Here is a 144,179-nt window from a genome sequence, read left to right as displayed (position 1 = left end):
AATAGAGGTGGAGCATCTTTTCATATATTTTTGAGCCATTTGTATTTCCTCTTCTGAAAAATATCTGTCTGTGTCTTTTTCCATTTTTAAATTGTGTAGTTTGTCTTTTTGTTGTTGAATTGCAGAATCTCTCAATATGGTCCAGATATTAAACCCTTATCTGATATATAGTTTCCAAATGTTGTCTACCATTGCATAGGCTGCCTTTTATTTTCCTAACAAAGTACTTTAATATGCAGAAGTGTTTAATTTTGAGGAGATCCCATTTATCTATTTCTTTTTTAATTGCTCATGCTTTGGCTATAAGGTCTAGGAAACTACTTCCTGTTACAAGATCCATATTTTCCTACATTTTCTTCTCAGATTTCTATGATCTTAGCTCTAACATTTAGGTCTTTCATCCATTTTGGGTTAATTTTTTGAGGGTATGAGATATCTGTCCTCTTTCATTCTTTTGTATATGGATATCCAGTTCACCAAACACCATTTATTGAAGAGGCTACTCTGTCCCAGTTGAGTTGACTTGACTGCCTTATCAAAGATCAAGTGGTCATAGATGAGAAGGTCTATGTCTGAACACTCAATTTGATTCCAATGGTCAGTATATCTATTTTTATGCCCGTACCATGCTTTGCATCACTGTAACTTTGTACTTTAAAGACAAGAAGTGTGAGATTTCCCACTTAATTCCTCTTTCTTGAGATATTTTTTAGCCATTTGGGGCTGTAAGGATCTTGTACCCTGCTACTTTTCCCTTCCAAATAAGTTTGGTTATTGGTTTTTCTATTTCTGCAAAGTAAGTTGTTGGAATTATAATTGAATTTGCAATGAATCTAGAAATCAATTTGGGTAGAACTGATATCTTAACTATAGTCTTCTCATCCATGAACATGGTATGTCCTTCCATTTATTTGGATGTTCTTTGATTTCTTTTAGCAATTTTCTATATTTTTCTGTATATAGGTCTTTTGTGGTGTTGGTTAAATTTATTTTTAAATATTTGATTCTTTTTGTTGCTATTGTAAATGGATTTTTTTCTTGATTTCATCTCAGATTGATCGTTACTAGTTTATAGATACACTACTGATTTTTGCATGTTGATCTTGTACCCTGCTACTTTGCTAAATTAATTTATTAGTCCTAATAGCTTTACTGTAGATTTTTCAGGATTTTCTATATACAGTATCATGTTATCTGCAAACGGTGAGAGCTTTACCTCTTCCTTTCCAATCTGGATGCCTTTTCTTTTTTTTATTGTCTAATTGCTCTGGTTAGAACTTTCGGCACAATATTGACTAACAGTAGTGACAGTGGACATCCTTGTCTTGTTCCCAATCTCAGAGGGAAAGCTTTCAGTCTTTCCCCATTGAGTATGAAATTAGCTGTGTGTTTTTTTCATATATTCCCTTCATCATGTTGAGGAAGTTCCCTTCTATTCCTATCCTTTGAAGAATTTTCATCAAGAAATGATGCTGAATTTTATGAAATGCATTTTCTGCATCAATCAACATGATCACATGGTTTTTCTGCATTGATTTATTGATGTGGTGATTTACATTAATTCATTTTCCTGTGTTGAACCAGCGTTGACTACCTGGAATAAATCCCACTTGGTCATGCTGTATAATTCTTTTAATGTGCTGCTGAATTTGACTTGCAACTATTATGTTAAGAATTTTTGTATCAATATTCATTAAAGAGATTGGTCTGTAGTTTTTTCTCCTTGTAGTGTCTTTGTCTGGCTTTGGTATTAGGGCAGTGTTGGCTTAATAAGATAAGTTAGGTAGCTTTCCCTCCTCTTTAGTATTTTTAAGAGTTTGAGTAGGATTGATACTGATTCTTTCTTGAGTGCTTGGTTGAATATACATGTGAAGTCATCTGGTCCTCAACTTTTCTTTTTTGGGAGCTTCTTGATGACTAATTCAATCTCTTTATTTGTGATTGGTTTGCTGAAGTTGTCTATTTATTCTTAAATCAATGTTGGTTGTTCATACTTTTATAGGAAGTTGTGCATTTCACCTACATTGTCTAGTTTATTAGCATATAGTTGCTCATAGTATCTTCTCCTTATCTCCTTTATTTTTGTGGGGACAGTAGTTATGTCCCCTCTACCATTTCTGATTTTATTTATTTGCATCCTATCCCTCTTTTTTGTAAGCTTAGCTAAGTGTCCATCAATATTATTGATTTTCTCAAAGAACCAACTTAAAAAAATTCTTTATGGTTTTTTCCATTCTGAATTTCATTTATTTCTGCTCTAATATTAGTTATTTCTTTCCTTCTGTTTGCTTTAGGGTTTGTGGTTCTTTCTTTAGTTCTTGTTCTTCTAGGTGAACAGTTATTCCTTGATTTTTGCTCTTTCTTCTTTTTAAGTATAGACATTTAGGGCAATAAGTTTCCCTCTCAGCACCACCTTTGCTGCATCCCATAGGTTTTTTTTTAAATACTTTTATTGAGAAATCTTCCACACATGTATTCCATACATGATGTACAATCAATGCCTTGCAGTATCATCACATAGTTGTGTATTCATCACCATGATCATTTTTAGAACAGTTGCATCACTCCAAAAAAAGTAACATAATGAAAAATTCATATATAACATACACCTCACCCTTCAACGCATTAATTTTTTTATGTTAAATAATTGACAATTTTTATTGACCTAAACTTTCTTTTTTTTAAACTTTTTAAATTGTGTAGTATAACATACATACAAAGCAAAGAAATAAAAAAGTATTATTTTTAAAGCACTGTTCAAAAAGTGATTACAGGCTAGATCCCAGAGTTTGTCATGGACTATCATATGATCCTCTTATATTTTTCCTTCCAGCTGCTCCAGAATATAGGAGGCTAGAGGGCTGAAATACTTTTTTATCATCACAATTGACTTTTTTCTTCCTTTTTTTGTGAACAAAAACATGTATACAAAAAAGCTATAAATTTCAAAGCACAGCACCACAATTAGTTGTAGAACATATTCAGACTTTGACATGGGTTACAATTTCACAATTTTAGGTTTTTACTTCTAACTGCTCTAAAATACTGGAGACTAAAAGAGATATCAGTTTAATGATTCAGCATTCATATTCATTTATTAAGTCCTATCTTCTTTGCATAATTCCACCATCATTTTTGATCTTTCTATCCCTCTCTTTGGGGTTGTTTAGTCTATGGAAGTTCTAAATTTTGGATAATGGAAGGGTCTGTCATTACTGAGGGGTAGGGAGATGGATCTATCTGATGTTCTGGAGAAGCTAGACTAGGTTTCAGGATTTTTCTGGACCAGGGACCCATCTGGAGGGTGTAAGTTTCTGGAAAATTACTCTAGTACCTGGAACCCCTGTGGAATCTTATATATTGCCATAGGTGTTCTTAAGGATTAGCTGGAATGGTCCTGGTTGGAGGTTGGCAGATATAATAGGTAGCAAGGTCTACCTGAAGCTTGTGTATAAGCCACCTCCAGAGTAGCCTCTCGATTCTTATTTGAACCTCTCTGCTACTGATACTTTTTAATTACACTTCTCCCCCCACCCTTTGTCAGGATGTAATTGTTGATCCCATGGTGCCAGGTCTGGATTCATCCCTAGGAGTCCTCTCCCATGTCACCAGGGAGACTTTCACCCCTGGGCATCATGTCCCATGTAGGGGAGAGGGTAATGATTTCACTTGCAGAGGTGGGCTTAGATAGAGTGAGGCCACATCTGAGCAACAACAGAGGTTCTCCAGAAGTAACTATTAGACATGCCTATAGGTCGCCTAAGCTTCTATGTTACCTACATAAGCTTCACAAGAGTAAGCCTTATGATTGAAGGCATGGCCTATTGATTTGGGTATCCCTAAGGTTTGACACAGTATCAGGGGCTTCCCTGATGGTAAGGTTTAATAGTTCCATAGTTTTTCTCTCCTTCCTCAGGGGACTTTGCCAATACTTTTTGATTATCTGCTTAATATACTCTAAGATGTTTTCAGGCAACATAAGTTCTGATATGTTGTGTTTTCATTTTCCTTGAGATATTTGCTGATTTCTTCTTTTAGCTACTCATTGTTTAAGAGTGTACTATTTAGCCTCCATATATTTTTGAGTTTTCTGGCCTTCTGCTTGCTATTGCTATCCAACTTCATTCCATTGTGATGTGAGGAAGTGTTTTGTAAAATTTTAGTCTTTTAAAATGTATTGATATTTGCTCTGTGACCCAACATGTGTTCTGTCCTAGAGAATAATCCAAGATCATTTGAGAAAAATGTATCTCCTGCTATTGTGGGGGTATAATTTTCTGCAAATGTCTGCTATGTCTAGTTCATTTATTCTATTATTCAAAATCTCTATTTCATTATTGATCATCTGTATAGGTGTTCTACTGTTGATGAGAGCAGTGTATTTAAGTCTCCAAGTATTATTGTAGAGGTGTCTACTTCTCCAGTGTTGTCAGTGTGTACCTTATGCATTTTGGGGCAATTTTGCTCAGTGCATAAATATTTAAGACAGTCATGTCTACTTGATGAATTGTTTCTTTTCTTAATACATAATTAATATGTCTCTTTTTGTACTTGTTTCTTTTAATTGTTTTAATTTGTTGGACTACCCCTGCTCTTTTCTGTTTGTTGTTTGTGTGAAATATCTTTTACCAATCCTTCACTTTCAATTGTTTTGGTCCTTGAGTCTAAAGCGAGTCTTTTGTAGACAACATATAGATCAGAACTGGTTTTTAATCCATTCTGCTGGTGTATATCTTTTGACTACAGAGTCTAATCCATTAACATTTAATGTCATTGAAGTAAAGGCAATACTTTCTTCTACCATTTAGTTTCTTGATTTCTTGGATTTTATGTTATATTTTACTTTTTTCTCTCTTAACCCATAATGATAGTCTTCATTTCTATACTCTTCTCCAGACCTCTCTCTACCATCTTTTTCCAACTGCCAAGTAGTGCTCTCTTTAGTATTTCCTGTAGAACTATTCTCTTAGTCTCAAACTCAGTGTCTGTTTGAGAATATTTTAAACTCTTCCTCACCTTTGAAGGATAGTTTTCCCAGGTGTAGGATTCTTGGTTGGCAGTTTTTCTCTTTCAGAATCTCCAGCATAAGGTTCTAATACCTTCTTGCATCCATTTGGCCCATTTGGGGGCCAAATTGCCCCAAAATGCATAAGGTACACACTGACAACACTGGAGAAGTAGACACCTCTACAATAATACTTGGAGACTTAAATACACTGCTCTCATCAACAGTAGAACACCTATACAGATGATCAATAATGAAATAGAGATTTTGAATAATAGAATAAATGAACTAGACATAACAGACATTTGCAGAAAATTATACCCCCACAACAGCAGGAGATACATTTTTCTCAAATGATCTTGGATTATTCTCTAGGACAGAACACATGTTGGGTCACAGAGCAAATATCAATACATTTTAAAAGACTAAAATTTTACAAAACTCTTCCTCACATCACAATGGAATGAAGTTGGATAGCAATAACAATTTTCACATGCCTGAGGGTGTGAAAAAAATAAAATGTTTGATCCCAACTGCTTAAGTTTGTAATGGCATGGACTCTTTGTTTTCAGGTTAAGGGTTTTATTACAGAATTTAAACCATAGAAATGATAATGAATTTTCATAAGTAGATAAGAATACAAAGTACCCTTTTTCCTCATGCTCTCTGGGGACTCATTCCTTTATCTCAAGGATATCTCTTTCCAACTTCATTTAAATTATTTCCAGTCTTCTTAGATATTTGTTCAATAACTTAGTTTAAATTATGGCATCTATCACTGAGCATCTTTTTAGCTATTTTAATAACCAATTCAGATTTTTCAGTACTATAGATGGAAATTTATCAAATAGTATTGCCATTTTTTAAATTCATCCTTTGAGGGTTTTGGTCTTCTTTGAATCATTCATTAAAGGAACATCTCATTGGCTTGAAGACCACTGATATTATTTAGGAAATATGAGATATCATTAACAATTCTACATTTCTTTAAGGATTCTTCTATTTTCTATAATTGATATATTTTAATCAGGATTTACACATTTCCACATAACTCTTCAACCTAGATGCAATGTTTGCTAATTTGATAAAATATATTAGCCTCAAAATACTCCTGAAGAGGGTCTGACTGGTCACTCCTGTGCCACAGTAAAAACTCTGGGCCTGCTAACTAAATAATACTATATTGTTTTTACTATTGTAAGTAACAATTTTAATTGAGCACATTTTGTTAAGCTTATTTCAAAGCCAAATACATGCAACTATTTGTTTTATTATTCAGAATAAAAAGGTGGTTAAAGCATCATCCTTCTTTGGATTTAGCCTGAGGTTCTATGACATCTGGAGCATTTTGCAACATGGATCATTATCTTAAATCCTGGTCTCCAGGCACCCTCAACCTTAAAATTCCTCTGGCATCCAGAAACACTACTATTTCAGGTAAATCTAACAGTTAAGTTTTAGCTACTCCCTGCAGTAGCTACCTGTTTTGGAGGATTCCTAAATGGCATGTTTGAGGCTTCCAAATAGAAACAATGTCAACTGCAGACATACTTTCCTTTCAGCTAGAAGTTCCTGGTTTCAAGGAGAGACACTTTTATCAAGGTACATGGTAAGTACTCCCCAGGATTCTAGCCATCTAGCTACTATGGGTGTTTCTTGAAAATTCCAGGCAATCCTATTAGGTTTTTCAGGTCAATTCCATTTCCCATGCTTGATAAATACTATTTTAAGCCTTTGCCATAGCCTTTGCATCTCCACAGACTTTCCTTCCCATTCACTTTCTTTCAGCATCTCATTTCAAATTTCAGAACTAAAATACATAATTTGGAGTAAGTATTTTGGCCCATTAAATTTGAAATTATTGCTCTTCTGACATGTCTCTTATACCAGGTGAGGCATTGTCTTTTATCCTAGCAGACTTCCATACCTTTTAACTTTTGTGCTCCTACATATGATCTATCCTGGAGAATATTCTGCGAGCACTAGAGAAGAATGTATATCCTGTGGTTGTGGGTGTAATGAGGATATGCAGTCTAGTTGGGTCTGATTTGTTTATCAAATTATTTAAGTTTTCTATTTCCTTTTTGATCATCTGTCTGGTTGTTCTATGTATAGATGAGGGTGCTGTATTGAAGTCTTCTACTATTATTGTTGAAACATCTATTGCTTCCTTCTTGCCAATGTTTTATTCATATATTTTGGAGCTCCTTGATTGGGGACATAAATATTGAGGATTGTTATTTCTTCTTGGTGAATTATCCCTTTTATTAATATATATGATTGTCTTATGATCTCTTTATATTTAAAGTCCATTTTGGCTGATATTAGCATACCTGCTCTTACTTCCTTTGGTTGCAACTTGTGTGGAGCCTCATTTTCCATCCTTTCACTGTCAATCTCTTTGGATTCTTGTGTTTAAGATGAGTATTTTGTAAGCAGCATATAGCTGAATTATATTTCCTTTTTTATACATCTTTTATTGGTAAATATTACATATATACAAAGAAAAGTAAGAAAAAGCAATGATTTTCAAAGTATACTTTAAGAAGTGGATACAGAACAGATTTCAGAGTTATTATGGTCATCACTCCAGTCTTCTGGTTTTTCCTTCTAGCTGCTCCAAAACACGGAAGGCTAAATAAAATATATTTGTGTGTGTGAAAAATAACATATATACATTAAAGTAATGTATTTGAAATCACATCAAGATAATTAGTTATCAATCAAATTTCAGAGTTGGGAATGGTGAAAAATTGCATCATTTTTGTTCTTATTTCTAGCTGCTCTAAGGTACTGGAGACTAAAAATTATCAGTGTAATGATTCAGCAGTCATACTCATTTGTTAAACCCTACCATCTCTGTATAACTCCAACATCACCTTTGATCATTCTACCATCTTTAGGGGTATTTGGGGTATCCTTATTCTAACATTTTCATGTTGAAAGGGGTGGTCAGTAATATGGTTTAGGAGGATGGAACTAGATAACATTCTGGAGAGGCTGACCCCTTTGAATTTCAGGACTTATCTTGTCCAGGTTTTAGTTTTCTGAAGGTTTCAGTTTTCTGAAAAGTTACCCTAAGGAATGGAACATTTGTAGAATCTTATATAACACCCTAGGTTTTCTTTAGGTTTGGCAGGACTGGTTTTGGTTGGCATTTGGCAAGGTATGATATATAGCAGTATCTAATTGAAACTTTCATAAGAGTGACCTCTATAGTAGCCTCTTGGCTGCACTTGATCTCACTCAGCCACTGACACCTTGTTCATTGCGCTCCTTTTTACTCTTTTGGTCAGGTTGGCATTACTGATCCCATGGAGCCAGGGCCAGGCTCATCCCTGGGAGTCATCTCCCACACTTCCAGGGAAACTTTCACCCCTGGGTGTCAGGTCCCACATGGGTGCAGGGGAGTGGTTTCACTTCCAGGTTTGGGTTTTGAGAAAAAGAAGACACAAAATAGGTCTTTTGGAAATAATTCTTAGGGATAGTTATGGTAGGCTAAGCTTCTCCAGTATCTACATACACCTAAAAAGCAAGCTTCAAGATAAAGGGCTTGGCTTATTGATTTGGGGGTCCAAAGTATTTGTCACAGTAACAGGGTTTTCCCCAGTGAGAAAATTTAATAGTTCAATATTTTTTCTCCCATCCCTCAGGGGACTTTGCAAATTCTTTTTGATTATCTACTTAATATACTCTGGGATGTATCCAGGCATCACCTTATGCTATATAGGGTTGAAGGTCTTCATTCTTGTTTTGGGCTCTCTGTATTTCAATTTTTAAAATTACCTGTCTGGACAGAATGAGTTAGACTATGTGCAAAAGAAAATTTAGTCTCTGGGCAAAATAAGCATTCTTCTGTTGGTCTCAAAGCACAGATGAGGTTCTAAAATATAGACAATATTTTACTTATCCCTGTATTTTGAATTACCTCTATCCTGACCTAATAGGCTTCATTCTTAATTATATGTTGCATTTTATACATATGTAAAACACTCTCAAAATCCAGAAATAATAGTTACCACTCCAGGCTCAATGTGACTGCTATAAGAGCTTACAATCTAGGCCCCTTTTTTCTTTCTTCTAAGCATTTCTAAAGAAGACCATATAATAATCATTCTTTTGTTTCTGGCTTATTTGCCTCATCAAATGTCTCATAGGCTCACTCACAATGTTGCATGTCTCACAATTTCATTCCTTTTTGTAGCACCACAATATTCAATCATATGTATACAACATCATTCACCAACCTATGTCTTGGTCAATGTGTCCTTAAGCTACCTCTATTCAGTAGGCATCATATATACAATATTCATTGTCAACACTCACAATTTTTGATAATTTCATTGCTCCCAACAGAAAGATAAGGAATGAACTCACTCTCACCAAGTAGAAAATCTAAACCTCCCCTTAACTCTTTTCTCTCTCCCTCATTATTTACCTCTGGTGTTATTGTTAAAAATGTCCCATAGCGTGCAATAGCAGTTTCCCCCATTAAAATCAGAAATTATAGTCATTGCAGAGATTCATACCTTTGAAGTAGTTCATGCAAAAACTTATTTATATTTGTAGTGCTAAGCAGTGTGACACATGGCTCTGTACAAGCCATTTCAATCATGTTCACCTTAATTATGATATTATTACTTATAGATCCACTAGTGAATTGCCTTTACTTCTATCTATTCCCTTACATTTGCGTTCAACCTCATTAGCTAAACATTCAGCCATGTCTAATTTCTATGTATCTCTAAGCCCTTTGTATTCTATATTATAAGCCTCCAACTTTACCTCTACCATGTCCATAAAAGTGGAATCATACAGTGTCCCTTTATGTCTGACTTAATTTCACTCAGCATTATGTCTTCAAAGCTCATCCATCTTGTCAAGTGCTTCATACTTACTGCTGCATGATATTCCATTGTATGAATATACCATACTTTGTTAATCCACTCATCTGTTGATGGCCCCTGGGATTATTTCCATCTCTTTGCAATTTTTAGTTATACTGCTATGAACATTGGTGTGCAAGTTTCTGTTTGTTTCACTGCTTTCAGCAAGTGGATTATGTTTATTCATTCTGCCAATTGTATCTTTTAATTAGTAAGTTCAATCCATTAACATTCAAAATGTACTCTAAAGGCAATTCTTGAATCCACCATTCTGTAATTTGGATTTTATTTGTTAGAACTATATTCTTTTCCCACTTTTCTCATTTTATCACGTAAGTTACCCTTACTAGTATCCTTAAATTTTGTGCCCTCCTCCAAACCTCCCTCCTCTGTCTCTTTTTTCAGCCAGCCAAACTCCTTTTTGTATTTCTAGTAGAGCCAGTTTCTTGTTGACAAATTCTCTCTATGTTTGTTTATCTGTGAAAATGTTAATCTCTTCCTCAGTTCCGAAGGAGAATTTGACTAGGTACAGAATTGCTCACTGAAAGATTTCTTCTTTCAGATTCTTAAATATGGCTTCTCACCTACATTACATAGTGCCAGTTGAGTAGTCAAAATCAGGGTTTTGAGGTTTCCCTTATATGTAATAGATTGTTTTCTTCTTGCTGCTTTCAGGATTTTCTGTTTCTTTTCAACATTTGACAGTTTGATTAATGTGTCTTGGGGATGGTTTATTTGGATTCATTCTTTTTGGATTTTGTTAGGCTTCTTTGACTTGCATATTGATATCCTTTGTAGCGGTTGATAAAATTTTCCCAATTATGTCTTCAAGTAGTCTTTCTAGCCCCTTACTCTTTTATTCCTCTTCAGGGACAGTAATAATTATTGTATTTATGCACTTTTATTTTGTCCATCATTTCCCTGAGATCCAATTCAAATTTTTTGCAACATTTTTCCATTTACTCTTTTGTATTTTCAAAATCAGTTGCAAGTGGTTCAATTTAACAGGAAGATACTATGCTTATAAACAAAAATACAACTAATAGCAGAACCCCAAAATATATGAATCAAATATTGCCAAAACTGAAGGGGAAATTGGTGAGTCTACCTGAGGTAGGAGATTTTAACACATTACTTTCCATTAAGGATCAAACATCTAATCATGAAATCAATAAGGAAATATAGGACTTGAATTTTAACACTAAACCAACCAACAGACACATATAGAACTCTATCCTCCACCGAAGCATTTTTCTTGAATACACATGAACATTTTTCAGGATAGGTCAAATGTTCAGTCACCAAACAAGTTTCAATAAATTGAAAAAATATGGAATTCATATAATACACATCCTCTGACTACAAGCCAAGTAATGTATGTTTTCCAAATACAGTGGAATGAAGCTGGAAATCTATACTAGAGGAAAAATGAAAACTCACAAATATGTAGAAATTAAAAAGCATACTCCTTTACCTGTCATGCAGGAGATTCAGGTTCAATTCCCAGCCAATGCACTTCCAAAAAACAAACAGACAAGCAAAACAAACAGAAAAACAAAACAAAACTAATTCAACAAATGGTACTGCAATAATGGGATACTCACATGGAAAAATAATAATAAAATGTGGCACCATCAAACAGCATACAAAAAAATTAGCTACTCTTTACTAATTGGATGGTGGTAAAATCAGAAGCAAAATTAGGGAACTTCTTAAGGCAAATGAAAATGAAAATACATGTGCACCAAAACTTGTGGGATTCAGTGAAGGCAGTGCTAAGAGGGAACTTTATAGCTCAAATTTGTACAGGATAAAAGGACAAAGACTTCAAACCAGAGATCTAAGCACAAAATTTGAAGAAATATGAAAAGAAGAGCAAACTAAACCCATGCAAGCAGAAGGAAAAAAATAACAAAGATTAGAATAGAGATAAATGGAAAACATAACAAAACAATAGAATCAACAAAGCCAAAACTTGGCTCTTTGAAAGTGTCATGAAGTTGGCAAGCCTTTAGCCAAACTGACAAATGATGAAAAAAAGCAAAAATAACAAAAATCATAAATGAAAAGGGGGACATTATCCTGAGCCTGTATAAATTAGAAGAAATTTAAGGGGATGCTATGAAAAAAAATCAATAAATTAGATAACCTAGATGAAATGGACAAATATTTAGAAACATACAAGCTAGCTACTCTGACTTAGGAAGAAATAGAAGAAATAAATAAACATGTTATTATAAATGGATTGAATTAGTAATCTAAATCTTACTGAAAAAGAGAGACCCAGAACCATTTTCACATGGGAAAACTATTAAACATTCCAAGAGAACTTAACTCCAATTCTGCTCAATCTTCCAAAAAATGAAGAGGGAGAACATTCTCTCATTCATTAAACAATGGTAATTTCAATATCGCACCAAAGCTCAATAAAATTATCACAGAAATAAAAACTATAGACCAATATCTCTTATGAAAATAGCTTTAAAAATACTTAACAAAACATAAGCAAATGTCAACTTGATAAAAGGCATATGTAAGAATCCCTATTCAACATCTTAGTCAATGGTGAGATGCTGAAAGCTTTCCCTCTAAGATCAGGAATAAGGAAGGATTGTCATTGTCATCATTGTTACACAACACTGTGCAGCAAGTTCTTGCCAGGATACATAGGCAAGAAAAAATAGGACACTGAAGTTTGAAATTAAGTAAAATTTTCCCTATTCACAAAAGATATGATTCTACAGGTAGAAAATTCTGAAAAACCCACAGCAATTTTTTTAGAACTAAATAAATTTATTCAACAAAGTAGCAGGATACAAGATCCTTGTGCAAAACTCAGTACTGTTTTTATGCACAATCAATGATTGGAAGAAATATAAAAAAAGAGAATTCCACTCATATTAGGAACTATGAGTCAAGTTTTGAGGAATAAATTCTACCTTGGATGTAAAAGTCTTTTACATAGATAACTAGAGAACATTGCTAAGACAAATTAAATAAGACCTAAGCAAATGGAAGGAAATTCTGTGTTAATTGATTGGTAGACTAAATATTGTAAAGATGTCAGCATTACCAAAATCAGTTTATAGCATCAACAAACAAAATTTCCACAATTTTTTTGCACAAATGGAAAATCCAATCATTAAACTCTCTGTTGTGATGTGATTTTATTTAGAGTCACACAACAATCTGTTGTAAGTATGAAATAATGACTCAAAATATCATTGCATAATTCTACATTCATCATCACTAACACTTTTAAAACATTTTCATTATTCCAAAATAAAAAAAGACAGCTTCTCAAAAAATCTATATGCTTTCCATTATTGATCTCTAGGTATTGATGTATATTTGCTACTGATGATGAAAGAGTGTTAAGATATTTCTGGGAGTCATACTCCAGAGCTTGCAATAGGAAATTTTTTCCCTTATACCACTTTATTATTAACTCCCTGCAATAATGTCATGCCTTTTTTCTTGTATGAAAAAGTGTCTTTCCATTTTTTTCCTTTTCCTTTTCCAGAGGTCTCCTTTAGGTTTTTTTATACAGGCAGGCACCAGAAAGTGAACCTGTGTCTCTGGCATGGCTGGAAAGAACTCTACTACTGTGCCACCATTTTCCACCCTTCTTCATTTTTAAGCTTTTTAATGTTTAATATATTTTTTATTGTGAGAACTTTGTGCACTTACTGTCCATCTAAGTACACAACTAAAACCTCACTGTATCATAACATAATTGTGCATTCATCAGTGTGATCATTTTTAGAACACTTCTATTACACCAGAAAAAGAAAATAAAAGGAAAAAAGCCCCATACATCCCATATGCCTTACCCATCCCACTCATTGATCATTAGTATTTCAAGTTAACACTTTTCTTTACCCCATACCTTTATGTTTATTTATTCTTGTCCTTATTTGTTTCTCATCTGTCATTTCCCTGGATAGAGGGAGCATCAGCCACAAGGTTTCACAATTGTATGGTCACATTTTTAAAACATTTTCATTGACATTTTTATTGGCCTTGCACATTATAATGAATTTGACACTGGAGAGTAACCCTCTGAATGTCATATTTATGAAAGGTGTCAGTCACCATTTTGAACTTAGATGACATGGAATAATGTAAAATAAAATCATTTTGTATTTGGAAGAGATTTCAGCCCTTGAGTGAAACTTTAAAAATGCTAGGAAACTCACACACTGAAAAAATCACTATAATCAGTTTTGTAGAGCATTTAGTCATCCTGAATATTGTGTTAATCTAAGCCAAATTGTATCAGAACACATCAATGTAAATGTCACATTTGTATACAAGCCTTTAGTAGATGGTCATACAATATGAATGAAATCATAACATACATGTTATTGATGTGGAGCTGTTTACATTGATTGTCCCACTTGATATAGAGGAAAGTCTTTACCAGAAGGTGAAGCTCCTTGAAATAGTACCAGATAATATAAGCTGGAGATGTTACTTATAAAACATCACTCAAAATCATTCATTAAACAACACATTCCATAGGGCAAATATGGATTCACACTGTATAAAAATTATTAGTGTCATGAATGAAAGCATGTCCTCAGAGATCACTCATTCCTTAGTGTTAATATGTTTATGGAGAGGAAGCAACAATCCTAAAATTACTTTAGATAGATGTTCAGTTGGATTTTACCTCAGGACATTCATAGTACTAAATAAAATCTTTTATTTGTGCCCTTTCATTGTTAATTCAGTAAAGAGACAAGAATTGTGGACTAAACAAGTGTTAAAATTACGTGGGGGAAGGCCACTGTGGCTCAGCAGGCAAAGTTTTTGCCTGCCATGCTAGAGACCTGGGTTTGATTCCCAGTGCCTGCCCATGGAAAAAAAAAATATGTGGGATAACAGTGTAGAATTGTGAAGTGTCATTGGTACTAAATTGAACAATGAATTTTGGCAAAAGTAAAATGAAGTGAAATTAATTCCAGAGGTCAGCATTTTCATATTTGTAAGGAATAAATATTGTTGCTGAAAATCTGCTATGCTGGGCTAATTCTGGTTTTGGTTTCAAGCAGTTCTAAACAAAAATATTTGAATCAATCATAAACTACTTGGAATGTTAACTCAAAATTATTGTTTATATATTTTCATTCCCATGATGAAAAAAACTTTCATAAATAAAAACCATTTAAAAGTAGAATCTTATGGTACATAAATACTTCTCACTTAAAATAATATTTCAGGTAGCAGGACATGACAGTAGTTTTGGGATGACTGGAATTTAGTAGTCTTCTAGAGAAGCTGGTAAATCACCACAAACATCTGGAACAACTGTTTGCATGACATCCATGTGAAGACACATCACACACAAATCTGGAATGTGTGGAAGGAGTGAGAGCATGACATATAACTTTAAGAAAAGACCCAAGAACTTGAGGTTTGCACATTGTCCCTACTGGCAGAGCAGGTTGTAAGAGACACTTCCCTTGGGAAGAATACACCATTCCTGGGAAGAAGGGAAGACAGCTCTGTGAAATTCTAACTGCTGTTTTAATTAACAATTGGATGGCTGAATGAGCTCTCTCATGGCAGAGAAGTTTGGATGACAAAAAACAAATAAGACTTTTGAACAAAGTTAGTAATTAAATGTACAAGTATAAGACTGTTTCTGCATGAAGGAGCACAAATGAATGTTAACATTGCAAGGTGTTGAAAATGAGTTGGTATATGGGGAAAATGAAATCAATGCAAAGTGTTGTCTATAGTTAATAGCAACATTGGGGGGTCTCACGCTGTCTGACTTTAAAGCATATTATGAAGCCACAGTGGTCAAAACAGCATAGTACTGGCATAAAGATAGATATATTGACCAATGGAATCAAATAGAGTGCTCAGATATAGACCCTCTCATCTATGGGCATTTGATCTTTGATAAGGTAGTCAAGCCAACTCATTTGGGACAGAACAATCTGTTCAATAAATGGTGTCTAGAGAACTGGATATCTATATGCAAAAGAATGAAAGAGGACCCGTATCTCACACCCTATACAAAAGTTAACTCAAAATGGATCAAAGATCTAAACATTAGGTCTAAGACCATAAAACAGTTAGAGGAAAATATAGGGAGATAGCTTGTGAATCTTATAATTGGAGGTGGTTTTATGGACCTTACACCTAAAGCAAGAGCACTGAAGAAAGAAATAAATAAATGTGAGCTCCTCAAAATTAAACACTTTTGTGCATCAAAGAACTTCATCAAGAAAGTAAAAATACAGCCTACACAATGGGAGACAATATTTGGAAATGACATATCAGATAAAGGTCTAGTATCCAGAATTTATAAAGAGATTGTTCAACTCAACAACAAAAAGATAGCCAACCCAATTACAAAATGGGAAAAAGACTTGAACAGACACTTCTCAGAAGAGGACATACAAATGGCCAAAAGGCACATGAAGAGATGCTCAATGTCCCCGGCCATTAGAGAAATGCAAATCAAAACCACAATGAGATATCATCTCACACCCACAAGAATGGCCATTATCAACAAAATAGAAAATGACAAGTGCTGGAGACGATGTGGAGAAAGAGGCACACTTATTCACTGTTGGTGGGAATGTCAAATGTTGCAACCACTGTGGAAGGCAGTTTGGTGGTTCCTCAAAACGCTGAATACAGAATTGCCATATGACCCAGCAATACCATTGCTAGGTATCTACTGAGGACTTAAGGGCAAAGACACAAACAGACATTTGCACACCAATGTTTACAGCAGCATTATTTACAATTGCAAGGAGATGGAAACAGCCAAAATGTCCATCAACAGACGAGTGGCTAAACAAACTGTGGTATATACACACGGTGGAATATTATGCAGCTCTAAGACAGAATAAACTTATGAAGTATGTAACAACATGGATGGACCTAGAGAACATTATGCTGAGTGAGACTAGCCAAAAACTAAAGAACAAATACTGTATGGTCTCACTGATATGAACCAACATTAGTGAATAAACTTGGAATATGTCATTGATAACAGAGACCATCAGGAGATAGAAATAGGGTAAGATAGTGGGTAATTGGAGCTGAAGGGATACAGACTGTGCAACAGAACTGGATACAAAAACTGAGAAATGGACAGTACAATACTACCTAACTGTAATGTAATTATGTTAAAACACTGAATGAAGCTGCATGTGAGAATGATAGAGGGAGCACGGCTGGGGACATAAATGAAGTGAGAAAGAAAGATAGATGTTAACCATCGAGATGGTATAATCTAGGAATGCCTAGAGTGTATAATAATAGTGAAATGTACAATGTACAAATTTTAAAAATGTTTTGGCATGAGGAAGAACAAAGGAGTGTCATTATTGCAGGGTGCTGAAATTAGATGATAATTAATACTTTAAATTGTCACCTTATGTGTGAGACTAAAGCAAAAAATATTTATTCATTACAAAATTTATATTTTGACTAGACCATTTCCTAATATAACTCATGTAGATAGTTTGAGTGAATGTCATAAGTACTTGGAATCTCAGGTAGCACATGAGATTTTGTTGCTTTGTCCAGAGTGATGCCCCGATGAATTCCAGAATGATTTGATCAGTGACTGGAAAAGTATTTGCAGGCTCCCCTTGGGAAATGGTGAAAGTGGGGAGAAATTCAACTTCCCCAAGTTGAATTCTTGATATTCTCACAAGCAATGTGGACAACCAAAGCTATAGGCTGAGCCCCCAGTCTTGGGGTTTGTTCACATGAAACTTAACCCCACAAAGGATATGTCAAGTTTACTTAAAATTTAGGCCTAAGAGTCACCCCCAAGAGAGCCTCTTTTGTTGCTCATATGTGGGCCCTCTTTCCAGCCAACATGACGAGCAGTCTCTCCACCCTCACCTTCCCCATCTCTGTGTGGGACATGACTCCCAGAGTTGTGGGACCTTCCTGGCAACATAGGGCAGAGATTCTGGAATGAGCTGAGACTCAGCATCAAGGGACTGAGAAAAACCCTAGAATGAGCTGAGAATTAACATCAAGGGATTGAGAGAACCTTCTTGACCAAAAGGGGGAAGAGTAAAATGAGACAAAGTGTCAAAGGCTGAGAGATTCCAAACAGAGTCGAGAGGTTATCCTGGAGGTTATTCTTATGCATTAAGTAGATATCACCTTGTTGTTCAAGATGTAGTGGAGAGGCTGGAGGGAATTGCCTGAAAATGTAGAGCTGTGTTCCAGTAGCCATGTTTCTTGATGATGATTGAACAATGACATAGCTTTCACAATGAAACTCTGTGAATGTGAAAACCTTGTGTCTGATGCTCCTTTTAGCTACTATATCAACAGAAGAGTAGAACATATGGAATAAAAATAAATAGTAGGGGGAACAAATGTTAAAATATATTCAGTTTGAAATAGTGGTAAATGAAAGCAAGGGATAAGGGGTATGGTATGTATAGTTTTTTTTCTCTATTATCATTTTATTTATTTTTCTGTTGTCCTTTTATTTCTTTTTTCAAATCGATGCAAATATACTAAGAAATGATGAGTATGCAACTATGTGATGATATTAAGAATTACTGATTGTATCTGTAGAATGGAATGATATCTAAATGTTTTGTTTGTTAATTTTTTTAAATTAATAAATAAAGTTTAAAAAGTTAAAAAAGTAACATTGGGGTATGGTTTCATTGACTGTAACAAATATGCTAAAGCTAACTGTCAGTAAGTTGAGATATGGGGGAAGGATGTAGAATTAATTTATAAAAGAAATGGAAATGTCTTTAAAAATTGTGGTGCGAAGGAGATGGCTGTGTGATTATTCCTGGAACCATTGATTTTTAAAGTAAGTTGGGTTGCATGATGGGTGAATAAAACTGTTTAAAAATGAACAGAGATGTGGGTGCATGGTTAGTTCATTGGTCAAATTTTCACTGGCCATGCAGGAGACCTAGGTTCACTTCCTAGGCCATGCTCATCCCAAAATAAACAAGAAAATAAACATAAACAAAAGTATAACAAATACTGCTGCAATAACAGAATATTCACATGGAAAGAAAATGAAATATGACCCCCACCATACAGCAGATAAAAAAATGAACAGAGATCCCAGTGCCAAAAAAATGTGGACAGAGAAAGGTCTCTTCACTGTTGGTAGAGAAGTACAGTGGTGCATATCCTCGGTGGGCAATGTGATGGCTCCAAATGAAGTTAGTTAGAATCTTTTTCCCCATTCCCCAAAGGGGATTTTTCAAATACATTTTATTGTTGAAATCACTCTGGGATTTATTAGAGCATCACACTAATCTGGACAAACCAACAAAATCTCATGCCCTATTCAAGGTTCCATGTACTTATGGTGTTCAATTAAACTGATCATGCAAGTGAAATCAAGAAATGCACTAGTCAAAATTAAATGGCCTCTCTCTCCAGCCAACTCAACAAGTAAACTCACCACCCTTTCCCTGTCTATGTGGGACATGACTCTCAGGGGTGTGGACCTCCCTGGTAATGTGGGACCGAAATCCTAGAATGAGCTGAGACTCAGCATCAAGGGATTGAGAAAAACCCTAGAATGAGCTGAAACTCAGCATCAGGGAATTGAGAAAACCTCAATCAAAAGGGGGAAGAGTAAAATGAGACAAATTGCCAATGGCTGAGAGATTCCAAACAAAGTCGAGAGGTTATCCTGTAGGTTATTCTTATGCATTAAGTAGATATCACCTTGTCATTCAAGATGTAATGGAGAGTCTGGCGAGAACTGCCTGAAAATGTAGAGCTGTGCTCCAGTAGCCATGTTTCTTGTTGATGATCGTATAATGATTTAGCTTTCACAATGTGACTGTGTGATTGTGAAAACCTTGTGTCTGATGCTCCTTTTATCTACCTTGTCAACAGTCAGGTAGAACATATGGAATATAAATAAATAATGGGAGAAGCAAATGTTAAAATAAATTTAGTTTGAAATGCTACTGATCAATGAAAGGGAAGGGAAAGGGATATGGTATGTATAAACTCTTCTGTTTTGTTTTATTTCTTTTTCTGAATAGATTCAAATATTCCAAGAAATAATCTTGATGATGAATATGTAACTATATGATGATATTGTGAATTACTGATTATGTATGTAGAATGGAATGATCAGAATAGGAATGTTTGTATTTGTTTGGTGTCTTTTTTTGGTATTTAAAAGCATAAAATAAAAAAAATTTTTAAAAGGGTGGTTGCTAAACTGGATTAGGTGATGACATGTCTCCACCCATTTCAGTGGGTCTGGATAAGTTTCTGGAGTCCTGTAAAAGTGAAACATTTTGGAGAATAAAGCCAATTCAGTGAGAGTAGAGGATGCTGCAGCATCATGATGCAGAGACTACATCTGCCAGTGCTTTGGAGATGAAGAAAGGAAATACCTCCCAGGGAGTTCTTGAAACAGGAAGCCAGAGGAGAAAGCTAGCAGATGATGCTGTGCTCACCATATGCCCTCCTCACTTAGGGTAAAACCATGATGCTCTTTGCCATGTGCCTTCTTGAATGAGAGAGAAATCCTCAACTTCATCAGCCTTCTTGAGCGAAGGTATCTTTCCCTGGATGCCTTTGATTGGACATTTCTATAGACTTGTTTTAATTGGGACATTTTCTCAGCATTAGAAATGTAGACTAGCAACTCATTAAATTCCTCTTTCTAAAAGCCAAAAAAATAATTAAATGTTACCTAAGGACTTTCACCCTACCCTGAAGAGATGTAGTGCATTTCTGGTTGTGTGCAGGACATCTGAATATGTCCATTGAAACATACATCTGTTATTGGGTTCTATTTTGAAATCAGGAATGTTTAAAGGTGATGTGAATAGCTGCTAAGTTGAAAAGAGGTGGACTGAGATGGATGAGTTCTGCTCTCAAGTTAGCCAAGTTATTATGCTCTTCTATTTATCTTGTCAGGCAAGCACTGGCCTGGCTGCTGCTGCATGTGTATTTCATGGCTGGTTGATAAAACTGAAGGCTGGTGGATTAAATCATCAATCATTTGATTGAATCAACCTAGGAATGTTTCTCACAATGATATTATCCAATCAGTTGAAGGCTTTTAAAGAAGAAGAGAGACTCTTTCACTGCTTCTATAGCTAGTGTTTCTCTCTTGTGGATTTCATACAGGACCTTCACCAGAGCTTCCAGCTCCACAGACCGCCTCGAGATTTTGGACTCTTCCATTCCCACATTTGTATGTCACCTTTATAAATTTCATGTTTACATATATCTTCTGTTGATTCATGTCTTTAGTTAACTCTGACTAATACCCAGACAATTCACTATGCAGGCTGAAATGTTGCAAGATATACCACTTGAATAGGGATGTGCACAAATGGACACATGTCCACATGAATACAACTGAACACACGTGTGCTCACAAGCATCCTCACATTTGCACAAAGGTGTCCACACACATACACATGCACAGACACACATGCTTGTGAAAACCTTTATTCCCCTTTCTCTAATCCTTCTCTACACTAAGCCATGGGAAAAATTTCCTTCTGCTACTTACTGGTTGGTCAATTTCCTACTCACTACACTCATTAAGCTAGACATGAAATAGTCCTGGCTTGCATGATGTTGGCTGTCACTGATCTTCTCTTGGCCTCAATTTCTTAAGGGATATTTCTGTAGAATTTCATAAGTGTTCCCTTAGCTTCTCCTGTGCTAAGTGCACTCTGTGGATCCTAGATGAGTTATTCATAGATACAAAGTCAGAGAACTCTAAAGCATGAGCCACAACTGGGCAGGAGGGATGGTGATGTGCAGGGGATCCTGGATCCAAGATTCACCTCTGCCTTGGCAAGTTACCAAATTGTTCATGGTTTCAGTTTCCTCATGTTAGAAGGAGATGATGTGACCCACTTTGCAAGGTTCTTGAAAGGTTGGATTAGGATAATATAAAATAACAGAGAGTGCAGAACATAGTGACACATGTTAGAGTGACATCAGTCTATTAAAACTGTTCAGAGTAGTAATGTTAAGACTAAAGGAAGCAGAGGTCTGTGGGAACTCAGAGACATACAATTCCCCACAACATAGGGGTGTTGATAAAAGGAGCAAAGAATACAGATAACCTGCACTCTAGACTCATAGATCTGTGTCTTTGTCTCCTTAGATTGGCCCCCTTAACCGTTTTTTTCCTCACAACATTTTAACAATGACAATCTATATATTTACCTTTTCACAAACTGACCTTTCCTGTTTTGCTTTAGGCTGATTTTATGATGTGTTCCCATAGGAATGGTGTTTTATTGTTTTTGGACACATTCAGTCATCTCTTTGGTCAGAAAGTATCCCAGCCATCCATTTAACTAGAATGTCTGCCTTGTCAAACACAGTTCAAAGCACTGGGGGGAGATTCACAGCTGTCAAGCAATATAGCTCTCTGGCACTGATAAGAAAAAATTATTTTAAGTTGAATGACATCTAATCTCAGAGATAGCTATCACTAGTAACTGGGTGGTGTGGTGTTCTATAAACCTTTTTTTCTCTTAACTGTGTACTATAACCCAATTTCTGAGTTACCATCAGTTTTAGGTGGGTCTTCTAAAACTCAGGAGCACTGCTTTGCTGTTGTCATATAGATGCTGTTTATCCTTCAACAAATCTGCCTGACCAGCCCTGGGCTCAGTGAGATGTAGTATGAACCTCACAGTTCAAGAAATGTGTCTTGATGGTCATGTAATATGGGTTAACACCAGCATTTACTATGTGATCACCACATATAAGAAAAACCCATAGCCAGCCTTGCTCAATGATGAGAAACTGAAAACGCCTCCTTTAAAGATTGGGAATGAGATAAAGATTCCTTCTGTTACCCCTATTATTCAACTTTTCCCTACAAGTTCTGTCTAAAGCAATCAGCCAAGAAAATGAAATAAATGTATCAAAAGCAGAAAAGAAGAAGTAAAGCTTTCATTATTGCAGATGACATAAGAAAATTATGTTGGCTTAAAGATGTAATGTGTCTTGGTCAGGTTCATGTGTCAACTTGACCAAGTGATGGTACCTGTTTGTCAGTTGGGAAGTGCTGGCCTGTCTGTTGTGATGAGGACATGTCATAGAATTGAATAATGATCTCATCAGCTGCATCCACAGCTGATTCCCTTTGTAATCAGCCAAGGGGTATGCCTTCTGCAATGAATGATGCTTGATCTAATCACTGGAAGCCTTATAAAGAGGATTCAGAAGAGACAGGCTCTCTTCCTGCTTTGGCAGGTGAGCCTCTGGAGTGGGTTTCTCCAGACCCTCTATTGGAATCATCGGCTTCACAGCCTGCCCTGCAGATTTCAAACTCTGCATTCCCACGGTTATGTGAGACACTTTTATAAGTTTTATGTTTGCAAGTGTTTCCTGTTGATTCTGTTTCTCTGGAAAACCCTAACTAATACATCATGCATCCCAGAAAAGCCATGTCATTTAATCCTCAATCAATATTGCAAGGTCAGATCATTTTTATTGTTTCCATGGAGATGTAACCCACCTAATTGTGGGTGGATTCTTTGATTAGATGGTGTTCTAGTTTGCTAACTGCCACAATGTGATATACCAGAATTGGAATGGCTCTTAAAAGGGGGAATTTATTAAATTACAAGTTTGCAATTCTAAGGCCATGAAATTGTCCAAATTAAAGCAAATATCTCAAAATGTCCAAATTAAGACACCAAGAGCTTATCTTCACTCAAGAAAGGCTGATGAAGTTCAGGGTTTCTCTGTCAACTGGAAATATACATTGCAAACATGGTGACACCTGCTAGCTTTCTCTCCAGGTTTCTTGTTTCATGAAACTCTTCTAGGGAGTGTTTTCATTCTTGATCTCCAAATGTCTCTGGCTGGTGGGCTGTGTGGCTCTGGCTGTTGAGTGTTCTGCCATCATTCTTCATCTTTTTTTCAAAAATATATCCTCTTTTAAAGTGTTCCAGTAGGGTAATCAAAAGCCACCTGGGATGGATGGAGTCACAGCTCCATCTAATCAAAATTAATACCCACAAGTGAGTGAGTCACATCTCCATGTAGACAATCTAATCAAATTTCCAACCTATAGTGCTGAATAGGGATTAGAAGAAAGGGTTGCTCCCAAAAGATTGGATTAAGCCTTGGCTTTTCTGGGGTGCATAATCCTTTCAGACCAGAATAGATGGTTTCCATAGAGATGCATCTCTACCTATTCAAAAGGTCTGTTGCTTACTGGAGCCCTTTAAAAGGGAACAATTTAGGAAAAATCTTCATAGCCAAAAGATTCAAAACAGCTGGACAACTTTGGAGAAGCAGAAGGAAAACACCTCCAGGGAAGCTTCATGAAAGGAGGAGAGAAAACTCTCAGACATTGCAATGTGCCTTCCCAACTGAAAGAGAGACCCCAACATCATCAGCACTTTCTTAGAAGTTAAGGTATGTTTCTCTGGATGCCTTAGTTTGGACATTTCTGCAGCCTTAGAAATATAAATACACAACTTAATCAATTTCCATTTTAAAAGCTTTCAATTTCTGGTATATTGCGTTCCAGAATCTCTGAAAAACTAAACCACTATATTTCAAAATCCTGAGAAGTCTAAAGTAAAGCTTCTTGGACTAATTAACAAATTCAGCAAAGTGGTAGAGTACAAGGTTAATGTGAAAAATCAGTAATGTTTCTAGACACAAGTAATAACATAACTGAAGAAACAATTAGGGAAAAAATTCATTCAAAATAGCAGCTAAAAGAATCAAGTATCTAGGAATAAACTTTGTCAGGGATATAAAGAGCCTGCACACAGAAAACCACAAAACATTGCTGAAATAAATCAAAGAAGATCTAAATGAGTGGAAAACCATTCTGTGCTCATGGATGGGAAGGGTAAATGTGGTTAAGATGTCAATTCATCCCAAATTGATCTACAGATTAAAAATAATACCCATCAAATTTTCAACAACCTACTATGAAGACTTAGAAAATCTTAACTATCAACTTTATTTGGAAGAGAAAAAGACCTCAAATATCTAACAATATCCTACAAAAGAAGAATGAAGTGGGAGGCCTAATGCTTTCTTGATATTAGAACTAATTATAGAAGCCACAGTGATCAAACCAGTATGGTACAGGCACAAAGAAAGATGTATTGACCAATGGAACTGAATGAAGAGTTCAAAGATAGACCACCAAATCTATAGTAAAATTGATCTTCAACACATGGACCCCACATCCACTGAACAGGGACAGTATAGTCCTTTAAATAAATGAGGCTGGATATCAGTAGCACAAAGAATAAAAGAGAATCCTTACCTTGCACCCTATTCAAAAAATTAAATCAAAGAGGATCAAAGACCTAAATATAAAAGCAATTACCACAAAAATCCTAGAAAAAATATGGGAAAACATCTTCAAAAGCTAGTAATCGGAGGTAGCTTCTTAAGCTTTACAACCAAAGCACAAGCAATTAAATAGATTAATGAGAACGTCTCAAAATCAAAAGCTTCTCTGCTTCAAAGTACTTTGCAGTAAAGGTGAAGGAGCAGCCAAGTGAATGGGTGAAAATATTTGGATACCACATATTGGATAAATGTTTGATATCATGAATACACAAAGAAATCATGATTCAACAACAAAAGAACAACAAAATAATAAAATGGGTAAGATATGAATAGACATTTTTCTGAAAAGCTTATACAAATGACTAAAAAGCACATAATGAAAAAATGCTCGTCTTCATTAGCCCTATAAGAAAAATATAAATCAATGCTGCGATGAGGTATTGCCTCACATCTATAAGAATGACTGCTATTAAACAAAGAGGAAACTACAAATGTTAGAGAGGATGTGGAGAAATCAGAACAAGTTTACACTGCTGGTGGGAATTTATAATGGCACAGCCACTGTGGAGGACAGTTTTGTGGTTGCTTAGAAAAATAAATATTAAGTTGCCCTTTTACCCAACAATACCACTACTTGGTATATACCCAGAAGAGCTGAAAACAGTGACACATTTGTGCACTATTTTGGTTTGCTAAAGCTTTCAGAATTAAATATGCCAGAAATGAAATAGCTTTTAAAAGGAAATTTATTTAATTGTAAATTTACTGCTCTATGGCCTTAAAAAGTCCCAACCAAGACATTCAGAGTAAGATACCTTGACTCAATAAAAGCAGATGTATCTGGAATACCTCTGTAAACTCAGGTCTGCCATTCTTTGGGCTTCTGGTTTCAAACAGCTTATGTGGGAATATTTTCTTCTACATCTCCTAATGTCTGTGTCTCATGCTGGCTCTGGCTGCTCTGAAGATTTTTCAAAAATGGTTCCCTCTTAAAGGGCTCCAGTAAGTGAGCTCACCTTTAGTGGGTGAAGACAGATCTCCATGTAAACAATCTAACCAAAATGTGCTACCCACATTTGGATGGGTCACATTTCCAAGTAAAGAATAAAATGATCTCACTCACAATATTGCATCAGGATTAAAGAACAAGGCTTTTCTGTGGTACACCACAGATTCAAACTATAGCATACACCAATGTGCGTAGTAGCATTATTAATAGTTGTCAAGAGATAGAAACAATCCAAATGCTCACCATCAGAAAAGTGGATAAACAAAGTGTTCCAAACCAAAAGGGGGAAAAGAAATATAACAAAATAAAGTATCAGTGGCTAAGAGGTTTCAAATGGAGTTGCCAGGCTATTCATGAGGCAACTCTTATATAAGCTTCAGATAAACATTATTAATTATTATGGTTTGCCAACCCCCAACAGTGCTGGTTTGAAAGGATTATGTGCCCTACAAAGGACAAGTTTTAATCCTGATCCATCTTGTAGAAGCAGACATTTCTTTTAATCCCTATTCAGTACTGTAGATTGGAAACTTGATTAGATTCTCTCTATGGAGATGTGATTCACCCAATTGTGGGTATTAAGCTTTGAATAGAGGGAGATGTGACTCCACCCATTCCAGATGGATCTTGGTTAGTTTACTGGAATCCTTTAAAAGAGGAAACATCTTTTGGAAAGAGCAGCATAGCCATGAGAACCACAAGAGTGCATGGAGCCAGAGACCTTTCGAGATGAAGAGGGAAAATTCCCCTGAGGGAGCTTCATGAAACAGGAAGTCGGGAGAGAAATCTAGCAGATTTTGTCATATTCACCATTTGCCTTTCCAGTTGAGAGAAACCATGAACTTCATCAGCCTTTCTTGAGTGAAGGTAGCCTCTTACTGGTGCCTTAACTTGGGAATTTTTATAGAATTGCTTTATTCAGGACAATTTCCTGGCATTAGAACTGTACACTTAGAACTTAATGAATTTCCCCTTTTAAAATCTGTTCTGTTTTTTGTAAATTGCATTCTGACAGATAGCAAACCAGAACACCAGCTGACACCATTCCTATTAACCCTGAAGAACACGTAGGGTTCAATCTGAGATCCTGTAAAAGTTTCACATGCCAAAATTATTTTCCAGAAACCTCAAACCTGGATGTTTGCTAGGCCAGATAGTTCTTGAAACCCAGAGGGGCCAACCTCTCCAAGAACATCAATAAATTCCACCCCCTGATTTTTGAAATCTATTTCTGACATGAAAAAGTTAGAAATAGCAGAGGCCAAATACCCCTAAAAATTGAGAGAAGGATCACAGGAGAAGGAGGAGGTATAACAGAGAATACAGGATTTAGCAAATGAATATGAATGCCAAATCATTGTATTGATATTTATTTATTCTCCATTGTCTTGGGGCAGCTAGGACAAATCTGAAACCATGGAACTGTAACCCACACCAAACTTTGAAATTTGTCACTGCTTGTTACAATATACAAAGAAATGTATTGCTTTTTAATATATATTATATTTCAGAAAAAAACTTAAGCATTTCCCCAGATTGAAAGGACCCAGTAAATGTCCAGACTATCAAATGAAGAATAAGAAAAAAACCCATTTATGCTAAGATGTAAGATTGTGAAATTTCAGATGATGAATTTCAGCAAGATCTAGCACATGATCCAGGAACACTTCTTACTCAGAAAGTGGATGAGAAATAAAACAAAATAAAGTTTCAGTCACTGAGAACTTTCAAATAAAATAGCATCAATATCATTCTTTACCACTTAGTCTGATTTACCCTAGTCCTCACAGATCTCCTTCATTGATATCTATAATTGATATCTGATTTGTTTTTCAGCAATGCAAACAGTTGCTGGATAGAGTAATACTGACTTTCAGAGTTGCAGAATTTAGCTTTAAATCTCAAGTGTCACACAGATGCCCAAAGTTCCAGGTAACAAACAGGTTATACAAAAAAAGTTCAGCATCTCAGAATTTTAAAACAATAGTAACAGCTACGGAATAGATGTAACTGCTGTAAGAGGTTATAAACTGGGAATCTTTACAATAAGCTTTCTAGTGATAACCCATGCTATCAAATTAACTTCTCAGTGTTCACACATAATTGGTAGTCCATATTAGAAAGGCATTGTAATATCTGTATTTTAATTTCTGGTTATTTCACTCAACATTCTATCCTCAAGTTTCATACACTTAATTATATGCCTCACAACTTCATTCATTCTTGCAGTCCATAATTATTCCATTGTCTGTATATACAACAGTTTGTCCTTCTAGTCATCAGTTGATGTAATCCTAGGCAAAGTTCATCAATTGAAAATCGTGAATACTGCCACCATGAACACCAGTGTGCAAATTTCCGCTCATATCACTGCTTTCAGTTCTTACAAGTACATATCCAATACTGGGGTTGCAGGATCATATGGCAATCCTATATTTAGCCTTCAGTAGAACCAACAAACTGTCCTCCAGAGGGGCTGCACCATTCTATTTCCCTACCAATAGTGATTTGGTACATCTTTCTACATTTTTTTCACACTTTTTTTGTTTTCCTTTAAACAAAACAGTTTTAATTGACACAATAGTAACTATCCTAAGTGAACAATCAATGGCTGTTAGCATAATCATAGTTTTGCAGTCGTCCCTGAAATCTACATAAGGACATTTCCATTTCTTCCTCAAAGAAATAATATGAGGAAATAAGTGAAGAAAAACAAACAAATAAATAAAAAAACAAATAAAGTGAAATAGAGAAGAAACAGCAATGTTTATAATTTCATACCCTTCCTTATGTCCCCCCTCTTATTGACATTTAACTTGGTTTATTGCCTTTGTTACATTTAATGGAAGCATATTGCAATGTTACCATTAGCTATAAGCTGTAGTTTGATTTAATTGTATTTTTCCATATGCCATTTCATTTGCAACTCCTTGTACTGTTGACATTTGTTCTCCCTCATGTAAAGACATTCTTTTATTAGTACATTTAAACACCATTTGTGCTAACTTATGTAACCCCTAAAGCCATGTTCTTTCCATAATCCAATTTTATGAGGGCAGTTATGGATGTGACCTTTTGATTAAATTATTTCCACGGAGATGTGACACATGCACTTGTAGGTGTGACATTTTGATTAGATGGAGATGTGACTCTACCTGTTTAAGGTGAGTCTTAATTATTTTACTGGAGTGCTTTAGGAGAAACACTTTGGAGTTGATTCAGAAGCAACATAGATGTAGTTTTTTGGAGATTGAGGTAGAAATAGATTAAATGCTAAGGAAGAACTCACAGAGATAACCATAACCTGAAGAGAAGAAGTCTCTGGCTCCAGAAGATACTAAGAGATGAAACTCAGAATTTTGCCCAAGAATAGCCAAATGTGGAAGCTCAGAGACTTAGAGAGGAAGACACTGTAACCAGAAGCTGGAAGCAAAGGAACCAGGAACAAGAACCATTAGACACCAGCAATGTTACTTCAAAGCTGACAGGGTTGCTCTGGATACCATCAGCCTTCATTTAATCAAGGTCTCTTTCTCTGGATGCCTTGTTCCAGACATTTTTATTGCTTTAGAACTGTAAACTTATAACTTAATAAATTCCGTTTATAAAAGATAATCCATTTCTGGCTTATGGCATTCCAGCAGCATCAGTAAACCAAAACACCATCATTGTCCATGCTAGGTTTCCCTGCTGTATGCAATTGCCAGGATTTATTTTCTATCTTTCCTACTGGTGCTATACACAATATTAGCTTCCTCTTTCAACCATACTCACACTCAGCTTAGTTCAGTGTACTTATACTATAGTGCTACCATAGGATAAAATTGTGCTATCCATTCCTGAATCTTTACAATCAATCCTGTTGAATATTCTGTACTCCTTCAGCATCAGATGCCCAATATCTATCCTCTGCATCTCTTTTGATAATCTATTAGATCAACTTTAACTCTCTTTACTCAATAATCTTAGTTCAAATTAGTGAGACCATATAGCATTTGTCCTTTTGCTTCTGGTTAATTTCAAGCAGCAAAATGTTCTCAAAGCTCATCCACACTATTGCATGTATCATGGCTTTATTCCGATATATCATATCTCATTTTTTCTCTGCTTTTATGATTACTAATAGTCTTCATTTATACACTTTTCTCCAGACCTCTCTCTCATATATTTCCTGTCTGTCTGTACTGCTCTTTTTGGTATTTCTTATAGAGCATATCTCTTGATTGCTAACTCTCTCAGTTCCATTTGTCTGAAAATATTTTAAAATATCCCTTGTTTTTGAAGGATACTTTTGCCTCACATAGAATTCTTGGTTGGCAGGTTTTTTTCTTTCCCTATTTAAATATATCATACCACTGCCTTCTTAAATACATGGCTTCTGGTGAGAAATTCACATATAGTTTTCTCAGACTTCCATTGTTTTTAATTCACTTTGTCTTTGATATTTTACAATCAGAGTAGAGGAGTCTTTGAATAGATCTATTTGGATCTGTTTGGGGTACACTGTTTTCTTGGATCTTTAATTTTATATCTTTCATAAGAGATGGGCAATTTTCAGTGATTGTTTCCTTGATTATTCTCACTGAAACATTTCCCTCCTCTTCTCCTTCTGGGATACCCATAAAATGCACATTCGTGTGCTTCATGTGTTTCATGTTGCCATTCAATTCCCGAAGGCCCTGCTCATATTTTCCATTCTTTTCCCTATTTGTTCTTTTCTGTGTAGGATTTCAGATGTCCTGTCCTCTAGTTCACTAATCCTTTCTTCCTTCTCATCAAATTTGCTCTTGTAAGTCATCATTGTGTTTTTCCTCTCTTCTATTGTGCCTTTCATTCCCATAAATTTCCTTCTTTGGCATTCAGTTCAGTTTTTCTAGACCTGTGCTTAACTGCTTAGAATTTTTCAGCTCTTGTTTTCTGGTTCTTTTCCTGCCTATGTGGAAACTTTTTGAGGAGGGTCTCCAAAGATATGATTGATCCCAATTAGATTTTCCCAAACAAGGTAGTCCAAGGTCCCAAGTGGTGAAAGTAATCAATATCAAGTTCCCCTTAGAATGAGACCAGGTGTGTTCTGTGACTTTTATTTTGAACCTGTAGACCTTGTGCTTTTTCTATTCTGATCAGTAAGTGACATGTAATCTATGTGTCTCCACCCACATAAAGTAATCTGGAGTGTTTTATTTTCAGCCTTCCAGGGGCATGGTTGAGTTAGAGCCTGAGGTGGGAGCAAGCTTAAGCCATTTCTGATTTTCAGTCCCTGGGGTCTGAATTCTCTGAAAGCAGGTAGCCACTTGAGCTAGGCCCCACCCCTCTTGGGGAAGATATATCCTTTAAGGAATTATCTACTTCACTTGCGTTGTAATTTATTTTCTCAGTATATAAACTCTGCCCTTGCCTGGGTGAGAGTTGGCAATTGAAAACACCTGAAGCTTTCTTCAATGGGATACTTAGAATACTTTTTAAAAAGAAAAAAAAATGGAGAAGAAAGAAAAAATATAGAGATAGAGAAAAAATAAAATAATTCTCAAAGCCAATCCCCAGTCCCCAGTGTTCACCAGTCAAGAACTGGATTTGGTACCTGGCTTGGGACACAGCCCTTTTTCAGTGTTCTGAGTTTGGGCAACAACAAAAGCCTACCTTTTCCCCTCTTCATCAGCTCTTTCTCCTCAGTTTTTCTCTCCAGCTTTTTCTGGGTTTATCTGTGCTTGGAACTTGTATACAGCAGTCCAAATTTTTTAATTGAAACCAGAATTAGAGCTCATTCAAACTACAGGCTCTTGCTCCTAATAGGAAATTGCTTCTTTTCCCTTGGTAGAGTGTCTGCAGCTGCCTACAGTGCCAGTGGGGGGCACCAGCCATTGTACTTTGAGAGCTTTACTTGCAGTTCCTTGCTGTGATATGGGCACTTCCATTCATTCCATTCTATTATATAATATGTGTCTGGTTGTGGATGACCCCCAAACAGTTGCTCCAGACAGTTACTTAATATTTATTAGCTGATGTAGAGAACAAGTTAAATTACACACCTTCCTATACTGCCATCTTGCTCCACTTCCCTCTTGCAATCTTCCATATAGTAGCTTTTATTTCTATAGTGTCTGATGTTTTCTTTGTTCTCGTCTAGTGTCTTCTTAATATTCTTTACTTCTTTGCTCACATTTTCCTTCATTTCTTGGAATTCATCCAAGAGATTTGTTTGATTATCTTTGAATAATTATCTCCTCAGATTTTTTGCCTGTTCCTTTGACTCAGCTATTTCTTCATGACTTCAAACATGCCATGTGATTTTTTGCTGATATCTGGTCATTTGATTTTCTTGATGGGTCTACTCTGAAGGTCTCTTTCTCTCCCTTGTCTAGGACTGATTTTTACCTTAGTTCATATTAGGGCATTGCTTTGAAAATTGGGTTGCCAATATTTCTCAGCCCAAACAGAGCTGGGTACCTGTGTAGGAGGTATAGACCAACTTCCAGGGCTAGGGTTAGGATATGGAAGACTCTGAAAAGCCCTGCTATTTCTGGCCTGAACCACAGATGGCACTCTTATTCATCCTCAGATGCTGCTTGCATCCTAGGGTGGGATGAAAACTGCAAGGTTCCTGTGCAGTTACTTCATTGTCCAATGACTGACTCTGTGTGGGGTGCTACTTCCCATTATACTTGGAGCAGAAGATTCCCATAGCCACCCCAACTTGCAGCCATCTTTCATATAAGGATGAGGATGCCTGCTGCTATTTTACACACAGGTTGGGGGTGGGTACCAGGATCCACAGCTGGAATTACAGTTTCTGTTCAAATTTTTGTTGACTCTTCATCCCTTGCTGACCTTGGCCTTAAGATGTTCTACCCTGTATCAGGAGCCCCCAAAAGGTTGATTTAGGCAGTTTCTGTCCAACTCCTTGCTGCTTTTAGGAATGACTGACATTATCTCCTTAATCATTTAATATAGAAACTCCTCCTTGATGCCTTTTGTAAATGCTGTCTCCAATGACCTAAGTCCTGCTGTGGGTCCCTATGGGCTTGGGTCTCTGATCTGGATATAGGCTGGGATGTGTCCCATTGCTGTAATAGATTTTATTGTCTGTGACCCCAGGGGGAGGGAGAAGAGATCCCAGCTATTATCTCTGTGCTCTGCTGGAGGTGTGTGAAGCAGAGTGAGGGGATGGGAAAGGACAAGTTGGCCCATGATGGAAGTTTCCTACCTGACATTTCTCTTTCTTTGATTCAGCATTTGTGAGATTCTTCACCAGTCTTCACCTTCCTCCAGAGTTTTGAACAAGTGAGAAGTGTCTTTTTATCACTAAATCTCTGGGAGTTCATTTTTGTAAGTGTCTTTCTTAAATTGTCTTACTGATTATGATAGATTTTGAACTCAGTTTTGCATATAATGTGAGGTTTGGATTGAGGTTCAATTTTTTACACTTGGAAATCCAAGTGGATATTCTATCACCATTTTTTACAATACAGTATCATATATCCATTTTGCACCCTTGCCAAAATTAATTGGCAAGACATGTATGACTATAGTTCAGGACTCTCTATTGTATTGATATATTTGTTTATCTGTGCACTAATACAATACTTTGTAATAAGTCTTGAAATCAAGCAGTGTTAATCCTCCAATTCTGATATTCTCCTGCAAAGAGGTTTTGGCTATTCTCGTTTTTCTGCATGCCAGTATGACTTTTAGAATAAGCCTGTCATTTTATAAAAAAATGCAGGGATTTTATTTAAAACTGCATGGCTTTTGTAGATTAATTTGGGTGTCATTGCCATCTTAACAATAGTGAGCATTCTCACTCATAAACATTGCATATCTCTCCATTTATTTTGAATTCCTTTAATTTTTCCCAGCAATATTTGTCACATTTTTCTGTCACATTTTTTCAGATTTATAACTATTTCATGTTTTTAATTTTAGTACTTTATTTTTCATTACTAGTAGATCAAACTTACTAAATTCAATTATGAGCCCTAGAATCTTTTTGCAGATTCCATAGAATATTCTACTTAGATAAACATATTACCTTTGAAAAGTATAGTTTTACATCTTCCTTTCTAATCTGTAGACCGTTTATTTCCTTTTCTTTCCTAATTACATAGGCTAGAACCTCCAACACAGTAATGAATGGAAATTGTAAGACCAAAAGTAATTGCCTTGTTCCTGATATTAAAAGGAAAACTTGATTTTTAAAAACATTTACATAAGCAATTCGATTAACTTGTGTCGATAAAATTTTCTTCTTATTTCTTGTCCTTGGGGTTTGCTGCTTTTCTTTAAACTTTGCCTTTATACATTTTATTCAGTTTGGAAAAAATTTAGCCATAATTTTGTTAAGTATTTCTTCCTCCAATCCTCAGTTACATATATCATAGGCCCCTTAAGTGTTGTTTTCCATCTTACTGATGATATGTTCATTTTTAAGAATTCATTTTTCTCTGTGTGCTTCAGTTTGGGTAGTTTCTATCCCTATATCTTCGAGCTCACTAATCTTTTCTTCTCAATGTCCAATTTGCCATAAATTTTATGCAGTGCATTTTCCTGTCACACATTGTAGTTTTCATCTCTAGAAGTTTGATTAGACTCTTTTTATGAACCCCATAACTGTACTTAACTTCTTAAACATATGGATTACGGTTATAAGAGAGGTTTTAATGCTCTTGCCTGCTAATTCTAACATGTGAGACAGTTCTACTTGATTGGGTGATTATTCTCCTCATTAATGGTCATATTTTCCTGCTTCATTGTGTTCCTGAAGTAAATATTCCCTTGTTAGGTGCTTTATCTTTTCTCATTCCTAAAAATATTGTTGAGCTTTCAGGACTTACTAAGATCTCTTTACCCTCATATATGAATTGATGCACTCAGCACCTCTTTTAGTTTCACCTTAAAGTTCCAGTGAATACCTGTTGACAATGGGGTGTTCTCCTGATCTCAGGTCTTCAGATACTCTATTGCCTTCCCTCTACTTCCTATTAATAACATGCTGATATCAAATGGATCTTGTCACTTAGGTAAATTTGAGGAAGTTTTCTGTATATACTTGGTATTGTCATTCTACTTGTTCTGCCTGCTTCTTTGGGGGAATTCAGGGAAGTTCACACAATTTCTGACCAACCACAACTGCCCTCTCCCTTACATTACTTGGGTGAGGAATGTCCTTCCTCTCTGTTCTCTCCACCTTCAAATACCTGTTTATATTTCATGTCTTTGTTCAGGATGATTTCTGTGATACCTACCCACAGGAAAGGATAGTGCCTCCCATTTCTGTGCTCTCACAGCAGGAAGAATACATCTCTGTTATGGCACATATTGCACCACTTAGGGTCCTCTTTCTCTTCTGGACTGTAAGCCTCTCACAGTGAGAACTGTGCTTATCCTTGTGTGTCTTTGAATGATGAGCTTTTATTAGATCCTAATCAACTATCTCACAGCTAGTTAATGGAATAATTAGCAGTGTTATTACCTTTAATTTTTTGAAGTACTTTATAGTTTATAATAAGCTTTTGTAAATATCACATTCACCCCTCCTTAATGGTGTTGTAGTCCATTTGCTTAGTTAAAAACTTTTCCCTTTGCAGTTTTTATTTGTTAGTTTATGTGGTTTGTGTCCATCCATTAAATTGGGAGCTAATCAAAGGTAGAAACAAAACCTCATTCATCTTCATATTCCCAATAGTAAGCGCAGTTCCTGGCACAGGAGGGATACTCAGGCAAAATCTGATGCATGCACAAGTTAGAAGAAGAAATCTTCTGCTATCCCAACTTACACAAACTGGCAATCTTCCACTCAAACCATTGGGAACTGAGGTCCCTTAATGGAAGTTAGCTTGAAGTCCACATCTTGTCTGGGACTCCACAGGATTCAGGTGAGAAGAGACTCAGAATATCTGTTGCTCTGTTTCAGTTAGCCTTTGAGTTTATGATCAGAGGCTTCAAAGTCAGCCTGTCCCTCTTCCCTTTCTTTGCCTCCTCTCTCTGGAGTTCTGGCTTGTTTGTGCTAACCTTGTTTCAGCTACTTTCTGACTTGGTAAGATAGACCTTGCCTTGAACTGAGAGATCCTCTAAGAGGACACTGTATTGCTCTGGGCTCTCCAGGAAACAGAAGAAACATGAGATATATTTGTGTGTGTGTGTGCAAGTGTGTTTGTATATATATATATATGTATATATTTATATCTGTGTGTATATATATATATACATAATTAGATTTATTATAAGAATTGGCTCACACATTTGTGGGGATTGACAAGTCCAAATTGTGTAGGGCAGGGCACAATCTGTGAACTATGATGAAGGTTTTGAAGAATTCCCAAGGATAAATTGGCTAAAATGGAGACAGGAATTTTTCTTTCTGACTGCTGAAATCATCAGTGTTCTCTTTAAGGCCTTCAAATGAATGAATGAGTCTCCTCTCATTGCTGAAGGCAATCTCCTTGGTTGATTAAAAATGTCATCAGCTATAGATGAAATATACTGACTGATGATTTAATTGCACAAAATATCTTCCTTTTAACAGTCAGGCTCATGCTTCCTAGACAAAATAAATGGATCAGGACAAGTTGATCCCTGAACTTCACCGTCATAGACACCAATCCCCAGAATGGGAAACAGATTCAGTGTGGGAAGGGGGACATTTCCAAAGTCATATGGTGGGTCTTTTCTTGCAAATGCAATTGATGCTTCTGGAGGCCTGGCCTATATTCTATCCACTTCATAGGAATCCTCTCATGGTTTGAATCTACCTTGAAACTAGAGAATTAGGAAAATTCAATTCTGTAAACAGTTTAAAGTCCCACTGGCGGTAGCAGGAGTCCCATCAGGATGCTGTCATGCAACACTGTTCAGGTTTATCTCCAAGTGCCCAGGAGAACATCTAATAACATTAGGGTAGCATTCAGAATCCTCACAGTCTGTTCCTGCCCAGACACATACTGCATCCTCCAGTTGTACAAGATTCACCCTTTCAATCTTCCTTCTGCTTACTCAGGAAACATTCTGTCATGACCCAGGGAATAGTGGAAACAAGACTGAGATGTATGAATCATGTGTCCTTCCTCTGTATCTATATTAAGATTCTCTGGGTGTATCCCCTACCTCCCTTAGTCTAGTGATAAATATATGTCCACCTGTACTGGATCAACACTCCCACAGGCTGAGACCTTCTATATCTTTCATTTTCAGCTCTTTACCTTCAACACTAGTAAACATTCTGGCACAGAGCTGGTCTAGGTAGTGTTTGTTGAATGAACCATGATATTAACATTCCACTCTCTAGCCCCCAAGGCTCATTTGCTTGCCCCCAATGTCCTTGCTGTGACTGCCTAACTCATCCAGCATTTTATGCAGGGTGGGAAATCACAGACCCAAGTGACAAGTTCCTACAGCTCATCAGGAATGATAAACATTGGTTCACAACCATCTGACCTACTAATGGTTACAATTCCATAGCTCCTAAATGATGCACATTCAAAGATAGGAAAGAGGGTATCTATGGTTAAGTGTGGAGTAAATTCATCTCCTTAGCTTCTGAAAAGATTTGTGAGTTAGAGGAGATGGTGGGGGAATAGTGCACAGTATGGATGCCCTGAGAGCAAAACCCACATGTGAACATCATTAGGAATGTGTGTGGAGAGAAGGGAGATGCATTGAAGCTCATTATTCAGAGAAGGGTTAAGAAAGATGGTGCCGTGGTGGAAAGTGGCTATTATGGATATTCAGGAGACCTGGGTCCCAGTTTTGTCTTTGCCAGTGTCTTACTGCATGAGTCTGGATACTTCTCTTTTCCCATCTTTGCACCTGAACTATTAAAGTGAAGGAGGATGAACTCTCTTAGGGCTCTGCTTCCTCTGCCCTCAGCATACTCTGAGATTGGGTCCTGAATGTGGGCTTCTGAATTAAGCATGTGTAAACAAGCTTTAGTACAAGCAGAGGGTCAGATCTGGGTGGGACATACACTGAATCCTGGGAAGTAAACTTAACTGGAGGGCCAGAAGCAGGGAGGGGAGATAACTCAACTGATGGGTACTGTGTTATTGTCATAGGTCTGCTCTGGAAATGCATATTATTTTTTTGCAGGCTACTGTAAGCATCCCTTGTATTGCAGAGTGTCCCTACATGCAGATCAGTTCAGGCACAGTCATAGTGTGTTCAGTTACTATGATCATGGCTTACTAGTTGTGTGACCTAGGAAAAGCCTCTGCCACCCTCTTGGCCTCAGATTCCTCATCAGATAAAAGTGAAGTTGAAACAATTCATGATAGTTTAGCCTTGTTTAGTCCCCCAAGGTGCTAATCCCCAGAGTTCACACTTATTTGATATTGTCACCTTCTCTGCATGGTGGGGAAACCATCACAGAACCTATTTCACAGAAAGGAAACTGAGGCCCAATTATAGTAAAGAACTTTAGAAAGCCCAGAGTTGGGACTTGAGGCCAGGTCTGTGTTTCTTCAAACATTTGCATTCTTTCCTGTGGCTTGTGTCTATAAATGGGAGATACTGACCTGATGAATCCCAAGTAGATTTTCTGTACAGTGTCCTTCTCAGAGTTGGTGGAAACATGAATCACATCTTTACCTCTTTATCCCAGGGAGATTCATAAGGCACTTCACACTGCACCTGAATAGTTACCAGATGGTTTGTGGGGGACACAGAGAGGTACCCTGGGCTGAGCATCACCAGCAACTTTTCAGAGGCTTTTCCAGGCTTCAATGACAGTTGTAAATATAAGTGATGTGATGACAGCAGTCTATTTGACAGTGAAAAATTAGCTTAGAAGCCAGACCTTCTCTTTATATATCTGTACTGGGCTCTGAGGCATCCTGCAAAGTGTGCCTCTGATGCAATCTCTCCAACTTGTGTCAAAGACCTGAGACCCCAGCAGTGTCCACTCATTCTTTGGACCCCTGGAGATCTTCCCATATCCCATGGGTTATTCTAAAATGAAAAATATTCATGTTTAATTGAGTGACAGAGTAAGACCTGACTTCCACATTCAAAGTCTCCAGCATTTTCTAAGACCTGCTATATGTCACGCATTGTATTGGGCACAGCCCCAGTGATCAAACATTAAATTCTTATGATGACTTTTGAAAATGGTGTGTTAGTAGAATCACCACATCACTGAAGAGAACTGAGATCCTTGGGGTAAAATGGCATCACATTTAAAAATCATGGGGGTAGAATCCAGCCTATGGAAAAAATTAGATTTGTTCTCATGTATTCAGAAATATTTATTGCAATTACTATAAAAATGAGGCATTGGGGAGAGCTTAAGAGGTCAACAGTGAGTGGAAATATGTTGTGGTTCATCCAAATGATGTATCCTTTTACAGTATGAAATCTTATGTTTGCAAATTTGTATACATGTGGGGAAATGTTTACAATGTAATGTTGAAAGACACAGAGATGCATATTTGGTACAATGTCACTTGGTAATAATAGATATAAATATAGATTAAATGCATTGACATATCAAGAAGGGTTTATCAAAGCCATATGTATTGCCCAGGAGGAAGATGGCAGGAAGACATAAACCCCCACATTTCAGTAAGCCTCTATCTTTCTGTGGATCATATGGTTTTGCTATCCACCAGACCTGAAAGAAGCCTTTGTCATAATATCAGATGGATACAAAATCAAGAAACAGACAGCTCAAGGATTAAAACCAAGAGTAAAGACCTTTAAAAAGTAAATGTAACTTGTGCAAAAATCATCACAAGAAAAAAAACCTGGGAAATAATGACCTATCCTAAGAAAGAGGATAAAATCCATGAAATATCAATGGAAATGACCAAACTATGGTCATACCATATGAAGAATTTTAAATAATAATCCTGAAAATATTAAAGAAAGTTAAAGAAAATACAAAGAAAGAACAAAACGATATCAGAAAAACAATGAATGAATAATATGAGATTCTAAATAAAGATGTAGAAATTTTAAGAAGGAACAAAACAGAGCTACTGGAGTTAGAAAAAAGATAACTAAACTAAAAAGATTCCCTAGAAGATAACAACAGCAGTTGGAGCTGTCAGAAAATAGAATTAGTGAATTCAAACACAAAAGAATTGAAATGAGTCAGGCTGAAAGCTGAAATACAAAAATATAACTAAGAAAAACAAAAATAACCCAAGAGGAGGATCCAAAGTAGCCAATTAAGAGAAACTGGACTCATTTCCCTCCCAGCATAAAACACTTGGAGACAGAAAAAGTCTTTCTGGAAAGAGCTCTGGGGCTCTGGAGATTTGGAGAAGGGCTGTACAACACCTAGAAAAGTACAGAGTAAGTAGACAGAGAAGTTGCATTGAGGATTATCAAAGCTTCAATAACCCTCTGTTCTAATTTGCTAGCTGCCAGAATGAAATCTATTAGGAACAGAATGACTTTTAAACAGGGAAACTTAATAAGTTGCTAGTTTAAAGTTCTAAGGCCAAGAAAATGTCCCAATTAAAACAAGAATATAGAAATGTCCAGTGTAAGCCATCTAGGGAAAGATACCTTGGTGCAAGAAGGCTGATAATCGTTCAGCATTTCCCTCTCAGTTGGAGGACCACATGATGAACATGGAGACATCTCCAGACCACTTGCATTATGATGCTCCCCAGGAGGCATTTTCCTTCTTCGTCTTCAAAGATCATTGGGTGGTAAACTCTCTGTTTTGTGGTTCTGTAATGTTCTGCTATGGCATTCATGTGGCTCTAAAAAGGGACTCTTTCCAAAGTGTTTCCTCTTTTAAACGATTAACAGGGGAGTCATAACTCCTTGGAATATATCTTTTCAAAAGTTACCATCCACAGCTGGGTGGGTCACATCTTCAAGGGAACAATAAAGATGCCCCCGTCCACCAATATTGAATGAAGATTAAAGGACATGGATGTTCTGGGGTCCACCACAGATTCCAATGGGCACAATCTCCTCATCCCTGACCTCTGTAGCAAAACCTTACCATTGGGGCAGAGAGCTTCAGAATGTCCAGTCCCTGGTGGTAGGCAGTTGCAGAATGAGAAGGCTATAAAGACAGGAAAAGACACAGTGTAGCACTTTTCCAGGTTTATGCTGGAAAATTTGGAATTTGGGATATGCAGATTCAACACACTCTGCCTGGCACTGCAATGTGATTTTCTGGAATCAGCAGGGGGCTAAGAACAAACCCTACCTTAAGGAGGGGCTGAGAGAAAGGGAATGCCAGCATTGTCATCTGATGGTAGGCAAAGAAAGTGCACCTTTGGCAAGAATTCAAAGGATTTTTACCTGACCTTCTCTCCCCAGGGTGCTGTGGAACTAGTGTGCACCCTCTTCATGGGTCACATGCCTATTTGGGTAATACTGACAAAATAAGTAGCAAAGAATAAAATTAACATGAGGTCAACCAATAACAAAATCTTAGAAAAGAGAATCTGAGCATAGAAAACTCACTTTGATAACTCGATGTCCAGACATCAAAAAATTACAAGCCACATTAAGAAAGAGGAAAATATGGCCCAGTCAAAACAGTAAATTAAAAAGTAAGAGAAAATACACAACTTGGAATAACCAATCAAAGACGTACAAACAAATCTCCTAAATCAATTCAAGAGGCTGGCTGAAGAGATAAAGAATATTAGGAGGATGTTGGGTGAACATAAACAGAATTTTGTAGCATGTAAAGAAAACAATGGCTTTTGTAGCATTAAAGTAACAATAGATGAATATAAAAATATACTAGAGGCACACAACAGCAGATTTGAAAAAGCAGAAGAAAAGATAAGCAAAGTAGAAGACGAGCATATAAATTAGAACAGATGAAAGAACAGATAAAAGAAAGAATGGGACAAATAAAGCAAAATCTCAGGGAACTGATTGATAATGCAAAGTACACTAACATTCAGATCATAGCAGTCCCAGAAGAAGAGAAGGAGAAAAGGGCAGAAGAAATACTTAAAGGAAATAATAGTCACAAATCTGTCAACAGTTATGAAAGATGTAGAGATAGAATTCCAAAAATCCCAATACGTATTTGTCATGATTAGGGACATGTGTCAACTTGGCCAAGTTGTGGTATCTGTTTTCTGATTGGGCAAATGCTGGCCTGTCTATTGCAATGAGGACATTTCATAAGATTAGGTTGTGATCATGTCAGCTGCATCCACAGCTGATTCCATTTGTAATCAGCCAAAGGGGAGTGTCTTCTACAATTAGTGATGCTAAATTTAATCACGGGAAACCTTTTAAGGAGGATTCAGAGGAGACAGGCCCCATTCCTACTTCGGCTTGTGAGCCTCTCCTGTGGAGTCCATCCAGGCCCTCCATCAGAGTCATCGGCTTCACACCCTACCCTGTGGACTTTGGACTCTGTGTTCCTGTGGTCACATGAGACACTTTTATAAATTTTATATTTGCAAGTGTTCCCTGTTGATTCTGTTTCCCTAGAGAACCCTAACTAATACATCTTGGTACCAGGAGTGGTTCTTAGGAAACAGAATCTTAAAAATGGGTTTTTATGAATGGTTTTCTACTCTGACTGGACTCAGAGATACTAAGGACTCTGATTCCCATAATCAGAATGACACTCCCAATTCATGGAGTGAGTTGGCAAAGGAGATAGTCAAAATATCATCACTCAATTCTCCTAATGCTTCACTTGTAAGAAACCAGACTCTGGGGGATAATGTTTTTGACACCTTTACAGAGTTTTGTAAAAATAAGACTTATAGAGATGTTGGTTGGTTGTTGTTAGATACACTGGTTACATTAAGAGGTGAAAGGGATGGGCTTAAGGCTTCAAATGAGAAGTTTAAGCGCCGTCTGAAAGATGTAGGCGTTTCTGTGAGTATCTTGAAGGAAAATCTTATTTCCTGTAGCCGTAGACTTGAGATCTCTGAAAATCAGACTCAGAATCTTATTGTTAGAGTAGCAACTTTACAATGTAAACTGAAATCCATGTTTTGCATGGTGTCTGCTGTTTAAACTGAGGGCATTGATTGGAAAGGAGTGGGACCCTGAAAACTGAGATGGTGACATATGGATTGATAATGATATTGGGGGCGAGGTTGAAACCCTAGGCCATGCTGAGTCTTCTATAGATAACCCTGTAATAGTCTGCCCTGAGGACATAGCCACCCCACCTCCAGCCTGCCTTGGGGAATTGGCCACCCAACCTCCTGAAGGGATTAGCCCTAGAGTGATTAATCCTGTTTCACCAGATGAAACTGCAAATGAAGACCCTGAAGCAAACGGCTTGGAAGATATTTCTAACTCCTTTCATGACCCACCCCCACAACCCCTCATTTCTTCTAGACCTATAACTAGACTAAAGTCCCAACATGCCCCAAAAGGTGAGGTATGAAGTATCACACATGAGGAGGTGCATTATACTCCAAAAGAACTGTGTGAGTTTTCCAATTTATATGAACAGAAATCAGGGGAATATGTGTGGCAATGGATTTTAAGAGTGTGGGATAATGGTGGGAGGAATATAAGGCTGGATCAGACTGAATTTATTAATATGGGCCCACTAAGCAGAGATTTTGTATTCAATGTTATAGCTCGAGCAGTTAGAAAAGGTGTTAACAGTTAATTTGGATGGTTGGTTGAAACATGGATCAAAAGGTGGTCAACATTACCTGAGGTTGAAACGCCAGAACTGCCCTGGTATAATGTAGATGAGGGGATCCAGAGGCTTAGAGAGATTGGAATGTTAGAGTGGATTTATCATGCAAAGCCTGCTCTTATACCCCTGGAATGTCTGGAGGATGCCCCTTTTACCAGAACAGTGAGAAATAAATTTGTGGGACTAGCGCCATCATCCCTAAAGAGCTCTGTGGTTGCACTTCTCTGTAGGTCAGATATTACTATAGGAACTGCTGTCACTGAGCTGTAATCTTTAAACACAATGGGGATGACAGGATCCTGAGTTGGTAGAAGCCAGGTGGCAGCACTTAATTGCCAAAGACAGGGTAGAGTTGGCTATTACAATAGACAGCAAACTCAAAGCAGGCATTAAAATTATATGGCATGCAGAGATTTGTGGCATTGGCTAGTAAATCATAGGGTACCTAGAAATACAATAGAAGGGCATTCTACTAAATTCTTGTTGGAGCTGTATAAACAAAAGAGTTTTAGGTCAAGTGAACAGAAGCCTAACTTGAATTACAAAAATGCAGACTCACGGCCCCTCAATCCATTTCCAGACCTGAAGCAGTTTACAGACCCAGAGCCCCTGGAATGAAGGGGAGGCCAGGTCCCTTTGGGGGAGAAACCTGTTACACTGCCACAAATTTATACTGTTAATCTTCCTCCAAACCTTCCCCAATGAGACCGACAGCCTTTTACCAGGGTAACTGTGCATTGGGGAAAAGGAAATGATCAGATATTTTGGGGATTATTAGACACTGGTTCAGAAGTGACATTAATTCCTGGGGACACAACACATCACTCTGGACCACCAGTCAGAGTGGGGGTTTATGGAGGCCAGGTGATCAATCGAGTTTTAGCTCAGGTCCTTCTCACAGTGGGTCCAGTGAACCCCTGGACCCATCCTGTAGTTATTTCCCAAGTTCTGGAATGTATAATTGGCATAGACATACTAAGCAACTGGCAGAATCCCCACATTGGCTCTCTAACTCAGGCAGTGAGGGCTATTATGGTGGGAAAGGCCAAGTGGAAGCCACTAGAACTGCCCCTACCAAACAATATAGTAAATCAGAAGCAATACCATATTCCTGGAGGGATTGCAGAGATTACTGCAACTCTTAAGGACTTGAAAGATGCAGGGGTGATGATTCCCACCACATCCCCATTCAACTCTCCTATTTGGCCTGTGCAGAAAACAGATGGGTCTTGGAGAATGACAGTGGATTATCATAAGCTCAACCAGGTGGTAACTTCAATTGCAGCTGCTGTTCCATACGTGGTATCATTGCTTGAGCAAATCAATACATCCCCTGGTACCTGGTATGCAGCTATTGATCTGGCAAATGCTTTTTTCTTAATAGCTATTAGTAAGGACCACAAGAAACAGTTTGCTTTCAGCTGGCAAGGTCAGCATTATACTTTCACTGTCCTACCTCAGGGGTATATCAACTCTCCGGCCCTATGTCATAATCTTGTTCACAGAGACCTTGAGCATTTCTGCCTCCCACAAGACATCACACTGGTCCATTATATTGATGATATCATGTTGATTGGACCTAGTGTGCAAGAAGTAGCAACTACTCTAGATTTATTGGTAAGGCATCTGTGTGTCAGAGGATAGGAGACAAATCCAACAAAAATACAGGGGCCTTCCACCTCAGTGAAATTTCTAGGTGTCCAATGGTGTGGGGCATGTTGAGATATCCCTTCTAAGGTGAAGGATAAGTTGCTGCATCTGGCCCCTCCTACAACCAAAAAAGAGGCACAATGCCTAGTTGGTCTTTTTGGATTTTGCTGAAAACATATTCCTCATTTGGGTGTGCTACTCTGGCCCATTTATTGAGTGACCGGAAAAACTGCTAATTTTGAGTGGGGACCTGAACAAAAGGAGGCTCTGTGACAAGTCCAGGCTGCTGTACAAGCTGCTCTGCAACTTGGGCCATAACGATCCAGCAGATCCAATGGTGTTGGAAGTGTCAGTGGCAAATAGAGATGCTGATTGGAGCCTTTGGCAGACCCCTATAGGAGAATCCCAACACAGACCCTTAGGATTCTGAGCAAAACCTTACCATCTGCTGCAGATAACTACTCTCCTTTTGAGAAACAGCTTTTGGCCTGCTACTGGGCCTTAGTAGAGACTGAACGCTTAACCATGGGCCACCAAGTTACCATGAGACCTGAGTTGCCTATCATGAGCTGGGTGTTGTCTGACCCACCAAGCCATAAAGTTGAGCATGCACAGCAGCACTGTATTGTAAAATGGAAATGGTTTATACGAGATAGAGCCAGAGCAGGTCCTAAAGGCACAAGTAAGTTAAATGAAGATGTGGTGCAAATGTCCATGGTTTCCACTCCTGCCACATTACCTTCTATTTCCCAGACCAGAGCTATTGCCTCTTGGGGAGTTCCTTACAGTGAATTGAGTGAGGAAGAGAAAACTTGGGCCTAGTTTACAGATGGTTCAGCATGATATTCATGTACCACCTGAAAGTGGACAGCTGCAACATTGCAACCCCTTTCTAGGGTGTCCTTGAAGGGCAGTAGTGAGGGGAAATCCTCCCAGTGGACAGAATTTCGAGCAGTGCACCTGGTTGTTCATTTTGCTTGAAAGGAAAACTGGCCAGAGGTGCGTTTGTATACTGACTCAAGGGCTGTTGCTAATGGTTTGGCTGGATGGTCAGGGACTTGGAAAGACCATAATTGGAAAATTGGTGACAAAGAGGGCTGGGGAAGAAGTATGTGGATAGACCTTTCTGCGTGGACTAAAAACATGAAGATATTTGTGTTCCATGTATGCACACCAGAGGGTGACTTCAGCAGAGGAAGATTTTAATAATCAAGTGGATAAGATGACCGTTCTGTGGATACAAGTCAGCTTCTTTCCCCAACAACTACTGTCATTGCCCAATAGGCTCATGAGCAAAGTGGTCATGGTGGTATGGATGGAGGTTACGCATGGGCTCAGCAACACGGACTTCTACTCACCAAAGCTGACATGGCTACAACCACTGCTGAGTGCCCAATCTGCCAGCAGCAGAGACCCAGGCTCAGCCCCTGATATGGCACCATTCCCCGACATGACCAGCCAGCTACATGTGGCAGGTTGATTACATTGGACCACTCCCTTCCTGGAAAGGGCAGTGATTTGTTCTAACTGGAATAGACACATACTCTGGATATGGGTTTGCTTTCCCTGCATGAAATGCTTCTGCCAAAACTACCATCAGTGAGCTTACATAATGACTTATTCATCATCATGCCATTCCACTTAGAATTGCTTCAGATCAAGGAACACACTTTACAGCAAATTAAGTGTGGGAATGGCCACATGCTCATGGAATTCTCTGGTCTTACCATGTTCCCCATCATCCAGAAGCAGCTGGATTGATAGAACAATGGAATGGCTTTTTGAAAACTCAATTACGGTGCCAACTAGGTAGAAATACCTTGAAAGGCTGGGGAAGTGTTCTCCAGGAAGCTGTATATGCTCTGAATCAGCGTCCACTGTATGGTGCTGTTTCGCCCATAGCCAAGATCCATGGGTCCAGGAACCAAGGAGTGGAAGTAGGTGTGGTACCACTCACTATAACCACTAGTGATCTAGTAGGAAAATTTTTGCTCCCTGTCCCTGCTACCCTGAGTTCTGCTGCTCTACAAGTTTTAGTTCCAAAATGGGGTGTGCTTCCTCCAGGAGAAGCAACTGTGATTCCACTGAACTGGAAGTTAATACTGCCACCTGGTCACTTTGGGCTACTTATGCCCCTGGATCAACAATCCAAGAAGGGGATTACATTATTGTCTGGGGTAATTGACCCTGACTATCATAAGGAAGTAGGACTGCAACTTCATACTGGAGGTAAAGAAGAGTTTTCTTGGAATATAGGAGATCCCCTAAGACGTCTTTTTGTACTACCATGCCCTGTGATTAACATCAATCAAAAACTGCAACAGTGCAATCCAAGCAGAACTACTAATGGCTTTGAAACTTCAGGAATGAAGGTTTGGGTCACCCCACCAGGCAAAGAACCATGGCAAGCTGTAGTGCTTGCTGATGGTAAAAGGAACATGGAATGGGTAGTGGAAAAAGGTAGTGATAAATATGAACTTTGACCATGTGATCAGTTACAGAAATGAGGACTGTAATGCTGTTTTATTTATGTTACACTATTTAAGTTGTAAGATATCAAGTTTAAGAATGAATGTTGCCCAAGTATTTGCACTCTATTCTGGAGAGATTTAATGTGTTTCCAGTATATGCAGGACAGTTGAGTATTCTCAGGTAAAAGAAAAAAATGTGTGCTTATTTGATTTCATTTGGAAATTAAGTATGGTTTAAGATGATATATATACAGCTGCCAAGTTGACAAGGGGTGGACTGTCATGGTTTGGGACATGTGTCAACTTGGCCAAGTTGTGGTATCTGTTTTCTGATTGGGCAAATGCTGGCCTGTCTGTTGCAATGAGGATATTTCATAGGATTAGGTCATGATTCCATTTGTAATCAGCCAAAGGAGAGTGTCTTCTACAATTAGTGATGCTAAATATAATCATGGGAAACCTTTTAAGGAGGATTCAGAGGAGACAGGCCCGTTTCTACTTCAGCTGGTGAGCCTCTCCTGTTGAGTTCATCCAGACCCTCCATCAGAATCATTGGCTTCACACCCTGCCCTGTGGATTTTGGATTCTGTGTTCTTGTGGTCACATGAGACACTTTTATAAATTTTATATTTGCAAGTGTTCCCTGTTGATTCTGTTTCTCTAGAGAACCTTAACTAATACACATACCAACTTAAAATCCTGAACTGACCTATTCCAAAGCATATATAAATAAGAAGGTCAAATACCACTAATAAATAGAATTATGAAAGCAACAAGGATAAGAAGCTTCTTATATATAATGCTCAATAAGATTAAGTGTTGCTTTTTCATCAGAAATCATGGAGTTGAGAAGTCAGTAGTAAGACAAATTTAAGACACTTAAAGAGAAAAATTGACAGTAAAGAATTCTCTATCCAGCAAAACATGCCTTCAAAACTGAGGGAAATGTCACACAATCCTCTGTGTTCTCAATACTGCACCCTCCTCTGGTGCTCCAAGGCCTATCTGATCTGTACCCTATCCCAATGGACCCCATGCTGCACCTCCAAACCCTACCCCCAAATTCTATGCTCACAAACACTAGTGTAGCATCCCCAACTCATTCCTATACTTACACTGCAACTTGCCACTTCATCGTTGTGCCCCACCCTATGCCCCACATCCTATTCCACATTCATCCTTCAAATACAAAGCTTTAGATTACTGAGGGAAATCAACTTCCAGAGTAACCCTATCAAGATATTTACATGCCTCAAAGGCAACAGAATATCACTAAGCATAAGAAAATACAGACAGATATAGCCCAGTCTAACAATCAAATTTAAACACAGACTTTGGAACAATTAATCAAGGATGTTCATGTAACTCTACTAAATAAAATCAATGGAATGTCTAATGACATAAAGGAGATCAAGAAGACACTGAAAGTGCATTAAGAGCATATAATGACTTTTTAAATGAATAAGGGAAATATTCTGGAGGAGTTGTAATGAGATTGATAGAGAAGGCCTAGAATGCTTTGAAGAGACTGTTGATAGAACTGTGGACTCTAAAGACACTTGATAAGGTCTTAGATAGAAACGAGGCATGTGTTATTGTAAACTGAAAGGAAGGCAATTCTTGTTTTAAAATGGTAGATAATCTGGTAAAGATTCTTACTGGTTTTGGCTGGAAGGCAGATTTTAAAATCCATGAACTTGGATATCTAGAGTAAGAGATGTCTAAATTTAATGTGTGTGGGTGACACCACCCATGGCAGTTATTCTTTGTCCAGCAAAAAATTGGTGTGGGAAGAAAAAAACCTATGACTCAGAAAAAATAAACTCAGGGTTCTAACTATCTCTTGGGTCAGAGACTTCCTTGCTTTCTGACTTTGAGTCATAGGTTTTTTTCTCTTTGTATTCTCCCACTTTCTCTTTGTACTCTTTAAATTACCATTCCTGGTACTCTTCAATTGGGTGTGAGGCTCTCTTGGGGGTGACTCTTAGACTTAAATTTGAAGTAGACTTGACCTATCCTTTGTGGGGTTAAGTTTCATACGAACAAACTCCAAGACTGGAGGCTCAGCCTATAGCTTTGGTTGTCCACATTGCTTGTGAGAATATAAAGAATTCAACTTGGGGAAGTTGAATTTCTCCCCACTCTCACCATTCCCTGAAGGGGGCTTGCAAATACTTTTCCAGTCACTGATCAAATCACTCTGGGTTTCATCAGGGCATCACTCTGGACAAACCAACAAAATCTCATGTCCTACCTGAGATTCCAAGTACTTATGATGTTCAATCAAACTATCTACATGAGTTATATTAGGAAATGCTCTAGTCAAAATCTAAATTTTGTAACAAACATTTTTTGCTTTAGTCTCACACATAAGGTGACATTTTAAAGTATTAATTATCATCTATTTTTAGCACCATGTAATAATGACATTCCATTGTTCTTCCTCATGTCAAAACATTTTAAAATTTGTACATTGTACATTTTACTATTACTATACACTCTAGGTATTCCTAGATTATACTATCTCAATTTTTAACATCTATCTTTCTTTCTGATTTCATTTATGTCCCCAGCCCTCCTCCCTCTATCACTCTCACATGCAGCTTCATTCAGTGTGCTTTCCAATTTTTATGTCTTGTTTTTCTTTTTCTTGTTTAATTGCTCTGGCTAGAATGTCCAATCCAAGGTTGAATAACAGTGGTGATAGTGGACATCCTTGTTTCATTCCTGATTTAGGGGGAACACTTTCAGTTTTTCTCCATTGAGGATAATGTTAGTTGTGGGTTTTTCATATATTACCTTTATCATTTTGAGGAAGCTCCCTTCTATTCTTATCCTTTGATGTGTTTTCAACAGGAAAGGATGTTGAATTTTGTCATCAATTGATCATGTGGTTTTTCTGCTTTGAATTGCTGATATGGCGTATTACATTAATTGGTTTTTTAAATTATTTATTAATTAAAAAATTACAAGAAACAAACATTTCCAACACATACACTCAGAAGTTCACAATAGCATCACATGGTTGTATATTCACCATCATTATCATTTCCCAGAACATTAGCATCAATTCAGAAAAAGAAATAAAAAGACAACAGAAAAATATAACAAACAGAAAAAAAAATTACATGCCATACCCCTTACTGATCCCTTTCATTGATCACTAGCATTTCAAACTAAATCTATTTTAACATTTTTTCCTCTATTATTTATTTTTATTCCATATGTTCCTCTCATCTGTTGACAAGGTAGATAAAAGAAGCATCAGACACAAGGTTTTCACAATCACACAGTCACATTGTGAAAGCTATATCATTACACACTCATCATCAAGAAACATGGCTACTGGAACACAGCTCTACATTTTCAGGCAGTTCCCTCTAGCCTCTCCATTACATCTTGGATAACAGGGTGATATCTCCTTAATGCATAAGAATAACCTCCAGGATAACCCTCATTATCTGTTTGGAATCTCTTAGCCATTGACATTTTGTCTCATTTCACTCTTCCCCCTTTTGGTCCAGAAGGTTTTCTCAGTCCCTCGATGCTGGGTCTCAGCTCATTCTAGAGTTTTTCTAAAGACCTTATTGCTGAATCTCAGCTTATTCTGGGATTTCTGTCCCATCCTGCCAGGAAGATCCACACCCCTGGTGGTCATGTCCCACATAGACAGGGGGAGGGTGGTGAGTCTGCTTGCTGTGTTGGCTGGAGAGAGAGGCCACATCTGAGCAACAAAAGAAGTTCTCTTGGGGGTGACTCTTAGGCTTAATTTTAAGTAGGCTTGACCTATCCCCTGTGGGGTTAAGTTTTATATGAACAAACCCAAAGACTGGGGGCTCAGCCTATAGCTTTGGTTGTCCACTCTGCTTGTGAGAATATCAAGAATTCAACTAAGGGAAATTGAATTTTCCCCCATTCTCACCATTCCCCAAAGGGGACTTTGCAAATACTTTTCCACTCACTGATCAAATCACTCTGGGATTCATCAGGGCATCACCTGGACAAACCAACAAAATCTCATGTCCTATACAAAGTTCCATGCAATTAAGGTGTTCAGTCAACTATCTACATAAGTTATATTAGGAGATGCACTAGTCAAAGTATAGATTTGTACCAACTAAAATTTTTTTGCTTTAGTCTCACACATTAGTTGAAATTTTTAAATATTAAGTACCATCTATTTTCAGCACACTGTAGCAATGATGTTCTTTTGTTTTCCTCATGCAAAAACATTTTTAAAATTTGTACATTTACTCACTATCATTATACACTCTAGGCATTCCTAGATTACACCATCTCAATGGTGTAATCTGGCAGGATGGGACAGAAATCCCAGAATAAGCTGAGATTCAGCAATAAGGTCTTTAGAAAAACTCTAGAATGAGCTGAGACCCAGCATCGAGGGACTGAGAAAACCTTCTGGACCAAAAGGGGGAAGAGTGAAATGAGACAAAATGTCAATGGCTAAGAGATTCCAAACAGATAATGAGGGTTATCCTGGAGGTTATTCTTATGCATTAAGGAGATATCACCCTGTTATCCAAGATGTAATGGAAAGCACACTGAATGAAGCTGCATGTCTATCTTTCTTTGAGATTTCATTTATGCCCCAGCCCTCCTCCCTCTATCATTCTCATATGCACTTCATTCAGTGGTTTAACACAATTGTATTACAGTTAGGTAATATTGTGCTGTCCATTTCTGAGTTTTTATATTCAGTCCTGTCACACAATCTGTATACCTTAAGCTCCAATTACCCAATATCTTACCCTATTTCTATCTCCTGATGTTCACTGTTACCAAGGAAATATTCCAAGTTTATTCACTAATGTCAGTTCATATCAGTGAGACCATGCAGTATTTGTCCTTTTGTTTGTGGGTAATCACACTCAGCATAATGTCCTTAAGGTCCATTCATGTTGTTACATACTTCATAACTTTATTCTGTTTTACAGCTGCATAATATTCCGTCTTATGTAAATGTCACAGTTTGTTTAGCCAACTGTCTGTTGATGGACATTTTGGCTGTTTCCATCTCTTGGTAATTGTTAATAATGCTGCTATAAACATTGGTGTGTAAATGTCCATTTGTGTCCTTGCCCTCATGTCCTTTGAGTAGAGACAGCATATAGATGGGTCCTGTTTTTTAATCCATTCTGTCAGACTATGTCTTTTGATTGGAGAGTTTAATCCATTAACATTCAGTGTTACTACTGCATGGGTAGTACTTTCTTCTACAATTTCATCTTCTGGATTTTATATGTCATATCTAATTTTCCTTCTTTTTACCTTTACTCATAGTCTTCCTTTCTACACTCTTCTCCACACCTCCCTATTCTGTCTTCATATCTGCCTATAGTGCTCCCTTTATTATTTCTTGCATAGCTGGTCTCTTGGTCACAAAATCTCAGAGATATTGTATCTGAAAATGTTTTAATTTCTCCCTCATTTTTGAAGGACAGTTTTGCTTGATATAGAATTCTTGGTTGGCAGCTTTTCTCTTTTTATAATTTAAATATATTATCCCACTGTCTTTCACCTCCATGGTTTCTGTTGAGATATCTGTGCATAGTATTATTGGGCTTCCCTTGTATGTGATGGATTGCTTTTCTTTTGCTGCTTTCAAGATCCTCTTTTTCTCTTTAACCTCTGACATTCTGATTCTTAAATGCCTTGGAGTAGGTCTATTTGGATCTATTCTCTTTGCGGTTTGCTGCACTTCCTGGATCTGTAATTTTAAGTCTTTCATAAGAATTGGGAAATTTTCAGTGATAATTTCCTCCTTTAGTTTTTCTCCTCCTTTTCCCTTCTCTTCTCCTTCTGGGACACCCACAACATGTATATTCATGTGCTTCATATTGTCTTTCAATTCCCTGAGTCCCTGCTCATATTTTTCCATTTTTTCCCCTATAGTTTCTGTTTCTTGTCAGATTTCAGATATTCTATCCTCAGTTCAGAAATCCTATGTTCTGTCCCTCAAAATCTACCATTGTAGGTTTCCATTGTTTTTTCATCTCTTCTACTGTGTCTTTCATTCCCATAAGTTCTGTGATTTGTTTTTTTCAGATTTTCAGTTTCTTCTTTTTGTTCTTTCCTTGCCTCCTTTATATCCTCCCTCAATTCATTGATTTGGTTTTTGATGAGGTTTTCCATGTCTGTTCATACATTCTGAATTAATTGTTTCAGCTCCTGTATGTCATTTGAATTGTTGGTTTGTTCCTTTGACTGGGCCATATCTTCAAATTTTCCTAGTGTGATTTGTCATTTTTTGCTGACCTCTAGGCATTTAATTACCTTAATTAGTTTATTGTGGAGATTGCTTTCTGTTCTTTTATCTAGGGTTTTCTTGCTGGATGAATTTATTGTCTATCTGTTATTTGACATTCCATTCAGCTTTATCTGGACCTTTAGCTTCAGTTTTGCTTAACAGAGGAGAAATTTTCAGTTCTTGTTTTCTTGTTTCTTGCCCTGCTTCTGTAGTGCCTTTCCCCCCACACACACACTTAGGAGGGTCTACTTAGGTATTATAGACCCCAGCCAGATTTTCCCAGAATGAACTGGCCTCCTATCAGGAGGAAAGAGTCACCTGCATCAGTTTTCCCTGAGAGTGAGACCCATCAGGTTGAAAGACTTTCCTGTGAAGTTTCTGGACTCCATTTTTTTTATCCTGACCAGTATGTGGTGCTTGTCTGACTGCAGTTCCCACCAGCATAAGATGATGTGGTACCTTTAACTTTGGCAGAATCTCCCTGCTGGTGACATGGTAGAGACAGAGGAGAGGTTGTAGACTTGTTTTAATGGCTTCAAATTACCAAGCCCTGGTGTCTGAATTCCTTGATGGAGGGATTCTACCTGGGTGGGGCTTCACCCCTCCCCTGGGGAAGGCACAAGCTCCAGATAAGCCCCCAAAAGAGCTCACTTCTGCCTATGCCTGGGGCAGTTGCAACCTGAAAATTCCTGCCGCTGTATCCAGAGGCAGTCAAGCCTTTGTAGATACACAGCCACAAAAACCTCTGTTTCCTTCCTTTTTATTTCCCCCTTTTTCTGTCAGCCCTGCCCCCATGGTGCTGGGGCAAAAATGAGCAACCTCCACTTTGATCAGGTTCACCTAAGTTGGGGGCCTTCTTTTAGTAGTCAGAATTTGTTAATTAGTTCCAAATTGGTGTTTGATTGTGCCCAGTCCCTGCTGCTGGTAAAGTCCTTTCCTTTCCCCTCTGTGAAATGGCCTGTGGGGGAGGGGTGCTGACCCCCACAGCTTTGGGAACTCAAGGCTCTGGGGGGTGCTCGCAGCTGGTCCAGCTGGTCCACACTCGGGTATGCTGTGTGTCTAGTCACTATCGTGGTTTCAGGAGCTGTTCTGTACTGTTTCTGGTTATTTAGCAGTTGTTCTGGGGGATAAAATAAAATGTGCACGTTGTGAAGCCACCATCTTGACCTGGAGGTTGAGAGCTATTTTTTTTTAGAATCGAGAGGCTATTCTGGAGATCACTCTTATGCAAGCTTCAATTAATCATTGTTATCTTTCATAACTTGACAAATCCAAACCAAAACTGTTGCTGCCAATCCTAAAGAATCCCATGGGCAATATATAAGATTCTACAAAGAACCATCCTGATAGAGGTGGGCTACACCTTAGCTGAGCTAGGTATAGGATATTTCAACAAAATATCCTCCCATTGTGGCAGTGTAAGAGGATATGAATAGTTCTTTTACAAAGAAATCATGAAAATCTGTTACAGTTAAGAGGATGTAAATGTAAATAGTAGTGAGTGAGACCAGCATTGGTAAAGTCAATAGCTGATCCCTTGGTAGCATGGAATGTTTCCAATGGGGATGGATTGAAAGGTTCACACGTGATAAGTAATTTATTTATCTGTGAAGTTCTGAGCTATGATCTTCTGCCAAGATTGCTTTTAGAATTAATGATCCTAGTAACAAGCTAGCATTTAAGTGAAATATCATGACCTGTTTTAAGCATTTTACAATATTAATTTTTTTAAAACTTTTTCTTGGTGGGTTGCATGGGCTAGGACTTGAACCTGAGTCTCCCACATGATAGTGAGCATTCTACCACTGAAAAACACATACATCTGAAATATTACTTTTCTTATGAATTCTCTGAGTTTGACACCATTACAATCAATCCACTTTCTGAAGAGGAAAGGGAGAGAGAGATGGGATAAGCAAGTTGCCCAAATGGGTCATCTAAGAAGGGACAGACCTGGCATTGAAATCAAGGTAATGCAGATGATATCAGTGAGTTGTGAAATATAATGCCAGGAAAAGCCTTCCCAGATTTTCCCAGGAGGACCCTTGAAAGAAAGTTCCAGGCATGACTTGGGTGGTTCAACTATCTTCAGTTACACTTGTAGGCTGAATATTTCAAATCCCTCTATTACATCAATAGAAGAGATCTTGTATATATTCTTCATCTTATAGAGGTAAATACACCTGTTATACAAATTCTTCACACCCTTTGGCTTCAAAATACTTATACATATGCTTATTTATGCATGTATTTATATGCATATATTTATACATTTATTTTTAATTTACACATGCAATAAACATATGCATATACAAATACATACATAGAATATATAGTAATTTTTTTCAATTTTTAACATAATTGTTCCATGCCAACTCTACCCAGTGTTCTGTTAAATGAACTACAAAGTTCAAATTTCAAGAACCATCTTGAGACTTGAGACCTCAAGCCATGAGGAAGTGCAGAGAGTTGGTCTCTGAGTTAGTCTGCAAATATGTCACTTGATGGTTAACTAACTCCTAAGATGCTGAAGTCTGAGAGAAGCAGTGGCATCTTGAAAATATATTTATATTATACATTCAATGCATTTTGTGCCTTATGGTGCACATAGTTGTTCGCATTTTGGGAAATGGAAATATCTTTGGAATAATCTGACTTTTTTTCTTTCTTTTATTTTCTGATTTAAAAATGTGACATTTGTGCATATGAAACCATAGCTAGATCCTATCTTCCCTGATTTCTTTCTCAGTGATCTGCAGAGAACCTAGCTTTGTAGCAACAACTCTGGATTTTTTTGAGGGCCTTTCAGTTATCCCAGGTTCCAGATAATAGGGTCTCTACATTTCACCACCTTTAATGCTCAACTTCCCACATCAGCATCCCAAGCATTTTTGTCCAACTCATAGTGTAAAGATCTGTAAGTAGAGGTAAATAGGAGATCTTTCCCAGAATGTTTGAGTAAAAACATTAGAGGATATGAAAACACTCAGCAGTTGAGAAATCCAGTCCCTCATTTCTCCTACTGAGAAAACTCTACCCAATCATTAGGTATAGGGAGACATTTTATTTTATGTTTTCCATGGGAGTAGTCAAGTCAAAGGTCTGCTATCACATTATCTGGTAACCTGGAGTTCATGGTTAAAAGTCAGGATTGAGGGATGGCGATCAAAGCACAGGGGAATATGGATTTTACCTGTCAGCCATGTTCTATGGGCTTAGTAAACTCCTGCTGCAACACTGTTTAAGTATAGATTTTGATAATTAATCTTTAGGTTAAATGATCCATTCCTACTATCCCAGGTGCTTCCCATTGGAAATAGATTAATTTCACACATCAACAGCAGATACATAGAGAAGTTATTTCATTTGCCTGGTAGATACTGCAAAGATGAAGATGGAAAAGTATGGATGAACCATACACATCATAACTCTGATATATGAATTGTGGCACAATGTATCAAAGGGAGACTTATAAGGCAAATTGTTACCCTGGCACTTCTTCACAGAGCTTTTAAAACTCAGAATAGACCATAGAAGAGTTAAAAGAGAGCACATGTACTATTCTGAGTCCTTTAATTGGTTTCCAACTAAATCTCCTAGCAGTCCTATGAGTCAGGCTCCATTTACCTTCTCTTTGTATATGGATGGTGACAGAGATGGAGAGAGAGCTACTGATATGATCCAGATCCAGTATCAGGATGAGACCCATACCATGGCACTTGATTACACCTTGAAGGACTGCAAGGAGTTTGAGGTAGATCAGATACTATGATATAAGTCATTTTAGGAACCTCAGTTTTCTCAGCATAAAACAAGCTTTGCAATTCTAACTGTTCATAGTTCACTTCCTTGGGACAATTTTTCCATGTCATAATAGCAGTGAACATAGTAAATTTGCAAGAATGACAAAAGAGGTTTCTTTACTTATATCATGAAATCCCTCCAACCTCCATTCTAGTAAGCACCTGGCAGAGATTCCACGGTGCAAGAAAATTGTTTAACTTTCACACAAAATGGTGCAAAAAAGTGCTGCAGGCTGCAGGCAGGGAAGGAAAGTGCCCCTGATACAAGCCTAAAATTGGTACCAAAAAAGGAGAATCAAGTTTAAATAAATAATGTTCAGGGTCATCAAAACGTAAAATGTAATAAAAATGTGAATTAGTTAGACTATCCAGATAGGCTGTAACTTCTGGAATATTCAATCAGCTGAAAAATAAGGGAGGGACCTCTGTGCTAAGCTTAGGATATAAATACCTGTGGCATTCTATTGTTTAGCACACTGACCACCAGATTTTTTGGGGGGGCTAACTGTTCTTTCAAGAACAAGAATACATTATTTTCTTCTTCACAATTGGTGAGCACTTTTTCTCCTTCAAGTACCATGCTCTTTCAGACAATTTGGGGATCTAAGGCTTAAGGAGGACCCCCTGGGAGGATGAAGGGAGCCCCACTGATTAAGCAATCCCATACTCTGCCATGGGGCTCCACTTCTGGCAACCAGAAGGACCTGAGACCAGATGCTTAAATACACCAGTGTGAAGAATAAAGGGGGAATATCTGCTTCACAGTATCCAGGTAACTCTTTGCACAGACCAAGGTAAGAAAAATGTTATTAAGTATTACCTTGGTGGTCGGGATGAATGATGATGAGCCTGGCCATAAGCAAGTGCAGAGATCCAATCCATGGTTCCCTTCTCCAGTGAGGGAAAGGGCTGGAGTTGAACAAAGCAAGATGGTGTGGAAACAAAGGAAACCAGTCAAGACTCAGAATAGGTAGAGGCAGTTGGCCAGTCAGGGGAAAAGGGGGGGGGCTGTAAGATCTCTCCCCCAAGAACGTTTCCCTGGATAGTCCATAGGGAGAAGTTGGAGCATTGGCAGACCAGGGGGAAGAAAATGTACATGTGAACAAGAGAAAGCATTGTGTGGCCCAATGTATTCTGCCCCAAGTACAGGACAGATGAGGATTGACTTTGTTCAAGATCTTTGCAGTCTCACTATACAGGGTATAAAATTGGCTTTACCCAAACCTCAGAACCTACATAAAGCCTTTGAGGTGGCTCAAGGAAAATACAGCTTAAACTATCCAGTAATTTTTAATCCTTAAAAGGGACTTGAAGAAGCTATCCAGAGTTACTTGTATTCTAGTAATTTTCTAGTTTTGTCTCTTTGGTTCAATAGGACTATTTCAAACTTGTACATGACCATTTGATGCAGAGTCTGGGTTTCTGTATAAGAAATCCCTTTGCCAAATGCAGGTATTGCAGATTTGCTACTAACAAGTGTGAAGCAAATGGGTGGATAAAACTATCTTGATGTGGGGGCATTTTCCTGCAGGAGTTCAGTCTCAATGAAAGTGTCAATACAGGAATTGGACTCCTAGGAGAGTTATGGTGTCTTCTAACTGGACCTGCCAACTGCTTCTGAGCAATAATGTTGGCATTGTTTGAGGTCGCAGAAAAGATGCCTGCTTTCTGATTTATTTAGGCAAATAACTAAGCCAAGGAGACTTTGGTTGATTAAAGAGACACAAGGGATATTTGGTTAAACTAAAGATGTATCTTTTCCATCAAAACCTTGTTGGGTATTACATATTTCTGAGGGATGAACTTCAACAAAACTTCCTCTGCTTACCTCCAAAAGTTGACCAACCAAATAAGGAAATATTCAGGGATGGACCCTGATAGTCCTGTGGTGCAAGGATGTAAAGGGTTCTTGGTCACACTTTCAGAAAAAGGCCCAAAAAATAGATAGGTAGAAAGGTAAACAACTAGGAGAATTATTAAGAAAGTCTCAGAGTGTATTTTATTTGTGATATTTTGCTAAATTTAACTTTACTGATGATGGTGGACCTTAAGAACCAATCAGGCTCCTTTCTTTGCTTCTACATTTGATTTTAGATGCAGGATCACCTGTTCATTCTTTGGAATAGGTGTGGGCATTTGTTTGTTGTTTGTCTGCTTTGAGGTGTTGTATAAAAGGGAGGTGGGAAGCAGGTGAGTGAGAGGTGTTCAAAACTGCTCAGTATCAGTGCTGTAAAAATGAATGGTGCTGAAGTGTTGGGCCCATACCTGGCCATCCCGGGCAGTTGGGTTGTGCATCAGAGGGACGATGGGGACAGGAGCAGGATGGGTTGTTGCTGCCTCACATCACAACCTGAATTCCCCAACCCCATGGATGTTAGGCCACGATGAATAAGAGAGCCACTGCAGCAAGCCTTGAAGCCTAGGGTGCAGACCTGGCTATAGCTGCCTTGGTGGTAATGGCAAATATTTAAATAAGAACTTTGAAGCCTGAAATGGGGAAGGATTCTGTATGAACAGCAATTGAACATGGGCCAGTCAGTCCTGAGATCACAGGCTTAGCAACTGCCTGGCTACCTCTTCTAAGCCTCCAAACCCTCTGCCATGCATGGCCCACCCCTGGGCTCCCAGTACTGGCAGCCACTGGCCCTTCTGGTGGGGACCATTACCAGGAGCTTGGCTGAGGGGCCAGTACAAATGCTGGCTTCATGTTCCCAGGCTTCCTACCAAGTGCAGAAACCAAGTCATGTAACTTTATGACTTTTTGTTCCTTGCCATTGGTTATAGTGGGTTTTGAGAATGGAAAAGGAAAGCAGAAACAAGTTAAAATCATATTAAGCACAGTCAACCACATGGTCAATAGAGGATTAAAGATAAAGTAAGAAGGAAACAGGCAGAGGTGAAATATAGAAACTGTCTGGGCCAAAGGGGATAAAGGTGTGAGGGGGGCACAAGACTCAGCAGTGAGAAACCTGGCCATCTCAAAATGAAATGTCTGAATTTAAAGAAAGAAGATCAGGGTATATTCATAATAAATCTTAAAAATTAGGGAGTTTAAGGCCTCCTTGTCTCAAGAATCCATCAAAAGCCTTTGATAAATCTAAAGGTGGACCCATATCAAGAGGAACTGACATTTTATTAGGGCAGCTCAATCTTCTGCAACCCATACCACAAAGGGAATCAAATTCACAGTAGCCCTTCACAGTTTCAGGGGTAAAAGGGACAAGATTTAAAGTCTCCATTTTCAAACTTTCTGATATCTATTGGGAAGATATCCAAATTATAAACATTACATTCCAGAAGCTGGGAGTAGCTTTTGGGGAAAGAACCTAATAAAATCCATGGTACTGGCTAATGGGCATCACCCCAAACTGATTCATGGAGTAGCAGTGAGAGTGTTGAGGCATCTGTATATAAAGAAAGCCACTGCCAATCAAGACCAGGAAGGCCAGGGAAGGGACATATTGAAGGAAAATGGCTTTGGAGGCAAAACAATGGAGGTTCAGAACTAAAGTTGGGAGGCCTTGGGCCAGGAGAACAGATACACACAAGCACTTGGAGAGGGTGGCTTTGCCCCAAGGACAGAGGATGGGCCTCCACCTCATGGTGGGGGAGTGGTGCCATCCCAGGCCTTGGAGAGAGGGTTGGGCACATTCCTTGGGGATTGGGGTGAGTTTGGCTGCAACCACATGGAGGAGTTGAGCATGTGCCCCAGAGGTGGAGGAGGGCCAGGGTGCCACCCCAATGCTTATAGAAGGTGGAGCCAGGAGGCATGTGGTCTCCCCAGTGTTCCCCAACGTTGCATTATGAGAGAGGTGGGTCAATGTGTAGGCCCTTGGAAAGGGTGGGACTGCCACTTTCTGAAGTCCTAAGGATAAGTGACTCTTAGATTTTGAAGTCTACTGGAGTTTGCCCTGTGGGTTTTTCAAGGCTGCTTGGGTCTGGTAACCCCTGTGTTTCTTCCAATTTCTCCTTATGGGAGAAATGGGAATATGTATCTTATGGCTGTCCCTCCTTTGTATGTTGACAGCAGATGACTTTTTCTGAATTTTACAGGTACAGAGTCAGAGGAGGGTTTTGTGTTAGGACAGACCATGCCTGTAGATGACTTTTCAAAGGACCTCTTCCCTAAAAGCTATATACTGGCTTTGTCCTGTACTCTGCCAGCCCTTGGGCACCTTGGATTGCCAGCTCAGACTCCACCTCTTGAATTTGCTGCCCATCAACACGAACCTGGAAGTTAGGTCCTCATCAAATTGTGAAAAGTATCAAAACTCCAACTGGCCTGGGAATGATGTTGACAGCTGGATGACCATCTGGATGGCAGAGAAAGGCTGGACTTACTACACTAAAGTGAAAGGACCAAAAATTAAGCCAGATGATAAGTATCCAACAACACAGTCTGATTCCTGGGAAACAACTCCAACTTTGAACCTTTTAAAATCATGTTAAAGAGACAATAATTGGGAGGGTAAAAGGTTTTTATTTTTTTTAATTTTGGGTTTGGATTTTGTTCTTTAATCTAACATAGTTAATAGTGACCCTATTAATAGAGAAAGATGGCTATACCAAAATGGTGTGTGGGGATAGGTTTTTAAGGTTTAAGGTTTAAAAGTTGGGGGCAAGGGTTAGGCAAGTCCTTTTCAGCTAGTTTTCAGAAATAGGGGGCTAAGTTTGGAGTTGGGAGCTTTCCATTGGTAAAGTTTAAAATTCCAACACTGTCTTAGGCATGCAGGGTTATAAGTGCTGGAAGCCAAATAATAAATGAGGGGAGTTTACACAAGAATTCATTTGCTGGAGAATTGAGGCTGAATAATGAGAAATAACTGAAAGAAAGCAGCTGATTGAGGTTGAAGGAGATGCTGGGCTGAGGCAGCTTGGGGTAAGAGAGGCTTTCTAAAATATTTGCCAGGGGTAGCCTACATCCTGGTGGAAGGGGTCCTATCTTCAAGGCCTTACATTTGATGCTTGACAAATAATAGATTGCAGAGACTTAACAAATCAATGTCAATTGGGTGGGAAAAACAAATACTATTGTACAGAGCTAGTAGGGGCTTGGTACAGTCAAACCTCTCATTGCCCATCCTGGAATGATGTGTGATGGACTACCCAATTTTGAGGATGAAATGTAAACATGGAATTAATTTCATAAACCTAAAGACAGTGTAACCTCATGATAATCATCAAGAAAGCAAACAAATATCTAGCAGGGGGTGCAGCAGAGATGCAATAATAGTTAACAAAATATATGGGATGGGGGTAAACCTCACTGAAAAACACCCACTATAAAGGTTAAGGATATGAGTTCTTTCCCTAGCCAATAACTCCCTCTCCAATTAACTCTTTAGTAGTGCCAAAAGACTCAGCTAAAAATTAGGTTCCCAATACAGAATAATCCCAGAGTTGTCAGGGCAAATAGAACAGAAAACTTGGAGCAAACCATAGTGTAGGGATAGGGTGCAAAAAACCAAATGCCTGGGTGGAATGGATCATATATCCAGTCCAGAGTCTAAACAAAAGCGACTGTTATGTGTGTGCAACAGGCCGACCCACTGTTCTTGTTGTGCCCTTTCCAAAGGGTATGGAGGAACACACAAAGAGTCCAAGTACATGGTACTTTTTCAGAATACTACTCCTGTCAAAAATTGAAGTATATTGTCCTCCCTTTTCCCTCTAATCAGGGATGGAAAAGTTGAAGTCACACTGGCTTTTTACCTTAGTTAAGGAAATCACTCTGCCTGTCTCTCTAGATGGGAAGAAGGGCTTCAGGACTTTGGGACCATGGCCTCATGTACACAAGCATGGGATGTGACTGAGGACAGTAATAGCAATTTCTCCAGTTTAACCACACCATAAACAGGCCTTTGATGGTATTGTGAAAAGGGCATCATCCAACCTGTTTTTCCAAAGATTGTGAGAAGGAACTGTGCTCTGGTCCAATTGGCTATCCTATTCACCCTGGCATTTAAAAGGGGGAAGATTGAGTTAACTTAAAAAGTATAAGGTTTCCAAGGGAAATCTCAAATGAGTTTAAGGTTAGAAATTAAGTAGCTGAAGAATTTAAATCATCCTTATTTTGGTGCTCACCATCAACAAAAATGTAGATTGGATTAATCAAATTAATTACACCAAGTATGCAATTGAAGGAAGAGCAGAAGAGCTGTATGTTACTAGCCAAATGACATGGAAAAATAAGATGGCCCTAGACATGATATGAGCTGAGAAGGAAGGCATTAGCTTTATGGCCGGGGTAGTTATACATTTATCCCCAAATAATTCAGCCCCAAATAGAACACTTAGCAAAGCTCTACAAGTCTGAGGGTCTTATCTAAAGAATTGGCAAAAAAATTCAGGCATAGATGACCCCCTTCATGGGTTGTTTAAAAAAAACAGTCTAGGAAATGGAAAGAGGTGGCACTATCCATGTTAACTTCTTTAATCATCCTAGCTGGGGTACTCATAGCACTTGAGTGCTGCATTATCCCATGTGCCTGAGGATTAGTTCAGAGACTTATTGAGGCTGCGTTAACCAAGTAAATTTGGTTAGACTATCTGTATAGACTGTAACTTCTGGAATATCCAATCAATGGAGAAATAGGAGAGGGGTCTGTATGCTATAAATACCTGTGGCATTCTATTGTTTCTAGCATCGACCTCTATTTTTTTGGTGGGTACCTATTCTTGCAAGATTGTGAATAAATTGTTTTTTTCACAATCAGGTGAGTGCTTATTCTCTTTCAAGTATTGTGTACTTTCTAACACAAGAGTCAGGTTCCACGGAGTAAGCTGTGGAGGAGGGACTTCAGTCACCCCTCCTATGACTTAAGCAGCCACCGGTTAAAGTTTTTTGACACATGCAACTCTGTGTACCCTGAGCTTGGAACATAGGATTGGGCCTGCCATGCTTCCAGGTGTCAATGAGATAATGGGCAGGTCACCTAACTCAATGTCCAACAACTTCATCAACAAAACTGTGGATATCTCTTAACTGGACAGGGCAGAAAGTTGGTGCAATGGAGGTAGGAAGGGCTCTGGTTTAGAGGGGCGAGCAGAGAGCCCCATGGGAGGTCACAGATACCCTTTGGGATGCACCAGTTTTGTCCTGGACTTGTGCAGACAGGTGGGGGTGGGAGGCAAAGGTGTGATGTGAACGGGAGTCAGGTCATACAGGGGACTCCAGAGCTCTTGCTCTTTCTTCAGGTCCTTCTTTCTGAATCTTCAATATTGACTGTGCTGAGATGGCTACTTCACCCAGGCTCAGTCTCTGGACATTGAACAGTCTGAATACAGTCTCAGTTATTTAGTCATTGAGGGAGTAGGCACATTTTCACAATGAAACAGGTCCCAAAACTTCCTGCGCTGTGGACCACCGGCCAGCAGAGGGAGTGCGAAAATTCTTTTTCTGACCAAACCATGCTGGAAACACCTCCTGGCTCATTTTCCCCACTAGGCGCCACAATCACAGGAAGAACAAGCAATTTCTTCCTGTGGGACCCACGGAGGAGGCGCCCATACCTCGTGGAGGACTTGGGCCACGTGCGATGTGAGTAAATAGCTTCTCGTTCATGCCTGAGACTGAGAAAGGGACTTTGTTGCTGTTCGCTGAGGTTTATTTCTAAATAGCAAGCACAGAATCTTCGTTTTATGCACTCTTTTAATGTAGTTCATTCTCAACTTTTTAAATACGAGGTGTTTTAGCAAAGTGTCTGCTCATCGGAGGTTTTGCCAGGTCAGAAACTGGGATTATTTTATGGACTCTATTCTTTCTAGTGACAATCCTAATAGAGATAACAGAGAGGGGGGGAATCATTCTAAAATACTGAAACTGATATGTAAAATGTACCAACCTTCCAGTAGAGTAGTTGAGGGACCAGTTGAGCCACATCTCAAGAGTCCGAAGTGAAAGAGAAAATGGTATATGCCTTTGTTATTTACTTTTTTTGCTTAAGTTTTCCTGCAAAAATTACGTAGTTGAAAAAATGTTGAAGAGTTTACAAATAGGGTAATACGACTCCCAATATTAATGTTTAATGTTATTTACCCCAAATTCCATCATTCATAATAATTTTACTTTCATGGTTTTAATAAAAGCAAACTTTTGAGTAAAGTTTTTGAAATATACTTGTTAAATTTTTCTGTTTTCAAATGCTACATTTTACAATTTCTTATGACTAAGTAATTATCTAAAGTTACTTTTAAGTTTAGCTCACTAAAATATTTTAGTTTTAGTGTGACTGATACTATACTATTTATAAAGGTATATCAATAGAGGTGATAATTGCAAAGCATGAGAATGACCTAAATGTAATTATACACTGTAAATTGCTTATTTGCCATGTGAATTTAACAAATATGCAGATTTCAACTGTGGATATGCTTGCCTTGAATAAAATTCATGCATGAAAGAAATTAGTTTTTGATACTAAAGACACTATTCTGATTTTCAATACCTAGTATTGTATACTGTTTGAATCTACTTAAGATGAAATTTGTGCAGCACTTAAATTATCAGTTTTTTGAAGAGCCATGCCAGAGGCTGTTTTTTGTTGCTTTGTTTTTGTTTTTTGCCATTCAGATGTGTTCACTGAAACTAAATTTCTCCTGTAGAAAATTTAAATTCTGAATCTGCAGTTAGTTGAATTTTGTATATTTCCTTGGAAAGATAAAATCAGTAAGTCTACAATCTCATCATTTTGTATATGCCTATTTCTTGTAAGTATCACCATTTTAAAAGGTTATGAATCATTTGCAATTTTTTTCTCTTTCTCTACTTTGAAATTTGAAAATATATTTATGTCTACTTAAATTTTATTCTAATGATATATACTAAAGGTGTAATAAGTCTAAGAACCATCCACCTATGTTTATCGTTTGGATTTTTTTTCAGATTTATTAACTAATCTCTCTTGGTGCAGTATATCATCTCAGACTAATAAGTGTCAAAAATGTTTGTAATCACTTTTCATCAAGAATCAGTGCCCTAATTACAAGTGTTACCCTCCTTGCTTGGCACATAAAAAGTAAACCCTCACATTTGATAGCCTGTGGCACTTCTCCACCTTGCAAATCCCTGATGTGATCAAGTCACAATGTCATTCTCCTAATATCTACCAAAAGTCACTAATATCTATCAAAGGAATGCTAAGGTGGGTATGTGTGTGAGGGTATTTCAGTGGTAGAATTCTTGCCTGCCTGCAGGAATCCTGGGTTTGATTCCTGGTCCTTGCACTTCCCAAATAAACAAACAAGCAAACAAACAAATGGGAAACCAAACCATACAAAAAAGTTCAACAAATGGTGCTGCTATAAAGGGATACTCACATGGGCAAAGAATGAAATATGACCCTGCTATACTGCATACAAAGAATTAAAAAAGACTACTGAAGTGGAAAGAGATAGATAATCCTGAGGAACACACAAACACAGAAGGCAAAAAAAGCCAAGTGCATAAATGTAACTAAAATCTGATCCACCTCCTGAAAGCATAGTGAGCACAAAAAATTCTGGGAAAGTTTATCCCTGGTTTAGAGAGTGGATTTATATAATATATGTTTTTCTCCATGTCTTTCAACCTGGGTTAAAATGCAGTCATTCTCCAAAATATGCAGCAGGGGAAGGACTTTTTGTGTGAAACTGAAATGCAAACACCTCACTATTTCCACAAAGAGCCCAAATCATTCAGGACACGAATGACATACTGCAGTTAATATAATAATGACACATTTACTATGTTATAACATCCAAACTCTTAAACGGCTGATTGCTTCAGAAATTTGGATGAATTGTATTTAAATAGATGTGAGTTCTTTAGTGCTATGAGAGTGAAATGAATGTTTTATTTTTATTTCATAAAATTGCATAATCTTTCATTTTCATATCTGTAGTATATAGGAAGATAAATTATACTTTTTGAGATGTTTTGCAACTCAGGCATTATGGAAAGAAATATAATTGTATATTTTATAATAGAAAGTCCACACTTAATATGAAGAAAGGAATAATAGTCCAAGCATCTGCTCTGGAGAAAGAATAAATGTAGGCTACCGATGACTTTTTAAAAAGTAATCTTGAAATCTACCATTCAGAACATTTGATTTTGTAAACATTTCCTTTTCTTTTTGCTACTAATGTCATTATTATTCAATATTGTATTGCTTCTGGTAAAGAAGTGTATTAAGACTAAAAACTTTATATAATTAATATGTGTTGGTTGTCTTTTGCCAATAATATGTTTGCAGACATAGAAAGCACAAACTTCTAGAGCTTAAAAGCAAAATGAAAATTAGTCAGACAATTGGGTAAAATGGCTACATACAAAAATAATAATAGTTCTTTTCCAAATTAGCAATAGACTGGAGAACAACTAGCAACAACTAGAAATGGAAGTTGAAGGAAATGGTCTATTCACAACAGCAACATAAAAACTAAAATAAATTTAAGAAGAAAAGTCCCATGTGAAGAAACCATAAAATATTATTGAAAGACATAAACAACATTGTGAATGAATGAAAATGCATACCATGTTCTCAACAGTCATGTGACATTGATGCTCATTCCCCCCAAAAAGAGTTTATAAAAGGAATGATTTCCAATTAAGGGCCTAATAGGGTTTTGGGGGATGTTGGGAGATGGACATGGGTGTTTTTAAAGTAATCTATTTTGAAATAATATCAAATAATGTAAAAAATTACAAGAGTGGGTACAAAGATTTGCTGATCCCATTACTAAGTTTCTCCAGCTGTTAGGATTTAACCATATTTGATAACGAATGAACATTTCATAAAAATACTCCATTGTATTTATTGACAAAACAAAGGCATATTCCTAAAAAACTTCAAATCAGAAATCAACTTTGATTCAATGCTATAAACTCACTTACAGACCCCTTCAACTTTTATCCATTGTTCCACCCTTCACAAACTCTCTAAAAATATCTATTTTTTCCAGTTAATTTCAATATGGAACTCCTCCTGAGGTTCTTTTATTTTTACATCTTCGACAAATTTAAGGAGCACATATGACCCAGCCTTCATCTGCTCAGTGTTCCCTTTTGAGATTTAGGCCCAACATTCCCAGTAGAAACCCAGCTTGAAGCTATGCTTTACTTACTGCATTCTATCAAGCATGATCACAGATTCACTTTCCTCACACATCAGTGATGTGAATTTTATAACCTGTTAAAATTTCTTAAAGTTCTTCCATATGCAAAAACATGCTTTCACTTTGTATTATAATGTCATTTTATGAAGGCATATTTTGAGATTATATCAATACTGTGGTCTCCATTCATCCTCCACCCATAATCCTTTCAACCCAGACAACCACCCTCTAATGGTAGCCATCTGGTCATATTTCCCATTTCCAGCAGAGATCTATATTTTATTTGGCTTTCTGCCTTACAAAGGATTTGCTTGCTCACTGGCTATGTTACAGCACTCAAACATCATGTATTCTATTTTATTCAGTGTATTCTCATCTGTTATTTATTTAATGATCAAATTGTACCAGATTGCACTAGTGGGATCTCCTGAAAGATTATTCAAGTGAGGCCTCAAGTAAGTCACCTCTCCTTAGTCTAGGTGGGATTCAAGAAGATAGGATCAAATTATACTTGATTTCAATTTCCATATTGCATTCTATGATACAGGTCTCATTTCTTTCATTAAGGTTTGTAGGTACCCATCTTTGGATATTTAAAATTCACCATTATCATTCTAAATTTTCTCTTAATGTACCCCTTTAGTCCTAATGTATCCTAAATCTAAAGGGCTCTTTTGGACACATATATCTCATCATGCCATTTTTCTTTAAATTTATCAATGCATGCACACTGTTCTTAGAACAAGGACTATAGGGCTTACAATTTTCTCAGACCCTGAATTCTTCTGTCTGTCACTCTTTGCCATCCAGTCTACCCCAATTGTCTGCAGTCCATTCCACTCTCAATTTCTGCAAATAACAGTCTGTTGTTGCTGGAATTCTGTGCATTTTCCCATTAAACTAGTTTGTATACCAGGCAAATTTTCTAGGACTTGGCCCAGCTCAACATTTTAAATTTCACCAAGCACATTTGTTCTTTCCAAGAAGATTGTCCCATCCCAAAAATGATGTCCTTTGATACTATGTACATAATTAATATTGACATTTTTTAACTTTAAATTAACCTTTGTAAACTAAACTTAAACACCACAGGGAAGACAATTGACTGTTTTGTTTGCCTGTAGATTTTCATTGACCAACACAGCCTTGACTCAAAGAGATTAATTCCTTTAAAAATGTTACATAATAACTAAGCTAGAAAGGCAAAAGGTAACATAAAATTATGAATAATATAAAAAATAGAATACATGATTACATAAAATACCTGCTTTTCAAAAATATGCAGTTTTTTAAATAAGTGAATTTTTAAGATTAAATATTGTAAAGTGAACAAGGTGGGTTTCTAAGTATTGGCTATCTTGTCAAAGATATCTAATCTGTTGGAGAAATGTTTGTAGTGTTTCCTTAAAACCCATTTTATTTCTGTGAGGTTGTTAGAAATGTCACCACTTTTGTTGCTAACTTTAATGAATTTTTCTTCTCTCTTTTATTCTTTATCTAGCTATCAGATTTTCAAATTTGTTGATCTTTTCAAAGATGAACTTTTAGTTGTATTGATTCTGTTGTTTTTCAGTTCTCTAATTTATCTGTGATCTAATCTTTATTTCCTTCCTTCTACCAGATTTGTGTTTAGTTTGCTCTTCTTTTATTATTTCCTTAAGTTGTAAATTCTGGTATTAATTTAAAATTGTTATTTTTGTAAATACAGTTTTTTTTCATGGGCAAACACCAGGAATTGAAGCGAGGGCTCCAGCATGGCAGGTGAGAACTCTGACACTGTGCCATCATTGCCCAACCAAAATACAGGTGTTTATGGCTAAATTTCTCTATTAGCAAGATTTTCAGTGCATCTTATAAGTTATGTTGTGTATTCAATTTTGTATATCTCTAAGTGTTTTCTAATATTCCTCATGATTTCATCTGTGACCCTTTGGTTGTTTGAGCATGTCGTTCAATTTCCACAAATTTGTGGAACTTCCCACTTTCCCTTTTGTTATCAATTTCTAATTTCATTTCACTCAGTCAAAGAAGTTACTTATGTTTTCAGTGTTTTTTATATAAGTTATAGGGTAACATATGATCTATTCTGTGAATGTTCCACATGGACTTCAGAAGAATGCATATTCTGCTGAAACTAGTTGGATTATAGTGTTGTTTAAGTCCTTTATTTCCTTATCAATCATCTGTCTAGTTTTTCTATTCATTTGGAAATGGAAAATTGAACTGTCCAACTATTATAATAGAACTATCTATCATAATAGAGAGTTATATGTCTATCCAAATAGACACATATTTATTTTTTCCTCCATATATTTTGGTTCTCTGCTGTTCCCTACATAAAGGTTTATAATTTTTACATGTTCTTGATAGGTTGACACTTTCATATATATATAAAATATAGTTTTTGTTTTTTGTAACTATGGTTGTTTTAATTTTTATCTATTATTCTAGTGCACCTATTTAATTTCTAGGTATTACAGCATATAGTATCTCAGTACTGTTTTCCATTCCTTCATTTTCAACCTCTCTGGCCTTTGTATCTAAAGGCAATTTGTATCTAAATTGCCTGGTTCTCTTACAGGCAATAGATGGTTGCACCAAGCTCTGCTCTAAGTAAATAATTTCTTTAAATGAAAATTTTTTGAGATAAATGAGAATAGAGCTTGGCATAATGAATAAAATTACTTACAATGAAAGACATAAAAGTTCCACTTAAATTGATTTCTATGTGTATTTTTATTATTAAATCCTCCATTATTTTGTAGTGTGTCATTTTAATTCCCTTCTTATTTCACTTTTTCCTTTAACATCACTGAAATAATTTCTAAATTACAGGGTGTTCTAGTTTGCTAGCTGTCAGAATGTAATATACCAGAAACAGAATGATGTTTAGAAAGGGGAATTTAATAAGTTGCAATTTTAGAGTTCTAAGGACATGAAAATGTTCCAATTAAAGTAAGTCTATAAAAATGTCCAAATGAAGGCACAAGAGGTTACATTCACTTAAGAAAGGCCTATGAAGTTCAGGGTTTCTCTTTCAACTGGAAAGGCACATGGTGAACATGGCAATGCCACTTGCTTTCTCTCCAGGCTTCTTGTTTCATGAAGCTCTCTTGGGTGCATTTTCCTTTTTCATCTCCAAATGTCTCTGGCTTGTGGTTCTTTTGTGGTTCTGTGGCTCTCTCCTTGTTCTCCACTTTCCTCAAAATGCTTCCTCTTTTAAAGAACTCTAGTAAACTAATCAGGACCCACCTGGAATGGATAGAGCCACATCTCTGTGGAGATAATCTAATCAAGTTCCCAGCATACAGTGCTGGATAGGGCTTAAAGAAATAGCTTCCTCCACAAGATTGGGTTAGGATTGAAGCATGGCTTTTCTAGGGTACATAAATCCTTTAAAACTGGCACACAGGGCAAATGCAAAAAATAAAGAATATCAAAACACAACCCTGCCCCTATATCCTGATTTAGTATTTTTTATATTTTGCCACATTTGCCATTCCTTCTTTCTTCCTTTATGTCTTTCTCCTTCCTAAACATTTGAGTGTATCCTGGACACACCATTTTCCTTGCACACAATACTTCTATGTAAATATCCTTAGAACTAGGATAATCACTAATGGAACTGCCTTATGTAGAGTTAACAAGTTATACACATTAATATTGTTACAAGGCATATGTCCAACAAGGTCTTTTCAAGTCTTTTCTCCAATATTAGATCCCATCTTGGGGTAAGAAAAGAGACAGTATAACATGTATGCTGTATGTATGTTTCCACAATTTAAAAAAAGAGCAACAAAAGAGACAAAGACAATTTTTAAATTCTGGAAACATATATACAGCATACATGTTACCATCTCAAACACTCCTAAGAATAACATTCACTGAGATTAGTTACATGGACAATGTTGGACTATGCTCACCACCATTCATTTCCAGAACCTTTCCTTTACCCTAAACAGAAATTCTGTACCCATTGTGCATCAATTCACTATTGCCTATCTATCCTGCACCAGATAAGCTCTAATCTATTTTCTGTCTCTGAACTTGCTTATTTCAGTTATTCAAATGAGTGAAATCATACAATATGTCTGTATGTGCCTGACATTTCATTCAATGTGATGTCTTCTAGTTCATCCATGGTAGCATGTGTCAGAACTTCATTATACAGCTGAATAATATTCCATTGTGTGTTTATATAACACACTTTATCTCCTCTGTTGAATCATACTTGGGTTACTTCCATCTTTTAGATATAAGAAAAACGTTTTTGTAAGTATTGCTATACAATTATATGTTTGAGTTTCCTGTTCTTTGGGGAATATATCTATAAGTAGAATGTCAGGTCAGATGATATGTTGTATGTTTAACTATTTGAGAAATCTCCAAACTCTTTCACACAGTGGTTGCATCATTTTATATTCCCACCAGAAATGTACAAGGTTTTCTAATTCACTGCACCTTGTGAGTATTTATTTTTTAATAGTAACCATTCTCATGAGTGTAAAGTGTATATGTCATTGTGATCTTTTTAAAACTTGTTCTTGTGGTACCAATTACTACTCACAGTTTCCCATTTAACCACTTTCAAGTAGACATTTCAATTAGATCAATTACATTCATGACATTGTGCTACTATCACCAATGTCCATTATCCCACTTCTTCATCACCTCAAACAGAAACTTTCTACTCATTGAACAATAATTCCTTTTCCTTCTGTACACCTCCAGACTTTGGTAACAACAAAATTTTGTAACACAGCACCCATTGGTCACTGTGAAATTTCCTTCTTTCAGTTATTTTGTATAAACAAGTTCATACAATATTTGTCATTTTGTGTTTGGCTTATTTTATACATGTCTTCATGATTCGTGCATGTTATAGTATGTATCAGATCTTCATTCACTTTTACAGTTGAATAATATTCCACTGTATGTATAACACTTTTTTAAACAGTTTTTATTCACACACTGTACAACTGATTCTGAGTGTAGAATTAAAGACTCTTTGTAGAATCACATAGTTATGCATTCATCCTCACTTTTAATATGAGCACATTCTCACTTCTTCCAAAAGAAATACCATACCCCTTATATCCTCTTATTATTGACAGTTAGGTTTGGTATGGTGACTTTGTTATAATAAATGAAAGAATATTACAGTGTTACTGTTAATTATAGACCTTAATTTGTAAGAGCATATTAATTTTATTTTGAATTAATTTTATATTTTTATTTTTAAATTTTTTTTATTTTATAATATAACATATATACAAAGCAAAGAAAGACAAAAGCAATAGTTTTCAAAGCATTTGTCCACAATTAGTTACAGGACAGATCCCAGAGTTTGTCTTGGGCTATCATATCACCATTTCAGATTTTGTCTTCTAGCTGCTCCAAAACATTTGTATACCACTTTTTATTTACTCATTCACCTATTAATGGACATGGGTTGCTTCCACTTTTCATCTCCTTTGAAAAATGCTGCTGCAAATGTTGGTATGTGATATTATCTGTGTCCCTACCTTTTGAGTTTATACCAAGAAGTTGGACTGTTAGGTTATATGGGAATTCCATTTTCAACTTTCTGTAGAACTGCCAAACTGGTCTCCATAGTGACTGTACCATTTTACAGTGCCACTAGCAATAATATCAGGATCCCTATTTCTCTGTGTCTTCATCAAAATTTATTATTCTTGACTTGGTTAGCAATAGCCATGTAGAGGATGGAAAGTAGTATTTTATTTTGGTTCTGATTTGCATTTCTCTGATAACCCATGATTTTGAATACTTTTTCATGTACTATTGGCTATTTGTATTTTCTTTGGACAAATTCTACTTAAATCAGTAATGAAGCTATACTGTCCTAGATTTTGCTGCATTGGGAGGTTTTGATAACTGATGTAATACTTAATTGTTCTTGGTCTTTTAGAGATTATATTTCTTATTGAGTCAGTTTAGTCAATTTGTGTGTCTCTGGGAATTTGTCCATTTCATGTGTTATCTAATTTATTAGCATACAATCATTCTTAATATCCTCTTACAATCCCTTTTATTTCACTATTTCCCCCTTCAGTTCAAATGATTTTTGTTATTTGTGTCCTCTCTTTTTGTTTCTTTACCAATCTATCTAATCTTTGTCACAAGTCTGGGTATTTTGTATTTTCCTTTTCATTCATCTTAAGATATTTCCAAATTTCCTGGTGATTTTTTCTTTGCTACTTTGCTTTCTTATGAGTGCATTGTTTAATTTCCATGTATTTATAAAGTTTCATGTTCTCTTGTTACTGATAATTAGATTCATTTCATTTTGTTCAGGTAAGCTCCTTTATATGATTTCAATTTTCTAAAATTTGTTGAAACTTGTACTCCAAAATGTTTGTGATACAATATACAGTCTGTCCTAGGAAATTATCCTTCTTCAGTTCAGAGAAATATTTACTCTGTTGCTTTCAAACTATTTGTGTTACCTATTTCTCACACACTCCCTCTCTCTGTATGTTATATACAATGATATATGTCTGTTGCATCTACTTGATACCTATTATCATTCAAGTCCCCTTTTTCTTTTGGCCTTCAATGTGGATGTGCTAGCCATCATTTAAAGTGATTTTTGAAGTCCTCTACTATTGATATGGAGTGAACTATTTCTCCCATCAATCTGTGAATATTTGTTTCACATGTTTTAGGCCTCAGAATTTTTATTTACATGTTTTCATCCTCAAATTTTACTGTGATATATTGACATATCATATATGTATACAGTGTCTCACAGCAGCATCCCCTCATTGTGCAAGCACAATCACAATCAGTTTTAGACCATTTTCATTGCTCCAGAAAGAAAAATGACACATAGACATATAAAACAGAAAAAACAAATCATCCCATATCCCTTATCTCCTCTATTGTTGACCTCTAGTATTGGTGTGGTACACTTGTTACTGTTGATGAAATAATATTGAGGTATTACTGTTAACTCTAGTCTATAGCTGACAAAGGTATTTTCCCCATATATCACATATATTAACTCTTTATACAAGCATTATATATTTGTACTAGTTCATACAAGAAATTGATTATATTTGTAGTATTAATTAGTGACTTATTATTTCTCTATCAGCCCCTTTCAACCAAATTCACTAAAACAGAAAACTGTTACTTATAATCCCAATAACAAGCTACACTCACCTCTATACATTTCCAAATATTTAAGTTCAACCTTGTTAAAAAAAAATCTCTGTGTAATAGGTAATTGCCCCCCTCTTCTCTAACTTCTGGCTATTTCTATGTACCCTATATTCTATGTTTTAAGACTGAGTTTACATATTCTATTTATGTTTGTAATTGACCCTTTTATCAATATATATAGGATCTCTCTTTGTTCCTCCTAAGAATATTTGACTTTTAGTCTGTTTTGTCTGCTTATTATTTAATCATCCCCACTGTATTTTGGTTATAATATTCATGGGATATTTTTTCATCCTTTCACTTTTGACTAATTTGTGTCTTTGAATTTAAGGTGTGTTACTTGTAAGTAGAATAGAGTTCTCCCTTCCACATCACAGGGGTTTGGGAACAAGTGGTGTCCCCACAATGTATAAAATCTGCATACAATTTGTTTGTCCTCTACTCATACCAGAGAAGAAGTCTGAATTTTTTTCTGTTTACAATAACTTATTTGTACTGAAAGATAACACATATTGATATTACACAATACTATACATAAATTATATACATTTCTGAGTTCCTAGACATTTTCTACGTTGTCTAGGGGCCTTCATGTGTCAGCTGCAGCTTCTGCAGAACTCCACTAAAGGTCCCAATTAATTTCTTATGGTAACCTGTTATATATTGAATACATGATGGAGAAAGTCATGATGTAGATGGGATAAATTGAATATTTAAGACATTTGCATTTTTAATACATGGTCAGGCACCAGGAAATGAACCCAGGGCCCTTGCATGGCAGGTAAGAATGCTGCCACTGAGCCACTGCGGCCTGCCCTAAGACAGTTACTTTTAAAATAACTCCTGGTAATTCAGGACTTCTGAAAATTTTGGTATTTGGTTTTTGTAAGTCATAATTTTTTGTACCTCAATTATTTCATTACTTCCTCCTTTTTAATTTAGTTGATCTTTTAAAATGAACCAGTACAGAAATACTCATCATTTCCTTTTTTGCATATTTTTCTGGTATTTTCTTTGTGATTACCATGGAGCTTAATTTAGCATCCTGCATCTAATAATTTCTTTAGATTTTGATACCAACTTAACTTCAAGATCATCCACAAACTTTGTTCCTGTATTTCTCTATTCACCTTCTTTATAAAGTTCTTGTCCCAAATTATGTGTTTATTCCTTTTGAGTCTGAAACTATGCAGTTTTCATTACTTTAATGCATTTGTCTGTTATATTCTGCATGTGTAGTTGCATACCAAAAATACAATAAAATAACACTGAAATTTAAAATTACCAAATTAATTCCCTTACTTAATATCTTTTCATGCTTCTTGTATCATCTGTCTTGTGTCCTTTCCTTTCAGTCTTAAGAGCTCACTTTGGTTTTGCTGGTAGGGCAGATCAAATGATGCATACTAAGCTTTTGTTTATCTGAGAATATCTTAGTCTTTCTCTCAGTTTTGAAAGAGAGCTTCTCTAGATATAAACAATGTTGCTTTATAATTTTTTCAGTACTTTATAAATATTTTTTCCAGTGCCTTATGGTGTCCAAGGTTTATTTCTTTTGTTCTTAAAGCACTTTTTTGGAGATATAGTCACACACCATATGGTGTATATTCACATACCATACAATCCATCCAAAGTGTACAATCAATGGCTCTCACAGTATAATCAACAAGAATTGTGCATTCATCATCACAGGCAATTTTAAAATACTTTCATTCCTCCCAAAAGAAAATCTGATACACCTTATAGCCCTTTATTATTGAAACAACATTGCTGTGGTGTCTATTTTACAGTTGATAAAAGAATATTAAAATATTATTGTTAACTGTAGTCCATACTTTGTTTTAGGTATAGTTTTTCCCAGCTACTACCCTATTAGAATCTTGTTGTAATGACATACATTTGTACTAGTTCATGAAAGAATATCCTTATCTTTTTACTACTAACCACTGTCATCATCTGTTTTATCTAGCTTTACTTCTAGTGACACACATGGCACTAAATTTCCCCTTTTAACCACAGTCACATAATTAAGCAGTGCTAATTAGAATCACAATAATATAGTACCATCATCACCTTTTATCCACTTCAAATAATTATGAATCAATGTAATAAAAAGTTCTGCAAAAAATATGCATCAGCTCCCCATTTTCTACCCTCCTATGTCCTGGTACCTTATATTCTAGATTGTCACTCTGATTTTGTTTATTATTAGTTCATATTAGTGAGATCATAAAATATTTGTCCTTTTGTGTCTGGCTTACTTCACTTGGCATAATATACTCAAGGTTCATGTGCGTTACAGACATCAGGAATTGATTTCTTCTTACAGCTGAATGATATTCAATCATGTTTATTATTTATCCCTCATCAGTTGATAAGCATAAGTTGTTTCCATTTTTTGGCAGTTGTGAATAGTGCTGCTATTAGCATCAGTGTGCAAATGTCTGTTCATGTCCCTGCTTTCAGTACTTCTGGGTATATACATAGTAATGGTATCACTGCATCAGATGGCAGTTCTATATTTAGCTTCCTGAGGAATGGCAAAACTGTCTTCCACAGCAGCTGCACCATTTTACATCCCCACCAGCAGTAAATGAGTGTTCCTGTTTCTTCATATCCTCTCCAACACTTGTATTTTTCTTGTTTTATTTAAATATTGGCCATTCTAGTAGGTGTGAAATGATAGCTCATAATTTTGATTTACATTTCCCTAATAGGTAGTAATGCTGAGCATGTCTTTGTGTGCATTTTAGCCATTAATATTTCCTCTTTTGAAAAATGTCCAATTGAAGTCTTTTGCTCCTTTTTTATTGGATTTGACATTTTATCATTGAGTTCTAAGATTTCTTTGTATAATCTGGGTAATAAATTCTTATTGGATTTGTGATTTCCAAATATTTTTTCCACTGAGTAGGTTTTTCACATTCTTGGCAAAGTCCTTTGGAGCACAAAAGTATTCAATTTTAAGGAGGTTCCATTTATGTATTCTTTCCTTCATTGCTTGTGGGTTTTGGTGTAAGGTCTAATAAACCTTTATCCACCACATGTTCTGCCTACATTTTCTTCCAGGAACTTTATGGTCCTATCACTTTCATTTTGGTCTTTTATCCATTTTGAAGTAATTTTTGTATCAGGTGTGAGATAGTGGTCCTCTTTCTTTGTTTGGATATAGATGTCTCCCAGTTTTTTCAACATTTGTCGAAGAAACTCTTCTGTCCTAGTAGAGTGGACTTGTCAGACTTGCAAAAGTCAACTGTTCAAAATGTGCAGGTCTAATTCTGAACTCTCAATTGTTTCAATTGGTCAATATGTTTATCTTTATATCAGGTCCAGGCTGTTTTCATCATTGACTTTTTGTAATGCTCTTTAAAGTTAAGAAGTGTGGGTCCTCCAACTTCTTCTTTTTCAAGATGTTTTTGGCTATTCTGTGCCTCTTAAATCCTCCAAATGAATTGGATAATTTCTTTTCTTCTTCTTCAACATCAGCTGTTAATATTTTGATCAGGATTGCCTTGAATTTGTAAATCAATTTTGGTAGAAGTGACTTCTTAACAATATTTATTCTTCTAATACATGAACATGGAATGTCCCTCAATTTATTTAGTTCTTCTTTGATTCCTCTTAGCAATATTTTGTTGTTTTCAAATACAGATCCTTTATATACTTGGTTAATTTATTCCATGATATTGATTTTTCTAATTGCCATTGTAAATGGAATAATTTTAGTCTTGATTTCCCCTTCAGAATGCACAGTACTAGTGTATAAATACACTATTGATATTTGCATGATGCTCTTGTATCTCATCACTTTGATGAGCTCATTTATTAGCTCTGGTAGTTTTGCAGATTTTTTGAAAATTTATATAAGTGGGATGATATTATCTGCAAAGAGTGAATGTTTTAATTCTCCCTTTGCAATATGGATCCCTTTTATTTCCTAATATCTCAAGTAGAACATTAAGCATGATGTTGAATAACAGTAGTGGATGTGGGCATCATTGCACTGTTGAAACGTTAGAGGGAAAGCTTTCAGTTTTTCACCATTGTGTAGGATATTTATGTGGGTTTATCATATATGCCCTTTATCATGTTGAGCAGTTTTTTTATTCTTATCTTTGGAAGTATTTTACTGAAGCATATTCAGTTTTGTCAAATGCTTTTTGTGCATCAACTGATATGATCATGTGAATTTTTGCCTTCAAATTTTACATGTATTATATTAATTGTTTTTCTTGTATTGAGCCAAACCTTGTATGTCTCAGATAAAACCCACTCGGTTGTGGTACCTAATTCTTTTAATAAACTGTTGGATTTGATTAGAAAGTATTTTTTTTTGAGGATATTTGAATCTATATTCATTAGATAATTGGTTTATAATTCTTTTTTTCTTGTAGCATCTTTACCTGGCTTTGGTCTTAGGATGATGCTGGAATAGTAGAATGAATTAGTCAGTGTTCTTCAATTTTTTAAAGAGTTTGAGCTCAATTGATACTAAATACTTCATGAAATGATTTGTTGCATCCACTTGTGAAGCCATCTGGTCCTGGGCTTTTCTTAGTGTGGAGGATTTTGATGATAGACTCGATCTCTTCTCTTGTAACTGGTCTGTTGAGGTCTTCTGTTTCTTCTAGAGCCAGGGTAGGATTCATATACTTTTAGGAATTTGTCCATTTTATCTAAGGTGTCTAGTTCTCTTCATACAATTGTTCTAATATGCTCTTACACTCCTTTTAAATTCTGTGAGATCAGTAATAATGTCACCCCTCTCATTTCTGAGTTTATTTATTTGCATCTTCTCTGGTTTTGACTTTTCAATATAGTGAAGTTTGTTCATTTTAATGATCCTCTCAAAGAACCAACTTTTACTTTTACTGAGTTGCTATTGTTTTTGGTTCTCTATTTCATTTACTTCTGCCCTAATATTTGTTTCTTTCCTTCTGCTTGCTTTGAGATTAGTTTGCTATCATTTTTTCTTCAGGTGTTTCATTAGGTGTTTATTTTAGTTCTTTCCTTCTTTATATTGTGGGTGTTTAGGGCCACAATTTTCATCCCTAGCACTGCCTTCACTATGTTCCATAAGTTTTGATATGCTATGTTTTCATTTTCATTTGTCTTGAAATATTTACAGATTTCTCTTGCAATGTCTTCTTTGACCCACTTATTTTTTATTGTTTCTAAAACAGAAGAAATTAATGTCACTAGTAAAGAAAAAGTGCACAATATGAAAAATAATTTTATGATTTGATTCAATAGAAATTAAGAAATTTCATTTTAGAGTTTTGAAATTCTCACTCTAAGTGTGGGTAAACAAATATAAATATAATAATTTTAAACAAACATCCTTCTCACTATTTGTAATTCAAATGTAAATATTTAAGATCAGTACAAAAAAGGAAACAAGTCCAATAGTGGGAAAAATTTCTCCAACTTGCTGAAAAACTGAAGAATGTCTATGAAACTGTCAGGTAACCCAATCATAGCTCATAATATAAGCACATACATTCTTTCAAAATATCATAGTAAGAGATGGACAGGAATTCTTACATGTAGGATTGAGCCATAGATGAATAAAAATGTAGACTGTGACAAAGACATATATTAAGTGAAGAAAGTCAAAGTAAGCACACTTCATTGTGGGCTGCTGTATGGAGTCAATATAAACTATGTGATGAGATGGTGATGAAATATATTACAAGGAACATCTTGAGGAGATGTTACAAACTTTTTAATGCTTCCAAATCATTCAAGTGTCCATTCATTCAAAGATACTTTGTACAAAAAGTACTATGCAAATTATCAACAGAGCAAATGTAGTGATTAAAATCCTTAGTGTCTTCAGGATATGTGAGTGCTCTGCTTAGGCTCTCCATCTGAATCTCTTAAAGAGTCAACAAAAGTAGATGTTATACATCCTCAATGCCACTTTAATACATAAAAGCATTCATTGTCATGTAAAGCAGGCTTGTCATTTCCCAGCCTTTCCTCTCTGTGGACAGATCTGCTTAGTGCTGCAGTTCAGTGTTAGGCATCTCTTTGTTTCCACACCAAAACATGTTACAAATAGCACTGTTAGTAAAAATATCAACTATCCACTCACCAGTCATTTGTCTTCCTTTTACTCAATAATGCTGTGTTTTAAAGAGATGTTATTAAGTGATTCCAGTAACAGCAATGGGTTAGGTGCTAGTTCAGGTATTAAGGGGAAAAATGGACAGTTGAACAAAAAATTTATTCCTTCCTTTCTTCTTACATTCTAGCAAAGCATAGATAGAAAAACAAAGACAAATCCTGTAGAAAACAAAATCTCTTTAATATGAATGAAGTAAAATCTCAAATTATAAATTACAAATCTATCCTCTCATATTGGATCATTGTGCCAGTTTGAAAAGATGTATGTACCCTAGAAAGGCCATGTTTTAATCCTAATCCCATTTTGTAAAGGCAGCCATTTCTTCTAATCCCTATGCAGTACTGTATGTTGGAACTTTAATAAGTTTGTCTCCATAGAGATGTGACTCACTCAAGAGTGGTTGTTAAACTGGATTAGGTGGAGATATGTCTCCACCCATTCCAGGTGGGTCTTGACTTTCCTGGAACCCTATAAAAGAGGAAATATTTGGGAGAAACCTGGAGATTCAGAGAGAGCAGAGAAGGATGACAGGATGCCACAGAACCATGAAGCAAAGAGTCCACTGGCCAGTGACTTTTGGAAATGAAGAAGAAAAATGCCTCCCATGGAGCTGGAGAGGAAGCTAGCAGATCATGCCATGTTCACCATGTGCCCTTCCAGACAAGAAAGAAACCCTGACTGTGTTCTCCATGTGCCTTTCTATTTGAGAAAAGAACTCTGAAGTTCATTGGCCTTCTTGAATCAAAATATCTTTCCCAGGATGCCTTAGATTGGACATTTCTATAGATTTGTTTTAATTGGGATATTTTCTCAGCCTAAAAACTGTGAACATGCAACTTATTAAATTCTCCTTTTTAAAAGCTATTGATTTTATGGTATATTGCATTCTGGCAGCTAGCAAATTAGAACAGTCATATATCAAAGCAAAACCCTTATTGATGTTCAACATCTGATATATCCAAAAATTCAGTAATATTAAAGATAGAATGGAATCCACAAGTATAGAAGAAATTTATACATGAAAGCAGTATATCTGAAAGGTGAATAAAATTAAACCAATACTATAGGAAAATTTTCCCCTCATTTTGTGGAAAATACAAGTTAAACAATATGCATACTTACCCTATGAAGTGAAAACAAATACAATGAAAATATCATTTGAAGAAAGACATAGAGGGCAATTAAGAGAGAAGGAGAAAATAAATTATTTATATACAAAAAAAAGAAGGAAATACTAATATGCAGACAACTTGCCAAAACAGTGCTGTCTGCAGTAAAGATACTGTTCTATCCCTTCATATATCTCTGCACAGTCCATCACAGAAACCACTTCCCACATGTACATAATGAGATCTTAACATTTGACTGGCACTATTGAGGAGCTTAAATTTTAGTTTTAATTGATTGTGTTAACATCAATGTAAATTTAACAGCAAATTGAGGCTAGTACTTATGGTATTGCACAACACAGATTTAGAATCTTGGAGGGGACTTTTAAAACTGGTGATCCTGAGGAGCTGAACTTTTAGTTTAGTTTTATTTTTTTTAAGTCAATGTAAATTTACCACTAATTCAAATCTAGGGCTTACAGTATTGCACAGTATGGGCATAAAATCTTGGAGGGGACAGTTAAAATTACTGAAAAAGATTTAAAGCTCAAATTGTAAAAGGACTCATTAAAAATAGGAATTGTAGATAGTGAGGTAAAAGTTGCTTTGATACAACATGTCTGAATATAAGCAGGGCTTATGAAAGTATAGGTGAATGTGGTATGTTCACAGCTTACTGTTTGGAGAACTCAAATGATCCCCCAAGATTTTAGAGGAAAGCACTTTGCTCTTCTTTCTAGTTTCCACACTTTCCAGCTTATTTTCATCATACATAAACCTCTATTTTGCATTCTATTTTAAAACAGTTAATAAATCTAAGAAGGGCTGTATTCCAGGGATCACATCCTGATTACAAATATAATAAACCCAGTTAGGGCTGCATTCTGTGGATGCACACACTTCATCTTGATAGACTTTGCCAGAAAATTACAAAATTAGAACCCCTGTATGATGTTGGATAATATAGATATTAGGCCATTTTGAAGGGCAAGAAAGAGAGTCATACATTTCTTAATTCCTTCATAAGTACGTCTGACTTGATTATCATGTAAGGAACCATTTTACTCCTGGAGATAGAGAAAGGAGAAAAAGACACTGATTAAATACCCTATAGACAACATGCCAGAATTCCTTCAAATTAATTTGGAAATATCAATAATTGGAAGATTGTGTTAGTTTGCAAGCTGCTGGAATGCAATATACCAAAAGTGGAACAGCTTTTCAAAAGGGGAATTTAATAAGTTACAAGTTTACATTCCTAAATCTATGAAAATGCCCAAATTAAGGTGCTGACAAGAGAGTAGCTTCACTCAAGAAGGGCCAAATTGTCTGGAACATCTACTGGCTGGGACATCATGTGGCTGACAACTGCTGGTCCCTTGCTCCTGGGATCTGTTGTTTTCAGTCTCTACTTACATGGGCTACTCACTGCTGCTCTGGGGCTGGTTTTCATCTCTTGGCTTTTCTTGGCTTTCTCAAAATTCTGTCTTGCTTCCATCTCATGGCAACATCTGCTGGGCTCCAAGCATCTCCAAAGATTTGTCTCTATTCTCTGAAGCAACTGTTCCCCAAGCATCTACATCTGCTTTCTCTGTCATCTCTGAGGTTTCTGTCATTTTTGTCTCTATCATTTTTGTTTCCTCTTTTAAAGGACTCCAGTAAACTAATCAAAACCGACCCTGAACGGGCAGAATTACATCTCCATCTAATAAAAAGGTGACACCCACAATTAGGCATGTTTCATCTCTGTGAAGATAATTTAATCAAAGCTTGTGTGCCCTACAGTATAGAATTATATTAGAAGAAATGTTTCCTCCCACAAAATTAGATCAGGATTAAAACATGTTTTTTCTGGAACATATAATACTTTCAAACTGGCATAAAGATGAATAAATAAGGACATTTCAGAGTGTAAAATGATGTGAACAAAATGAAACAGGTTCCTGGGATAAAGAAGGGAGGATGGAGGTGGTAGGTTAAAAGCCAAATAGCACTCCCTTGATTAAGTTATGAATGTTGTCTGTTCTATCAAAATGGGATGATAATATTATAATTGCTTTTTGCATCTTTTTTGTTTTGTCTTTGTTTTTCTTTTTTATGTTTCACTTTTTATTGTCTAGAATTGTTTTTGATAGGTAGAAATTACATGAAAATTCTAGCACATAGCATGGTTGTAGTACATAAGTTTATTGCCATTTCATTCACAAATTAAACATTTGAAAGGAATTCTAGAGCTCTTTTCTTCAATTGGTATTTTTCATTTTTTCTCTGGTGGGGGTTTTTGCATGGTGTGAATATGACAAAAGTTAATTGAAATTTTAATCTCTTAATATTCATAGTCACATGGATACATTAAAATATGTTTTATATTTCAAAAGTAAATTGGATTTCCTTGACTTGTGATTATCCCTTTTTTTGATGGAGCTGAATGCACATGACATCAAATGAACTATTTTGAAGTGTACAGTCAGTGGCATTTACTATATTCACAATGTTGTGCATTGGCTTTATCTATTACCAAAACATTTTTGTAATCCTCAAAGGAAACCCCATATCTACCACTATCAAATGCTATTAAACATTAATCTTCTTTCTGTCTCTATGTATTTACCTACACTGGCTATTGCATATAAATAGAATCATAAAAGATATGTGAACTTTTAGGTCTGCCTTCATTAACTTAGCTTGTTTTTTATTTGTTCATTGTTATATGATGTGATTATTTCTTTCCTATTTCTGGCTGGATGGTATTCCATTGTGTGGATATAATAAATCTTCTATTCTGTTTTATGGAAGAGTTTGAAAAGTATTGGTACCAGTTCTTCTTTAAATGTTTTATTGATTTCAACAGTGAAGATGTCCTGATTTTTTCTTTATGGGAAGGTTTTTGACTTCTGCTCAAGTTCTTTGTTCATTACAGTTCTATTAAGATATTTTATATCTTCTTGAGTCAATTTTTGTAATTTGTTTATTTCTAGGAATTTTTACCATCCACACTATTAAACTTGTTGGACTACAATTACTTATAGGATCCTCATTCAATTCCCCACTTTAATTTCTCATTTTTGTTACTGGTGTTTGTCAGTTGAGGTAAAGTCTTGGCAATTTTATTGATGTTTCAAAGAACCATGTTTTGGTTTTGTTGATTTTGTCTTTTGTTTTCTCTTCTGCATTCTGTGTTTGTCCACTTTAATCTTTATTATTTTCTTCTTTCTCATAAATTTGTGCTTAGTCTGCTCTCCTTTTTATAGATCTATACAATGCATAATGTGTAAAGTTAGATACTTAATTGGGAATCATTTTTCTTTATTAAAGTAGGTATTTCAGGATACAATTTGCTTGAACAGTACTTTCTTTTCATCCCACAAAGTTGGTATGTTGTATTATCATTTTCATTCATCTCAATATGTTTTGTAATATCCCTTGTAATTGATTTTTCACCCACAGTTTGTTAAATGGGTGTATTTAATTTCCACATTTTTGTGAATTTTCTGATTTTCCTTATGTTACTGACATATTTCTTTTTATTATTTTTTGGGAATATACTTTGTGTGCTTCAGTTTTTTAGAAATTTTATAGACTTCATTTGGAACTAGATATTTGGTCTAACCTTGAGAATATCCCGTGTGAGTTTGAAAAGAATGGATACTTGCTTCTGTTTTGTGACATGCTCTGTATAGGTCTCCTAGAGCTAGGTGGTTTATAGCATTAAGTCCTCTATTACTGATAATAGTCTTACATAGCACAATCAACCCCTCTTTACATTATTTTCACAACTTACATCTTTATATATTTTGTTCCCAATGACATAGGTTTATAATTATTGTTGTATGCAATTATCTCCAAGTCATACTGAGAAAAAGAGGTTTTACATACAAAAAAAACACTAATGCTAGCAGTCTTAGTTTAACAGAGCTGTCAAGATGAATACAGACTTAAGCAACATGCATTTACTGTCTCACAGTTTTGAATAATGGAAGACTAAAATCAAAATGTCAGCAAGTCCATGCTTTCTGTCATAGTTGGTAGAATTTTGGTGATGGAAATCCTCTGTCACATAATGATCTCTTTCCCTTCTCTGGTTTCAATGTCTGGTTCTTTCCTTTCCACCTCCATGTACAATTTTCTTTACATATGAAGTATCTCCTATTGGGTTCAAGCCCAAATTCATTCCATTCCATCAAAGAATATCCACAGATCCTATTCACAAATGAGTTCAGACCCTGACTTACCTTAGTATATTTGAAGATACCATTTTCAAGTGGGTTTCACCAACATGAGTGTTCACTAAGACTTGAATATGATCTCTATGCATAGAGCATTCCATCTGAAAAACCCATATGTAAAATTAAACACCTTTCCCTGTCTTAGTGCATTGGTTCTGTCGGAGTATTCCCTTATGCTTAGCTAGGCCCTTTAAACAACTACCTTTGTCTTCACTTCCTAATTTTCTGAAGTTTAATCATCACGCTGATGTGGCAACATAGGTTCTTCTTGGTCCTTTTCTGAATGAGTGCAAATGCTTTCAAAAACATGCTTGACTTCCCTGATTCCCCTTAAAAATAAGTTTTTCAAAATATTTATTCTCTAAAATAGGCCTCTTCAGTTTTCCTAGACAGGATTTTTTCCCCTGTTATTTATTTTTTTCCCATATGTTCTACTCATTTGTTGACAAAGTAGATAAAAGGAGCATCAGACACAAGGTTTTCACAATCACACAATCACATTGTGAAAGCTATATCATTATTCAATCATCCTCAAGAAACATGGCTACTGGAACACAGCTCTACATTTTTAGGCAGTTCCCTCTAGCCTCTCCATTACATCTTGAATAACAAGCTGATATCTACTTAATACATAAGAATAACCTCAGGATAACCTCTTGACTCTGTTTGAAATCTCTCAGCCATTGACACTTTGTCTCATTTCACTCTTCCCTCTTTTGGTTGAGAATGTTTTCTCAATCCCTTGATGCTAAGTCTCAGCTCATTCTAGGTTTTTTTTCTCAATCTCTTGATGCTGAGTCTCAGCTCATTCTAGGATTTCTGTCCCACCTTGCCAGGAAGGTCCACACCCCTGGGAGTCATGTCCCACATAGGGGGAGTGTGGTGAGACTGCTTGTTGTGTTGGCTGGAGAGAGAGACCACACCTAGACATGACTTTGATGAGTTTATTATTTACTTCACTGGGCATCCTTCACCCAGGCAGCAGAGATTTCTCATTCTCATTCTAATGTTTTCAAGGACCATCTTTCAATTTGCCACTGTTTTTGCTATGACAGAGTTCTAAGACCAAAGAAAGGCAACAATCTTGCATCTAAACTTCAGGAAATGTCCTGAGAGGTTAAATGAGACAAGCACAATTTCTTGAGACCTGAATCTCCCTGCTCCCTCTGGGGAACACTGGAAATAGATGTGACTGTCTTCAGAACTATCCCACACTTGAGACGTGGAGTTATAGGGCTAAGTAGAAATGCTGTAAAGTCTCTCCTTATTTGTTACCTTTTTGATTCAGCCTTCAATGTGGTTGCTGTAAATCTGTGACTATTTGTTATGACAAATATGATTTTGATGGTTTATGCTTTGTATTCATTGTTTCTGAGGACAGATGATCCATTGGAGCTTCCTAATCTGATATTTTTGTTGATATTGTGAGCTGCACAATTTCAAGTGAGAATATCACCCATATTAAATCATTGCTTCTAAGACAATGGATTTTAAGGCCTCTGCACATTCACATTATTTGTCTTCCTTTTATTATGATATCTAGAATCCATTGCCAGAGATTCTGATTTAATTGTCCTTGGTTTTGAAATTGACATTTAGAATTTAAAAGATCCCAAGATTCTTTGAATAAGCATTAAAGTTTGAAAACCACTTCCATAAAGAAGTGGAGACCAAAACAGGACGTTGCAGCTTACAGTGTGAGGTACATGTGCTCTTTGTATTACACATCTTGAGAGCTTGCCAGAAAGGTAATTTCAAAGGGTCCTCCACAAACCTCCTAAATCAGGAACTGAATTTTTACAAGATTGCAGAGGTTCATGTGATTGTTGAAGTATGAGCAGTATTGGGTATCAACTGTCTTCAGCTTCCCACACCTATGCAGAAAAGTGAGAATGCTGCCACTGTGTCCTTCTGTTCACGTCCAAAAGCATCTCTGCTTAGAAGAGAAAATACAGATGGTTGCCAAGAAAAGTTAACATTTGGTAGTGAACTTTGGCTGTCCAAAACTGTTTCCCTTCTTTTGTATGATGGACCAAAATGGAATAGTCTTAGGTTGAGATACTGAATAATACAACCACTAATAGTGTAGTAAACAAGAATTCCCCCATACCTTATTTCTTCACATACTCAACCTTATTTTGAGAAGTATGTATTTTCTGTTATTTTAAGGCTTCTTGGTATTTTTCAGTTTTTAGTCATCTTTTTGTTTTTAATTTTTTTTTTTTAACATGGGCAGGCACGGGAATCAAACCCAGGTTCTCTGGCATGGCAGGCAAGCATTCTTGCCTGCTGAGCCACTGTGGCCTGCCCTTTGTTTTTAATTTTATCTTTCCAAATTTATACTCATCTTTAGATATCCCCATGTATCAAATGATGAGTATTTTCATTTATACACTATACCTCCCCAACTCCTAGGCCAAACCTTATCCTAAAATAATTATATCATGAATCTTGTTAAAAGTAATTAGTGTTTATCATATTTTTTAATAGATATGAAACCTTTATTGCTATTTTGTCATTTTTTTCATTAAAAAATTGTTCTGAATCAGCTGTTGTTTTAATATGTCATTTTATTTACTTTCATTGCATCTAATCAGTTGTCATCCCTAATATGCAAAATAATTGTAAAATTACTCCCAATCCTTTAATTTCAAGTAATAATCTATTATATCTAAATTTCTTCACCTGGCAACCCTCATTTTGGCAGACCTCTCTATTGTTACTTCACTGCTGAGTTTTGTGGGCATGCTGGGACCTACATTCTAGTGCACAATTTCTCATGCTTTTGCATATTTATTAGCTCTTCTTTGAATTGGTGGTCCTAATCGAGCAGTCCATGGCCTCATCATTTTTTTTATTAATTAAAGAAAAAAAAGAAATTAACACAACATTTAGAAATCATTCCATTCTACATATGCAATCAGTAATTCTTAACATCATCACATAGATGCATGATCATCATTTCTTAGTACATTTGCATCGATTTAGGAGAAGAACTAGCAAAACAACAGAAAAAGATATAGAATGTTAATATAGAGATAAAAATAAAAAAATAATAATAGTAAAAAAGAGAAAAAAGAAAAGGAAAAGGAAAAAAAGAAACAAACAAACAAACAGACAAACAAACAAAAAACCCTATAGCTCAGATGCAGCTTCATTCAGTGTTTTAACATGACTACCTTACAATTAGGTATTATTGTGCTGTCCATTTTTGAGTTTTGTATCTAGTCCTGTTGCACAGTCTGTATCCCTTCAGCTCCAATTACCCATTATCTTACCCTGTTTCTAACTCCTGCTGGTCTCTGTTACCAGTGACATATTCCAAGTTTATTCTCGAATGTCAGTTCACATCAGTGGGACCATACAGTATTTGTCCTTTAGTTTTTGGCTAGACTCACTCAGCATAATGTTCTCTAGGATCATCCATGTTATTACATGCTTCATAAGTTTATTCTGTCTTAAAGCTGCATAATATTCCATCGTATGTATATACCACAGTTTGTTTAGCCACTCATCTGTTGATGGACATTTTGGCTGCTTCCATCTCTTTGCAATTGTAAATAATGCTGCTATAAACATTGGTGTGCAAATGTTCATTTTTGTCTTTGCCCTTAAGTCCTTTGAGTAGATACCTAGCAATGGTATTGCTGGGTTGTATGGCAATTCTATATTCAGTTTTTTGAGGAACCACCAAACTGCCTTCCACAGTGGTTGCACCATTTGACATTCCCACCAACAGTGGATAAGTGTGCCTCTTTCTCTGCGTCCTCTCCAGCACTTGTCATTTTCTGTTTTGTTGATAATGGCCATTCTGGTGGGTGTGAGATGATATCTCATTGTGGTTTTGATTTGCATTTCTCTAATGGCCAGGGACATTGAGCATTTCTTCATGTGCCTCCTGGCCATCCATATTTCCTCTTCTGGTAGGTGTCTGTTCAAGTCTTTTTCCCATTTTGTAATTGGGTTGGCTGTCTTTTTGTTGTTGAGTTGGACAATCTCTTTATAAATTCTGGATACTAGACCTTTATCTGATATGTCATTTCCAAATATTGTCTCCCATTGTGAAGGCTGTCTTTCTACTTTCTTGATGAAGTTCTTTGATGCACAAAAGTGTTTAATTTTGAGGAGCTCCCATTTATTTATTTCTTTCTTCAGTGCTCTTGCTTTAGGTTTAAGGTCCATAAAACTGCCTCCAATTGTAAGTTTCATAAGATATCTCCCTACATTTTCTTCTAACTGTTTTATGGTCTTAGACCTAATGTTTAGATCTTTGATCCATTTTGAGTTAACTTTTGTATAGGATGTGACCTCTTTCATCTTTTGCATATGAATATCCAGTTCTCTAGGCACCATTTATTGAAGAGGCTGTTCTGTCCCAGGTGAATTGGCTCGACTGTCCTATCAAAGATCAAATGTCCATAGATGAGAGGGTCTATATCTGAGCACTCTATTCGATTCCATTGGTCAATATATCTATCTTTATGCCAATACCATGCTGTTCTGACCACTGTGGCTTCATAATATGCCTTAAAGTCCGGCAGCGTGAGACCTCCAGCTTCGTTTTTTTCCTCAAGATACTTTTAGCAATTCAGGGCACCCTGCCCTTCCAGATAAATTTGCTTATTGGCTTTTCTATTTCTGAAAAATAAGTTGTTGGGATTTTGATTGGTATTGCATTGAATCTGTAAATCAATTTAGGTAGGATTGACATCTTAACTATATTTAATCTTCCAATTCATGAACACGGTATGCCCTTCCATCTATTTCGGTCTTCTGTGATTTCTTTTAACAGTTTTTTGTAGTTTTCTTTATATAGGTTTTTTGTCTCTTTAGTTAAATTTATTCCTAGGTATTTTATTCTTTTAGTTGCAGTTGTAAATGGGATTATTTTCTTGATTTCCCCCTCAGCTTGTTCATTACTAGTGTATAGAAATGCTACAGATTTTTGAATGTTGATCTTGTAACCTGCTACTTTGCTGTACTCATTTATTAGCTCTAGTAGTTTTGTTGTGGATTTTTCTGGGTTTTCGACGTATAGTATCATATCGTCTGCAAACAGTGATAGTTTTACTTCTTCCTTTCCAATTTTGATGCCTTGTATTTCTTTTTCTTGTCTAATTGCTCTGGCTAGAACCTCCAACACAATGTTGAATAATAGTGGTGATAATGGACATCCTTGTCTTGTTCCTGATCTTATGGGGAAAGTTTTCAATTTTTCCGCATTGAGGATGATATTAGCTGTGGGTTTTTCATATATTTCCTCTATCATTTTAAGGAATTTCCCTTGTATTCCTATCCTTTGAAGTGTTTTCAACAGGAAAGAATGTTGAATCTTGTCAAATGCCTTCTCTGCATCAATTGAGATGATCATGTGATTTTTCTGCTTTGATTTGTTGATATGGTGTATTACATTAATTGATTTTCTTATGTTGAACCATCCTTGCATACCTGGGATGAATCCTACTTGGTCATGATGTATAATTCTTTTAATGTGTTGCTGGATTCAAGTTGCTAGAATTGTGTTTAGGATTTTTGTATCTATATTCATTAGAGAGGTTGGTCTGTAGTTTTCTTTTTTTGTAATATCTTTGCCTGGTTTTGGTATGAGGGTGATATTGGCTTCATAGAATGAATTAGGTAGCTTTCCCTCCACTTCAATTTTTTTCAAGAGTTTGAGGAGAGTTGGTACTAATTCTTTCTGGAATGTTTGATAGTATTCACATGTGAAGCCGTCTGGTCCTGGACTTTTCTTTTTAGGAAGCTTTTGAATGACTGATTCAATTTCTTTACTTGTGATTGGTTTGTTGAGGTCATCTATTTCTTCTTGAGTCAAAGTTAGTTGTTCATTTCTTTCCAGGAACCCATCCAGTTCATCTAAATTGTTGTATTTATTAGCGTAAAGTTGTTCATAGTATCCTGTTATTACCTCCTTTATTTCTGTGAGGTCCGTGGTTATGTCTCCTCTTCCATTTCTGATCTTATTTATTTGCATCCTCTCTCTTCTTCTTTTTGTCAATCTTGCTAAGGGCCCATCAATCTTATTGATTTTCTCATAGAACCAACTTCTGGTCTTATTGATTTTCTCTATTGTTTTCATGTTTTCAATTTCATTTATTTCTGCTCTAATCTTTGTTATTTCTTTCCTTTTTCTTGCTTTGGGGTTAGTTTGCTGTTCTTTCTCCAGTTTTTCCAAGTGGACAGCTAATTTCTGAATTTTTGCCTTTTCTTCTTTTCTGATATAGGCATTTAGGGCAATAAATTTCCCCCTTAGCATTGCCTTTGCTGCATCCCATAGGTTTTAATATGTTGTGTTTTCATTTTCATTCGCCTCGGGTATTTACTAATTTCTCTTGCAATTTCTTCTTTGACCCACTCGTTGTTTAAGAGTGTGTTGTTGAGCCTCCACGTATTTGTGAATTTTCTGGCACTCTGCCTATCATTGATTTCCAACTTCATTCCTTTATGATCCGAGAAAGTGTTGTGTATGATTTCAATCTTTTTAAATCTGTTAAGACTTGCTTTGTGGCCCAGGATATGGTCTATCTTTGAGAATGATCCATGAGCACTTGAGAAAAAGGTGTATCCTGCTGTTGTGGAATGTAATGTCCTATGAATGTCTGTTAAGTCTAGCTCATTTATAGTAATATTCAGATTCTTTATTTCTTTATTGATCCTCTGTCTAGATGTTCTGTCCATTGATGAGAGTGGTGAATTGAAGTCTCCAACTATTATGGTATATGTGTCTATTTCCCTTTTCAGTGTTTGCAGTGTATTTCTCACATATTTTGGAGCATTCTGGTTCGGTGCATAAATATTTATGATTGTTATGTCTTCTTGTTTAATTGTTCCTTTTATGGTATATAGTGTCCTTCTTTGTCTCTTTTAACTGTTTTACATTTGAAGTCTAATTTGTTGGATATTAGTATAGCCACTCCTGCTCTTTTTTGATTGTTATTTGCATGAAATATCTTTTCCCAACCTTTCACTTTCAACCTATGTTTATCTTTGGGTCTAAGATGTGTTTCCTGTAGACAGTATATGGAAGGATCTTGTATTCTAATCCATTCTCCCAGTCTATGTCTTTTGATTGGGGAATTCAGTCCATTAACATTTAGTGTTATTACTGTTTTGATAATATTTTCCTCTCCCATTTTGCCTTTTGTATTATATATATCAGATTTGATTTTCCTTCTTTCTACACTCTTCTCCATACCTCTCTCTTCTGTCTTTTTGTATCTGACTCTAGTGCTCCCTTTAGTATTTCTTGCAGAGCTGGTCTCTTGATCACAAATTCTCTCAGTGACTTTTTGTCTGAGAATGTTTTAATTTCTCCCTCATTTTTGAAGGACAGTTTTGCTGGATATAGGATTCTTAGTTGGCAGTTTTTCTCTTTTAGTAATTTAAATATATCATCCCACTGTCTTCTAGCTTCCATGGTTTCTGCTCAGAAATCTACACATAGTCTTATTGGGTTTTCCTTGTATGTGATGGATTGATTTTCTCTTGCTGCTTTCAAGATATGCTCTTTCTCTTTGACCTCTGACATTCTAACTTGTATGTGTCTTGGAGAATGCCTATTTGGGTCTATTCTCTTTGGGGTGCGCTGCACTTCCTGGATCTGTAATTTTAGGTCTTTCATAAGAGTTGGAAAATTTTCAGTGATAATTTCTTCCATTGGTTTTTCTCCTCCTTTTCCCTTCTCTTCTCCTTCTGGGACACCACAACACGTATATTTGTGCGCTTCATATTGTCATTCAGTTCCCTGATCCCCTGTTCAAATTTTTCAATTCTTTTCCTTATGGTTTCTGTTTCTTTTTGGAATTCAGATGTTCCATCCTCCAATTCACTAATTCTAGCTTCTGTCTCTTTAAATCTACCATTGTAGGTATCCATTGTTTTTTCCAGCTTTTCTACTTTGTCCTTCACTCCCATAGGTTTTGTGATTTATTTTTTCAGTTTTTCTATTTCTTCTTTTTGTTCAGTCCATGTCTTCTTCATGTCCTCCCTCAATTTATCGATTTGGTTTTTGAAGAGGTTTTCCATTTCTGTTCGTATATTCAGCATTAATTTTCTCAGCTCCTCTATCTCATTTGAACTATTGGTTTGTTCCTTTGACTGGGCCATATTTTCAATTTTCTGAGCGTGATCCATTATTTTCTGCTGGCATCTGGGCATTTGGTCAGATTTCCCTTGTTGTGAGATCCAGCAGATTGAAAGATTTTTCAGTGAAATCTCTGGGCTCTGTTTTGCTTATCCTGCCCAGTAGGTGGCACTCGTGGCACTCATCTGTCTGCAGGTCCCACCAGTAAAAGATGCTGTGGCTCCTTTAACTTTGGAAAACTCTCATTGTGGGGGGTCACCAGCCGAAGTGGCTTGGGTGAGTGTCAATCGAATCTCCCAGCCGGCCCAGGGATCCGCGCATGGTGAGGGGTGCCGGCCTCTGCGGCTTGGGGGAGCACCTGGCCAAATTTCCCAGCCGGCTCAGGGTGCCAAGCGTGGTCGGGAGGCGCCAGCCACTGCAGCTTGTGGGAGTGCCTATCCACTGTTCCCAGCCGGACTGGGAAGCCACGTGTTTGGAAGGGACCCTGGTCGCCGTTTTCCATGGCTTGGGGATCCCCGATCCAATTCTCCCAGCTGGTCTGGGGGGCCATGCATGGGGGGGTGTCAGCTGCCATGGCTTGAGGGGACCGCCTGTCCAATTCTCCCAGCCTGCCTGAGAAGGAGGGAGGGAGGGATTCCGGTCACCTGCCGCCCCGGCCCAGGGAAGCCTGCGCCCCTCGGCCATCTCACCCGAGTGGGTTCTCTCAGCCAGTCAGCTGTTCCAGAATGGGGTACTCTGTCTTCTTAGTCTCTGTTGTGCCTCCAGGAGCTGCTCTGTATCGTTTCTACTTCCTCAGTAGCTGTTCTGGAGGAGGAACTAAGACCCGTGTGTCTTACTAAGCCACCATCTTCCGACCTCACCATTTTTACACTTCTTTTTTGCAGTAATTTTTTTTGCAATAACTTTCTCATCAGTTTTTTATATATAGCTGGAGAATTGGTTATGACCCTGGATGCCCACCTTTTCTTATTTGATCCTCGCTCATTTGGGTAATTTGACTATGTTAGAAAGACAGAAGACTAATAAACTTATTTTCCTCTTAGAGTTTTATAAGCTTCCTCTCATGATGTGTGGATGCTGATATCTGTGTTTACATTTATTATCTGTTTACATTTGTTATCTGTGTTTCTTTTCATGTAAACCTTGAATCTTCTGAACATACCAATGTTTGTGAAATAGGGCAATACTGAACCTGTGTCCATTTTCACAATCTTCTTCTACATCTTCATTATGATACTAGTCAAGATTTTGTAACCTTTTCTCATGGGTCTGACTAGTATATTTTCATCACAGCAGGGTTCAGACCAGCATGCAACACCTCTTCAGGAGGGCGTAGTGTTTTGGGTCTCTGGTGTATCTTGAAGAATTGGGTGAGAATCTTTATAAATATATGATATAGTTGCTTAAATTAGGGTCATGAGTCTATGTCTTGTGTAGTCTCACCCCTGCAGGGATCCACAGCACAGAGAATATTTATCAGAGAGACAGATGGGTAGTGACATAGGAGGAAAGTAGCTGGAGGATTGGAATTGTCATGAAACATTTTCAGTCTCAAAACCACCCATGAGCTCACATAGTTACTGAATTTAGGCCATAAGTGCTGTACTACCATGCCAGTTTACCTATAGAGAGATTTTGATTCCCTGCTTTACCTGAAATGGTGGCCTTAGTGATCATGTGGTGATATTGGAGCCAAGTTTATTCCCAGGCAGTTTGTGTGTACCTGATCCCAGCAGCACACGAATAACCTCACTTGTTCTGTGAGGTGGCCATAGGCTTTAATGCATTTGTGACTTGTTCACACAGTCACCTATTCCTCCTTATGACAACAATATCCTGCATGGCCTTCTTTAGATACCTAGGTTTTTAAAAAAATTTTTATTAATTAAAAAAATTGCAAGAAAGAAACATAAATATTCCCAACACATACACTCAGCAATTCACAATATCATCACATAGTTACATATTCATCATCATGAAAATTTCCTAGAACGTTTGCATCAATTCAGAAAAAGAAATAAAAAGACAACAGAAAAATAAAACAAAAACAGAAAAAAAAATTTTTACATAGCATACTCCTTACCCTTCCTTTCATTGATCACTAGCATTTCAAATGAAATTTAATTGAACATTTGTCCCTCTATTACTTATTTTTATTCCATATGTTCTACTCATCTGTTGACAAGGTAGATAAAAGGAGCATCAGACATAAGGTTTTTACAATCACACAGTGACATTGTGAAAGCTATATCATTATTCAATCATCCTCAAGAAACATGGCTACTGGAACACAGCTCTACATTTTCAGGCATTTCCCTCCAGCTTCTCCATTACACCTTGGTTAAAAAGGGGATAGCCACTTAATGCATAAGAATAACCTCAAGGATATCCTCTCAACTCTGGAATCTCTCAGCCATTGACACTTTGTCTCATTTCACTCTTCCCCCTTTTGGTTGAGAAGGTTTTCTCAATCCCTTGATGCTGGGTCTCAGCTCATTCTAGGGTTTTTCTCAATCCCTTAATGCTGAATCTCAGCTCATTCTGGGGTATCTGTCCCATGTTGCCAGGAAGTTCCACACCCCTGGGAGTCATGTCCCATGTAGACAGGGGGAGGGTGGTGAGTTTGCTTCCTGTGTTGGCTGGAGAGAGAGGCCACATCTGAGCAGCAAAAGAGGTTCTCTTGGGGGTGAATCTTAGACCTAACTTCAAGTAGGCCTGACCTATCCCCTGTGGGGTTAAGTTTCATATGAACAAACCCCAAGACTGGGGGCTCAGCCTATAGCTTTGGCTGCCCACACTGCTTGTGAGAATATCAAGAATTCAACTTGGGGAAGTTGAACTTTCCCCCCTTCTCACCATTCCCTTAAGGGGACTTTGCAAGTACTTTTTCTACTGACTAATCAAATCACTCTGGGATTCATCAGGGCATCACCTGGACAGACCAACAAAATCTCATGTCCTATACAAAGTTCCATGTATTTAAGGTATTCAACCAACTATCTACATAAGTTATATTAGGAGATGCACTAGTCAAAATATAAATTTGTACCAAATAAACATTTATGGTTTAGTCTCACACATAAGTAGAAATTTTAAAATATTAATTACCATCTATTTTCAGCACACTGCAATAATGACATTCTTTTGTTCTTCCTCACGCAAAAGCGTTTTTTAAATTTGTACATTTAGTCACTATCATTATACACTCTCGGCATCCCTAGATTATACCATCTCAATCTTTATCATCTATCCTTCTTTGTGATTTCAGTTATGCCCCAGCCCTCCTCACTCTATCATTCTCATATGCAGCTTCATTCATTATTTTAGCATAATTGTATTACAGTTAGGCAATATTGTGCTGTCCATTTCTGAGTTTTTATATTCAGTCCTGTTGCACAGTCTGTATCCCTTCAGCTCCAATTACCCAATATCTTACCCTATTTCTATCTCTTGATGGTCTCTGTTACCAATGAAATAGTCCAAGTTTATTCACTAATATCAGTTCATATCAGTGAGACCATGCAGTATTTGTCCTTTTGTTTCTGGCTAATCACACTCAGCATAATGGCCTTAAGGTCCATTCATGTTGTTACATACTTCATAACTTTATTCTGTCTTATAGCTGCATAATATTCCATCTTATGTAAATGCCACAGTTTGTTTAGCCAACCATCTGTTGATGAACATTTTGGCTGCTTCTATCTCTTGGTAATTGTAAATAATGCTGTTATAAACATTGGTGTGTAAATGTCCATTTGTGTCCTTGCCCTCATGTCCTTTGAGTAGAAACAGCATATGGATGGGTACTGTTTTTTATCTATTCTGCCAGATGATGTCTTTTGTTTGGAGAGTTTAATCCATTAACATTCAGTGTTATTACTGCATGAGTAGTACTTTCTTTTGCAATTTTGCCTTCTGGATTTTATATGTCGTATCTAATTTTCCTTCTTTTACCTTTACTTATAGTCTTCCTTTCTACACTCTTCTCTACACCTCTCTCTTCTGTCTTCATATCTGTCTCTAGTGCTCCCTTTAGTATTTCTTGCAGAGCTAGTCTCTTGGTCACAAAATCTCAGAGATATTGTATCTGAAAATGTTTTAATTTCTCCCTCATTTTTGAAGGACAATTTTGCTGGATATAGAATTCTTGGTTGGCAGTTTTTCTCTTTTAATAATTTAAATATATCATCCCACTGTCTTCTTGCCTCCATGGTTTCTGCTGAGAGATCTGCACATAATCTTATTGGGCTTCCCTTTTATGTGATGGATTGCTTTTCTCTTGCTGCTTTCAAGATCCTCTCTTTCTCTTTGACTTCTGACATTCTGATTAGTAAATGTCTTGGAGTGTGTCTATTTGGATCTATTCTCTTTGGGGTATGCTGCACTTCTTGGATCTGTAATTTTAAGTCTTTCATAAGAATTGGGAAATTTTCAGTGATAATTTCCTACATTAGTTTTTCTCCTCCTTTTCCCTTCTCTTCTCCTTCTGCGATACCCACACCATGTATATTCATGCACTTCATATTGTCTTTCAATTCCTTGAGTCCCTGCTCATATTTTTCCATTTTTCCCTATATTTTCTTTTTCTTGCCAGATTTAAGATGTTCCACCCTCCAGTTCATTAATCTTATGTTCTGTCTCTTGAAATCTACCATTGTATGTTTCCATTGTTTTTTTTTTCATCTCTTCTACCTTGCCTTTCATTCCCATTAGTTCTGTGATTTCTTCTTTCAGACTTTCAATTTTTTCTTTTTGTTCATTCCTTGCCTTCTTTATATCCTCCCTCAATTCATTGGTTTGGTTTTTGATGAGGTTTTCCATATCTGTTCATATATTCTGAATTAATTGTTTCAGCTCCTGTATGTCATTTCAATTGTGGCGTTTTTCCTTTGACTTGGCCATATTTCAATTTTCCTGGTGTGATTTGTTATTTTTATTGGCATCTAGACATTTAATTACCTTACTTAGATTATTCTGGAGATTGTTTTCACTTCTTTTACCTAGGGTTTTCTTGCTGGATGAATTTGTGGTCTTTCTGTTCTTTGACATTCAGTTCAGCTTTATCTGGACCTCTAGCTTATGTTTTGTTTAACAGGGGAGAATTTTTCAGTTCTTGTTTTCTTGTTTCTTGCCCTGCTTTTTTGGTGCCTATTCCCCCACACCCTTAGGAGTGTCTACTTAGGTATTATACACCCCAGCCAGATTTTCTCAGACATAACTGGCCTCCTATCAGGAGGAAAGAGTCACCTGCATCAGTTTTACCTCAGGGTGATACCCAGCCATTTGAAAGACTTCCTGTGAAGTCTCTAGACTCTGTTTTTCTTATCCTTCCCAGTATGTGACACTTGTCTGCCTGCAGGTCCCACCAGCATAAGATGATGTGGTACCTTTAACTTTGGCAGACTCTCCCTGATGGGGGTGTGGTGGAGACAGATGAGAGGTTCTAGGCTGGTTTTAATGGCTTCAAATTACCAATCCCTGGGGTCTTAATTCCTTGAGGGAGGGATTCCACCTGAATTGGGCTTCACCCCTCCCCTTGGGAAGGCACAGTCTCCAGACAAGCCCCCCAAAGGGCTCACTTCTGCCTATGCCTAGGACAGTTGCAGCCTGAGAAGTCCTGCCTGTATCTCCAAAGGCTGTCAAGTCTTTGTAGGAACACAGCTACAAAAATCTCTGTCTCCTTCTCCTTTTTTCCCCATATTCCATCAGCCCTGCCCCCTTGACACTGGGGCAAAAATGAGCAAACTCTGCTTTGACCAGGTTCACCTAAGCTGGGGGCATATATTTAGTTGTCAGAATGTGTTAATTAATTCCACAATTGGTTTTTGATTGTGCTCAGTCCCTGCTACTGGTAAAGTTCCTTTCCTTTTCCCTCTGGGAAGCAGCCTGTGTGGGAGGGGCACTAGCTGCCACAGCTTTGGGAACTCATGATTCTGTGGGGGCTCACAGCCAGTCCAGCTGGTCCAGACTGGGGTACGCTGTGTGTCCGGTCACTGACATGGCCCCCAGAGCTGTTCTATACTGTTTCTGTTTATTTAGTAGTTGTTCTGGAGGATGAACTAAAATGCATACATTGTTAAGCTGCCATCTTGACCCAGAAGCTCTCTCACTTAGGTTTTTTTTTTTTTTTTTTATTAATTAAAAAAAGAATTAACAAAACAATTAGAAATCATTCCAATCTACATGTACAATCAGTAATTCTTAATAACATCACATAGTTGCATATTCATCATTTCTTAGTACATTTGCATCAATTTAGAAAAAGAAATAAAAAGACAACAGAATAAGAATTAAAACAATAATAGAAAGAAAAAAAAACAAAAAAAACAAAAACAAAAAACCTATACCTCACATGCAGCTTCATTCAGTGTTTTAATATAATTGCATTACAATTGGGTAGTATTGTGCTGTCCATTTCTGAGTTTTTATATCCAGTCCCGTTGTACAGTCTGTATCCCTTCATCTCCAATTATCCCTTCTCTTTTTTTTTTTAATTAACAGAAAAAAAGACATTAACCCAACATTTAGAGATCATACCATTCTACACATGCAATCATTAATTCTTAACATCATCACATAGATGCATGATCATCATTTCTTAGTACATTTGCATTGGTTTAGAAGAACTACCAACATAACCGAAAAAGATATAGAATGTTAATATAGAGAAAAAAATAAAAGTAATAATAGTAAAATCAAAACAAAACAAAACAAAACAAAACAAAAACCTGTAGCTCAGATGCAGCTTCATTCAGTGTTTTAACATGATTACTTTACAATTAGGTATTATTGTGCTGTCCATTTTTGAGTTTTTGTATCTAGTCCTGTTGCACAGTCTGTATCCCTTCAGCTTCAATTACCCATTGTCTTACCCTGTTTCTAACTCCTGCTGAACTCTGTTACCAATGACATATTTCAAGTTTATTCTCGAATGTCCGTTCACATCAGTGGGACCATACAGTATTTGTCCTTTAGTTTTTGGCTGGATTCACTCAGCATAATATTCTCTAGGTCCATCCATGTTATTACATGGTTCATAAGTTTATCTTGTCTTAAAGCTGAATCCATTCTGCCATTCTATGTCTTTTGATTGGGAAATTCAGTCCATTAACTTTTAGTGTTATTACTGTTTGGATAATATTTTCCTCTACCATTTTGGCTTTTGTATTATATATATCATATCTGATTTTCCTTCTTTCTACACTTTACTCCATACCTCTCTCTTCTGTCTTTTCGTATCTGACTCTAGTGCTCCCTTTAGTATTTCTTGCAGAGCTGGTCTCTTGGTCACAAATTCTCTCAGTGACTTTTTGTCTATAAATGTTTTAATTTCTCCTTCATTTTTGAAGGACAATTTTGCTGGATATAGGAGTCTTGGTTGGCAGTTTTTCTCTTTTAGTGATTTAAATATATCATCCCACTGTCTTCTAGCTTCCATGGTTTCTGCTGAGAAATCTACACATAGTCTTATTGGGTTTCCCTTGTATGTGACAGATTGTTTTTCTCTTGCTGCTTTCAAGATCCTCTCTTTCTCTTTGACCTCTGACATTCTAACTAGTAAATGTCTTGGAGAACGCCTATTTGGGTCTATTCTCTTTGGGGTGCGCTGCACTTCTTGGATCTGTATATTTAGGTCTTTCATAAGAGTTGGGAAATTTTCAGTGATAATTTCTTCCATTAGTTTTTCTCCTCCTTTTCCCTTCTCTTCTCCTTCTGGGACACCCACAACACGTATATTTGTGCGCTTCATATTGTCATTCAGTTCCCTGATTCCCTGCTCAAGTTTTTCCATTCTTTTCCCTATAGTTTCTGTTTCTTTTTGGAATTCAGTTGTTCCATCCTCCAGTTCACTAATTGTAGCTTCTGTCTCTTTAGATCTACCATTGTAGGTATCCACTGTTTTTTCCATTTTTTCTTCTTTGTCCTTCACTCCCACAAGTTCTGTGATTTGTTTTTTCAGATTTTCTATTTCTTCTTTTTGTTCAGCCCATATCTTCTTCATGTCCTCCCTCAATTTATTGATTTGGTTTTTGAAGAGTTTTTCCATTTCTGTTCGTATATTCAGCATTAGTTGTCTCAGCTCCTGTATCTCATTTGAACTATTGGTTTGTTCCTTTGATTGGGCCATATCTTCAATTTTCCGAGTGTCATCCATTATTTTCTGCTGGTGTCTGGGCATTTGATCAGATCTCCCTGGGTGTGGGACCCAGCTGGTTGAAAGGTTTTTCTGTGGAATCTCTGGGCTCTGTTTTTCTTTTCCTGCCCAGTAGGTGGCGCTCGTGGCGGTCGTTTGTCTACGGGGCAGTCGGCCCGGGAAACCGCACGTGGAGGCGGGGGTTGCTGGCCGTGGCTTGGGGGAGTGCCGGTCCAAATTGCCCAGCTGGCCCGAGACGCCAAGCGTGACGGGAGGGCCCCGCTATCCAATGTTCCCAGTCAGACCGGGGAGCCACGTGCGTGGAGGGGACCCCAGACGCCAGCCACCCCAGCCGGGAAAACGTGCACCCCTCAGGTATCTCACAGCAGTGGATTCTCCCTACCCGTTCAGCCGTTCCAGAATGGGGTACGCTGTCTTTTTTGGTCTCTGTCGTGACTCCGGGAGCTGTTTTGTATTGTTTCTGTTTCTTTAGTTGCTTTTCTGGAGGAGAAACTAAGACCCGCGCGTCTTACTAAGCCGCCATCTTCTCCGGAAGTCCCTCTCACTTAGGTTTTAATAGTTTGAATACTAAGGTCCAACATTGTTACCTATCAAGAGCCTGCCAAAACCTCTGTGTTTCCACCAACGTATGAACTACTAGTAATACATTTTTCTTGATTCTCTTGACCCAAATGTACTCCAGAAGGGCAGGTATCAATTCTGTTTATCTCAGCATTGTATATCACAGTGTGGTATGTGAAAAGTCTCAGAAACTCTATTGAAAGAATGACAGATATTTTGACTTAGGCATCTACTCTTTATTAATGCCCATGTTTTGGGATTAATGTTGAGGGAAACCACTTGAAAGTATTTGAGGAAGTTTGAAGAAGTCAGTTCCCAGTCAAAACATGCCAGCAATTAGTTGGGCGGTGTCTGGGAGCTTCCTGAAGTAGTTTCATTGGTGATTAAACAAAAGCCATAAATGTTTACTGTCACAAACTGAACTGGTGAACACCTGAACTTGTATAGCCAAGGATGGAACAAACAAAGAGAATTATTTTATATGAATTGTTTGAATTTGTTAGGACTTAAGACTATTTTCACTTTAAAAATCTTTTAGGACATAATTGAAGTCATAGCAATGACAGTGAATTTTCATAAATAAACAATCATACAAAGCGTATTTTTGTCTCATGCTCTTCAGGGACCCATTAAATGAGTTCAGAGATTTTCCATTTAATCAAAATTATTTCCAAGCTTCACATCTAAAATAATTAAGAATATTTTTTGAATACTTAGTTTAAACATTGACTTCCATTGTGATTATCCCATTTTAGCTATTTTCATAAACTGTTCAGATTTTTCAATATTGTAGAATTTATCAGGATACTGATGACATTTTCTCAATTCATCCTATCAGTTTTTTAATCTTGTTAGAATTATTCTTTCAGAGACTATATCATTGACTTGAAGACCTTTGATACTATTTCAAAGTTTTGAAAAATTATGAGTTTTTCTTTCCTCTTTAGGATTGTTCTGTTGTCTATGATTGGTATATTTTAATCAGGATTCACCCATTTCCACATAATTCTGTTCAAACTGAATGCAATGTTTTCTAATTTGATACAATATGTTAGACTCAAACTTCATACTTCTCATAAAGAGGGCCTGATTGATCACTCCCTGAACTTAGAAAAAAATATTTGTCTCAAACTTAAGTAATAATTCATTGTAACTATTATAAATAAACATGTTAACTGAATATCTTTATTGAGTTACATCAAAGGACTCTACATCAACTATTTATGTTGCCATTCAGGATAAGAAGTTGGTTAAAATACTACCTACATTTTTCAGATGAAGAAATTAGTTTTCCTTGGCTCAAATAGGTCATATTTAGTGATGCTTGAATTTATCTTGGGGCTCTACAAGCATGAGTTGCATTTAGCCACAGGGATCATTATATTCAGTCCTGGCCTTCAGATACCCTCAGTCTTCAAGTTCCTTTGCTTTTAGTAGCATGCCTATTTCTGGTGTATCTTAACATTTAGTGTCTACCACCCCCTGTAACAACTGCCAATAGTTGAGGCCCCCTAAGTGGCATATTGAAGGTTTCCAACCTGTAATGGCCCTCAGAAACAATTTTTACTGCATAGATAGGCCCTTCTGTATTGAAGTTTCTGGTTCCCAGAAGGAAACTCTTTTACTAAGTTACATTGTAATTATTCCCCTGTATATGAGGCTGTGACACCAGGCTATGTGTGGCATTTCTCAAAAATATCAGGCAATCTCATTAGGTCTTTCAGGTCAATTCCATTCCCCAGGCTTAATAAATACTCTTTTACATCCTTGAGGTGTCTATGAATTGCCACATTCTTGCCTTTCCACTCAAATTCAGCAGCTCATTTGAAATCTGTTTGAGAATCAAAACAGGTAATTTTGAGGTAGGTGTTTTGAGCCATTAAATTTGAAAATATTATTCTGCTGGCATCTCTCCATAGAAGCTGAGGCATCATCATTTATCCCAGTTGACATCTTTCCTTCCAACTTTGTGTTTGATTCCCATCCCTTGCTAAAGTATCATGAATTTTATATCATTATTTATAAATAATATATTTTATCTTAGAATCTACTCCATCTAAAATCTGATCCAGGCTCTTTGAATTTCAACATGTTCTAAAATCTTCCATTCTGAAACTTGATGAGCAGTTAAAACACTTTTGAACTTTTATTTACAGCTGCTGACTTCTCATGTACTTTTCAGTGCAAATTGAGAGCAGAGTCCATATGTCAGTTTCTCTCCTCATCCCACCCTCCTCACCACCTTCAATCTGAGTCTTTATTCCCATTAATTCATTGACATCAGTCTTGATGACAGTAATATCTTCATCAATATAGCAGTCTCATGAGATCTTTCAGCCCTCATCTTATTTCATCCTCAGCAGAATTTGAGTAATTCCTGCTTATGAAATCTTTTTTCTCCTGACAATTTTGACTTTTCTCACAGGTTAGATTCCCAGAACCTAATATGTAGGATATTTATTTGAAAGTGCTCTTGGGATAAATGTGGTGGAAAGGAGAGGAGAGAAAGAAATCCTGGACAGAAGTAAAATTGAATCTGCAAAGCAACCTTATTACTGACATGGCCCAGTATATGTGAACTAAGCTGAAATAGAATGACCATAACTATATACACTGGTCTCCATTAATCACCCTGGGAATATGTGCCCTTATAGCATGTGGTTTTCTGCAGGTGAGGCAATCCTCAAGTATCCAGACAAATAATGGACATTGTCAGAGCATTGATAACATTCAGAATCTGAGCAGGAAATTTTTCACATAAGGATCTTGGTGGACCATTTACATGTCATCCAGTTCATCTTTTGTCTCACTGGATCTATCTTTATTCAGGGAGGTGTTCCCCCAGACCTCTCTTCCTGAAGGAAACTGCAAGAGGAAGTATATTTACACATAATTCTACCATGACTCCAGGTGTTCTTGGGGCCAATCAGTATCCTTCTGCCTTGTACATTCTAGATTTCCCTCACAACCACATGGCACCTCTGTCAGTCTCAGGTCTTACCCTTGATAGGTCAGATCTCTTTGTCACAATGCCTTGCTCAGGCAGGGTTTGCTAAGTTTTCCATTTATTAGCAAAGTTTGACAGGAGAATATGCAGAGGTACCTAAGTAAATTATGTAGGTGCCAAACATATTCTTCCTCCCTCATGTAATATAACAGCATACCTTCTTCCCTCTGATCAAATTAATCACTCTTACCAAGATATAGATCCCTATTCTCACCTGTCAGGCCCTGATCATAAACAGCAAGAAGTGCCCAGCTGGGACTAAAGCAAAGAGTTCAATGGCAGCATTCTTGACCTTATGTCTTTCAAACAAATATTGGAATCAGTTTACCAATATTGTCAGTGTATTGGCATGACTTTTGGGGAGAATTTAATCATATTAATTTGACATATAACATATTAATATATTGAGTCATATGCTTCATGTTTGTAGAACTATATAAATTTTATTGCCCCTTTTTCAAGTTGGAGAATGTGTTAGATTCAGTTGTCAACTTGGCCAGGTGAGCATACCTAGTTCTGTTGCTGCAGACACAAGCCAATGGTACATGAATCTCATCTGTTGCTAATAACATCTGTAGTCAGCTGTCTGCTGCAATGAGTGACGTTTGACTTAATTGGCTTGTGCTTAAATGAGAGAAAGCAATGTAGCACAGTTTAAGCAGTTCAGCATTCCTCATCTCAGCACTCACAGCTCAGCCCAGGCCCTTGGAGATGCAGAAATAAGTCACCCTAGGGAAAGTTGTTGGAACCCAGGGGCCTGGAGAGAAGACCAGCAGAGACCCTCCTGTGCCTTCCACATAAGAAAAAACCTCAGTGGAAAGTTAGCTGCCTTTCCTCTGAAGAACCAACAAAATAAATCCCCTTTTATTAAAAGCCAATCTGTCTCTGGTGTGTTGCATTCCAGCAGCTAGCAAACCAGAACAGAGAACAACAATGAATTGCCTCTTTGCCAGTTTTAAACTGTTCGGTGCCTCAGAAAAGAAAACTAGCAGACATCACCAAATGCCTTCCCAGCTGACAGAGAAACCCAGAACATCATCAGCCCCTTCTTGAGTCAAGAGATCTTTCTGTAGATGCCTTAGTTTGGTCATTTTATGGCCTCAAACAGTAGTCTTGTTAATTAATAAATTATCTTTATAAAATCTAAACCATTTCTGGTATATTGCATTTCTAGCACAATTAACAAACTAAAACAGATACTGGTAAAAGAGATGTAGACAGCAGTGGTTTGCAAATGCAAAATATTTTTGAATGGCTTTTTAAATGGGTAAGAGAAGATTCTGGAAGACTTGTGAGGACCTTTATAGAGAAGGCTTACATTGTTTAAAGAGACTATTGGCAGAAATGTGGACTCTAAAGATACTTCTGATAAGGCCTTAGACAGAAATGGTATTTGTGTTATTCCAAACTGGAAGAAAGGTAATCTTCACTTTAAAGTGGCAGAGAATTTCACCAAATTGAGTCTTGGTTGTGAATGGAAGGCAAAATTTAAAAGCCAAAACTAGGATACTTAGCTGAAGAATTACACAAATGTGGAAAGTGTGGCCTGGTTTCTTCTTGCAGGTTATAGTGAAATGTTACAGGAAAGAGATAAGCCAAGATCTGAACTCTTGTGTACAAAGAAACTAGAAATTGATGGTCTGGAGAAGTCTGTGATTCCAGAAAGGGAGACCCAAGATAATAGTGCCTCATGTGAGGATTTAACCAAACATGGAACTTGCAAGCTGCTACAGAAAAAGTAATAATTGTAGATGAAATTATCCAGGGAGCATTTGTGGAAAGCCCTATCATCTGATAAGTGTTACCCAGGGAGCATTTGTGGAAAGTCCTATCAACTGATAGGTATGATCCCAGTATTCTGCCTAGAAAATCAAAAACAGTTGGCTGTTGATCAATCAGAGTTGTCTTTCCCTAGTCATTCTGCACTAAAAGGGACAGAAAAAGGACAGATTGAAGTAAAAATAACTTCAAAGGCAGAACCATGGAAGCTAAGATCTAACATCAAGAAATCTCAGGTCAGAAAAGCAGGCCCCCATGCATATGGAGAGTGTGAGTGCCCTGAAAGCCGAAGGCAGATCTTCTGCCTCAGTGTTCAGGAAGAGTTTTGGTGACTGGGCCTCAAAGAGGGTGGAGCTCATTCCTTGTGGCTTGTGGAGAGCCTTGTTGCTCCTGTATTTATCTGAGGGGGTTTAGAGTGTGCCCCAGAAATTTCAGAGAACCCTGGTGCTCTCCCAATGCTTGTTGAGGTAGGAAACAAGAAAATGGTGCTCTCTCCAATGTCCCCCAAGGTTGTACTCCTCATCTCAGTGTTTGAAGAGGGCAGTATTTCTACTCTCTTAGAAAGGGTGGGATGGATACTTTCTAAAGCCCTGAGGATAAATGGTTCTCAGACTTTGAAATCTAATGTAGTTTGCCCTGTAGGTTTTTGAAACTGCTTGGGTCAGTGCACTTTGTTTTCCTTCAATTCTTTTCAATGGAAATGATAATGTTGACCATATGACTATACCTCTGGTAAATGTTGGCAACAGATAACTTGTTCTGAGTTTTACAGGTCCAGAGCCAGGGGAGAATTTTGCCTTGGGACAGACTCTGTCTATAACTGAATTTGATGAGTTTTTTTTTTACTGGTTCTGACTTTGTATTCCATTTATATTGTTAGGAAAATGCTTTAAGGCTTTGTGATATTGTAATGGAGTGATTGTGTTTAATATATGGAAAGAATATTTGTTTTTCTTGGGGTCCAGAGGGTATGATTTGTTGCTTTGACATTGTTATGTACCCCCCAAAAAGCCATGTTCTTTAATCTCAATTCAATATTTTTTGGTGGAATCACTTTTTATGCAATTTGGTTGAGATGTATTCACACAGCATACAATTTATCCAGGGTATATAATTGAAGGCTCAACAGTATTATCATATAATGCATGATTACACTCAATTTTTTAAATCATCACATGCTTGTGTATTCATCAACATGATTAGTTTTAGAATATCTGTATCACTTCAGAAAAAGAAATGAAAAGAAAAAAATCACAAATTCCATACCCTTAGCCCCTCCTCATTTACCAATACTATTGCAATCTACCCAAACTTTTTACCCCTCATCCCACCCATTATGTAATTATTTATGTCCTTAACTTTTAATCATCTGTTGGGTGGATTATTTATTAAGTTGTATCCATGGAGATTTAAGTCACCCAATTGTGGGTGGGACCTTTAATTAGGTTCTTTCCATGGAGATGTGGCTCCATACATTCAAGCTGGGTCATTTACTGAAGTCTTTTAAGAGAGAACCAATTTAGAAAATGCTTCAGAGCCAACACAGAGAGAAACACTTGTGCAGAAAGAAAATACCCCTTCAGAAGCTCTCTGAAATCCAGAATCCATTTGAAAGGAGAGAAAGCTAGTAGACATAACCATGTGCCTTCCTAGATGAAAGGGAAACCTCAAACTTCTGGCATGGTAGGCAAAAATTCTGCCACTGAGCCACAATCTCACTACTCTAGACTGGCTTTTAAAAATATTTACAATACCTAATTTTGGCTAAAATGAAAAGCAGCTGAAACTCTCATATATCGCTGGTAAAAATGCAAAATTGTACAGAAACTTGGGATAAGTCTGATGGTTGAAAAATTAAACATATGTATATCACATATATCATATAACCCAAATTTCCACACCTAGCCATTTATTAAAAATAAATGAAAACCTGGGTTAACAAACAAATCTGTATACAAATGTTTATAGCAGCCTTATGCATAATTGCCCAAAATTGGGAAATAATCTAAGAATCCTTCAACTGGTGAATGGTTAAACTGTGGTACATTCATACAATGAAACACCACTCAGCAACATTATGCATACAGCAAGGATGGATCTCAAATACATAATGCTAGGTGAAAGATAAGTCGCCTTCAAAATGCCTCATTCTGTTCCCCCTAAGATCAGGAACAAGACAAGGATGTCCACTATCACCACTATTATTCAACATTGTGTTGGAGGTTCTAGCCAGAGCAATTAGACAAGAAAAAGAAATACAAGGCATCAAAATTGGAAAGGAAGAAGTAAAACTATCACTGTTTGCAGACGATATGATACTATACGTCGAAAACCCAGAAAAATCCACAACAAAACTACTAGAGCTAATAAATGAGTACAGCAAAGTAGCAGGTTACAAGATCAACATTCAAAAATCTGTAGCATTTCTATACACTAGTAATGAACAAGCTGAGGGGGAAATCAAGAAACGAATCCCATTTACAATTGCAACTAAAAGAATAAAATACCTAGGAATAAATTTAACTAAAGAGACAAAAAACCTATATAAAGAAAACTACAAAAAACTGCTAAAAGAAATCATAGAAGACCTAAATAGATGGAAGGGCATACCGTGTTCATGGATTGGAAGACTAAATATAGTTAAGATGTCAATCCTACCTAAATTGATTTACAGATTCAATGCAATACCAATCAAAATCCCAACAACTTATTTTTCAGAAATAGAAAAACCAATAAGCAAATTTATCTGGAAGGGCAGGGTGCCCCAAATTGCTAAAAACATCTTGAGGAAAAAAAACGAAGCTGGAGGTCTCGCGCTGCCTGACTTTAAGGCATATTATGAAGCCACAGTGGTCAAAACAGCATGGTATTGGCATAAAGATAGATATATCGACCAATGGAATCGAATAGAGTGCTCAGATATAGACTCTCTCATCTATGGACATTTGATCTTTGATAAGGCAGTCAAGCCAACTCACCTGGGACAGAGCAGTCTCTTCAATAAATGGTGCCTAGAGAACTGGATATCCATATGCAAAAGAATGAAAGAAGACCCATCTCTCACACCCTATACAAAAGTTAACTCAAAATGGATCAAAGATCTAAACATTAGGTCTAAGACCATAAAACAGTTAGAGGAAAATGTTGGGAGATATCTTATGGATCTTACAACTGGAGGCGGTTTTATGGACCTTAAACCTAAAGCAAGAGCACTGAAGAAGGAAATAAATAAATGGGAACTCCTCAAAATTAAACACTTTTGTGCATCAAAGAACTTCATCAAGAAAGTAGAAAGACAGCCTTCACAATGGGAGACAATATTTGGAAATGATATATCAGATAAAGGTCTAGTATCCAGAATTTATAAAGAGATTGTTCATCTCAACAACAAAAAGACAGCCAACCCAATTACAAAATGGGAAAAAGACTTGAACAGACACCTCTCAGAAGAGGAAATACGGATGGCTAAGAAGCACATGAAGAGATGCTCAATGTCCCTGGCCATTAGAGAAATGCAAATCAAAACCACAATGAGATATCATCTCACACCCACCAGAATGGCCATTATCAACAAAACAGAAAATGACAAGTGCTGGAGAAGATGCGGAGAAAGAGGCACACTTATCCACTGTTGGTGGGAATGTCAAAGGGTGCAACCACTGTGGAAGGCAGTTTGGCGGTTCCTCAAAAAGCTGAATATAGAATTGCCATACGACCCAGCAATACCATTGCTAGGTATCTACTCAAAGGACTTAAGGGCAAAGACACAAACGGACATTTGCACACCAATGTTTATAGCAGCATTATTTACAATTGCAAAGAGATGGAAACAGCCAAAATCTCCATCAACAGAAGAGTGGCTAAACAAACTGTGGTATATACATACGATGGAATATTATGCAGCTTTAAGACAAGATAAACTTATGAACCATGTAATAACATGGATGGACCTAGAGAATATTATGTTGAGTGAATCCAGCCAAAAACTAAAGGACAAATACTGTATGGTCCCACTGATGTGAACGGACATTCGAGAATAAACTTGAAATATGTCATTGGTAACAGAGTTCAGCAGGAGTTAGAAACAGGGTAAGACAATGGGTAATTGAAGCTGAAGGGATACAGACTGTGCAACAGGACTAGATACAAAAACTCAAAAATGGACAGCACAATAATACCTAATTGTAAAGTAATCATGTTAAAACACTGAATGAAGCTGCATCTGAGCTGTGGGTTTTTGTTTTGTTTTGTTTTGTTTTGTTTTGAATTTACTATTGCTACTTTTATTTTTTTCTCTATATTAACATTCTATATCTTTTTCGGTTATGTTGCTAGTTCTTCTAAACCAATGCAAATGTACTGAGAAATGATGATCGTGCATCTATGTGATGATGTTAAGAATTAATGATTGCATATGTAGAATGGTATGATCTCTAAATGTTGGGTTAATTTCTTTTTTTCCGTTAATTAAAAAAAAAAGGGAGAAGGGATAATTGGAGCTGAAGGGATACAGACTGTACAACGGGACTGGATATAAAAACTCAGAAATGGACAGCACAATACTACCCAATTGTAATGCAATTATGTTAAAACACTGAATGAAGCTGCATGTGAGGTATAGGTTTTTTGTCTTTGTTTTTTTTGTTTTTTTTTCTTTCTATTATTGTTTTAATTCTTATTCTGTTGTCTTTTTATTTCTTTTTCTAAATCGATGCAAATGTACTAAGAAATGATGAGTATGCAACTATGTGATGTTATTAAGAATTGCTGATTGTACATGTAGATTGGAATGATTTCTAATTGTTTTGTTAATTCTTTTTTTAATTAATAAAAAAATGCCTCATTCTGTATGATTCTACATATATGATATTCACCTGCCCATGCACAAAAAAGCAAATGAATGTATTTTTATTTGAGTATACGTTTTTCAGCAAAAATAGTTCTTATATAGACTACACTAATGTTCACATCCTTAGAAGTGGTGGTTGATTACAAGCCATTTTATAGATAAAGAGTAGTAGAGCCCTTCTACCTGTAGATTCACCAGAGTATTTACAGAGCATATAAAAATCACTGAGGAGTGAGTTCTCTGGGAAAAAATATACAGGTTGGTTTTTGGATTTTAGGAGGAATGAAAGGATATCTGCATAATTTATGTAGTTTGATGGTAATGATGATGTTAAAGAAGGCGTGTGTTGATTATATGTATCTTTGATCTGAATTAATGAGAGTATGTTTTGGATTATAGACTGATCACACTGTCAACTTCATTAAAGGAGAGTCCTCCATGAAAATGTTACCTTTTCTAGACTGATAAAGAACCTCTGAGTGTGGAGTTTGATGAAAGCATCATCAGTAAGTATTGATTTACTTGCCTTTTTGGCCTGTTTGGGCTCTGTTTTATAAGGAAGAGAATTTTAACCAAAAAGGACAGTCATTATTTACACTCTAATTATTGAATTTGACTCAGGCACTTAGGCCCAGGCTATTTGAGGTCAGGTTAGGTTATAGTGGACAAATGCTTTCTCTAGATTCAAAATTCATTAGTACTTTTCTCAGGGAAACTTACCTAAAATCATTCAAGGAATAAATTCATGAATTTAGACTAGTAGGAAGCATAGACAAATGAACTAATACATGAATAATAACAAATTTTATGAGTGCCCTGAAGGAAAGAAACTCAATGTTTCAACCTGGCTCAACATCTTAGTCATCTTTGTATGGAGCAGGGACAAGGCAAGACATAAGAAATATTGTTCTCAGTAAATATATATATTGATGTGAGTAAGTGTAAGTTATGTTGGATAGTAAACATCAGTGAGCCAGAAGTTTATGTTTGGGTTGTGGATTCAATTTTATGAAAGTTCTCACATTGGAGGGGAACCTGGGTATGGGACATAACTGTGAGAACAAACTATATGAAAAGGAGATTTTCACAATAGGGTGCATCATCTGACTATTGAAATGAGAGGTGGCATTCAAGTAATGGTGTAAGCCTTAATGAATTTGAACTGGGAATCAAGCAGAAAAAATTTAAACTCTGGCTGTGTCTTATTCTAACAATGTAATTTTTAAGATTACAAACCTTAGAAAAGTTTCTGGTTTTCTAAGGTTTCTGAACCTCTTTTCATTTAATTTGCTAAATAGGTAAATCTGCCTTAATCAATATGGCTAATTTAGAGATTAAATAAATGTAATTCTCCAAACACATTTAATACAATGTTGTTCATGTGAATGCAGGAACAAATGCATAAGTTAATCGGACTGTTTTCAGAAAATATCATTTGTCCATGAAATAATTATATATTTATTAACAATGTTAATAAAAATTTAAAGCAGAAGATCTTCCACATCTATAAATTATGAAATAAAAGCTGTTACAACTGAAAACTATTAATATAATATAAGATGTCAACTGCCATTTTACTAATTTCAAAGTGAAGTTTGGGTTTTATTCCAAATCCTTAATTCTATTTAATTTGAGCCTCTTGAACCTATCAGGATTGTGATATGTTCTGACACATGTCCATATGTTACTTTTTGATGCAAGGGATTTTCAGGAATATATTTGTAATACAGCAGCTGTCCATTGATCTCTCAAAGTGGAACAACTGCTTGATAATAAAATGCATAGTTTCTTTGTTATCTCAATCCAGCAGGATGAGATCATAAATTAGTATTAAACATTTAATGTGGAAGAACCAGGAAAATTTCAGGCAAATATCCTCAGAAGGACAGCTACCAGGCAGTGTAGGACAGGGGTGAGAGTTGAGAGGATGGGGGTGAATATTTCAGAAGCCAGACATATTGATAGAAATCCACAGTGATTTCTCTGGATGTGCAGACCAATATTTTGAGTCAGAAAGGGAATGGAAAATCTCTGAAAACCATGGGCTGATGAAGATATAGAACTCAATGATTTTCATCTTATCTGTACAAGGAAGTTATTCTCTTAGAGCATATTTCATGTTCCTGCTTATTGGATTGGGGTTATTCCCAGGTGGAGGATTAAGAGTCATGAGAGTTGTGCCTAGAAGTCAATAAGTCCAGAATCTAATAGCTTCTTTCTACAGTCTCAGTTTTTCTTACCCCTAGTGCTTATCTTGTTGTGAGTGTAAACCCAGAGGAAGACAATTCTCAGCTGAGCTGTTGACCATGCAGCCACTGGTGAGTAAGGAATACTTCTTTTTACTGAAATTAACCATGTGTTTTCAGCAGATGGGCATAGACATTTGTGCTAGTTTGAAAGGATTTATGTGCCCTAGAAAAGACATGCTTGAATCCTAATCAATCTTGTAGGGGCAATGTTTTCTTCTAATCCCTATTCACCAATATAGGTTGTAAACTTGATTAAGTTATCTTCATGGAGATTTGGGCAATCATTTGTAAGTTTTATACTTGGTTAGATGGAGTCATGTTTCCACCCATTCTGTATGGATCTTGATTAGTTTAGTGGAATCTTTTAAAAGAAGAAGCATTTTGGGGAATGCCTCAGAATGACATACTCACATGAAGCAGAAAATCCACAAGCCATTGACCTTTGGAGATGAAGAAGAAAAATACCTCCCAAGGAGCGTCATGAAGCAAGAGGCCTGGAGAGAAAGTTAGCAGACACTACATTTGCCCACCAACTGAGAGAAATGCTGAATGTCATCACCTTCTTGAACCAAGTTATCTTTATCTGGATGCCTTAGATTGGACACTTCTATAGACTTGTTTTAATTTAGACAATTTCATAGCCTTAGAACTGTAACCTAGCAATTTATTAAATTCTCCTTTTTAAAAGCTGTTCCATTTCTGGGATATTGTATTCTGGCAGCTAACAAACTAGAACAATATTCTAATCTCATTTAGAATCAATTCAAGGATCTTAGCTAAAGTTATATTTATCCTGGCCTCTGTGATGGTGATTATTCAAGTTTGCTGTTTAAATTTCCAACCTGTAGTATGGAAAAGGATTAGAAGAAGCTGTTGTTTTCACAACATTGATTAGGGTTAAAACATAGTTTCTGTTTTTCTATGGCACATAAATCCTTTCAACCTAGCACATTCCACCCTCTGGACCCTAAAAAGGATATTTTCCCCATATACCAAATACATTCATTCCATTACAATGTTAGAGAACCTTAAACCATTTCAGTAACATTACAAATACAATACAAGGTTAAAACCAGTAAAAGTCTCATAAAAGTTAGCTACAGGCATGGACAGTTATTAGGCAAAATTTTCTTCTGAGTCTGGACCTGTGAAACTAAACAAGTGTGAAACTCAAACAAGTTATTTGCTGCCAACATAAAAGGAGGAACAGTAATAGGATATATGTACCCATTTCCATAGGGATGAAGGACCACATGGGTCACAGGACCCAAGCAGTCTCAAAAACCTGTAGGGCAGATTCCATTAGATTTCAAATCTGAGAGTCATTTATCTTTGAGGCTTTAGAAAGCAGCAGTCTCACCCTTTCTACAGGCCTATGCTTGCGTCTCTGAATTCAACATTGGGAGACACTGGAGAGACCACCTTTTACTCAGCTCCACCCTCTCTAAGCAGCAGGGCCACACCCAGCCTCGCTGTAAGCTTTAGGATACACACTCAACTCCATGTGGTTGCAGTCCTACTCTCCCCTATCCCCAAAGAGTGTGCTATAGCCTCTCCAATGCCTGAGTCATCACCAGTCTTCCACTGCGATGAGGTGGAAGGTCAATCCTCTTTCTTTGGGGCAAACTCACTGTCTCCACATGCTTGGATGGGTCCACTCTCCTAAGCCTGAGGCTTCTTGACTTCAGATTTCAGCCTCCATAATTCTACCTTTGAAGTTATTTTTTCTCCAATATGTCCATTCTCTGTCGCTCTCTGTCCTGAGTGCCCATGGTTCTTTTTACACAGCTCCTGCCACATTTTCATTAGCTTTCTATAAAATAGTCTCAGATCATGTCCATCAGACATAAGGAATTTCCACAGATCTGTCATGGATAAATTCATGTCCAATCCTGGCTCCCTCTGAAATGGATGGTGGTCTCCACATTTGGTTAAATCTTTATGTGGGGCAGTATACTCTGGGGTACCCCTTTCCAGAATCTCAGAATTTTCCAGAAAATCAGCATCTGATTTCTGCATACCCAAGAATTCAGTTTCAGCTTATCCCTTTCCTGTTGCATTTTGCTATAAGATGTGAGGAGAAACTAGTTTGCACTTTCCATATTTAATTTGGAAATCTCTTCTACTAAATTACCAAGTTCATGGATTTTAAAATCTGCCTTCCATCCAAATCCACAGGTCAATTGTGCCATATTATCTGCCATTTTAAATCAAGGATTATATTCTTTTCAGTTTGCAATAACACATATCTCATTTCTGTCCTAGGCCTTATCAGAAGTATCTTTAGAGTCACATTTTTACCAACAGTCTCTTCAAAGCATTCTAGGCCTTCTCTATCAAGCTGCCCACAACTCTTCCAGAATCTCCCCCTTATCCATTTAAAAGGCCACTCCAACATGTTTGGTATTTGTAAATTGCAGCACCCCACTTCTCTGATGCCAAAATCTGTTCTACTTTGCTAGTTGACATGATGGAAAATACCAGAATCAAAAGCATGGCTTCTAAAATGTTAATTTAATAAGTTGCTAGTTTACAGTTTTAAGGCTGTGAAATTGTCCAGTTAAAATATGTCTATGGAAATGTCCAATCTAAGACATCCAGGTAAAGATACCTTTTCAAGAAAGTTGATGACATTCAGCATTTCCCTCTCAGCTGGAAGGGCATATGGCAAACATGGTGCCATCTGCTGGCTCTCTTTCCAGACCTCTTGCTTCATGAAACTTACTGGGAGGCATTTTCCTTCTTCATCTCCAAAGGTTTCTGACTGGTAGACTCTGTGGTTCTCTCATCCTTCTGTTATGGTTCTGTACCTCTCTTCTTGTTCTCAAAAGGGATTCTGTCTGAAATGGCTCCTCTTATATAGGATTCCAGCAAACTAATCAAGACCCAGGTAGATCCATCTAATCAAATTTAGTACCCACAACTGATTGAGTCATATCTCTGTAATGATAATCTAATCATGCTTCGACCCTATAATAATGAATAGGGATTAGAAGACACATTGCTCTCACAAGATTGATTATGATTAAAACATGGGTTTTCAAGGGTACATCAATCCTCTCAAACTGGCTCAATGATCATTAATCAATAAGTCATCTCTCCAGCACAAGTTTGATGCAGACTCCATTAAGACTCTGTATTCACTGGAGAACTGAGAGGGTTTTGTTCTCATTCAGCCCATGTCCTCTTTAGAGAAATAATGTACTCATTGATCCTGTTAATGCCTGCAAATGGCTTAGATGTACAGTGACTTTAGTTGATAGAATTGAGTAATAGCAGATATTTATAGTTGGTAGGGAAGCTGGTGTTCAGCAAGTGAGTTCATCAGTACAGGGTTGCAGTTGCTTAGGTGGAGGGTTTTGCATTGCTGAGAGAAGCAAATGTGAGGATTAGTTAATAGAAGGAAAAGAGGAAACATTTATTTTCCTCAAATCATAATTTCCTAAAGTTTTAATATATATTTGAACATTTTAAAAACTTTCAAAATGGATACCTAAAATTTTCCCTTTCTTTTTGTTCTCATTGCTCTTTTCCCATTATTTTAAGCAATTTATTCAAATTTTGTAAATAAAAGTAATAAAAAGAAGTGTTGTTTCTTTAATGTTAGCTTGCATTCAGGAGTATAGTAGGTAAAGTAAAATTCATGGCCCTGAGAAATTTTGTGATGAAATGGAGAGACCAGAATCATTTGAGGGCCTTCTTTTATTCTTGAACATAAATAGGAGGTGAAGATATTAAAGAGAGGATGAACATGGGTTTTGAAGATCCCAAGGAAAATTGAGTTTGAATGATCTCATATCCCTGGAATGGGCAGCTAGGATCATCCTTTGGTATAGGAGTTTCAGAAGTCTTTGAAGTGAGCCACTGATCCATGATTCTATTTCATGATAAATTCCTGAAGTTATGGAAAATTTAATGAGACAGCATACACTGTTCCAACTTATCCATGATACCTATTTAGTTCTGTATATGTTATACTTAGCTGCAAAGTTTGCTGCCATTCTATTGAATAATATAGCTGTATATTATGTTCAGATGCAAAGTACTTTACACATAGGCTCATTAGATCTTTCAACATTTCAAACTGTTTGTGAAATGATGTCATAGATGAGAGAAAACAGGTCAACTGGGGCAGTAATCTAACTATAGTTATAAAAGTGGCAATGCATGGGTGTTCACTGTCCTGTGATGAGTCTGTATATTTACTTGAAATAGGTAGAAAATGTTTTGTTATTAATGCTGAAATACAAATTATACCTCACCATCTGTAAGTCATAATGACCAGTTTATTGGGAGATGTCAAGATTATATTAAACCATGTGTTTTTGAGACTTTTTAAAATAATTGAGTCAAATAATCAATGTGTATATGTATGTGTCCATACCTGTGAAAGACAGTTGTTCAATATTGAGAATCATCTGACTTGAAGCACAAATGCAATTTGAGCTTTCTGCAACAGTTACCAATTCCTTAGTTCATGCTCCCAATCATTGTACTCTGAATATTGGCAGATGGCCCTTTCTGAACACTTGTATCTCTGATGTTTTTAGGAGTTGCTGAAATTGAAAGATGTAGTTATAGAATTTACTCAGGCAGAGTGGGTCATTCTGGATTCATCCCAGAGAAGGCTGTTCAGAGATGTGATGCTGGAGAATATCAGTCATTTGCTCTCAGTGGGTGAGTATCAAACTCACCTATCTAATTCTCTTAAGAAGTGTCTAGAACAGTTTGTTTATATTGTTTTAGATTTTACGTTATATTCACATTCTATGTTATTTCATAACATGAAAAACTATCTAAGATTTTTGTCTCTTTACTTATTATTTACATCTAGTTTTTCCCCTGACTAAAATATAATCTTTGTGAACACAAATTCCATGTATTTTTTACTCAATTTTAGACACTCAGCACAATGTTGTAAATACAATGAGCATTTTCTATGAGGATAAATAAGGATATTAAATATGTCCTAAATAATTATTGTGCTCTAGGGATTTTGTGTGGATTCTGATGATAATAGTAACACAACAGGCATATCATTTTCCACATTAAATTAGAATGTTCCAAGGGAACTTATTGTATTACTCGTCATTCTCCAGAGAAACAGAGCCAACAGAAGATATCTATAAATATGAGATTTTATAAAAGTATCTCACACCAACTGTCTGGATGCATGAGTCAAAATTTTATAATATAGGCACTAGCTGGCAACTTAAATGAAGGTCATCAGTGAACTCTCAAGGAGGGGCTCACTGGCTGAAAAAGACATGGAAGTTCTCTCTTCTCCCTTAAAAGTCTTCAACAGGTTGAATTAAATCCAACTAATTTAATTCTCTCTTTGTGGAAGACATTCCCTTATTTGATAATAGATGTAATTAGCCATAGATGCAATAAATCAAGTAATGATTTAGTAAACCAGTGTGCTGGTTTGAAAGGAAGTATGCCCCCTAAGAAAAGCCATGTTTTAATATGAATCCCATTTCATAAGGGTAGAATAATTCCTATTCAAAACTGTATATTTGAAACTGTAGTGAGATCATCTCCCTGGTTGATGTGATTTAGTCAAAAATGGTTGTTAAATTGAATTAGGAGATGACATGTCTCCACCCATTTGAGTGGGTCATGATTGGTTTATTGGAGTCCTATAAAAGAGGAAATATTTTGGAGAATGAGAGATTCAGAGAGAGCAGAGAATGCTGCAGCACCATGAAGCAGATGAAGAAGGAAAACGCCTCCTGGGGAGCATCATGAAACCAGAAGCCAGAAGAGAAAGCTAGCAGATGATGCCATATTTGCCATGTGCCCTTCCAGCCAAGAGAGAAGCCCTGACTGTGTTCACCATGTGCCCTTCCACTTGAGAGAGAAACTCTGAACTTCATTGGCCTTCTAGAACCAATCCATCCCTGGATGGATGCTTTCAACTGGACATTTCTATAGAATTGTTTTAATTGGATATTTTCTCAGCCTTAGAACTGTAAACTAGCAACTCATTAAATTCCCCTTGTTAAAAGCCATTCTGTTTCTGGTATATTGCATTCCAGCAGCTAGCAAACTAAAACAAGCAGCCTTTAATTTATTAATCATCCATGAAATGTCTTTGAAGTAATGGTTATGCCAGTGCTTACTTGACCAGAAAACTGGGCACCCTCACATGCCCAAGTTGACATATGAACTTAACCATCACAATGTTTTTGAATTCTTTGTCAAAATCATAATGAACCATTATGGAAATCTAGAATTTTCCTTGTCTGAAAATATAGAGTGTTCTGCAGTCTGTTCTTGAGCTTAGCTCAGCAACCAGAAGTTCTCACTATATTTGGGCACAAGATCAAGATTTAACTTTGATGGTGAAAAATGGTCAATATTCTATGTTCCAGGTACTTTTCCCCTGGCTGACCTTCAACAGTTATATTCTTTTTTAGTCATGATAGTGGTTTAAAGCTGTATGTACTGCAAAAAAGAATATTCTTAAATCTGATTCATTCCTTCACATGTGAACAATTGTATTAAATTTTGATGAGGCTACATCAATTAAGTTGTGTCATTTCTCAAGCAGGATGGGTTTTAATCTATTACTAGAGTCTTTTATAAGAATAAAATTCAGAGAGAGAGAAAAAAAGCAATATGTATAAAATTCTGAAGTCAATGAAACCTTGAAGAAAAGAAAGAAACCAGGAGACAGCATCATGTATCTTGCCATATGGCAAGCTAAGGAACAATGGTTTCCATTTGTGAGTCTCAGAAAGCCCCAGCCTTGGGGAGAAAATGTTGCCTTGATGATGCATGGATTTGGACATTTTCTGAGGCTCAAAACAATAAACTATTACATTTCCATTTTTAAACCAACCCATTTTATGCTATTTGCTTAAGTAGCCTAGGAAACTAATGACAGAGTTTGGCCCAGGCATTTTATGTGCTTTTGTTGCATACACCACAAATGGCAATACAGCTTCAGAATGGGGTAATTGGTTGAGGCTGGAAGGATTGTGAGGTCATTTATAGAAATGCCTTCAATATCTTTGAAGAGGGCATTCAAAGATGTATAGATGTGAAAGGTATTTCCAGTAATGTCCTAGAAGGAAATGATAATATGGAGACAGGAGGAAAGATGATTCCTGTCACTATTGAGTTTTGATATTGTGTGGGAGACAGGTCTTCATTTATGAACTTGGGTATTTAACTGAGGCAGTTTCCAAGATAAGCATGGGAAGTACAGAATTCAAAGCACCACTTATGTTAAAATGTGAGAGGAATGTGATAAGCTAAGAACTGAAATCATGGGCTTAAAGAAACCAGATATTGGTGCTTTAGATAACCTGAAGCTTCTGGAAAGTGAGCCCCCAGAGAATAACCTTCATATGAGTGTTTAATTAAACATGAGACAAGTCAGCAATTCTGTTCTACTCAAGATTGGAGGTACAGTTATCCAGGAACAATTTGTGGAATATTGTTCTGCCTGATGGTTTGGACCTCTGTGTCCAACATTCACAACTGACAGGTTGTTTTCAAAATCTGCCTGAACAACCACTGTCAGCTTCAATGAAAGGGGACAGATTGTAGGAAAAATCACTTCAAGGGCAGAACCACTGAAGCTCATATCTGGACCAAAGACATCACAGGCAAGAAGGTGGATGCAGCAATATATGTAGAAAGGGTGTGTCTTTTTCACAGCTTGGAGTGTATTGGCCTCTCCCCATGTTGAGTACCACCCCACTCTTTCAGATGGTGGAATCAGAACCCATTGGGATTGTAGAATTTCTCTCTGCCACATCACTGTTCTGAAAGAGTTGTGACTATTCCCCAGGGCTTTCAGAGTCAGGCCACAACCCCAAAGGCCTCAGAGGTTGGGGATTTCACTCCTGTGTTTACAGAGAGCATGACTGTTGCACAAGCACTTGGGAGGGCTGAAATTGCCACTTCATCAGCCTTGGAGGAAAAAATTTCATTACATATGTGATTCTCAGAACTTGAAATGTAGCAGAGTATGCCATGCAGGGTTTGGAACAATGAACTGTGCTTTCCTTTCACCTACCAATAAAATGGAAGTGTTTATTTTATGCTTGTCACCCCATTGTACATTCTTCTCTAGATTTCACAGGTACAAAGCAGAGGGCACTTGTGCTACAGGATAGACCACACCCATAACCAATTTTGATTAGGCTTCGTACTAAGCATTCCTTCTGAAATGGCTTAAATTTTGGGATGATATTTAATGGAATTTTAATAGAATTTAAATGTATTTTGCCTATAGAAAGAACAGGTCTTTCTGGGTTACACAGTGTGGAATGTGGTAGTTTGAAATTGTATGTACCCAGAAAACATTTTGCTAACTAAAATCCATACCTGTGCTTTTTTTATATAGCTGTGCTTTTATACCAATTGTAAATTTGGTGGGTTCCTTCAGTTAAAGAGTGCACCACCCAAAAGAAGATGTGTTTTAATCCTATTAATGATATACTTTATAAGAGAATTTTATTAAGAGAATAAAATTCATATGAAAGAGAAAGATACCTGAAATAATCTTAAATTATGAAACCCAAAATAGAAGGAAGAGACCAGGTGATGTTGCTTGTGTCTTCACATATGACAGGCTAAGGAAGCAGGGTCAGCAGTTGCCAGCTCAAGAATGCAACAGTGTTGGGGAGAAAGCATTGTCTCAACTGTACTTTGATTTGGACACTTTTCCTGGCTTCAAAACCATGAGCAGATAAATTTCCAATTTTATGTTAACCACTTTCATGGTTTTTGCTAAAGCAGCATAAGAAGCTAGAACATCACTGTGCCCATTTGAAAATATTATGTACTCCAGAAAAGCCATGTTTTAATCCTGATCCAATCTTGTGGAAGCATCTGTTTCTTTGAATCCTACAATAGTGTAGGTTAGAAATTTTGATGAGATCATCTCCATGGAGATGTGACTCAACCCATTCCAGGTAGGACTTGATTAGTTTACTGGAATCCTTTAAAAGAGAGAATCAGAAAATCAGGAATGACAGAAACATCAGAGCCAACAGAAACTTCACAGTAGAGCTGAAAGTTGCAGGCACATGGAGAATAGGGATGCAGATATTTGGAGATGATTGGAGTCCAGCAGATGTTGTATAAGATGTTAAGCAAGGCAGAACCTGGAGAGAAACAAGGGAAGCCAAAAGATGAAAGCCAGACCTGGAGAAGTAAAGTGAGGAACACTCACTGGATCAGAGGCTGAAAGCAATGGAACCTGGAGCAAGGGACCAACAGATGCCAGCCACATGATTACCCAGCTGACAGAGGTATAACAGGCACCTCCAACTTGAAGAAATAATGTGCATGTCATTCCAAAGTGGAAGGAAAGCATTCTTTGTAGATGGGAGGTAGAATTTGAAAGTGATGAAATTGGATATTTAGCAGAAGAAATTTTAAATTAAATATGGAAAATGCAGCATGCATGGCTCTTCCTTGAAGGTTATAGTAAAATGTGAGGGAAAAGAGATAAGTTGAGAACTGGACTCTTGGCTACAAAGGAAATGAAATTGGTGTACTGGAAAATTTTGGTTTCCACAAAATGAGACCACTGTTAATTGGGCCCCACATGAGAATTTATCCAAGCATGGAAGTTACTCAGGCATTACAGGACAAGCAAGGAATGGAGAGAGTATCCAAAAAGGACTTGTGATAGGTCCTTTTGTCTGATCACTTGATCCCAGTATACTTCAGAGAAAATGAACAGAAGTACTATGGAATCTGTATAATTGGAACCATTGCCTGTCTGGTATAAAGTGAATAATGTAGAGGTAAAATGTCTTCAGAGGCAGAACCATGGAAGCTAAAGTCTGGAGACAGGAAAACTTGGGCCAGGAAAGTGGGCCCATCCATACATATGGAGAGGGTGCATTTGACCTGGAAGCAGAGGGCAGACCTTCTGCTTCATTGTTCAGGAAGAGTTGTGCCACTGCAGGCCTTAGAAAGGGAGGAGTCCATTAACTAGGGATTGGCAGGAGCCCAGCTGACACACCATTGTTCTGGAGGGGTTGACCATGTGCCACCAAGATGGCAGAGATCCTGGGTGCTGCCCCAAGTATGGAGAGGGTAGAGCTGAAAAAAATATGTTGCTCCTAAAGAACTTCAGTTTTGCAACAAACCTAACATTTGGAGAGAGAGGAGGGCCACTTCATAGGCCCTTGAAAAGGGTGGGAAGGCTGCTTTCTAAAACCCAAAGGTTATATGCCTCTCATAATTTTAAATCTAATGGAGAATGCATGTGGGTTTCCAGAACTGTATAAGTGCAGTGGTCCCATTTTGTTTTTTTTAATATCCCTATAGCAATGTATATAGCAATATACATAGGAAACATGTATCCTATGACTGTCCTACTTTTGTATATTGGAAGCAGATAACTTGCTCTAAATTTCACAGGTCCAGAGCCAGAGTAGTATTTATGCCTTAGAGCAGACCATGTCTATAATTGACTTCATTGAGAATTTTTACTGGCTTTAACATCTTAATATATTTGAATGGTTACTGAAATGGTTTAAGGCTTTTGTGATATTGTGATCGAGTGAATGTGTTTTATATATTGAAAACACATGTCTTTTTGGGGGCCCCGAGGTTGCAATGTGCCAGTTTGACAATGTTATGTACCCCAGAAAAGCTGTGTTTTAATTCTGATCTAATCTTGTGGGAGCAGCTATTTTAATCCTGGTTCAATAAGTCTAGGTTGCAAATTTTGATTAGATCATCTCCACAGAGATGGGGCATGTCCAATTGTGGGTTTGACTTTTGATTAGATGGAGATGTGACTCAACCCATTACAGGTAGGTCTTGATTAGTTTACTGGAACCTTTTAAAAGAGAAAATATTATGGAGAGAATCAGAAATGACAGAAAGATCAAATCCAACAGAAATTTCACAGCAGGTCTAACTGAGAGGCAGACACATGGAGAATAGGGACACAGATATTTGGAGATCCTTGGAGCCCAGTACAATGTGCCATAAGATGGCAAGCAAGACAGAACCTGGGTAGGGCCAAGGGAAGCCAAGAGGTGAATGCCAGCCCTGAAGATGCAAAGTGAATAATATCCACAGGAACAGAGGCTGAAAACAATTGAGCCCAGGAGCAAGTGACCAGCAGACATCAGCCATGTGCCTACCTAGCTGACAGGTGTTTCTGACCCATTGGCCTTTCTTGAGCAAAGGTAATCTTTTGTTAATACCTTAAGTTGGACACTTTTATGTCCTTAGAACTATAAAATTGTAAATTATTAAATTCACCTTTATAAAACTAATTCCAGTTCTAGTATATTGCATTCCAACAGCTTGCAAACTACACAATCACCTTCACTAGACTTCATGATAATATATTGTTAAGTGCACAGAACTCTAAATTTCTTGTATTTCCCCCCATAAACAGGATATCCAGTCTGCAAATCAGATGTAGCTTCAAAGTTGGTTCAAGGGGCAGAACTGTGTGAAGAAGGAATTGGATTTTTTCAGAACCAAAATTCAGGTGAGCACTTCCTTGGAACATGTATTCAGGACAAGGAGGAACCTTGTCAATGAGTGACTCAAATATCACCTGCAAATTTCTGCAAGTTATATTTTCTGAAATGTACATGTACATATTGGGGAAATTTCCTCAGTTCAAAGTATCAAATACTTATCACTTTGTATTCAAATGTCATTGGCATTGGCAAAATAGACGTCTATGGACAATTGGATTTAAGCTTTCACTTACAACCCTTTTCTCATCCTTGGCTTCAATGCTTTTCCCTCTCTTTAGCTGCTCAACATATTTTTGAAATAATTTTTCCTATAATTAAATCTTGAAAATATTTTCTAATTGATAGTGTCATATAAAGGTTTCTACTACCTCAAGTAATCCTTAATTTGATCTTCTTTCTCAGATAATTGTCATTTTAGAAACAATTATATGGCTATGTGTGCTACTTCAACATATTCATCTTCCTAATACTGGTCTAGAAATTAATTGGTTTTTCAGTTCTTTCAGGCAGGGAAGGTAGTGTTAAAGAACAAGAAATGCTACCTGTGCATCATATCTGCAAAAAAGACCTATCTACCATCATGTCATTGGTAAGGACAATTGGGTGTAACCCTGGTCTTCCAAATAGATACCTGGAAGTGGAATAAATTAAAAATTTGGTACAATCACTTAACTTTAAGTTGGTTTAAGTGTGAATCCAGGAAAAGTCTGTGATAATTTGAATATAGAAAACAATTCATTTGAGCCCAATAATATAACCTTCCTTATATATGAAAAGATAATTCTATAAATACAGCTCATCTACTCAATCTCTGAAACATTATAAAATCTTCAAGACTGATTAGAAAGTTCTGCAGTTGAGAAGCTACAAAAGAGTAGATCTCTGTACATGCAGAAGAATAAAATTATTCATAAATAACCTGGGAAATATTTTAATTGGAGATTGTCACTGATTGGTTAGGTTAGAATTCAGATGTATATGGATTGATATCTATGGACAAACCTCTTACATTTTCTCTTCTACTTCCTAGAAACAGAATTCTCATACTCAAAAGAATGGTATTATATGTAGTAAGTTGCCAGAAGATTGTACTCATAGTTCCAGAGTGATTCAACATGTGTTAACTCACAAAGGAATGAAATCCTACTTTAGCAATCTATTTGGAAAAGCCCTCAATGATCTATCATCTTTCAATCAACAACAGAATTTTCACCCTGGAAGTAAGTCATATGAATGTCATCTAATTGAGAAATCCTTTGTTCAGAATTCTGGCCATACACATTACAATGGAACTCATGTTGGAGAGGAACCCTGTGAATATCATCTATGTGGAAAAACCTTTACTAAATATTCTGAATTGAGACAACATGAGAGCACTCACACTGGAGAAAAACCATATGAAGCTTTCACCCATTATTCTCACCTTAAACGACATGAGAATACTCATACTGGAGAGAAACCCTATGAATGTCATCTATGTGGGAAAGCCTTCGCTCAATCTTATAACCTTAAACGACATGATAGAGCTCACACTGGAGAGAAACCATATGAATGCCATCTATGTGGGAAAGCCTTCGCTCATTCTTCTAGCATTAAACGACATGCTAGAACTCACACTGGAGAGAAACCATATGAATGCCATCTATGTGGGAAAGCCTTCACTCAATCTTCTAGCCTTAAACAACATGATAGAACTCACACTGGAGAGAAACCATATGAGTGCCATCTATGTGAGAAAGCCTTCATCCGTTATTCTAGCCTTAAACAACATGAGAACAATCATACTGGAGAAAAACCCTATAAATGTCATCTATGTAGGAAAGCCTTCGCTCATTCTTCTAGCCTTAAACGGCATGCTAGAACTCACACTGGAGAGAAACCATATGAATGCCTTAAACAACATGAGAACAATCATACTGGAGAAAAACCCTATAAATGTCATCTATGTGGGAAAGCCTTCACTCACACTCATTCTTCTAGCCTTAAATGACATGGTAGAACTCACACTGGAGAGAAACCATATGAATGCCTTCTGTGTGTGAAAGCCTTTACTTTTGGGTCTCATCTTAGAGAACATGAGAGAATTCACACTGGAGAGAAACCATATGAATGCCATCTGTGTAGGAAAGCCTTTACTTTTGGGCCTCATCTTAGAGAACATGAGAGAATTCACACTGGAAAGAAACCATATGAGTGTCATCTATGTGGTAAAGTCTTCACCCATTGTTATTCCCTTAGAAAACACAAGAGAATTCACACTGGAGAAACTCTATGAATATCAGTTATGTAAGAAAGTCTTCACCCATTGTTCTTACTTTAGAAAACATGAGAGAACTCACACTGGAGAAAAACCATATGAATGCCATCTATGTGGGAAAGCCTTTACTCTTCAGTCTGATCTTAGAGTACATGACAGAATTCACCCTGGAGAGAAACCATATAAATGTCATCTATGTGATAAAGTCTTCCACTCATTCTTCTAGCCTGAAACAACATGAAAGAACTCACACTGGAGAGAAACCATATGAATGCCATCTGTGTGGGAAAGCCTTCAGCCAATATTTTAACCTTAGACAACATGAGAACAGTCATACTGGAGAGAAACCCTATGAATGTAATTTAGGTCAGAATGTCTTTACATGTTATTCTAACCTTAGAAAACATAAGAGATGTCACACTGTAATGAAACCTTAGGAACATCATCTATGTGGGAAAGCCTTTACTCAGTATTTTAACAAGAGACAAGTAAGTGCCTTTCTCCTTAGCATTCAGCCTTGCCTAAAGGACAATCAGTTTTCAGAGTTCCCAGGTGAAGGAGTGCATGTGTAAAAATTGAATTCAAATATAGTACTGTTTCCATAGTATCACAACATCATTTATATCACTGAATACAAAGTGGCCATTCATGTAATATTCACTCACTCCCTCCTTAACTAAGTTCAGTCTTAGTATCACAAATTTGACTGATGTGGATTTATCACATTTAGTCTCTATAATGGGATTTAAACTAGTTCTCCCTCAATGGCATGATATTGACAAGGTAATTAAACAGATTTTGAAATAATTATTGAATGTATAGATTTTATATATAAAATTGGAATAACAATGTAAAGAATGCCTGGTCTGTTCAAAATCCCAATGGTTATACCTTCATCACATTTACCCCTTAACACAAAATACACCAGGGTATGTTTCCTCAAAATAGGAACACTCTCCTATGTAGCCACACAAACCCAAATCAGAAAATGAAAAGATCCAATCCACAGCACATTTTTGAATTTTACCAATTGTCCCTAGAGTGGGAAAAGGTTTCCTTGTCCATTTCAGCTCATGCTTTTCAAACTGGAATTGTTCCTGAGATATTCTCTCATGTGTTTGACACATTGGCAAGCACATATGATGATAACTTGAGTCTTCCCATGGCTTCCTCCTGAATAGATACAGGCCTAAACTCCAACAGCAAACCCCAGACTGATGCTGTCCTCTTCTCAGTTCATCCCATCCAAAAGGACCTGAAATCCACCTACTCCAACCCTAGTGATGTCAACTTGATAACTGGATGAACTCTTACATACATATGGAAAAATTGTTTTCTCATTATAATGAAAATGAAATTTATGGGGCTATATCCTGAAAGCATCTATGCCATCATCCACACCCAATATTATGACCCTAAAAATTCCTGATAATCCATGTAACTCTACTATTTTCTCACAAAAGATACCTTGTCTTTAGGAAACATGAAGATTCATAAAGTCCAATTAGAAGGTATATGAAATAAATAGTCTAGGATAGTCATCAAATATAAAACCTTTCATTAGTTCCTAATTTTGCCATTTTTCCTTAATCTTTCACAAATCTCTCCCCTCCATTGAGAAAGTATAGAGCATAATGAAAGAGATTGTTCATATATGGTGACTCTCACATTGCATATTTTATATCAACTTCTTTGTTTATGCAATTTTTGTAATTAATATTGAAATTTTATTTTTGTATTTTAAGGATGCTGAGAAATCTTAAATATTTTTCAAATTATCTGGAATGGATATTCTAGATCTTACTTTTCCATTTGCTGCATTCTCCTCCCATACCAATCCTAAGATATTCCTTGATTGAATTTACATCATAGGAAAAGCCATAAAATTATGTCTTTTTGCAGGAAGAAGGAAAATTTGGGGCACGTAAAAAGATAAAGCTGCAAACACAGCAAACACTGTCTACACTATTGGTAGACAGTGCTCAGAATGGAGTGCCAAGAATCAGATCTTTGTCAGGGGTAATTTTTCTACAACAGTGTTATACCATTTCCTAAACTCCACTGTTCAAATACCAAGAGTTTCTTCAGGCAAATCTTTACTTAGTCATGTATCCAGGAGTCAAGTCTCACCTTGAATCTTGTCATGGGATTCACCAGGTCAACCTTGCTGATATGGGGAAGTTCATATAAGTACAGGTATATCAAGCAGTTTTCAGACAGAGACAAGTCTACAGAATCCTATAAGCTGAAATTAAATTGAATACTGGTGATCCTATCAGGTTGCAATAAATATCTCTGAAGTGGAAGATGGTGGAATAAGAAGTGCAGAGTTTCCATTAGTAAAAACACCTAGAAGACAGGTAAAAACTGTCAAAAGCTGCCATTCTGGGCTGAAAAGATCAGTGGAGCACCATGCTGGAGGAAGAGAAAGAAATTGTGATGGAGAAATTATAGTGAGAAACTCACTTGGCTGTGCCTATTTGCACTTACTCCTCACCCTTGAGTCTAGTACTTTCTGGACAGCCCAGTTCCTCTATGTCAGAATGCTGTGGAATGGAATTTGTGAAGTCCCTTGCCACATTGCAAACAGGGTGACATGGCACAGTTCTGATACATTTGTTGCTCAACAAAATTGGACATCTTGATCCCACAGCCTTGCCCCATTCCACACAGGAACCCATGGTGCCTGGAATACCATTGTTTACTCAAGTAGAGAAGTTACCATGAATGACTCAATTGGCCATGTCTCATGGTGCCCATCCCCAAGCCCCAAGACAAAAAGCTTCTGATAATCCTACTTCCTGTCTAGTGGACTACTATGGACTGAAAGAATTTGGGAAATTCTCCCTCTGCCAAGAATACAGGTGGATGCAGCAGAGCCTGGTCCAGGAGTTGACCTGCAAAATTGGATTTCTAGGTCTCTCTCCTTTTTGTCCTACCCAGGCAGATTCCTGAAATGCCATTATTTCCAACTGCCATAGAAATAGAGCAGACTGAGTGCTAAAATATCTTGCCTTTGTTTCCAAATTGTGCCATCTGTGAAGCCTTGGAATGTGCCATCTTGGGAAGTGGTTTTCCTGGTTCTCTGTCCAAGTCCCTTTGGAATTCTTCTGCACCCCCCGCATGTGACCTTGGCACTGTTTTGACTGGGAAATACAAACACAGTGCCATATAAGAGCTGTAACAGAACCCTATCAACAACAAAATCTTAGACAAGAGAGGGAAACCAGTCTTCAGAATCTCAACAGCTTAAGTAATGGCCCAAATAATAAGCACAAAAGTACAAGCCATACTAATAAACAAGAACATGGCCAGGCAAAGGAAGAAATTAAAAAGAGAGATGTAAAAACTGGAACAGCCGCTCACAGATATTCAGGCAAATATCCTAAACCAATTCAGAGATGAAGGAAAATGTGTATTAAAGGACATTAAGAAGACACTTGGGTGAGCATGTAAGAAGAATTTGATAGCCTGGAATAAAATTAACAGAAAGGCACAATAGATGAGATTAAACATATGTTAGAGTCAAACAGCAGCAGTTTTGAACAGGCAGAAGAAAGAATTAGTAAGAATTCATCCTATAAGGCAGGACATCTGAAATAAAAATGAGAAAAAGTACATAAAAATAGGAATGGAAAAATTTGAGCAACATCTCTCGGAATTGAATGATAACATAGAACTCACAAACATACATGAAATGGGTTTCCCAGAAGTAAAAGAGAAGGGAAAAGAGGCAGAAAGCATAGTCAATGAAATAATGGCAAAAAACATTCCCAAGTCTTATCAAAGACATAAAGATATAAATGCATTGAAATCCAAACAGGATAAACCCTACTTAACCCACTCTGAGCACATGCTAATCAGAATGTCAACTTCCAAAGATAGAGGATTTTGAAAGCATTAAGAGAAAAGCAGTACATTTCATACAACAGAATTGGAATTAAATTAAATGCCAACAACTGTAAATAAACTCACTACTCTTCCCCATCTATGAGACATGACTTCTAATGATATAAGCCTCTATAACATTGTGGGACTTGATATTCAGGATGATCCTTGCCTTGTTCACATGAGTTGAGAGTGATTAAGAGAGGAAAAGGCAATGGAATAAAATAACGTTTCAGTGGCTAAGACTTTCAAATTGGGTTGAGAAGTCTTTCTGGAAGCTATCTTATGCAAGTTGTAACGAGATATTTCACACTAGCACAGTACACCATAGCACAAACAACAGTATTCCTGAAAACTTGAGGGAATGCCTTTATGCACTATCTAAGATTATGTAAAGGTTTGCTTAGTAAGTTTATTTTCTCAGAAAATTAAATCCTCCAGATTGATCATAGGGAAGATAAGTCCTGAAACCCATAAGTACCAGTCACTCCAGGAAAGTAACCAGATTAATTCATCTATCCCAGAAATCCAATACCCCTTTCCAGCATGAAAAAATTAAAATGGCCCTTACCCAGGTAATGCTGAAGGATGAAAATAAATGAGAAGAAAGAGGTGTAACTGAGAAGCTGGAATTCTGTAAACAACTGTGGTTACTGACTCATTATACAGACATTTCTTTATAGATTATAATGTTTTAGAATAACCAGAAGGAAGTACCTGAAGTTGTGGAACTGAAATCCAGTAGCTCTGATCTCTGATAATCATTGATAAGTATATTGCAAAGAAATAGTTTTCTGTTTGTATGGATCTACTTCAGGATGTTTTCTTTTGTTCCACTGACTCTCTTACTATAATCTTTCAATACTACACTGTCTTAGTTAGCCTACCTCAGCTGTAAGTCTTAAAACTGTATAGATTGCACTACTAGTCATCAGTAAGAGGGAGGGATAATATGTATGAGATGTTTGGGGTTTTCTTTTTCCTTTTAACTTTCATTTTCTGGAGTAACGCAAATGTATTAAATATGATCCTGCTGGTGAATACACATCTGTGTGGTGATACTGTGAACCATTTATTTTATACTTTGAATGGCTTTTATGGAGTGTGCTGCTATCTCAGTAAAAGTATAGAAAAAAAATTAAGTGCCAATTTTTTTTCAGAAACCATGGAAGTGAGGTGGTACTGGTATGATAAATTTAAGCTACTGAAAGGGAAAATATGCCACCCAAGAAATCTTCAACTGGCAAAATTCTTCAAAAATGAGGGAGAGTTTTAAAATATTCATTAAAAAAACAGAAGCTGAGAGAATTCATTAGCAAGACTCCTGACCTGCAAGAAATATTAAAGGGCATTTATGCCAGTTGAATACAAAAGACAGGGGAGAGAGGCTTGGAGGAGAGTGAGAGATGAAGATAGTCAGTAAGGGTCCCTTAGAGGACCAAAAAAAAAAAGGCAATAGGACTTATAAAAGCCAAAATAGTTGAAGTATTATCTAAAGAGTAAGAACATTGTGTGTTAATGTATTAAACTCTCCAATTAAAATGCAAAGATTGGTAAAATGAATAAATGAATAATTTGTTCATATGCTATCCATAATAGACTCACCTTAGACCAAAGGGTACAAGTAGATGAAAGGCTGGAGAAGTTATTCAATTCAGGCAGTAACCAAGAAACAGCTAAGGTATCTATACAATATCAGGCAAGATAAACTTTCAGTACAAAAAGTTTATGAGACAAAGCAGAACATTATATATTAACAAAAGGGACAATCCACCAAAAAAAACAATCATAAATGTTATGTGCCTGTATGAGTTAGGGTTCTGTAGAGAAAGAGAATCAACAGGGAACACTCACAAATATAAAATTTATAAAAGTGTCTCACATGACCATGGAAACACAGAGTCCAAAATCCACAGGGCAGGCTGTGAAGCCAATGATTCCAATGGAGGGTTTGGATGAATTCCACAAGAGAGGTTAACCAGCAGGAAGAGAGCCTATTTCTTCTGAATCCTCCTTAAAGGGTTTTTGTGATTAGATTAAGCATCATGCATTGCAGAAGACACTCCCCTTGGATGATTACAAATGAAATCAGCTGTGGATGCAGCTGACATGATCATTATTTAATTCTATGAAATGTCCTCATCACAACAGACAGGCCAGCACTTGCCTAACCAAACAGGTACCACCACTTGGTCAAGTTGACACATGAACCTGACCATGATAGCCCACCCCTTGTCAGCTTGCCTAGGTTAAGGTGCTTAGTTCTATTGCTGTGGACATGAGCCAATGGCACGTGAACCTCATCTGGTGTTAATTATATCCACAGTCAGCTATGAGGTGTGCCTGCTGCAGTGAATGATGTTTGATTTAATTGCCTGGTGCTTAAATGAGAGACTCAACATAGCACAGCCCAAGGAGCTCAGCATAGCTCAACTCAGTACTTGCAGCTCAGCCCAGGCCTTTGGAGATGTAGAAAGAAATCACCCCAGGGAAAGTTTTTGGAACCCAGAGGCCTGGAGCGAAGGCCAGGAGAGATCACCCTGTCTCTTCCCACATAAGAAAGAACCTCAGTTGAAAGTTAGCTGCCTTTCCTCTGAAGAACTAATGAAATAAATCCCCTTTTATTGAAAGCTAATCCATCTCTGGTGTGTTGCATTCTGGCAGCTAGCAAATGAGAACAGAATCTGGTACCAGAGAGTGGGGTGTTGCTGCAGTTTTCAAATACCAGCTATGTTGGAATGTTTTTTTTTTGATGGCTAAGGTGAAGATTTTGGAGGAACTGTGGAAAGAATGATGGAGAATTCCTGGAGTGCTTGAAGAAGCTGTTGGTGTAAACAGAACCACTGCCAATCTGGACAAAGGTGGCCACAAAAGGGACAAATTGGAATTTGCAGAGTGAAAACCATTAAGCTTGGGTCTGAGGCCATAAAACATTGGCCAGTAGAGTGGACCCACCCATATGTATGGAGAGGGTGAGTTCACCCTGAAGGGCAAGGATGAGTCTCCCACCTTGTTGCAATGGAAGAGTCGTGCAGCCTCAGGCCTTGGAGAAGGTACAGCATGCTCCTTGGGGGACTGGGAAGAGCCTGGCTGTCACCACATGGAGGGGTTGAGTGTATGCCCCAGAAATGGCAGAGAGCCCAGGAGTGGCCCTGATGCTTGGAGAGTGGAGCTGAGAAAATGTGGTCCCCTCAATGTTCCCCAAGGTTGATCTGGAAGGAGGCCACTGCATAGGCCCTTGGAAAGAGTGGGACTGCCACTTTCTAAAGCTGAAGAATAAATGACTTTCAGACTTTGAAACCCAGTAGTGTTTACCCTACAGATTTTCCTTCCAATTTCTCCCTAAGGATCCGGTGAATGTCCCTTCTTTGCATATTGGCACAAGATAGCCTGTTTTGAGATTCATAGGTCCACAGCCAGAAGAGAATTTGTGCCACTTTAATATCATTTATGGCGATGCATATAGTTGCCATGTTGATGAGGGGTGGACCTATGGTAGTTCGATTAAGTTGTCAACTTGGCTAGGTGAATGTGCTTAGTTGTATTGCTGTGGACATGAGCCAATGGCATGTGAACCTCATCCAGTTCTTATGCTTCTAATGTCTTAAGACTTTTTGTCCACTTTGATCTTCCATGTCCCTTGGCTCTCCCAATAGTGAAAGCTTCACTTTTTCCCCATGTGTCAAAAGGAAACATCTGTATCTATCCAGCACAATGAGGCTGCAATGTACATATTTATCTGAGTAACTTCAGAACACCTCTTATTTTTCCCTATGATAATGCTACCAATAATGATATCTAAAGATACTTATTGAACCCTAAAATATGATAAGGACTTTATGCATATTATTTGGCATTATTAATCCAATCTGTTAGATGAAGAGAAAGAGGTAAATTCATGTGTAAGTATTTTATTGAAGGTCATGAAATTGGGCAGGTTCAGGGCCAAAATTTGAAGCCAGGAATTTTAAATCAAGATCAAGTATATTTTCTATTACACCAAAGCTACCTTTATGGGTGTTTACAAGGTTGAATGCATGAATAATTGCCCATTCTATTTGTTGATCATTCAGAATGTATAGAAGAAAGGTATTTACAAAATTTTCTGTTTCTGGGTCACAATTTTTGTGGACAAAAGCATACACATGCATTTAGTTCATCAACCAATTTGATCAATTATTGCATTAAGAACGAATTTTAGAAGATAATCAAATGACAAACAATGGTGGATTTTAATGGAATTAAGTAGTAAACAGGATATTTTAGATATATTTTGAATTATTAGGCACAATCATCACAATATATTGGTAAGTGAAAAACTAGATTGTAAAAATTATGGTTCTTATTTACACTTTTCTCTTTTCCAAACTCTTCAATCTGTACATATTCAATTACATCACACACAGACACACACACCTATATATATATATATATGCATATATTTATGTGTTCATATTTATACTTATGCCCATATTTAAGAACAGAAACTGGATTGGAAGTATGCATGCCAGAATTTAAAAGTTACTAAATCTGGGTGCTTATGGAATTTTAAAATACATTTTTATGTCCCAAGTATATATCTAACTAATTAATTTGGAAACTATGCAACATTAAAATGTTATGAAGGGCAGTGTGACGGTGGCTCAGTGGCAGAATTCTTGCCTGTCATGCTGGAGACCTGGGTTTGATTCCCAGTTCCTCCTGCCCATGTGAAAAAAAAAGTCATGAAATAGCTGAATTTCAAAAGAGAGGAAATCCTTTGGAATTAGTGTCTTGACTGTGACAATTTGTAAGAAAAATCTTGTGATTTCCACATTTGCATGTTTTTAAGGCAACAGTATCCTGCATCTGCCATTTTGCTTCCTAACTTTGGAGGCAGTGATTTTCAGGGTTTTAAATAAAATTTTATCAAATTTTTCCATTATTTTGCCAAAACTATTTGTGAAAGACTTTGATAAAATGTGTTGTTACAACTGTAAAGTCTCCCTGCTAGTATTTAAGAACTTATACTCATCCTCAGTGCTTTCCTCAGAGCCCCCAACATTTCCCTGTCTCACAGGCTGGAGATAATGTGGTTCAAAATGAGGGTGAGAATGTTGTAGAAAAGGGAGACAACCTGATTTTCCTGTGCTGAATAGAGATTTGGAGGTCTCATAAAGTGAAAGACACCTGAACCCATACAGAGGCTCAGTGCTGTGAAATGGGAGGAGCATGTGGCCAAGGCTTTGTTTGGCCCTTCAGGGGAAAGTATTTGAGAGACATGCAAGAAGTTAAGGCTGTGGGAGGTTAGAATGAGTACAAAGCATATGGGGAGGAACACAATTCCTTTAACAAACATAATCAATCCAGAGGCTTCAGAGAGCTGGGACTTCACAGAAGAAATGATGAGTCTCCCTAGAGTCACAGAATGGAAAATGCATAGTATACACAGTGTTGGTCGAGGAATTTAAGAACCCTACCACCCAGGAAAGAATAGCCATCTGCAGAGAGTCTCTGAAATTCATATTAACTGAGCTGACAGTCGGTTGAAAAAGGCAACAGAATGATCATAGGGTATTAGGTCAATAGGATACATTCAGAACATTTCATGGCTACATACAATTGCATCTGTATGCCACAGCTAATCTATGAGATGTCTCTCCTCTGCACTGAGAAGTCAGTAACAATCTTAAGGTTGGTGTTGGAGATGAGAACTAAGTCCATATCAGAAAGATGGCTTAGGAACAAGTAATTGCTAGGGCAGGATTGGGATTTCACCCAAATTAGAAGGATCTGGGTGGTGTTTCCAGGGAGGGCAATAATATAGCTTGGGAAAAAGATGGAGATAATGAAGCTGGTATATGAGGAAATAGTCCAGGGAAAATGAAATCTGTTGTTGATATGTCATTTCCTCTCATCATGCCAATATTAGTGCTGAGGTAGTCTGGGAAAACCTGTTTGAGTATGAGGGATGGAAATTTCTTTTTGGCAATTTATCTTATGTCAGTTCATAAAAGCCCACTGCATTTCAATATCAAACCCAGGTATTAGACTAGATATGTTTCTTAAGTATTTATGTAGGTTAGGGCATTACAAAGGCCAAAGATCTCATTCAGCAGGTGCCAAGTTTCAAGGAAAACTATGTTCTTGAGCAGATTATTAAATTTTGTGAGCTTCAGTTCTTTACATACAATTTAAGTTCTTATTTTTACAATATGAATTAGATCAATAATCTTTATGATCTAGAGCATTTTTATTTTTACATCATGCCATATTATTATGGCATTAATAATAGTCACATATATCAGCACAGTAACTATATCATGTAAGTGAAGAAAGCATATTCCTTCTACTCTTCAAGCTCTTTCTCTTTCTCATGATTAATGCAACCTATTGTTTTTCTCTTATAATTTCTTTGGTGTGTCCTCCAAATTTGGGATAAAATTATAACTCAATTTTGCATTCTTCAAGAACACATATGGACTCATGCCTTACACGCTATCAACATTCAATAAATCTTTGCTGAACATGTGCAATCCACAGATCTATCACTGCTTAGAGAAATATAAAGAATGGTTATTGTGGAAAAATGAATAATATAATTTAACATTGTATTAAATGCATCTATTAATTTTTTCTCTCCAATTTTGAAAAATTTATGCATAAAATACCTCAGTACTATGAACATTTATAATGGTCAAAAACTATGACAACCATATTTCTCTACACACAATGAATCTGCTTCTGGGATGACAAAAATTGCTTAATTATTTCAGAGTTAATTTGAAATAACAAACTCATTTGAATGAGTGAACCAAGCCTGTTTTAAAAGCCTATGTTTCTAAAGAAAATATTGCACTTACTTCAGAAATATGATACCATTCAATATTTCTTGATGTGAATTTCTTCTTTGAAATAATCTTATCTTCTGCCTTGTTCCCTGCATAGTATGGCTTTTCACACAGGTGTGCTTTACACAGCTAATTTGCTTTTGTAGAAGTTAGAGTCTAAGCTTTATTCTCTCAGCTGAGGAACTCCTGATTTAATTGTGAATTTGTATTTTCAATATTTTGGAGGTTAAATCCTAGTTTATGGGAGAGGACCTCAATTTAGAAACATACATACAAACACTCAAGGGCCAAAAGAATAATTAGTCTGCATTAAAGGAATTCAGGCCCTTGACTTTAATTAATGTGAATTCATGGCATAACTACTTTTACATTTCCCCTTTCTCAAAGTCTTTAGATAATATCCATTAGTTGATTTCATGGCATACTTTGAAAAAAATGCATATTTTCCTGTGTGATTTTCTTGACTCATTCACCATACTTCTCTCATTCTGTAATCAAATGCTTGCTCTCTCTTTCATTTGAAACCATAATATACAGAAGAGTTTTACAAATTTCCTTACTTTTTAAAATAATATATACAATTTAAGTTCTTATTTTTACAATATGAGTTAAACCAATAATCTTTATGATCCAGAGTACTTTTATTTTTACATCATTTATCTTAGTGATGTGGACATAGAAATGAGGAATATGATCTTTCTTGGATATTTACAATGTTTCTGCATTATATATCAAATTTCAAGTCTGTATCATGGACTTCTCTTGGATGGTCATGCCTTGGAAGAAAATAAGGAAATCCAGTTGTTAACCATGATTAGATGAAGGAAAATTGAGATTTCTGACAACATGATCTTTGCCTTGAAATATTTGAAAATGTTTATGAGTAATAGAGTCTCATGATATATAACTAAGCCCAAAGAGTGATAACCATAGAAAAACCTCATTTGCACTGAAAATAAAAAGAACATTTCTAAACAGAATATTTCTAAGACTAAATATGGATATTCTTATGTTTACTGCCTTTTGGATGGAATTGCCTGCTTATAAGCAAAACAGAGAACTAAGTGAATATTGTAGTTGATGACTTCAGTATTTACTCAGTAATTAAAGTAGATGAATTTTGAGTAATCATATAATATCCATAAGGAAAAAAATAATTTCTGCCTTGTACTGGTTTGAAGGGATGTATGTCCCCTAGTAAAGCCATGTTTTAATCTAAATCCCATATCATAAAGGCAGAATAATCCCTATTCAATACTGTATTTTGAAACTGTAATCAGATGATCTCCCTAGAGATGTGATTTAATCAAGAGTGATTGTTAAACTGGATTAGGTGACAGCATGTCTCCACCCATTTGGGAGGGTCTTGATTAGTTTCTGAAGTCCTATACAAGAGGACACATTTTGGAGAATGAAGGAGATTCATAGAGAGGAGAGAATGCTGCAGTACCACGAAGCAGAGAGTCCACCAGCCAGCAACCTTTGGAGATGAAGAAAGAGAATGCCTCCCAGGGAGCTTCATGAAACAGGAAGCCAGGAGAGAAAGCTAGCAGAGGATGCTGTGTTTGCCATGTGCCCTTCAAGATGAGAGAGAAACCTTGACTGTGTTCACCATGTGCCCTTGTCACTTGAGAGAGAAACCCTGAACTTCATCGGCCTTCTTGAACCAAGGTGTCTTTCCCTGAATGCTTTAGATTGGTCATTTCTATAGACTTGTAACTGGGACATTTTCTCAGCCTTAGAACTAACTGTAAACTAGCAACTCATTCAATTCCCTTTTTTAAGAGCCATTCTGTTTCTGGTACAGTGCATTCTGGCAGCTAGCAAACTAGAACACCCCCTTTGAATAGATGATTCAATTTAATTTATATGCTGAGATAATAAAAACCATGTGAGAAACACATATCCACTCACAGAAAAGTATAAGTGACCAATGATCAAAGTTGTTGAAGTGCTAATCTTAATTCTTCCATTGCATCACTTCGACCTCACATGGTTCATACTAGTCCATTTTTAATATGATTTTTCTTAGAGAGATTTTTTAAAGATAAATTCCCATTGTAGTCAAACAAATAAACCATGAACCTGGTGATCTGATACTAGACATCAATAATTTTTTGATGCCATGATTGATTCTTACAATTCAGGTACCACTGGGAGTTCGGAAACAATAAACCTCAATGATAGGAAAATTATGCAGTAAGTAAGAAGGTGAGAATTTACCAAGGGCTCCTTGAATAACATGTTCTTTATTTATACTTCCTATCCCTTCTCCCTTTCTAAAGGATAATACTCCTTGATGCTCCCTCTGTGATGACTGATTCTTCTTTCTGTTCAACCATAACCAACTACATGTTAGGTCATGTCTCTGTTCAACCACACCTACCTATTGTCATGTCTCCCTTGACTCCTTGTCCTATTTCTGATGAACTTCCTTCTCAGAAAGACTTCACAAATGAATTATCCACAGTTAATATACCCACTTCTTCATTTTCTCTATTTTTCCACTCCATTCAGATTCCCTGCCCTTAAGAAACCTGACCACTGTAGTAACAATACCTGAACTAACCACATCCTGCAGGAATATTTGTTACTTTCATCTGAAAACTTTTTTTGAAGCACTGTTTTCTCTTTTTGCATGGGGTACTTTTTGCTCTTTCACCTCTAACTCACAGGGGGTTTTGTGAGACCCTATTTTTTGATAGCACCTATTTTTAATTTTCAATGCTAAAGAGCCTCAGGCTTCTTTCCAAACCTCCTTCTCTGTGGCTTCATTGTCTGCTTAGATGTTCCAAACCTGGCTGATGGCTTTAAATGTCTACATTCTAAGGATTCACAAATACATATTTCCAGTTTTGTCCCCCCTTCCTGAATTAATGGACATATATATCCAATTGCTGCATTCAGCTCTGTTAAAATGAGTAATAGGCAGCTCGTACTTCACCTGATCAAAACACAAGAAATATTCACCCACAGCCTGCTCCTCTTAATATTGACCCACAATATGTTCCTTTTATAGTCTTTTCTATGTGCCATGGTTAGAGACATGTGTCAACTTGGCCAAGTTGTGGTACCTGTTTTTCTGGTTGGGCAAGTGCTGGCCTGTCTTTTGCTATGAGAACATTTCATAGAGTTAGATCATGATCACATCAGCTGCATCCACAGCTGATTACATTTGTAATCAGCCAAAGGGGAGTGTCTTCTACAATTAGTGATGCTTAATCTAATCACAGGAAGCCTTTTAAGGAGGATTCAGAGGAGACAGGTTTCATTCCTGCTTCAGCTGGT

The 144,179-nt window shown here is 36.9% G+C and overlaps 1 protein-coding gene across 1 annotated transcript; it reads left to right on the top strand.

The window, feature by feature from the left end:
- The first annotated feature begins 65,283 nt into the window (after positions 1-65,283).
- On the top strand, positions 65,284-138,943 carry LOC143656891 (uncharacterized). The gene is given in 9 exon segments (XM_077128642.1): positions 65,284-65,525; positions 114,587-114,693; positions 116,434-116,505; positions 120,987-121,113; positions 127,826-127,921; positions 128,414-128,505; positions 128,947-130,184; positions 130,186-130,384; positions 130,386-138,943. Coding segments are annotated over 8 exon segments (2,064 nt in total). The 5' UTR covers positions 65,284-65,525; positions 114,587-114,678; the 3' UTR covers positions 130,611-138,943.
- Positions 138,944-144,179: the final 5,236 nt, after the last annotated feature.

Source organism: Tamandua tetradactyla, chromosome 15 (assembly GCF_023851605.1).
Source record: "Tamandua tetradactyla isolate mTamTet1 chromosome 15, mTamTet1.pri, whole genome shotgun sequence".
Classification (NCBI taxonomy): Eukaryota; Metazoa; Chordata; class Mammalia; order Pilosa; family Myrmecophagidae; genus Tamandua; species Tamandua tetradactyla.
The sequence above is the reverse complement of the archived record's forward strand: the minus strand, read 5'-3'. Positions and strand labels throughout refer to the sequence as shown.